Source organism: Pipistrellus hanaki (genome assembly GCF_964339955.1).
Source record: "Pipistrellus hanaki genome assembly, chromosome: 14".
Classification (NCBI taxonomy): Eukaryota; Metazoa; Chordata; class Mammalia; order Chiroptera; family Vespertilionidae; genus Pipistrellus; species Pipistrellus hanaki.
In genome coordinates, this window is record NC_140516.1 from 44,031,982 (window position 1) to 44,173,148 (window position 141,167).

The window sequence follows — 141,167 nt, forward strand, 5'->3', positions numbered from 1 at the left end:
AGTCAAATCAAAGATTTAAAAATATTTTTTTTGCCTGAATTTACAAGTGGTATTTATCACTTTTAAGAATTACAATCTATAGACACATGATTTATAAAACCATGATTTTTCCTTTGGTATCTGGTTTTCCTTCACTACATTAAAGGCAGGCTTACTCAGCATTAGAACTGCATTGTAGTGGAAACATACACATGGGCACCCTTTTATGAAAAACTTTTTAAAAATGAGTTATTATAATAGATGGATGCATTTCATTCTAGTTTGATGTATAGTCTTCATAATTGGGCTAAGAAAATTGCCACTTATTAAGATAATTTTTCCTTCATTTCAAAAATCAAACTGCTTTTATACAAGGGTGGTCAAAATTGTATGGTAAAAGACATGCAAGTTATGATTGTTACAATAGGTTTAACTCAAAAAAATGTCACAATGGCACAGTAAATCTACTTTTGTGCAACCCTGTATTTACCCAAACATGGTTCTCAGCCAGGGATGCGTATCAGAATCACTTGTGGAGTGATAGTTATACCTTGGCTTAGATCAGTGTTTCCCAAACTTTTGACATATGTGTACCCCTTCTATAATTTTTTTTTAAAAATATATTTTATTGATTTTGTACAGAGAGGAAGGGAGAGAGATAGAAAGCCAGAAACATCGATGAGAGAGAGTCATCGATCAGCTGCCTCTTGCACACCCCCCACCGGGGATATGCCCGCAACCAAGGTACATGCCCTTGACCAGAATCGAACCTGGGTCCCTTCAGTCCCCAAGCCGACGCTCTATCCATTGAGCCAAACCGGTCTCGGCGCCCTTCTATAATTTTTATAACGCTGAGTACCCCTCGTACTCATGAGAACATAGAATTAGGCGCAGTTACGCACAGCGCAGTGCATATCCCCACCGAACTCCGGTGCAACACGTACCCCCACCAAACTCTTCCTATACCCCTGGGGGTACGCGTACCACACTTTGGGAAACACTGGTCTGAGGTAGGATCCAGGAATCCCTCATTTTAAAGAGGCATTAGGAATGATTTTATTGAAACCTGTACCCCCTTCCCATTAAGAAACATGCCTAAGATATTCTAATATAAAAATTTTAACCTTTACTAGGGTGTAGTTCTTATGAAGTTTGATAATTTGGTAACATTTCAGTATCATGTTTATAATTAGGGGTCACAAATTGTAAGCAATGGGCATTATTATACATTTTGATAGGAATTATTGTTTAAGGAAAAAAGATCGGGGGTGGGGGTGGCTAGGAAAAGGTCAATAGGGGAAAAGAGATATGTGTAATACTTTAATAAAGAATTTAAGAAAAAAAGGAAGATCAGATATTCACCATTACCATTCTGCACAATTAACAGCAAACACTTCAATAGTGCTTACCACATGCCAGATACTCCACTAAGCACTTTACACATATTAACTCATTCATCCTTATAATTTATTGAAACAAATTGTCCTACAGCTGAAAACTGAATCAAAGAGGAGTTATACACACAGGTAATAAATAAGGAAGCCAGGATTCAAACACAGCAGTCTGACTAGTCCTTACTCTTCTAATATGTTAATTTAAAAAGCATGTTATCTGTGATTAATACTACAATTTTAAAGTTTACATATTTTGGGAACATTAGAACTGGTCTTTTCTTCAACTGTCCAATAACAACAAAGTCAAATGTCAAGTTTTGAAAAGATGTACGCAACCATAGCTACTTGGGAGCCCTAAATGACTGACAGCACGATCTATCAGTTACTGAGCCTGTCAAGCCTTTCTTGATGGGAAATTACATCAAATTTTATAACAAAGCTTCGTAAGACCAAGTGTTATATTTGATTTCAGAATATTGAGAGCTTAACCACCATCATTTGTAAAAAAGTATTGGTATTATGAGATGCTACTCATTAAGCATGTTCTCTGCTTTAACATGACACAAGACAGATACTCTCTCCAGCGTCTTAACTTTTAGTTTAGTCCAAAGATACTATCATCATCCTGGTACCTCGGACTTTTCAGAGTCATGTCTAGGTCTTTTGACACTAAGGTTCCTGATCTCGTGCCACATATGCCTACTTTAAAAAATATATTTTATAGGCTATGGTCACCTTTACTCTTTTCTCCTTCTACTGCAAAGCCCTTCAGAAAAAAAAAACGAAAAGGAAGGCTTATAGGGTCAATCAAACAAAGCACAAGTCTCAACATTAAGTCTTGCCTACAAAAACACTAGGTGAGTGATAAACATAAGGTAATCTCATCAAAAAACATTTGGTGTGGCCACTCAATTATACCAAATGTCTGTCCTGTGGTTTTTCATTAAAAGGGTGCAAATGCAATCCTTCAAGGATACTGATTAGTATATTACAATTAATAATGAGAGTATTAGTATGTTTTCTCCTGGAATTTTTACCTGGTATGTAAAAAAAGTTTCACCTTTTTTTCTATCCTATGTACGCTACTCAGTGGTCAAAAACTAAAGGAAAAAGTTATCTCCTGGGTTGGGAGGTGGAAAGACAAGATGAAAAATTCTACCTCTCACCACTACTTCCTGAAAGTTTCAATTTACCAGAATTAAAATACATGAAATAAAAATTTTTATTTTCCCCTTATAGCACAAGCCCTTAAAATTGGTTTGCCCTTTAGAATACAATTCTTTATGTCTAATAAAGGGGAGTAGGTAAGGATTTATTGAAACCTTTATCATAATCATTTTCTTCTGCAGAAATGATGTATGCAAGTACATTGAGGCTTAATCATTATCAATGCTGGGAGCTACGAGTAAGACTTTACCTTTGTCATAACACACCCTGGAGATTTTAAAAACATTTTATTTAATAAAAGTTAAACATACAAAAACTGAAATTAACACATCCTGAAAATCACTGACTTCCATTAACAGGAAGATACTTTTCTACGCATATATTTGGCTTAAACTCAACTCAGGATAAATATGATGTTCACTTACACCAGCAAATGCTGACAACTTGATCTAGTAAACAAAAATTACAAACTCAGCTACATAAACATAATATACAGGGGATTATGGTCAGATTAATGCACAAGAAATACAGTCAATTTTTAATGATGAAACATTTAGTACTCTTGTTCATTAATTTAGCCTTGGTGGTTCTTTTTCTTTTTTTTTACAAAAATAGTATCTACACTGTATACAGGGCTATACATCAGCTTTTTTTTTTTTTCTCATATAAACATTTCACATCCAAAAAAATGGTACCACTACCCTATGTGAAAAACCAACACAGGAGGGAGGAAAAAATTAGAAAAGGTAGCTGGTGCTAAAACATGGTTTTTTACATAAAACTAAAATTCAATGAAAAGAATAAAAGAGCTGGATACATTTTAGAGATGGCCTAACAGGCTTTAAGAAACAAGTTATTGAAGGGAAAACCTGACAACAGAATTGGACTTTTACAAGTTAACGTATTTTTTAAGTTTAATTGGCCAATAGCTACGTTTAAGTTGAAGGTTAAGAAAAAATAAAAATAAAAAGATCTCTGTCAAGTTTGGTGTTCTGCCTTGATATTCCAGTGAATTGCTTTCTGAATATGTGGCAAGTTTTAAGGTACTGAAAGTTCCAGGTTAGGACTTTACAAAATGTATGGGGCCTGATATTCGGAAGATCAACAGTTCATCTAAGTGCTTTATTTAAGCAGCATCTACTTAGAAAAGTTGTGTTACCCAACAAACTGAGGAAACTGTGGTAGTAGTAATGAAGCAAGTTAAATGAATAGCGGTTATCAAATGCAATTTCTTCAAGTTTCATTCTATTGAAGTCAAACAATGACAACAATGGTATTTTCCTTACTCATCTAACAAATAATTTACCTTTAGAAAAATATAAGGATAAAAAGGTAAATGTAAAGCCCTGCAGAGATGAAATCCAACAGTTTTTGTGATTATTGAGGCATCAAATGCCTGACATTGTATTTAGAGGTATCTTGATACTGTGTCATAGGTTTATCAGCAATTCCACAAGTTCCTACTCCAACTTTGCCAGTTACACTCTCAGGTGAAGCAAAAATACTCCTCTTTACCTAGGGGAAATGAAACAGAAACCATTCTTGATTAGTTTTGGAAATAACGAAAATTATAAAATATACATAAACGAAAATGTACATCATGGAACCCCAGTGCACTTTTAAATAAAATCTACCGATGATGTCCAGCATAAGGCATTTTAACAAAGCAAGTGTGGTACAACATACCCCCTTCTAAGTGGAAAAACAGCAAATAATTTTTCAAATTTTAGTTTATAGAAGGGGGAAAAAACTAGATCTTTTGTAATTCCTGATATAAACTCTGGTTTCTGGTATTTCTATTGTAGAGACAGTGGCTAATGTAGATTTTTTTCAATAAGCCAAACTGAAGATTGAAGAGAATTCTGAATTTAAGATGATGTATTTTTAAAAACCTGTGTAACCTCCTTTTCCATTTTAATGACAGCTGCATTTTTCAAATTTACAAAATATGACGAAAGGATTTACCTACCTGGCCTTTTTTGTTTTTAGAATAGGCCCTGTTGTTGAATTGTTGCCATTTCACTTTCTGGTCCTCTCTCTCCTGCTCAAGTTCTTTTATTCTCTGTGCTTTTTTCAAAGCTTTCTTCTTTTTATATTCACGCTGCTGGGCAATCATTTCTTTTCTGTGTGGATATAACAACTAAATGTCAACTCTTAAAATTTAAAAGATGACTTTCTGAGGATATTTAGTAATACAAAAAAAAAAAAAAGAAGAAAAAAGAATGAAAACGAATAAACTTATATACTCTCCTCATGAATAAAAGCACTAACATCATGCCAATGACCCAGCACTACTAATAAATGTTATTTGATATACTGTGCATACTTAGAAACTTTCAAACATAATAGTAATCTATTAAATATTTCAACTGACTTTTTAGCTGATGTTTAAATAGCTTTTGCCAGTTGTGTTTTCAGAATAAGATGAGTGTTATCAAATGTCTAAATCTTCTATCAATTTCTAAGTGGACAGTTAGCAAGTGTAAAATGCTGCATTTGGAAAAAGTGTATTAAGAGATTAGAGGAACATAAATCCCTATTTCATTTAGATTGGAAGAGCACAGAAGCACAAAGGGAAATCAGAGCTAACAATTCTTAACACAAAAGCAACTGGGATTTTCAAAAAACAGTGAATAAGATTAGAGCCTAAAGCTCTCATACCCTGTTTCCCCAAAAATAACACAGTGTCTTATATTAATTTTTTTCTCCCAAAGTTGCGCAAGGTCTTATTTTCGGGGAAACATGGTAGTAAGTTCTGCTCAGTGAACACTGAGTTCTCAACAAAAAAGGATGAAGGAAGAGGTCTTTAAAAAGAGGTAATAAAGTCTAGACTCCTTTGTATCATGTAATCACCACTATGAAGCCAAGAGTGGCTTTTCATACAGATGTCAAAAATTAAAAAAAAGAAATGTCGTTCTATAATCTGATTTTCTTATGGGATGCTTAAATTAAATGTAATTTTAATAGATGACAATTTTCTTAAATTCAAATATATTTATGTAGCAACTTAAGTTTTAAAAACTCTTTTGACAAATCCAAAAATGTAGATACTCTTTCCCTGTTTAACAGATGAGGAAACAGAAGATAGGCAGCTTGCTCAAAGTCATACCTTCTAGTGTAGGGGTGTCGAACTCAATCAGAGAAGGGGCCAAAATTTAAAATCCAGCCTAAATCGCGGGCCGAATGGTTTACTGAACAGTCATAAACTGACAATGTCATAAACTGACAGCGGAGTGCAGTGATGACAGCGCGGTGCGGGCCACATTGCAAGGCCTGGCGGGCTGGATTTGGCCCGCGGGCCTTGTGTTTGACACATGTGTTCTAGTGCATTAGCTGGCCAACTCCTTTTCTTTTCAGATCTCTGAAGTTTAGATGTCATTTTCTCAAAGTAATTTGCCGAATGCCTAAGTGCAGTTTAGGTACCTGTTCTTTGTTCCCTTAAAGTACCTATTATGTTTCATTCATAAACTCAATCAGGACAAGGCCCAAGTTAGTTTCTTCACTGCTGTGGAACCCCAGCATCTGGGTTAGTGATAATATACACAGTATCCACCAAATAAATACTAAATGCCTAAGTGGAAAGCCAAATGTCCTCACTTATTTGGCATACAAATACAGAGAATGAATGACCTTATATTGCTAATCTTCAAAATAATGGTAAGCAGTATTATAACCTCCTTATCCTAAATTAGCCTGCATAGATTCTGCACCACCTCAAATACCCAAGTGGGGAAGATTACACTTAAAATGCTAAAAAGACACTTACTTGGACATGGGTTTGCTGCCACTGTCTTCCTTTGCCTTCCTTCCTTCTTCTACAGGCTTGAGGTTCAACAGTGGCGTCACTTCAGCATTGCCATAGCCAGCAAAGGTGATTGCAGCGGTGCCGTTCTCTTCATCTATCTCCTCAATCTCCGCTTCGTAACACCTGTAAAGATATCATGGCTGTAAGCAGGTGAGTAAAGGTTTGGTACTCGGCCTACAAGACTTACACTGCAGTGATTCAACTATTACATGTGTCTAAAATAAAAGTTCTGTAATCAAATGACACTTTGGCAAAGATAATGCAAGAATGGTTGGAGTTAGCCATCTGGTATCCTAAAAGGAAACCCTAATCAATATTTGCCAGGAAAGTCTCTTACACATCTATTAACTGTGCTTTAGTCAAGTTCTTTGAGGAAAGACATTTCTTATAGGAATAATTTCAGTGTATGTACTTCATGGACATCTAAGACAGCCAACCATTCACTCAATTTTCAACTTGAGGAAAACACAATTTAGATTATTTTTCAAAATATTTATTTTCCTCTGCTTTCAGTTTCCTTTCCTCTGGGATCTTAGCCATTCTTCTGCCCCAAAATTTAATCCAAAACTAAAAACTAAACTGTATTAATGGTAACCACCCAAGAATCAAATGGCTCTATTAACCACATTGGCTATACAGAAAGATTAAAATAGGGTAGTTCGAACTGAATAAAATCATCTTACCATTGTATATTAATATTTCATGTTATAGTTAGTTTTTTTCTACACTTACTGTCCATCTTCACTCCAGATTGCCATACATTTGTCCCCTACTTTCCATGAATGCGTGGGCTGAGTAGAAGCAAAACAGTCTGAACTTGCAAGAGTTTCTGAAGGTTGAGTTGACAGAAGGTCTTTGGTTAGTTCTATAACTTCCTAAAAAGGAAAACCAAAAACCATAACATTATTTTTATGATTCATATTGTCACCTATTTTCAACAAGCAAGTTTTCATTTTTTGATGACGGCAGCTCTCACCATATAGCACTTATGTACCCTATACATTTGCAGTTCATAACAATATTATAATGTATGTTCTATGATTATTCCCATGTGTAAACTGAGATACAGTATTTTTATACAGTGTGGAGCTGAGATTTAAAACCAGACAGTTGCCTTTCAACAATCTCAAAAACTAAGAGAAATAGAGTAGACTTGAGCTTATACCATGCATTATTTCTAAGTGTCAATTTTAACTGAACAGATATCTGCAAAGATGAGAAATAGTCAATTATGAAGGCCTGAGCTTATATCATGTCATATATGTATTTCATGACTATTATTTTATAGGGTGTTACAGTACTATTAACTGCCTAGCCAACATGCCCCACACCCTACAAGCCCTAAAACACTTGAAGCAGCCTCTATCTATAGTAGTAAGAATGTCCCTGCTCCTACATATTTCTACTAAAATACTGTAGGTATATGTAAAGAGCCATTAGTCTTCCTATTCATTTATTATAAAGCTTACCTCATCCAGGTAAGCAAATTACCATGTTAGATTCAAAATATCCCAATACCTTAATGTTACACATATTAGCACATCTTTATTTAAAAGGAAAATAAACAAACATTAACACACACAGGCAAGCAATATCTTTCTGTGTGGCAAATATTTTTTGTAACTCAGGCTTATACTTATCAGCTTCATTCGAAGGTATTTGGGAGGGCTGGTTAAAAAACTCAAGGAATAGTACAAATGGGTAGATTGCGACATTTTTAAAATAGTACAAATTGATAGATCTATCACTTTACTCTAAAAACAATCCATATTATGTATTATCTTATCTGACTTAAGAACCTGCATATCTGTTCCCCTACTACTGCATACAAAATACCTTAAAACATGTGTTTTTGGGGGGGATAAAAATTACGAAGGTAAACTCTGTACTGAGTTTCTTCTGGCTCCTACTGAGGTTTTATAAATAGTAGTTCTGGTTCGGTAACCAAGAAAGTTAAATATTACCTCTTGCCTAAGATTCTAAATCTTTCTGGCTATTTCTGAAAAACTAATATTTGAACCTAAAAATGGAGGGAATGTTAAGCTCTTAGAGAAAGATAATTTTGTGAATTAAATTTTGAAAATAAAAAATCTAGAAAACTCAGATTTAAAAATTCAGTAGAATAGTATCTTTAATGAAGTTTTATCAGGTGCCAAGTAGCCATTCACTTAATTAGATGAACTTTTCCATATAAAGCAAAGAACTTACAAATAAATAAATCATGTACTATACAAAGGAGAGTAAATTATCAGTCCTGTTTTTAATAAACCACTTTAAGGGCCAAGAATGTAATATAATCTAAGCCTGACTCAAGAGCCTCATATAACCTCTATCATTAAATAATTCCATCTGACTAGGAATGATCATTTACCTACTAACGCACAAACATGAATTCTGCATTTGTAGGTTTAAGATTTAGAACTCTACTATTTTCTTAGGATAGAAGGCCTATCCTATTTCCATAAGAAAATACATTTCCACCGAAGAAAAGGGTCCTAAAAGTTATAATTTTCAGAGCCCTGCACAGAAATGACTTTTTAAAAAATCCACAGCATTTATCCCTAGTTTTCCTTTTATTGTGCCATATTTTACATACCCCACCCAACAAACTATGAAGACCCTTCTGAATTTTTTTCCTTCACATATGCATATGGACCAAAGTATTAGAAACTATTTTATGTATGAGGGGGTTCTTAAAGGTACATACCATTAATTACTTTTCCTCCCCCAAGTCTGAGTTCTGAAACTGCTCCTTCATTGACAGATGGGCAGCAGTTACAGTAATCGGCAATTCCAGGAAGCATCAGATGTTGTGATCTACATATCAGCAGGTCAAAGGGGTTGCACTCAAGCACTCTGCTTACTGAAGGAAGGCGTTTCGGGGATGCAGAGAGCCACTGTAATATATGAGACAAGTGACTTGACCCCTGCCTCCTTTAGAACCAGTTTTATTCAGCAAAACAGCTTAATAAATTGACTATTTTTGTGATTATCATAGACTGCTTGGGGAGCTAGTCAGCTAACTACCCTGGACTTTACCCACTTTTTTAAGTGAAAAAAGAAAGGCAATTAGAACTTCAGTAGATCAATTTGCTGCCTGCTGAGTAACTTTATTCTATAGAAAAGGCAGTATATATAAAGATAAAAATGGAAGCCTTACTGGCAAAATGGAAGTCATTGAAAAAATGTAGAACGAGTATTTGTCACAAGTGAAAGGGCAAATTCATAACCAGATTAAGACATTCCATAAGAGAAACACAAGAAAACAAAGGAGGCCGCAAACTCAATCAGTTTGACCAGACTTTTCAGCAAACATAAAAGGCAGTATTAAGTATCAATGACCTGAGGTATATCCCAGAAAGCAGAAAAGAAAAAAGAATCTTAAATCCATGCTAAATAGAAGCTGTAACTAGGCAAGAGAGACAACAATTATAGGTAGAAGCAGATATCCAAACACTTACCAGAATTTTATCTAATCTTAAATGATGCCTTCCATCTTTCAGTAGTTTTTAGTTTACACAGACCTAAACCTAGTAACCAAAATGATTTTTCCCCCTCATGATAGACTAAGAGGAAAAGAAACTGATAAGGTTTAATCAGGAAAAACATTCTGTATGGCTATCTGAAGTGTTAAAACTTAAGCTTCTAAATTTGTGCCATCCAATAAGGTAGTCACATGGGCTGTTAATTACATTAAAGATTCAGATTTTTAGACACCTGAGCCATATTTTAAATACTCAATAGCCACATACGCCTAGTGACTCCAGTATTGCACAGCAGATACATAACATTTTCATCATTTCAGAAAGTTCTATTATACAGTGCTGAGCCCCCCAGGGCATTTGAATTCTTACTATAAGGCCTATCAGAATTCCCACTACAGATCATGTCAGTATAAGGCAATTCTGTTCAGGCTCTGACAATTTATTCTAGAAATATTAAAAAGACCTCATAATCATGCTGTTTCAACCTTCATCCCAACTTCCCCTTGATCAGTTCCGCACAGACCCTGTCTCCCATTGCCCAGGAAGCAATATTACAACATTGCACACAATGTTTCTTTTTTATTTATTTAAAAAAAAAAAAAGGACTGCTTTAAAATTGATAAACGATGGGGCCTGTCAGGATCTTTCCACGAGGCAAAAAGTTGTCCTGGGGGTGGGAAAATTGCTCTCCAAACATCTCTTCCTTACTGACTAGCATCCTAAAATCTATTGGCCTGACTTCTACAAATTTTCTGTTTTTAAAAAAATAACATACCAGGTAAGTTTTGTTCAGTGATTAGAGTCAACCTGGGGACTGAAGTGCCTCAAATTCTGTTTCCAGTCAAGGGCACGGACCTAGGATGCAGGTTTCCCAGCTCCTGTGAGCTTGTGCAGGAGGCAACCAAACAATTCATCTCTCTCACATGATGTTTCTCTTTCCTCCCTCCCTTCCACTTTCTGTAGAAATCAATGAAAAAAAATAACCTCAGGTGAAGATTAAAAACAAAATAAATACCATTGCAACTTCATTGGAGTTTATCCCAAATCTAGAATTTGAACCTGAAAATATTCAATATCTTAATTATGCCCACATAAGCTCTTTCAGAATCCTGAATCTGGATTCCATGTCAATTTTCATTTGTTTGCAGTTCTAATATTCTTAAAATATTAATAACTTTAAAGGGCAAAAGATGATAGAGGGAAAGAATTACTTAGATAAGACAAAGATGATTCAAGTTTTGTACTGAATCAGTAAAGAAAGAGCATCTAATCAAAACACCTTTTAAAACTTTCCAAAACATCAGGTTCAAAACTTTAAGTCTCAAATTTGTTAAGAGGAAAAATCATATATATTTACAAATCTTTTTATATGGAGTTTTTATTAATCAACCTAGTGTTCTGAGAAATAATATTTACTATTATGACTTCATTTGTCTTGAGACAACCCCTGCCCAGCACAGGATTTTAACAGCAGGTGTCATACATACTGAACTCTCCCATGACAAACAAAACAAGTTAGGATCCCTTTCACATAGATTCAATTTAACTTCAACAAGTGTCAACAACTACACTGTTAAACCTACCCTTTGAGTTCAAACATTTAGTAACATTTATGCAGAAAACAAATTATCTTTTATGTTTTTATAATGTGCTTTCAATACAAAGTGTTAATGTTTTTATAATGTGCTTTCAATACAAAGTGTTACCTGCTAGCTTTGATACACACAAATACACTCATTTTCTTTTATCTTTTTCTTTTTTTAAAAATATTTTATTGATTTTTCACAGAGAGGAAGAGAGAGGGATAGTTAGAAACATCGATGAGAGAGATACATAGATCAGCTGCCTCCTGCACACCCCTATAGGGGATGTGCCCGCAATCAATGTACATGCCCTTGACTGGAATCGAACTTGGGACCTTTCAGTCTGCAGGCCGACACTCTATCCACTGAGCCAAACCGGTTTCGGCTACACTCTCATTTTCAAAGACTTGGGCATTAAAAAGAATCTTGATCAGGTTTTACTTTTTTCCTTTAATTTTAGTTACTTTTTGAACTAAATTTCCTTTTCCAGGTCTTTAAATGTAAAAGCACTTTCCACTGTAAAGTTATGTATCTCTCTTCTCTAGTAATTCTGACAGACTTCTAAAATCAACTTTTTGTTATTACTATTAAATGAGCACACAAGATTTACATAACTAAGGATAATGCTTCACTCATTTTGATGTATGCAAGCAAACTGAGGAAACAACCCTCCTTTTACAAGCCACGAATATACACAAAGGGAAAGGGTCAACACCACCTCCGAGGGGTGCCTTGGACATCTATAGATTCTAAGCAACAAATCATTTGGAAAAGACAGAACTACTCTTTTTGAATAATGTCGCTATAAGTGTCCCCTCATACTTACTTGTAAATCTTTTTTTAATTTTAGCAAATCTTCATTTTCTCCATTTCCAGACAGGGCAGCTTCAACTTGCTGGAGCTGAGCTTTGTAGCTTGCCAGCTGTTTTGCTAGATCCTCTGACATCTGGAGGGGGAAAAGGGCAAGACCATGAAAACTGAACAACAACAAAAAAACCCACAAACATTGCCCTACCCAGTTTTGCTCAGTGGGTAGAGCCTCCGTCCACAGACTCACGGGTTCCCGGTTGGATTGCAGTCAAGGTTGTGGGCTCTGATCCCCAGCCCGTGGGGAAGGCAACCAATGGATTTGTCTCTGTTACATCCATGTTTCCCTCTCCCCGTTCCTTCCACTCTCTCAAAAATAATAATAATAATAATAATAATAATAATAATGGAAAAACACCCACGGGTGAATATAAACAAAAACAGAAAAATATCCTCAGATGAAGACTACAACAAAAAAGCCCACTTTTTTTAAAAAAAAAATTCCATCTCCTGAATTAACCTTAAAATTTTTGCTCCCAACTCATTGCAACTTAGTTTGTCACCATCACCTCTACTCTTAGTTATGAGAAAAGCTAATGAGGGAACCAGAGAAATCCCAATGTTCTTTAAACTCCTGTAATAAGGAAAGCACTGCGTTTGGTTCATTTAAAAGCATTATTGTTTACATCCTCTTGACAATAAGATACGAGGACATCCTTTCCCGGTGTGTAAGCACCCGCCCGGGGCTTCAGGGGACCCTTCTCCGTCTCACAGGTGCCGCCCGACCCCAGGCTGGGACCAGGGAGGGCTCCGCAGGGGAGAGCGCGGGCCGGCTGCCCTCCTCCCGTCCACCCGCCACCTCTCCGCTCGCCACAACGTGGCCGGCTGCCTCCGACCTCGAATAACTCAAACACCAGCTCCCGGGGAAACCGAGCGGACGCCCGCGGGGCCGGGACCCCACACACCCAGACAGGCTCCGCCGGAAACGGCCCGGCTTGCCCTTCAGAAGCCTCCTGCGTCCCAACCCCACCCGACGGGTTCCCCGGCTTAGCCTCGTTCGCCGCCGCGGCCCGGAGGCCCCGGGCTGGGTGGGAAGAGGAGGCCGGAGCTCCCGACACGGTGGCCGGCGGCCAGGCCTCTCCGGCGCGGCCGGCTCCTCGGCCTCGGGCCTCCCTTCCACTCGGGAGAGGCCGCGGCCCGGCGAGGCCCCCCTCCTTCCCTCCCCGCCAGCTTTCTTACCTTGTGTGGGGTCGGGGTCGGGGCGGCGGGAAGGGGTCGGGGCAAAAGAGCCCAGGGCTGGCTGTGGCAACAGTGGCAGCAAGAAAAATCTCCCCGGAGACACCAAGGCGGCGACTCGGAAAAGAACTCGGTCGGCGGTAAGGGGGAGGGGAGGGGAGCCCGGTACTGGGAGGAGGAAAGACAGAGGCGGGTGAAATCTCGCGAGAGTTAAGAACCATCGCGAGGCGCCGCCCGAGTCACGTGACTCGTAGAGCCCAATAGGAAGCCTGCCCCTCCTTGCGTTGGGGACGCAGAGTGGGCGGGGCTTAATGGGACGGAAATGACGCCACTGGGCTGCGCCCGGCGCTGAGCGCAGGTTCGTCTTTCCAGTTCCGGATGGGAGTCGGGGCGGGGGAGTCGCGGGGCTCTTTGGGGACTGGGTGTTGGCGTCCTGCTTGAGGTTTCCTGGGTGTTCATGGCGCGTTCCTCCTTCGGCGAGCAGCGCCGGGAGATGGGAGTAACGGGGTTTAATGCAGCAATCGTACTAGCAGTTGGTTCTCAAAGTGTGGTCGTCCGCTCAAAGTGTGAGAACCACCGCTTTTTATAATAAAAACCTCAGTGGTAATAAAAAACTCAGTTGTGGCGGGACCTATTGGAGATGTATTTATTTAAAACCTATTTTGTGAGGACAGATGTGTTTTAAATTAATTACGTAGGTTGTACCTCGCTTGATAGAGAACAGTCTCCAAGTTCTAGTCTTGAGTGATAAAAAGTGGTGTGACCATTTTCATTTATGTTTAAAGAGGAACGCGGCCTGTCCCGTGGCGTGGCTCTTTAGTTGGGTGTCCACCTATGAGCCATGAGGGTCAGGGCACCTGCCAGGTTGTGGGCTTAATCCCTAGTGTGGGCGTGCAGGAGGCAGCTAATCAATGATCCTCTCTCATAGATATTTCTATCTCTCTCTCCCTCTTCCTCTCCCCTCCTCTTTGAAATCAATAAAAAATGTATTTACAAAAACAAAAAAAAGGAATGTGGCCCTAGCCAGTTTTGCTCAATGGATAGAGCATCAGTCTGCGGTCTGAAGGGTCGCGGGTTCGATACCCATCAAAGGCCCGTGTACCTTGGTTTCAGGCTGAGTCCCGAGCCTATCAGGGCGTGGAGGAGGCAACAAATCAATGGATCTCTCTCACATCGATGTTTCTCTCTCAATGTGTGTCTCTTCCCCTCCCTTCCACTCCAAAAATAAATAGAAAAAGATTCTCAGATGAGGATTAACCATGGGAAATATCATCAAGTGAGGATTAACTACAAAAAAGGGGAATGTGTATGAAGTGGGTGTGTTTCTCATAGTACATATCATGTTACTTGTGAACTGTTACACAAACCTACCTGGAGATTAGGATATAACTTTTTTCCAATTAAACTAGCTATTAAAAAAAAAAAAAAAAGATAAAGACCAGTGACACAAAAAGGCCAGGAAAGAACTTTCTCTGGGAGATTGGGGTCTGTTGCTACAAGGCCTTCTTCTCAGGTGGGCTAACTCTTTTGGTCTGTAACAGCTTTGCCTTAGTGCTGTGGTCAGCAAACTGCGCTCACGAGCCACAGGCGGCTTTTTGGCTCCTTGAGTGTGGCTCTTCCACAAAATACCATGGCCTGGGCGAGTCTATTTTGAAGAAGTGGCATTAGAAGTTTAAGTTTAAAAAACTGGCTCTCAAAAGAAATTTCAATCGTACTGTTGATATTTGGCTCTATTGACTAATGAGTTTGCCAACCACTGCCTTAGTGCCTTCTTAGGGGTTGGTTGGTTTGTTTTGAGGAGATCTTCCCTTTTCTTCTCTACTTACACACACATATCCCTCATATTGAGTCATAATCTACAGAGATGGCAATTTGTGATGACTGGAGTGGCAATTTGCAAGAATTGGAAATGCTGCAGAGGGCAGCAGCATGTAGCTAGCTTTACAGGGAAGACAAACCAGAAAAGATGAACTTTTCCTTAATTTATAGTAGAAGTTTGTTTAAAATACAGTGTAGTTTTGACAACTGCTCTTATTCTAATTGTGTATTATTAAAATTAATCCAGAGGCTCTTCCTTGAATATAAAATAAACTTTTACAGTAAAAATGTAAAAATCTCTCAAATAACAACTCTTCACAAATCCTCTAGATGAGAAAATATTTATTATAAACTCCAGTATAGATTTCTTTCTCATATGGATAGTTTGTTTGTTTTTTCCCCCAGGATTGCTTTTAGTCTATCTCTGTGCAACATAGTTATATTTGGGGGGGGGGCGGGGTGTGGAGGGGAAGCTATCTTAAATTTTAATTTCTCACAAAGAAATGGTAACAGTTGTATATACAGTGCCATTTTTACGTGTATTCATTTCATTTTCACAATGATTCTATGTGCTATTAAAGACAAAACTAGAGTAAATATAAACTGATTTAAGAGTGATAGTTCAAATAGGTGTTCTGACTTCCCACTTCCTTTGAAATCTACTTTTAGGGTCTGATTTTTAAAACAGTCTCTTTCAGCCTGGCCAGTGTGGCTCAATGGTTGAGTGTCGCCCTATTAAACCAGGAGGTCAGGGTTTAACTCCAGTCAGGGTACAAACAACAGACCCCGAAGCAGATTGAGGGCATGCAGGAGACAGCCGATGAATGATTCTTTTTCATAATTTATGTTTATATTTCTGTCTCTTCTCTGAAATCAATACAAATATATTTTTAAAAATTCTCATTCGAATTTAGTCATGTTTATTCTTCAAAAGGAGCAATCTAAAATATCTAGTTCTTTAAACCTAGTATTTATTTTAGTGAAACTCAGTAGTAAATAAAAGTGAAAAACTCCAAATTGTCATCAGAGTATACTACAATATTACACTTTTACCTATCTTTCAAAGAAAACATTTAAACTGCTGACATGAAAGTATAGCAGTTGCCTTTGGAAATGTGCCAGTCCACTGCAGGGCACAATACACTAATACAGTCCATGTCAGCGGTCGCCAACTGGTGGTCCATGAGGTCTGAAAGGTTGGCGACCACTGGTCCATGTTGCATTCCTTCCTGACTAAGCGTAGCCCCAGGTTTGCCCACATACTTTTTGTTCCTTCAACAAATGCCCGAGGAGATGAACTAGAGATGTGTACACAGTCATAATTGCTCTTTGCTCTCCTTAGTCATAGTAGGTATTTTGAATGTTTGGATGGAGATTTGCTGTAGGGCAAGCTACTGGCTCTTTGTGCTTACTGATTATTCGGGGGTACAGTGTCTTGAAAACATATCCTTGGATAACTTGCAGGGCATCATTCACTTAAGGCTGATGGAAAAACAACCTTACATGGATGCTGACCAAAGCAGGTGCTCACCAAAGCATCCCTGCTTTGTTCACACAGGTCTGCATTGCCTTGTCAGTCTCAGGATGTGCATTCCCAGCTGTTCTGTTTTCTGTGTACCACTAAAGAACAGAAAACTGCCACCGGAGACAGAAAGCAAGGATTCTTCCAGCTTGGAAAAGGCTATGATCAGAGGCTTTACAAGGATCAGAAATGTCAGGGTTCTTTAGACCCTGTATGAAATTAAATACAGTTCTTTAGACCCTGTATGAAAATGGTATTTAACAGTACTTTTACATACAAGAATGTATGTATGTGGGCAAAAGAACAAAAACAAACTCATGTCACAGATGTATTGCTAATAGTACAATTGATAATGTAATTTTGAAACTTTCATGTCTAGTATAGATAAAGTATATAATATATGTATGCTAGTTAAAACTCTTAAGAGGAAAGAAAAGTAGAAAATAAAGTTTTTTTGGGGAAGCCCTCTCATGACATATGTGATGTAATGTTGCCCCAGTGGAGAGTGCCCAATATCTTGATATCTAGATACTGTAGCCCACAAGAGAAACAGCATTTCTCCAAGAAGTGATTGATTTCAAGTCTCAGGCCCAGAAAGTATAAACGTGAGCCTGGAACATCTTTCCAGAAAGCAAGGAAGTGCCCCAAAACTGGTAGAATCAAGTCAAAAGTTCACCGACTAGCTATTACCCAGGTGTGAATCAATGAGTGTTAAAAACATAACGACTGCCATATACTATCAAAACATTGAATACATTTTTAGAATCCATAAATTCAAAGTGATAATCAAAATAAAGGTGGGGGAGGGATTTTTTTTTCTTTCTAGGGGAGTGCCAGGCAAAAAATGGATTGATAGAATTGGAAAAATCACCATGTGCAGTCCCCAGTGACTTAGGCATAGGTTAGCCGTAGAAGCTAAAACCCATCTTGTAAAAGGAAATAGGGAAAAGGAGGGTGTTTGCATAGTATCACCCCACAGAGTAGTTAGTAATTACAAAGGGGAATATACACCATTTAACAAAGAAATTCAAATCACCAGCTCAACCTAGCGATCATACTTACCACCACTAATGTGGAACAACCTGACTGTAAAGGCCTCTTGCTTTGATGCAACATTGCGTAACAGCTTCACCTGTGAAGAAGCCTTGCACAGAATACTTAACCTGAATACCATCAAGTCTTTTGACCCAACTTCCGGTTTACAGGACATACAGGGGTAGAGGAACAAGTAAAATGACCCTGAGGGAAAACTCAGGCATGTCCAGAATGTGGGACATTCCATAAGAAAGCTGACCTAAATTCTTCAAGTCAATATTATTAGCAATAGTGGACGACTGTTCTAGATTGAGACAAAAGACATATCAATGAAATGCCATGGGTCTCATCTTGGAAAAACAAAGCTATAAGAGAAAATTTGAGGATACTTTAGGAAATCTGAATATGAACTAAATATTAGATGATATTGAATAGTTAATTTTATTAACTGTGAAATTTACATAAGTTAATTACAATGTCCTATTTAAGTATTTAGGGATGAAGTACTATAACACCTGTAACATACCTTCAAATGGTTCAGCCAAAAAATTATATAAAGTTGTACAAAACTCGTGTGTGTATGAATATATATATATTTGTATGGAGAGAGAATGAATAAAATGTGGCAAAATGTTAATCACTGTGGAAGAATATATGTGTTCATTGTACTAGAATTTCCACTTTTCTGTATGTTTCCAAGTTTTTCAAAGGAAAAAGGTGGAGAAAAGTGTTCATAGACTAGCTAGAATAGTTTTGAGGGGTGTTGTATGTTTGGAGAATGATGAGAAAAGCAGCAGATAGTTAAGGGGAACTAGGAGCTAGCAGTAGCTTAACAACTGAGAAGTAATAGGGAAGATTATAGAAGCCTATGAGTGGTTGTCAGAAACAAAAGGCTGTAAAAAGCCAGATGGGTCAAGGCTTAGCAGGAAGATGTGGGCAGTGGAGGCCAAAGCAGTCACAGGATCTCTTTGAAGGCCAGGAAGGAAAGCATGAGAAAGAATTACTTTGATTTCCCCACATTCAGGAGAGACTCCAGTAGGCCTTGCCCTCTGATGTGGTAAACTTTTTAAAAAAATTTTTGGTCCTTAATAGCCTCCAGCGGTAGTCTTAAGATAATCTTAAAAAAAAAAAAAAATATGTATATATGTGTGTGTGTATTTCAGAGAGGAAGAGAGAAAGAGAGAGAGAGAGAAACATCAATGATGAAAGAGAGGCATTGATCTGCTGTCTCCTACACATCCCACACTGGGGATCAAGCCTGCAACCCCAGGCATGTGCCCTGACTGGGAATTGAACTGTGACTTTCTAGTTCATAGGTCAATGCTCAGCCACTGAGCAACACGAGCCAGGCCTTAGATGGTCTTTTAAACCTAGAGTTAATTGGATTCATCCACATCACAGGCCCTGAAAGTACCTTCCGTATCTGGATGTTTCCATACGTTCACGTCACCAGTTTATTTATGCTAGAAAGTTTATTGCAGAAAAAGCCTGGAACATTCTACATCACCCTTATTGTACAGTAAATAACAGAACACTCTTTTAAAAAATATATATTTTATTGATTTTTTACAGAGAGTAAGAGAGAGGGATAGAGAGCCAGAAACATCGATGAGAGAGAACCATCGATCAGCTGCCTCTTGCACACCCCCTACTGGGGCTGTGCCCGCAACCAAGGTATATGCCCTTGACCGGAATCGAACCCGAGACCCTTCAGTCCACAGGCCAACGCTCTATCCACTGAGCCAAACCGGTTTTGGCAGAACACTCTTTTTTTTCTTTTTTTTTTTTAAGGATATTTACATCAAACAACAGGTAGTAGGGGATATATGTTCTCAAATGTAAAGAGGAAACCAAAATGAGACCCAGAGTTTTGCCCCATTAAGACTATTGGTCCATAGTTTGATATAGTCGCATTTAGCCATTTTATTGCTTACAGGGTCAGCAGTTGAAAACAAACAAAAAAAACAATTACAAAATGGAGACCTTAATGCCCAAAGAGCCCATTAGGTGGCAGTGGGGACACAGGCATCTTGATGTCTGATTCCCCGCCCCGCCAGAGATGGAGCTTTAGTGAAGGAACATTGCCATGCAGCTTTGTGGGGCAGAAGACAGGGAAAAACAAACAGCCCAAAAACTATGGTTTGTGGAGTCCAAGAAATGAAGAACCGATCGTCACCTGTATCAACTCCTATTCTTGCTTTTGACATACTCGGTTTTTTCAGTTGTTGTTTTTTGTCTTTGCTATGATTCTTTTATCCAGAGTCCTTTAGATCACTTGTGCGAAGTGTGGCTCATTGTGTTCAAAACCCCACTACCTTTAGTATGGGTTTTTATAGCAACAGCCTCATTCTCTCTAATTAGTGCTCATGACAGGCTGTGTGTGGGCCTGCTACATGTGATAGGTTAGGGTTCCAGGGAAAAGTACCCCGAGATTTCTGTGCACCAGGTTTGTTGGGTAATGCTTTTGGGAACATCACCAGTGAGAGGAAGACAGAACAGCACTGGACACAGGGAGAAGTTGCTTCGATGCATATGCAGAAGAGGCCTCAGCCAATCCTCTAGGATAGGGGTGTCGAACTCAATCAGAGAAGGGGCCAAAATCTAAAATCCAGCCTAAATTGCGGGCCAAATGATTTACTGAACAGTCATAAACTGACAATGTCATAAACTGACAGCGGAGTGCAGTGATGACAGCGCGGTGCGGGCCACATTGCAAGGCCTGGCAGGCTGGATTTGGCCCGCGGGCCTTGTGTTTGACACATGTGCTCTAGGAGCTGTGGAGCTGGGATGGCCATTCAGACATGCTCTCCTCCCCCACCGCTTCAAGTTAAGGAAGCCAGGGCTTTATACCCGGCCCCAAATGATCAGCCAATAGATGCAGGCTGCCCTTGTGAAGGGGCTAAGAGCAATTAATTGAACACTGCCAGCCACCAGCACTCCCTATGTCTAGGAGAATGAGAACCTCCGTGCGAAGGGGGGAATCTGGGCAGGGTACCACAGCATCCCCTATTTTTGGAATCTCTGATGCTGCCCGTCTTGCAGAAGATACCAACATTAGAAACTCTGAGACAATGTCACCTTCTCAGTCTTGTTTTCCTAGCATTAAAAGCTAATGGAAAAATACCTCTGCGCTTCCTGCAGATGACATCGTTTGTTTCAAATTGGTTTCTGATATATATATATATATATATATATATATATATATATGAAGAGCTTGCTGAGGCATGAGCATCTCAGGTACAAAAGACGAAGCATTTCCTCTGTAGAAGAATGCTCCAAAAATTTTTGGCACAATTTGGTGATTATTTATTCCAACATATCAAAAGCCATTAGAGTGAATTTTATGTATTTTTAAAGAGGGATAAATCATATTTTCTGAAAATAGCCTAGTTGCAGGAAGAAAATGCATAATCAACTATTAGAAGTTTTAAAATTTATATTTTTGCCTGACTTTGTTGCCTTTTGTATTCTGTGACACTAAGGCTCTTCCTCACTTTCTGCCAGTTTCAGCTACAAGAATCACTTTCCCCCTTATACAGTAGCCATTTGACTAACTCTACCACCTCAGCGTCTTCTGGATGTATGTATTCCCTCTTCCCTGCTGCAGACAGGCTGCCATCATTTCTCACCTGCTTGATGCAATAGACTAAGAATGGAATTCCTTCTCTGAGATGCATCTTCTACACATGGCTGCCAAATTGATCTTCTGGAAACACTAAATATGCCTACTACACCTACCTGTTAAAAAATCTCAACTTGTTAGCCCACCATATAAGGCCATTCTATCTAATAAAAGAGTAATATGCAAATTGACCATCACTCCAATACACAAGATGACTGCCCCCATGTGGTCAAAGATGGCTGCCACCAGATGGCCTGCAGGAGAGGGCAGTTGTGGGCAGTTAGGGGTGACCAGGCACAGGAGGGCAGTTGGGGGTGACCAGGCCAGCAGAGGAGGGCAGTTGGGAAAGACCAGGTCTGCAGGGGAGGGCAGTTGGGAGGAACCCAGGCCTGCAGGGGAGGACAGTTTGGGGGGAACCCAAGCCTGTAGGGGAGAGGAGTTGTGGGGAGGGGGTGGGGAAACCAGGCCAGCAAAGGAGGGCAGTTGGAGGAGAGCAGGCCAGCAGGGGAGGGCAGTTGGGGGCGGCCAGGCCTGCAGGGGAAGACAGGGGCAACCAGACTGGCAGGGGAAGGCAGTTAGAGGTGACCAGGCCCTCAGGGGAAGGCAGTTAGGGGCAATCAGGCTGGCTGGGGAGCAGTTAGGCTCTAGGCAGGTGAGTGGTTGGGAGCTAGCAGTCCTGGATTATGAGAGGGATCCCAGATTGGAGAGAGTACAGGCTAGGCTGAGGGACACCCCCAATCCCACCCCCCACCCCCACCCCGTATATGAATTTCGTGCACCAGGCTTCTAGTTAATGATATGGCCACAGTCTGTTTTTTGGCCTGAGCGCGACCACATACATACTCCATGTACAAACCTGCCCTGCTCTCCTGCTCTTTCTCGCCTTACTGGTTGGCCTCTCATTCTTTTCTCTGCTTCCCTGTCTGAAAGAATATCTTTAATGGCCCAGTTCCAGTTAAACATTATGACTGCTCATCAGTGTTCACAGGTGAACACCCTGCTTCTCTCTCCTTCAGTATTTTTGCATCTAGTAAGAGCACCCTAGACTGTTGGGGTTTAGGACAGAGTACCTCTAGGCATTATATCCAAAGGGCCGGGATGACATCTTTTTTTTTTTTTTTTTTTTTTGCATCTTTAACACTTGGCAAGGTGTCCTTGACACTAGTAGAATTGAAAACATGGAAGAAGCCAACTTTTGATAGCAGTGAACATTATATTTGACTTTGGAGAATAGTCTAAAAATTTCTTGTAATTAGTTGTATTTCTCTGACACATGGGCACATGATATCAGTTCCTTTGTAGGTTATTACTATAGTAAGATGCAAGGTGTTAATGTTTTGAAGCATTTTCTTGGTGGGGAGAATTTTTGATTGATCCTAATTAACAGTGTCTCTCTTTCCAGGCAGTTGACATGTGTGTTTGCTGGTAAGGATATATACAGAAAAAAACAGGATTGTAATAGCTTGATTATGAGCGATTTAATCAGTGTATCTTTGGGGTTTTTTTTTAATTTGTGATTAGCTGCCTAATTTGATGCTTTCTCAACAGGCAGAGGGAAGTAGAACTAATCAACCGAGGAGTTAATGGAAGAACAAAATTCAAGCAACTGAGACAAGAAAGTGGCTACAATTTATAGATCTATGTGGCCATTTGTTTTGTGGTTTATGAAGAGTATTGAACACAGGGCCCATGTTCATTTACTCTCTTTGCTATTGCTTGTGAAGTGCCTAGGGTAAAATCATGTTACTTTTTCTGTCTCATCTGGGAAAAAAAAAAAAACAAAAAAAAAACCCAGGATATTTTCCTATATCATAAGACAAACAAGTTAATGTGACTATAATAGCTGCTTCTAACAGTTTGTGAGTCTAGATTAAATGGCCATGAGCTCTTTTGGTTGTAATTGACATTCTGTCTCATCTTACTGTTTTTATTCTGCATTTCTCTCAGATCTCTATCTTGTGATCAAAGGAAAACATGTCAACATGCTTGCCTACCTGTGGAATAGCACGCTAGACCTGGGATCTGTCGTTCTACCATGGATTCTGCCTCTCTCTAGCTGTGAGGCTAGCCCATATTAGTCCCCTAATGGTAAGCTGTAATAAGGGATTTCTATGTATGAAATTCCATCTCATCCCATCTCTCCCCATCCCACGCAGGCCAGCTCCCAGATCTAGGTGTTCATTGTAGGCTCAATGCATGTTCGCTAAAGGAGGAAGCTATCTCTTGAGAGCTGACTTCTCCTTTTACTTTACAGGGAAAGAAAGGTCACTTGGCAACAACTTCCTTTGATAATTCCCCCTTCTAGCACACGCACCTAAAAATGATTTGTGTTGATTCATTCTTGGAAAGATTTTTAAAATGACTGTTAAAATTTAAATCATGTATACAACCAAAGCATCATTAAAAAGGTAAAGACATGCCATGAGAAGATATTTGCAATGAAGAACTAGTAACCAGAATACTTTTTAAAATCCTACATATCATTAAGAAAACAGGTAATTAATCCAATGGAAAAGTTAAAAACATATAAGAAGTCAGAGGAGGAGAAGATATGAAGAAACAGTTTACATACGAAAGAGCCCCAAATGGCCAATAAATACCTAAAAATACTCAAATCCTACCCATTTTTGGCTCAGTGGATCTGAGCATCTGCCTGTGGATCAAAGGATCCTGGTTTCAATTCTGGTCAAGGGCTCAGACCTCGGTTGCAGGCTCCTCCCAGACCCTGGCCCTGGTCAGGGCTCCTGCAGGAGGCAACCCATCTATGTGTTTCTCCTACCTGGATTTTTCTCTCTCTCTCTAAAAGTCAACGGGAAAATATACTCAGGTGAGGATTTTTTTTAAAATGTGTTTAAAAATACTCAAAGTTGCCAAAACCGGATTGGCTCAGTGGATAGAGCGCCGGCCTGCGGACTGAAAGGTCCCAGGTTCGATTCCGGTCAAGGGCATGTACCTTGGCTGCGGGCACATCCCCAGTAGGGGGCGTGCAGGAGGCAGCTGATCGATGTTTCTCTCTCATTGATGTTTCTGATTCTGTCTCTCTCTTCCTTCCTCTCTGTGAGAAATCAATAAAATACATTTTTTAAAAAATACTCAAAGTTATAAATAATCAGGGATGTATCCACAAAAACTATAACCCATCAAATGTAAGAAAGTGTAAAAGTTTGAAAAATAACCCCCAGAAAACAGTTACACTTATGCACGACTGATGAGAGTCCATATTGTTCTATCCACAGTGGAGAGCAAGTTGGCATCTTGTCAAGTTGAAGGTGGGCTCCCCTCACAAACCAGCAGCTCCCTCAGAGAGGCTCTTGCTTATGTAATAAGGGAGACACATTAAATTTATTATAGCTTTGATTTTAAAAAATAAAAAACTTAAAAATCACAACCTGAATGTCCCCCAACCAAAAATAGGGGGGGGGGGGGGAGTGCAGTGCATTTAAATCCATAATTAAATAAATACTCATGAAATTAATAAAAGTGAATGAACTCAAGGTACATGTATCAACATGGATAAAACTAAAAAATAATGTTCAGCCTAAAAAAGCAAATAGCTTGAAAACCTCCTAAATTATCATCCTGCTCTCTCAGCTGCCAGAATCATTCTTTTAACATGCCACTTTCCAGTTTTTAATCTCCCAGTGGTTTTCCATCCCATTGGAAGTAGATTCTATAGCTTAGCATGACCTAGACTAGAGGGTCCTTCAAGATCTGGGTCCTGCAAAACCTCCAGCCTTAGTCATACCAAGTCACTCGCAGGGTTCTAAATGAGCCATGGTATCACACCTCGGTGGCTTTGCCAATCTTTTTTTTTTTTTTTTTTTTTTTTTTTTAAGAAATAAACAATTTATTAGATCAAAGAAAATTGAATCTTACACTAGAAGGTGAAAGCTGAAAATCACATCACCAAATCTCCTGAGGGCTCTTTTCTTTTTTCTTTAAAAAAATATTTTTATTAGCCCAAACCAGTTTGGCTCAGTGGATGGAGCGTCGGCCTGCGGACTCAAGGGTCCCAGGTTCGATTCCGGTCAAGGGCATGTACCTTGGTTGTGGGCACATTCCAAATAGGGGGTGTGCAAGAGGCAGCTGATCGATGTTTCTCTCTCATCGATATTTCTAACTTTCTATCCCTCTCTCTTCCTCTCTGTAAAAAAAACAAAACCCAAACAATAAAAATATTTTAAAATATTTTTATTTTTATTAAATTTATTTGGGTAACATTGGTTAATAAAATTATATAGATTTCAAGTGTACAATTCGATATGATATTATATATTGAGTTTTCACCACCCTAAGTCAAGTCTCCTTCCATTACCATTTATCCCCCATACTCTCTTCTCTCTTCCTCCATCCTCCTTTCCCTCTTGAAATCACCACACTGTTGTCTGTATCTGCAAGTTGTGTTTACTTGTGGGTTTTTTTTGTTGTTGTTGTTGTTTTTGTGTGTGTGTGTGTGTGTGTGTGTGCTTAATCCCTTCATCTTTTTCACCCAGCGCCATATCCTTCTCCCCTCTGATAGTTGTCATTCTTCTCTATGAGTTTCTATTTTGTTTGTTAGTTAATTTTGTTCACTAGATTCTACATATGAATGAAATCACATGGTACTTGTCTTTCCCTGACTGGCTTATTTCACTTAGCATAACACTTTCCAGGTCCATCTGTGCTATAGCAATGGGTAAGATTTCCCTTTTTTTTTTTTTTTTTTTACAGTCAAATAGTATTTCATTGTGTAACTGCACCATAGCTTTTTTTTTTTTAATTTATCAATTCATTTACTGATGGGCACTTGGGTTACTTCCAAATCTTGGCTATTGTAAATAACACTGCAGTTAATATAGGGGTGCATATGTTTTTTCAAATTAGTGTATTGGGGTTTTTTGGATATATTCTCCAAAGAGGAACTCCATGTTTAATTTTTTGAGGTAACTCTACATTGCTTCCCACAATTGCTGCTTCAATCTGCGTTCCCATCAACAGTGCATTAGAGCTCCCTTTACTCCACATCCTCGCCAACACTTGTTTGTTGATTTATTGATGATAGCCATTCTGACAGGTGTGAGGTGCTATCTTGTGGTTTTAATTTGCATCTTTCTGATGCTTAGTAATATCTTTTCATATGTGTGTTGGCCATCTGTATGTCCTCTCTGGAGAAGTCTTTTTAGGTCATTGGCGCATTTTTAATTGTATTGTTTGTTTTTCTGGTGTTGAGTTGTTTGAGTTCTTTATAAATTTGGATATTAACCCCCTATCAGCTGTATCATTGGCGAATGTGTTCTTCCTTTCAGTGGGTTGTCTTCATTTTGTTGATAGTTTCCTTTGCTGTGCAATCACTTGTTAGTTTGGTGTAGGCCTTGCCAATCTTGGTATGTTTTTGTGGAAGTATCTTCTCTCATTTCCCTGGCTAATCTGTACTCATCCTTCAGTCCTCAACTCAAGGATTATCTTTTCTTGGAAGAGTTTCCTGACCCCTTTTTCCAGGCGGAATTAGATGTCTACATGCTTCTCCTTTTGATGTCATGGCATCCTGTGCTAACTTACCTTTATTGTATCTAGTGTTCCACTGTGCTCTCATTATTGATGTACCTTTAGGATCAGGTTTTTCTTATCTGAAGGTCTCCAGAATATGGCATACAGTACATGCTTGATGTTTGTTGAATGAATGAATGAATGAATGCCTGAATAGAGTGTGTTTGAGTATGAATTGATTACCTATATGGATCTTATCTAATTTTTAGTCATTAAGATCTTGGTAAACTTTCACAAGATAAAAATATCCACGTGAGAAAGCAGACAAGAACCTGGGGCAAAGGCCCAAGAGGAATTTTGTACACATGCCTAGGCAAGGAGACCTGAGGGTAGTGAGGCATACTGGGCTTACTTTCCCACCAAGAGAGCTAAATGATTCACCTCCAAAGGTGATCACTTTCTATGATCATGAGCATGACTTGAGTAGACCAGCTGGCTTAAACTGGGAGAGCCATCTTTTCCAGTGAAATTTGTTTTTGGTATTTTTCCCAGCCATAGCTGATAGACTACCTTCATTTGCTTTTTATGCTACTTCTTAAGGAATAGTTCTCATGCTATTGAATATTCATATTCTTGAGGTCTTTGCTTCTAACCAATGTTTAGTAGGCCCCCTTGTGAGTCTATCTGGAATGAGCTTAAGCAACTCACTTGCCAGAACAAGGCCCAAATTCTTTCAAAATATTGTCTGTTGTTCTCATTACATTCTACTTGTCAGCTTGTGAGATCCACCATGAAGAGATACTACAGAGTTGACACAAGGGAAATGATTTTCTCTGAACCTAGAGACCAGCTCAGACCAGGAAAGATGGAACCACAGACAGGTTTGATCTCCCAGCTGAACAGATAGAGTCATCTTTAACTTTGTAGGGAGGCCTCTGCCACAGTCACCCAACCCCCACCCCCATCAGCTTCCCTCTTTCACATGCCTACTCTTGCTTCTATTCCATCTTCCATCTTCCAAAGCTGGTTGTGTACAGAGCCGAGAACCAGCCAGCTCTTACCAGCCTGTACCAGTCCTCTTCTTTGTGGCCTAATGTTTTCTTTTTTTTTTTTTTTAAAGTTTTTAAAAATATATATATTTTATTGATTTTTCACTGAGAGGAAGAAAGAGGGATAGAGCGCCAGAAACATCGATGAGAGAGAAACATCGATCAGCTGCCTCCCGCACACCCCCCACCGGGGATGTACCCGCAACCAAGGTACATGCCCTTGACCGGAATCGAACCTGAGACCTTTCATTCCTCAAATCAACGCTCTATCCATTGAGCCAAACCGGTTTCGGCTTAATGTTTTCTTTATAGGGGCTCCCAGATGATAACCAGCCTCTTAGAAAGTTTATAGATGACCCCCTACTTTAAAAGTATGAACTTTTTTTTTTTTTTAAATTACTGGATAACATTTGTCCTTTCTATAGATATCTCTTGTCCTCCCCAGAGTTCTCACTCAGAACCCACTTAATACATAAACTTAGGCCTGGGTCTTGAAACCTGGGAGCGGCAATATTCCAGCAGGGTGTCCAGTGGAGTCTGTTGCCGATTCCCTTTCTACCTCTGAGAGTTCATGTGTGAGACCCCTTGAGAGTTCAGTTTAGATGCGGCAGAAGTAGTAACAACAAAGGTATACCAAAGAAGGAAAACAAGTTGTCAAGAGCAATGAGTAATGGTAGACTTCTTAAAAAATCAATATCTGTCTGCATATTTCTATGCGTGGGGTGAGTCCATCAAAGTGAGTGGGTGACGCTTGTCCCTGCCTGGCTGAGCCAGTGCTGCATGACTCACCTTCTGTGCTATCAGTGAAACACCAGCCTCTTGCCCGGGAGTTAATACTCACTAAAGGAAACTCTATTCTGCATCCGTCACTAATTGAATTTTTAAATGTAACCCAATTTACGAACTTCCTCCATATTCTCTTGGTTGTTTCTAAGCTTCCTCCTAATCACTTTGCAGCCTGGCTAGATATAATCAGGTTTATTTAAGTTTGCTTTGAGGAGGAACTAAATGCCACCTTTTCTAAGATTATTGAGTTACCATCCCCGACCCCCCCAATCCTCTCACCCCTCCACCCCCGGCACAGGTCAGGTAGAGCAGAGAGGTGATCTCATAGGGTTTTTCCAACCAAGGAGTCTAGTTTTTAAAACATAAATATGTGAAAGCCCCAATCGTTGTCTCTTAAAATCCCCTTTGTGCTCAAAGAGGAAGCTTGGCTAATACTTCCAGCAAAGTATCGGGAATATCAGATAGCACTGATTCCCCGAGTCCTAGAAACAAACCTCAATTTCTTCAGTTCACATTCAAGATGAGAAAACTTCCCTTTCTCATGCACTAATATGACAACAAACCAGAAAGCAGTCTTGTCCTCTGACGAGTATGGCACATGAATTTTGACAAGTGTTCCATCTTATTCCACTGGCGTATGCTAGGCTCTTCTGGATACATTCTCTATTCTAGTCTTATTCATCCCCAGCTCACTGGCTTAGAGGGAGCCCTACCCCCCGCTCCCCAACTCCTCTGGCTCAGAGTTCAGTCTCTTAATTGACATTTAGTGTAGGCTTCCCAGGGCAGAGACTGAGCTGAAATTTTGTTGGCATACCTGGTGGTACTTAGCTTATAGCCCTAGTGTGCCGTGCAGGCTGGGCATCAGAGTCACCCCTGTCCAGGCCCCACAACAGACCTTCCAATCAGAATCACTATTTGAATGATTCTGACTTACCCCGGGATGAGAACTGCCACTTTGCCGTTATTGTAAGGGTTACATGAACTAATCTAGAGACAGACACTTTTTTAAACTATAGACTTTCATTAGAAATGCTCACTGTGTCTTGTAATGAATGCTAATGCTACCCCTATCCTCACCCTTAGCTTCCTAGCTCCCACTCCCTGTCTTTCTAAAACTTTCATGTGTTCAGCAGGCTCAACACAGTCCCCTTGCTTCAGGAGAAGCTCTTCCACCACCAGGGTGAGGTTGGGTGGGAGACTGAGTGGTCTGAGGTTAAGTCCATGAGATTAAGACCCAATTCTGGCCTCTGAGAGGTTAAGAGGAGTGTGGGGTAGACTTCTAAACTATGTAGCTCTGGTGATGCCAGCTCCAAGTCACACTCTTCCATCTAGAAATGGGTGACTTGACTAATTAGCATATTCCATCCCTCTAGACATAGTCCAGGATGGTCCAATGAAAGTCACTTTTGAGATTTTTGCTGGAACTACCAGGAAGGGACAGCTCTCTTCCTGCTGTGGTTGTTAAACTGTACAATGTAGAATGTGAGCACAGAGCTGGGAGGAGCCACTGAATGGAAAGGGCTTGCCAGCAAGTGCAAACAATCCAGAGGAAAGCAGAACCAAGAGAGCAAAAAGGGGAAATTGAAAGACAATCATTCTGGTATAATTTGAGTATCTAATGCCAAGATGTTCTTGAAGACGGGCCTACTCCTGGCCTTCTGTTACCATTGTTTAACAAAACCTGGATTTGGTTTCTGTTACTTGAAACGTGGCATCCTGAAACCATAAATAATGAAGACCATCTTATGATAAATAACTGCTTTCCCATCTTCTCAGATGAATTGATGAGGTCCAGCCAGTCAACTTATATATATGTAGTGTCATCTATTGCCAATGGCAGTTCTAAGCACTGGGGATGCAGCCATGAATAAAATAGTCCTTGCTGTCAAAGAATTTACATTCTAGAAGGATGAGACAGCCTCTCAGCTAGTCTACCATACCTAAGTTTAGCTATAGATAAGAGATATCAAGAAGATTAAATAGGATCACGAGCAGGAGAGGCTGTTTTTAGTGAGGATAGCCAGGAAATGGTCTATCAGAGGAGGAGGTGATATTTGAGTGAGGTCATAATGAAGAGGTCATAATGGTAAGAAGAGGCATCTGTCCAAAGATTGGGGAAGAATGCTCTCGGCAGAAAGAAGAGCAAATGTAAAGGCTCGGAGCCAGGAATGAGATTGGCCTGTTCAGGAGACAGAAATAAGGAGATTATGGCTAGAGTATCCTGAGTTTGGAAACAGTAGAGGGAGGTGAAAGGACAGGTAAGCTGGGGCAGACCCCTGGACCTTGTGAGAGTTTGGGTTTTATTCTGCATTCAACGGGCACTCACTGGAGTGTTAGCAGGTCCTGACTTACCTTTCAAAAACAGCATCCTCATTGTTGGGGGAAGGTTGGACTAAAGGAAGACTAGAGGGAAGTAAGAAAGACCCATTAGGAGATAATTAAATAGTTCAAACAAGAGATGATGGAGGGGCTCTGGACCACAGTGATGCATCAGAGATGGAAACAGAAGAAAGTGGTGGGAATTAGGAACATTTTGGAGTCAGAGCCAATAGGATGCAGTGATAACTTGGAAGTGAGGTGTGAGGAAAAGAGATAGTGCAGGCACAATGACTAAGTTTTAACTTGAGCAGCTAGATGGATGATGATGCCATTTACAAAAATGAGAAAGCCGAGTTGGGGAGCAAACAGGATAGGAAAGAATTCTATTTCTGTCTCAGCTCTATGAGACATCCACGCAGAGATGTCACATGGGCAGACGGTTAGCCACACCTGGAGTTCAGGGAAATGTGTAGGTTGGAGAGACCTATTTGCATATCATAGACAGACAGATGGACTGGATGAGGTCACCCAACTGGAGGAAAGAAGAAAAATGGTCAAAAACTAAGGCCTGGGTCTGCACCATTCAGAGAAGAGGAGAAGGAGCAAAGGAGAATGAGGAAGGGCCAGTAGGTAAGAACACCAGACAAATATGATGTCATGGACACAGCCTAGTGCTTCAAGAACAAGAGAGTCACCATCTAGGCCGCAGGCTGCCCAGAGGTTGAATAAGATGAGGACAGAGAACCAGCCATTAGCTTTGACAAGATAGCCCTGATAGGACCGTTTAGTGGAGGGGGAAGGACAAAAGCCGTGTGGCAGTGCAATGGGAAGGAAGTCAGAGAAAAACACACAGGTGGCAATGTAGGGATATGCTCTTTTTTAAAAAAATATATGTTATTGATTTTACACAGAGAAGAATTGAGAGGGATAGAGAGTTAGAAACATCGACCAGCTGCCTCTTGCATACCCCCCACTGGGTACATGCCCTTGACCAGAATCGAACCCGGGACCTTTCAGTCCGCAGGCCGACGCTCTACCACTGAGCCAAACTGGTTTCGGCTCGTTTTTTTAAGTTGAATATTTTTACAGTTTATTTTTAGTTTAATTTAAAACAATGAAATGCACATATCTTAAGTGATGAGTTTTTTTGTAGAGGTAAAATTCACATAACATACAATTAACCATTTTAAAGTGAACAATTCAGTAGCATTTAGTACATCCCAATGTTGTCCAATCCTGGCCTCTATCGAGTTCTCAAACATTTTCCTCAACTCCCAGGGGGGACCCCATACTCTTTAATGGGTGTGGAGTTTCCTTTTGAGTTATACTTTAATATATATTCCCTAGCATATATCCCCTAACATATATATATTACTGATTTCAGAGAGGAAGGGAGAGGGAGAGAGAGACATCAGTGATGAGAGAAAATCATTGAGCGGCTGCCTCCTGCACGCTTCCTACTGAGGATTGAGCCCTCAACCAGGGCACGTGCTCTTGACCAGAGTCAAACCAGGGATCCTTCAGTCCGCAGGCCGACACTTTATCCACGGAGCCAAACCAGCTAGGGCTGGAATATACTTTCTTAATGCTCTATCTGATACACTCCAAAAAAAAAAAAAAAAAAAAAAAGGAAGATTTATTTTTTAAGTCCAAATAGCCAAAGTTCACATAAAACAGCTCTTTATTGAAAGAACATGATCTAAGCCAAAGTAGTCTGTTTCTAGAAGTCAGGGTCATGGTTACCTGTAAACAGAGAAGAGAGGAGACTGTGTAGTGAATGGAAGGAGAGCATTGGGGGGCCTTCTGGGATGCTAGAAATGGTCTATTTCTTGACCTGGGAGGTAGTTACATAAGTGTGTTCACTTAATTAATCAAGCCGTACACTTAAATTTTTCTGTATTATTCTTCAATTTAAAATTTATAAAAATAGCTAGGAATCAGGAAGCATGGGCTTCTATTCCAGCACTGGAGGTGACCAGCTGTGTGATTGTAGGCAAGCCACTAAACCTCTCTGGGCCTCAAGTTCCCTCATCTATAAATGGGGGGATTGGGCCAGATGCTCTCCAAGCTCCCTTCCACCCAACATGGTTTCACGTGCGGTTTCCTCCACTTGAAGTCGTGCACCTGTGCTGCTGAAATAACCCCAAGCTCTCGCTGACCTTGGCAGAGGGGGGATCTGGCCTTTTTCATGTCCTTCCTTTCAGAATCTAATGGTTGCAGCTGACGTCTCTGTGGTGCCACTTGTCACCGGCAAGGCAGCTGTGAAGTTAATGATAGTGCAAATAAAAAGCTGCTGGTAATTAGTGGCTGGATGTTGAGGCATTACTGTTATTTTAAAAAATCAATTAGCTGAATAAGAAAATGCCATTGAGACAAACATCTATTTTTTCCCTGAGCTCGGTTCCTGCTGGGTAAGAGGATAATGTGGTCAATTGCAGGAGGGGAAAATGGGTTTCTGATATAGTGGAACTTAATATGTATTTTTAAACCTGCATCGGGGAAGGTCGGAGGCTATAATCCTTTTATTTTATGTGGAAGTTTTTGTGATGGAGAAAGAAGCTTCACATAATTGCCTGTGATTCGTAGCCACTGCTGCCTTGTTAGCAAGCCCTGGCTCCGGCACTGACCCGCCACTTCTTCCCTTTATTTTTTTATTCTTTGTGTTTAAACTTACATTTCTTTTTTTAAAATTTATTGATTGATTATGGTATCACATAATTGTCCTCATCCCCCATTCCCATCCCAAACCCCTCCCCACATATGCCCCTAACCCCCTGTTGTCCATGGCCACTGGTTAGCCTTATATGCATGCACACAAGTCCTTTGGTTGATCTCTCCTCCTTACCTCCACCCTCCCCTATCTTCCCTCTGAGGTCTGAGAAGGCCGTTGGGAACAAAGATTTCAGGACACCCGGGGTCATGGATCCGTCCATGTTCCTGTCTGTAGAATAAGACCTGGGAGGCTATGACACAAGTCAGTGAAGCAACAGAAATGCGTTCTTATATTTCTCTTGTTCATTGGGCAAATAACTACTTAGCTAAGCTATATAATATGGCTGTTTAGAGCTTCCTTTTGAAGACTGCCCAGGCCTATGTCCTGCACCAGCCAGGTAATTCTTGGCCAGTTACTGAGCCTTAGTTTCCTTACCTGTAAAAAGAGATATTACTAGTACCCACCTCATTTGAGTACATATGTGCGTTCGCACACACATGAATTTGTTTACATAATCCATGGAAAATGCTTTGCTTAGTGCCTGACATGTAACAGGCGCTCAGTAAGTATTTGCTATATTTACTCTGGGGAGAAGAGGTAGTTCTGCCTGCGGGGAGGGCACTGGCAGGCAGCAGGCAGTGGATGGCTGTTTTCCTCTTTGTGGCCTTGGGGACTCCTGTGTACATGTGCTCTCAGCCGCTGTGGTGTTCACAAGACTCCCTGGCAGGGCTTGGGGAGTCTCTGTGCTTATCAGTTCTGAGTCCCTGCTTGTTGGGCTTTCAGAACTGCAAATAGCCCTGGAGAGGGAGTCTGAAGCTCTGGCTTTTCCCCGTAATGGATGGTGACCACACCCCCTGCCGCCACCGCTGGTGACACAGGCTCTCAGCATAATGGAAGGCTTTCGGGGATCTATTTTTCTCTCGCTGCATTACTCACCTCACTCCTCTGTGTCACAAGGAAGGAGAGGGGGAGAAACACAATAAACTGCCAAGGATGAGTCAAGTTTCAACAGCGCATCCTTGCTCAGGAGGCACCGCTGTTTCTTACGCATTCCCGAGATTGGAATCGCAAAGCAAGTCCTGAACTCACGCTCCTTTCTTCCTCCTTCTCGGGGCGGCCACTGGAACTGTGTTTTGATTGTATTTTCTTCCAGGCTAGAGAATGAGGGAAAGTGATACTCCCAGAGCGGGCTTCTTCCAGGCCTCTGGGAGCCTTGATCATGAACACAGGCTGGTTCTTGCAGTCTCCGCTCTCACCTTCTGAGACATCAACCCCCATTGGAGCCTCGCTGCCTTCCCTCCCAGGAGTGGCCATGGTCACTATGGTTTCTCAGCGGCTCTAGGCTCTAGCTTAAAGATGAGTGTGGAGAACACCTCCTTAACGACCAGCACCCTGCTTTGGCCTTCCCAGCATGGGTAGCACCTGACTGATGCTCCATTCATTTCAGTGAGGAGGCCGGTCAGTTCCCACGTGTGTGTAAGTGCCCCCCCCCCCCATAACGTCTGTACAGAGTTCTCTTTTCGGGGTGCTATGGGGTCCTTCCCCAGGAGGTGTCAAAAGAGGGGAATGCTAGCCAAAACCGGTTTGGCTCAATGGATAGAGCCTCGGCCTGCGGACTGAAAGGTCCAGGGTTCGATTCCGGTCAAGGGCATGTACCTTGGTTGCGGGCACATCCCCGGTAGGGGGTGTGCAAGAGGCAGCTGATCGGTGATTCTCTCTCACCGATGTTTCTGAATCTCTATCCCTCTCCCTTCCTCTCTGTAAAAAATCAATAAAAACATAAAATAAAAAAAAGAGGGGAATGCTAAAGAGAAGGAAGAGATGCCATCCTTTTTATGATGGTCTGTTGTGTAAGCTAAAGGATTTTTCTTACAACACGTTGTACTTGCATATAGTTTCTTATTTCCATGGTACACAGCAAGGGAAAGACCAGGAAGGTAAGGCGTAGGGTCAGGTTCAGGGTGTGGGGCAGAAGGTAGGACATTGTTGAATTAACCAGCTTCTGTCTGGCATGAGTCATGTTTTGAGCATCTCTAAAGGCCATAGGAAACAACATTACAGAAAACATTGATTTTAACGGAATGGGCGTGCTTGAGGCCTGCAGTTCCCAATTTTAGAGTCACAGGGAGCTTTCTGGTGATGCAAGTGCTGGGCCCTGTGCCAGGGAATTGTGAGCGCCTGGTCCTGGGTAGGACTCTTCACGTTAGAAGTTCCCCCAGGTGGTTCTAGTGACTGGTCAAGTTTGGGAACTGAAGAGTTGGGCCACATCTTGAGGGGAAGTGATCACATATCATCTACCATCGATAAGGCAGCTCAGGCTTCCGTCTACGCCTTTGGTGGTGAGGTGTAACATACAGAAAAGCACACAATGCAGACATGCGGCTCAGAGAAACATCCAATGTCCACCTCCCGGCTGAGAAAGGGAACATTGCTAACAGGTGCATTTTTTGGCAACTAAGCAGAATCTTGAAAATTTTCCCTATTTACAAGCCATGGGAACTATTCCGTTGCTCTAGCATCTGAATGGCGAGCCTTGGGCCTTGGTGTCTCTCTCACACTCTCAGGTTTCTTTCTGACTTACGGAGCTAACTTTTCACCCTTCATACCCTGCATTTGGATCCTGTAATTAACCAAGAATCAGAATTTCGCTTCAAAACCCAACTCCTCCACTTTCCTGTGGCGTGAACTTGGGCGAGTTACTTTTATCTCTGGCCTTTAGAGTGCTCATCTATACAATGAAAAGAATAACAACATCTACCTCATAGGATTTTGTGGGCATTAAATTTGTTGAGAAAATTCAATAGGACCTGGCAATCGACAGTTTTCCTGTCAAATCCCGTTTTCACTCTACTCCTCTCCAAAACGACTCTTCCAAGAAATTACTCCGTCTCTCCCCTGCATCTGGGCCCTGAGCCAGCGGCCTGTGTCATTTCCATCTACAGGCTCTTATCTCTTACCTTAAAAGGAAACAAGCAAACAAACAGAATCCCTCCGTGACCCCACAGCTCTCTCCTGCCATCACCTCATTTTTCTGCTTATCTTCACGGAAAAGTTTTTGTCATTATCATCTCTGCTTATTCACTCCACGTTGTTTCCTCTCTGCTCGGCGGTTGGGCTTCTGTGTCCCTGAGCCACTCAGACCACACCTGTCCAGCCGACCAATGACGTCTGTGTTGCCCCAGTCCAGTGCTGCCTGCTCTATCCTGAACTTAGTTGGCCTTTCAGCAGCATTTGACAGAGCTGACCATGCTGAGGGTGGGAGGGAGCTGCAAGCTCAAAGGCCCTGAGATAGAAATGAAGAAAAGGCTGGTGTGGCTAGAGCACAAGGGTGGGGGGTAAGAGCCGAGAAGGCTGAGGTCAGCAGGGGCCTCATCATATGGCACCCTGTCCACTGGAGTGAAGCTTCAGCGCTGGGCCTGGCACAGAGCAGGTACCCACTGTTAGCTATTGTCATTGTTAATAGTGCCAAGTGTGGGAGAGGTGGGAAGGGGGCTAAGAAAATCCCTGGCCTTGAAGAGCTTTCCTTCTAGTCGAGCGTCTTACATCCGTTGCGTGGGTTCATGGGCAAGAGCCTGTGAGCCTATGTCTTGATAGTCAATTTACTGTTATTGCCCTTCTTCACCCAGTACCCCCCACACACTTTCTTGGTGAAATGCACCCAATCCAGTGATTCTCTCTGGATATTTAAGGGTTAGTTTCTTATTTCAAAGGGAACAAAAGTGGGCTGTGAGTCCAGTGAAGAAAGAGATGACTAAGATCCCAACCATGAGATCACAATGTGGGCTGGGGACAGAAACCAGCCCTGGTGTCCTCTCTGATTTTCCAAATTACTCAAAGTAATCCCTTCCAAGTAAATAATAGCTGGCCTCTGCTGTTTCATCTGCGCTGAGCTGCCCAGCACACAAAAGAAAGCAGACTCTGGGAGCAGCCCTTCGAGTTCCTGATGCAACACTGGTGACCTAACCATGGGCACACCTGTAGACATACATACACTCAACAAATATACATTCTTAACATATATACTCAACACACATACACACTCAACACTGAGACATTTAATACATAGACATTCAACACACTCAACATGTACAACCTACAAACACCCTCAACACACATAACCTATAGTCAACTGACACACACATTCAATCCCCACACATACTCAACACATACTACCCAACAGATACCCATGGACAATACACACTCACATACTCAACACGCTCACATTGAGCTCCCACATTCACGCACAATCTGAACACTCATGACGCTAGTAGACTATGAGATACTTCCCATTTTTTGTCTTTATTGCTTAGCAAACTGACAGTGAGACCATGTGGAAAACTGAAGTGAGTCAGGAAAGATTCACCACTTTCAATTTTAATTTTATGCCACTTATCGGCCAGATCAGAATTGGGAGGAAAGGAAATCAGGAAAAATGAGCACGTAATTTTTATGCGTGCACACTCAACTGGCATAGTGCATTCTCTTTTCCTGTCTTTGCCCCTCTGTCTCTGTCTCTGACTCTAATTATGGAAAAGTTGGCCCAGAAGAGTGACCCATTTAGAACTGAGCTCAACAAAAAGTTAATGTGCACTATGGCTTTTCAAGGAGACCTACTTAAAACAGGCCACACTGAATTTACTCCCCCAAAGTTTAGAAAATACTCCAGTTACCACACAGACAAATTAATTGACATTGGATGATTTGAAACCAAAACTTTAATGAGGAATGCCATAAATAGATTATGTTGCTTCGTCTAAAATTAATTGACTTGTATTTCCCAACTCTGATGCTAGCAGACTTCTTCCCCAAAATGATAAACCCATGGAGCATTGTGCGTGATGGCATGTAAATGAGTAAGAACACTGTGTTCCCTGTTGTTGATTCTGGTAGACCATTCATATGGCAAGAAATATGCTAGGAACGGATATATTCCATTCTTAATCTGGTTGTTTTCAGACTTTTCTGCTTGAGAACATTTTGTCATTACACTAGTCTTCGTGTTCCTCTTTTTCATGTCTGGTAGCTCGAACTTTTCCTCTGTCACGCTCTGTTCTCAGCATTCCAGGCCAGCCAGATATCTTTATCCTCCACTTTAGACTCTACAGCATCTGTCGCGTGTCTAAATGTGTCTGGCTCAATACAGGTGCTTCACTTGAAGAAAACCTAGTAGAGAATTAAAAGTCACTCATAGAGATGCCCTTGGCAATTTGTCTTAGTACCTTTTTGGTCTTTCAGATTTTTAATTTATATTCATAATCTTATTTTAGAACATATCGATGTGCCACTGATGGAAATAAGGGTGAGAGGGGTGGGGAAAGGAAGGGTTCATCACCCACAGATAATTTGAGAAGCAATGATGTAGCCAACATTAGATTCAAGAAATTCTATTCATGGAAAGGCACAGAAGGATGAAAAGCCACAGAATGGGAAGAGGGGGGATGTTTGCAGCAAATTAATTACTAAAGAAGTTATAAGAATCAATTCAAATAAAAATGGGTAAAAAAAAAACCATGAACAGACATTTTACATGAGGAATCCTAAGGTCCAGTGAACATGTGAGGAGCATTCAGCCTCACTATCACCAGGAAAATACTATTAAAACCACAAGGAAAGCCAGCCAGCCACCAGATCTCCAGAAACGAGGAAGTCTCATAATTCCCAGCGTTGGTGAAGATGCAGAGCAGGAGGACCTCTCCGGTGGGTGAACAAGCCAGTGAGAGCCTTTGGAACACTCTGGAAGCATTTGCGAGAGCTGAATATAAATCTGGGCCATGAGCGGTAATTTCACTTAGAGACCTAGTCCTCGGAACCAAGGAGAATGTGTACCCGAACCCAGTGATGAAAAGCAGCTTGATCTGTGATGAAAGCAAAGTGAAAAGAAGCCAATGGCCACCACCAGCAGACTAGGTAAGTAGATGTGCGCTGTTCACACTTTGGAATAGTGAACAGCTGTGAACACTGTCAGGACACAGCTTCAGACCAAGACATCGGTGAAGCTCATCTCTGTCCATCTCGTTCCCCCTTGGGACCTGCAGGACATTTCAGGGTCAGACCGTCCTATACATTCAGTGACATCCTGATGCTGGAGTAGTTCCTATCTGCAGCACCTGCCCCTCTTGGTGCCCAAACATTGTGAAGATGAGAGAGGACCCCGAGCTCTCCTGGTCATCACTGTGGTTATCATCACTGCTGCGAAGAGCATTTGGCCCTCAACAAGCTGATTCTTGAACCACAGGTGCCTGTTCAGGTTGTTGTTCAGCCTTCCTGCTCCTCAGGGGCTGGTACCTGCCCTTGTCAAAGGGGATTCCCAGCTCCTGTTGCTGTTCCCTGCTGTGGACCTTGCCTTTCTAATCTATCTTCTCAGGGGATGGCATGGGGTCCATGAGGTTCTTAGTTCTTACATCCTTTGTTCTTCTGTTCACTCCTCTGGAGCTTAGAACACTTTTAAATGACTTTTCTCATATAAGATTTCAAGCCATATACCCCTCCGTCCAAAATAAGGTCCCCAACAAGCATTGGAGGGTGAGGCCCTCAAGGCCCTGGCCTCTGCAGACATAGCGCAGAGAGATGACTGGGTGAAAGACACACAGTGAAAAGGTGAAGACATTGAATGAATACACCGAGGACCCAGGACCTTCCTTTTCCTTCAGGAAATAAACCAGCTGCCTCTTTCTTCCCGGCTGTAGGGCCCTGCATCCCTTTAATCACCGCTTTCAGCACCCTCCCCCCCCTCAAATATTTCCTTTTAAATGTAGCCTAGTTGTCTCAATAGCCCTTCTGGCTTTTCCTTCTAGGAGCCCTCTACATTGACTCCCAATCTGTCCACCCCAACCCCATCAGCATTGAAGTAGAACAAACCCTAGCGTGGGAAGGAGCCAAGTCACAGACCAGCTCAGAGCCCTGTGTGTAGCTCCACACTGAAATGGGTATATGTTTATAGTTGTTCTTGTCATTCTTTTTTTTAATTAGTCAATCTCATTAAAAAAATACATAGCACAGGTTAAAAAAAAATGTATATTGTACAAAATTCAAAAGGGAAAAGCTGGGGTATATGGTGGGGAAATGAGTTTCTCTCATCCCCGTCTCCAGCCTCCCAGACCCCTTCTCCACTCTCACTGGCTTCTGCCAGGCAGTCTATGCATATCCAAGCTTGCAGATGGCGTATGTGTGTAGCCTTGCCATTTTGTAAAACCTCAAGACAACAGCACACCACACACAATGTTTGCCTTTTCACTTGGAATTTCTTGGATCTTTAGCTCTTCTTAAAGGCTTCCTACACTTCACTATGTAGAGACCCCAAAGGCTGCACCGGGATTTTATTTCCTAATTTTTGCCCATTACAAGCGAGGCTGCTGTGAGTAAGAACCCCTGCGTTTCGATGTCCTGCTCTAGACTGTTTCCTGAATAGTTGGGAGAATGTTTCATGTTTCATTTCCAAAAAAGAGGATGTGGGAAGGGCGGGCTCTTCTGGGGCCTGCTGGGAAATCAGGGCTCTGCTGTGTACCACCACCTCACTTTGGAGAGCCAGTTGTTACGTGGAGATGATATGGGAAAACTCCCATGAGAACCGTCTGGATGACATGACATGCAATAACACGTTGATCAAGGTGCTTTAAGAAGTTGAAAACATACAGATATGAGAATATGGGGTAGATACTGCTGGAATTGTATCCTGAAACCAGCCACATTGCTTTATGTTTGGATAGATAGTATCCAGAAGGTTGAGAACGCCCAATCCAGATTGACTCAGAAAAACTGGAAATCTATTGTTGGCTGGGCTGTAGGAGTTCATGAGGGAGGGCTGTCTTTAGGCATGGATAGATTCAAATGCTCAAATGATGTCACCAGGATTCAGTTTATCTTAGTTCATCTTGTAATATACAGTGGAAGCCCCTTGTCTATGGGCGATATGTTCCATGACCCCCCAGCGGGTGCCTGAAACTGCAGATAGTACCAAACGCTATATATACTATGATAAAGTTTAGTTTATAAATTAGGCACACTAAGCGATGAACAGTAATAACTAATAATAGAATATAGTAGTAACAATTATAACAATACTAGAGGCCTGGTGCACAAAATCTGTGCACTTGGGGGGAGGGGCAGAGGTCCCTCATCCCAGCCTGTGCCTTCTCTCAGTATGGGAGCCCTCGGGGGATGTCCAACTGCTGCAGAGGTAGGAGAGGCTGCTGTGGAGGTGGGAGAGGCTCTCTCCAGCCATGAACTCAGTGTCTGGCTGAGCGGCGCCTCGCTGGGGGAGCGCACTGACCACCAGGGGGCAGCTCCTGCATTGAATGTCCGCCCCCTGATGGTCAGTGTGCAGTTCAGTCAATTTGCATATTAGGCTTTTATTATATAGGATACTGCAATGAAAGTGATGTGAATGTATTCTTTCTCTCTCTCTCTCTCTCTTTCTCCCTCTCCCCGCCCCCTCTCTCTGATAAATAATCTGGTAACTGAGACAGCTACTAAGTGACTGAAGGGCAGGTAGGGTATACAGCCAGGATATGCTGGACAAAGGGATGATTCACATCCCGAGTAGGATGGTGTGGGAAGGCCTGAGATTTCATCAGACTACTCAGAATGGCATGTAATTTAAAACTTATGAACTGTTTATTTCCCATTTAATATTTTCCATTTAATATTGGACCATGAAAAACTGAAACGGTGGAAAGGAAAAGGGATAAGGGAGGGCTCTGTATTGGCTCCGTCCTCCTCCTCCTCCCCTTGTGGAGACAAAGTGGCCATGACAGTCCAAGCCTCATGGCCCCTCAGGCTTTTGTACCACACAAAAGGGAGAGAACCTTCTTTCCTAGTAGTTGAACCAAAGGCCCAAAATGACTATGATTGGCCAGTCTTTGGTCAGGTGACCAATCCTGAACCAACCAGAGACTGTGATTCTCTGGTTGTCCCAACCTTTTCTGGGACTCAAGGCAAAGTCAGCCTCACTGGAGTCCTGTGGACTGAGAGGAAAAGAGTAGATACATGAACATAAACCATGCGCTGGTCTGGCATTGAGTGAAATGAACATGGGACCATCAAGAGGGCACACATTTTCACTGCATTTGGGGACTTACTGTTCATGAACCTGTCATTTAAGAATTCTGGCTCAGACAGTGAGTTCCCATCAAGGAATATCTCCGCTTTCTGTGTTGGGGGTGGCAAAAACAACAAATTCCATGCATGTGTGTGGTAAGAAAAATGTTTATGTATTGAAATGACCTTTAAAAATGTTTCTTTATGAGACAGAGGAAAACTCGTCCTCCTGCGGAGTAAAGAGAGAGGTTTGCCCTTCAAAGAGCTGGAAAAATGATTTTAGTTTTCCATCAGAGCTGCAGGGAAAGCAAACACAGGGAAAACTCAGCACCCTCCCTCTGCACAGCCCAGCAGAGGTCAGCTGCAGGAAACCCCTCCGTGCGTGTGAGGATGTTTAAATCAGAGCAAAGAGGGGAAAAAGCAATAATGGTTTTTTTGATCCAACATGTGATTGCTTTTATAATAAGCCCAGCCATGTATTTTGTCAAAAGGGAGAACAGAGGAGGTCTCTAAATATGCTCCCTCTCCTTCACGTTTTGAAAGAGGCAATTATGGGATGCAAATGACTCAAAATTATGCTGGGAAATTATCGCTGAAATAATCAATGAGCAGGTCAGTTCTCTGATCTTATTTTCTCAGTTTATGCATCTGTTTCAACGTCTTGCTGTGCTTTTTTCTGATTCTTTCCCCCGCAGATCTGCATGTGATGGGAGCCTACCAGTCTCGCTGAGCTCAGGGGGACAGTGCTGGCAGTCAGTGGCCAGGCCTTCCTGAGGTAAGCACGGGGCCCTGTCCCATCTCACCATGCAGGTAAATCAGCAGTTACCATCCTGCCCTTGGCTGCTTTTGGAGAGAAGGGAGTGACTCTAGGGACAGATGAGGCCCAGTACGCAAGCTGGGGGGGGGGGAGGGGGGAGACAGGCCGCCAGGGGCACAGTGGAGAGCAGACTATCTGACGGCCCCCGGGGGGAACAGGACCCGAGGGCTCCTTCGCTCTTTTCCTGGTTCTATGGTCAAGCAGTTCCCGGCTCCCTCCTCCAAATATTTTGTTTCCAGGCAACTTGTTCCCTGACAATCACGTACCCCAGACTGTGTTGGCCCGCAGAGTTTGTTGTTTGATCAGTAACAACTTTTAACTAATTCTTAAATTTAAATACCTTTGGGTACAGTATATATATTCTTTAGGTTTCCACAGACCCCACCACTCCCTAGTGCCTTCCACATGCCTGCACCGTTATACCTTATCTGACTCTGACCTTCAGCTGGGGGTTCATGTTTATCACCTTGATTCTCTCCTTCCTTTCTCTTTTTCTGAAGTCAATAGCCTCAAGGAATGACTCTAGTCTTGTCAGTATCCCCCCTCCCATGCCTCCACTGCTTCCCTGCGCCCCGCTGGGTCCCACTCTTCACGTCTGCCTTTCATGTCCTCAAAGAAGCCACCCCTCTCCCCGCCAGAGTCTGCACCCATTCTGGCAGCTCTTCCTGCCATGCCCTCCGCCCCCTCCTCATTGATTCATACTCAGCCCCCAGAGCTCCACCCAAATGTCACTTCCTGAAGAAAGCCCTTCCTGGCTGCCCAGACTAGGCCGGATCCCGTCACATGCTCCAAACACCCTGTACTTCGGCTTCACAGCAGCTATGTGATTGTCTTGCAGTATCACCTATGGAGTGAACTAGTGACTGATGTCTGCCTTCCTCTCCACCTCCACCTCCTCCCAAACATGAGCTCAGGGAGGGCAGGAACTCGGTTTGTCTTGCTCATAGTCGGATCTCTAGCTCCTGGCACAATCTGAGTGCTCATTACATACTGATGAGTGAGGGAGTGAATGAGAGGATGGTTAGGATGTCGTCAGACTGAGATGGCAGGGAGGAGAATTTCAGGAGAAAGACAGCTCAAAGGGCCCAAAAATATTAGAGCATGGAGCTTATGACAGCACCAGGCAAAGTCGAGTTCATTCATAGATTCCAGCCTTTGTGAATGAGCTGGATGTCCCGAAGGCGCCTCTGTGCACTGGAGGCTGCCAGACCGTCATTCTTCCCCTCACCACTGTGTCCCAAGTGCCCGCCATGAATGAGTAGGCCGAAGAGGGTTTCCCAGCTTCTGCACGTCCTTTTACTTGTCTCCAGAAAGTCCCCTTTGCACTCCCTCCGAAGCTTTTCTCACCTCCCCGCTGTTTAAATTACTCCACTTCCTCCTGAAATAAAGGTCATTTACGAAGCTCTTCCTTGGTTTCTCTTTCTTCCATCTCAGCTCTGGCCCTCAGCGGCTCTTCTACTTAGTGGGTCAGAGAGAGCAGTCTTCCCAGGACAAGTTTCTCTAAACGTTTGTGATTTTGCCTGAATTGTTTTTATTTGAGGTTTAAATGGATCCATTCTTTTTTCTGACCCACTCAGCAACTTTGCTATTGTTTATTATTTTTGTTGTTGTTGTTAATCCTCACCTGAGGATATTTTCCCATTGATTTTTAAGGAGAGTGGAAGTGAGAGGGAAAGACACAGAGAGAAACATCAATGTGAGAGAAACATCGATTGATTGCCTCCTGCATGAGCCCTGACCAGGGCCCAGGCCAGAAAGGACACTGCAACCAAAGTATGTGCCCTTGATTGGAATTGAACCCTTTGGTCCACGGGCAGACGCCTTATCCACTGAGCCAAACCAGAAAGGGTTCAACTTTGTTATTTTTATTTTTATATATCTATATTGATTTCAGAGAGGAAAGGAGAGGGAGAGAGAGATTGGAACATCAATGATAAAGAGAATCATTGATCAGCTGCCTCCTGCATGCCCCCTACCGGGGATGGAGCCTGCAACCCGGGCATATGCTTTGGCTGGAATTGAACCCAGGACCCTTCAGTCCACAGGCTGACACTCTATCCACTGAGCCAAGACAGCCAGGGCAACTTTGCTATTTTTAAATAAAAAAGGGATGTGTCAAGAAATAACAAGCCAAAACTTCCTCCATTGGTGAAAATCGTCTTCAAGGATAGACCACCTTTTGAAGGCCTATCGACATAATGAAGGAGAGTGAGTCTGGGTACAGGAGCTTGGGTGCTGAGCCAGCTCTGACCCAGCCCCTGCTGGATGGTGCTGCCCAGCACTGGCCTTTCTGCACTGTGAGGGAGCTGGTCAGGGCCTGGATCTCAAGTCCCCCTCTGATTCCGCCAGCTCCCTGGATCCCTGAGCTCAGGGTCAGTGGATGCCAGGCTTGCCCCTGCACTAAAACGCAGGAAAGCCCTAGCATGGGTCACCTTGTGGCAGCATCCATGGGCTCACCTGTCTCCCTGGACAGTCCTGGTGCCAGTCTGGGCAGGGGTGCATTGTGATGTCCAGTTTCCAGGAATGGAAGGAGATTAGAGAAGTGGCTCTTTCTGTGACCTGTTGTCAACAAATCTGGTGATTTTCTGCCTCTGCGCCAAGAAATTAATACAGGTTTCTCACCAGATAGCCCTTTGAAAACTTCAGGGTTGGCCTGCAGCTCAGACCCACTGCACTCTGACTGCAACACCCCTCAAGTTGACTAGCATTCTGTAGATTCTGTCCCAGGAAATGCTGTCCTCTCTTTCCTGGGCCTGTGTTCCCTGATTCTCCACCTGGCCAGGAAGATCAGTACACATACTGACACACAGCAGTATGTCTGCTGTGACATTTGCACCGAATACCACCACTGGGATTGAGTGCCGTCAGCATGTACTACTGAGTGCCCAGCTCTGCCCTGGACACCAGCGGCACCATACAGACCCCCTTGTTGAGTAGTGTGTTCCTCTGTTTGATCTTCACAACACCCTGTAAGCTAAACAAGGGGAAACATTTTATACCCATTTTGCAGATGAGTAAACTGAGGTTCTGGAGGTATTAAGTGCTTGCTCAAAGTTGTGCGGTAGGGCTGAGCTTAAACCCAGAATTCCTGCCTCTTCTTTCCACAACACTAAGCCTCCTCCAAAACCAGTCTTTCGGAAGCCCAGGGAGTGAAATCTCGCAGCAGGTTTCTTAGAAGAGGTAGAATTTGAGTAGTCTTGTAAAATGGTAGCATCCCAATGGGTCAGGGCCTGGCAAATTGTGGCCCAAACCGAGCCAGCCTCCTGTTTCTGTAAATAACGTTTTATTAGAGCACAACCTTGCTCGCTCACTTACACGCTGTCTGTGGCTGTTTCCATGTTGCAGCAGCAGAGCTGAGTGATTGTGACAGGAACTGTGTAATGTGTGAAGTCTAAAATATTTACTATCTGGCCCTTTACCAAAAAAGCTTGCCGACTACTGCAATAGATGGGTCTGTGTGTGTGAAAGGGGCTTGTGGGGCGAGAGGGTAAATGCCTACAAACTAAGGAAATCCACAGCTTCCGGTTAAAAGTAGCATTCAATTCCTTGGAGTAACTATCTATCTAGTCTTTTTTTTTTTTAATATATTTATTGATTTTTTTACAGAGAGGAAGGGAGAGAGATAGAGAGCTAGAAACGTCGATGAGAGAGAAACATCGACCAGCTGCCTCTTGCACACCCTCCACCAGGGATGTGCCCGCAACCAATGTACATGCCCTTGACCGGAATCGAACCTGGGACCTTTCAGTCCTCAGACTGACGCTCTACCACTGAGCCAAACCGGTTTCGGCTATCTAGTCTTAATAATAATAACAAAAACGCCTATGGTACCTACTATATGCCAGGCAGTATTTTAACTGCTTTACACATAACTGCTGTTTACTTTATTATATTTTATTTTAACTGCTGTTTATTATTATTATCACCCCCGCTTGTATGGATGAGGAAACGGGAACAGAGGGATCAAGCTGCATGCCCACGCTTGCACAGGTAGCAAGTGGCAGAGCCAGTGCTCCCAGCTGGGCAGCACACGCCAGAGGCTGTGTGGAGCTGCCTCCATATTGCTTGCCACACCCTTCGGAATCCCCAGCGTTCATTTATTGATTCATTCATTCATTTGACAAGAATTTGGGGAGCCCTGCTGTGATGCAGGCCCAGTGCTAGATGCTCTACCAAGAACCAGCTGTTTACGCTCAGGCCTTTCCCTGACGTCCCACACACCCTGCCACTCGCCTGGGAGCAGAAACAGTTTGCAGAACGGTGCCTGTCCTTTGATGCACTGGCCTTGGGAGGTTCGGGAAGCTGTGGCAGAGACAAAGCTCCAAAGCCACGAGGCAGTGATCACAGGCAGAGTCACCCACTGAGTAAGGCAGGGAGGGAGGCTGCGGGCCCGTCATGATACCCAGACACTAGTCACTCCGGCCTTGAGGACCTCTTACATCCACCGAGGCTGCAGAGAGCCACCTCATGATGAACTGGAGAGGATGAGTGTGATGGGCAAGCCGGCCGCTCCAGCCTTGCACCCGCCCCATCAGCGCCAGCCAGCTTTGTTCAGCTGCCCAAGCATCCCAGGGCGGCTTATTTCTCCTCCCCTGCGAAGAAAATTAAGTATCTGCATCTTATCGGGAGACACAAGCTCTCACACTGATTATTTCATCTGTGGTGGTGAGCGGGGTGGTGGGGAGGAGGCCACTCTGCTGCAGTGTGTTTAAGTGGAAACGGCTCCCACCAGCGGAGGTGCATTTACCTGTCCCTGGCCTCTGGCCACTCCGCCCCCAGCCGCTGGGAGTTTCCTGGAAGCAGGGAGAGAAACTGCCTATCAGCTCTCTCCGCCCACAGCCCCTGCTCCTCAGACAGCCAGTCTGGGAGGAGAAAAACAGGTTGTACTTCAGTGCTGCTCAGCCTCATAAATCCTCCCCCTCCTACCCATCAGCCAGTGCTGAGAAGGAGCAGAGGGAGATGTGACGGGGCTCCTGGCCCTTGGGAGGATCGCACAGCATCAGTCACGGGGCAGTGGGTGTCACGTTGGGGAGGGAGAGGGGGAGAAGAATACGCTCCACCCCAAACTAAATGGAATGAAAGGAAAGGTACCTGGTATGAGTAACAGGCTGCCCTCTCAAGACAGCTGCGTTATTGGAGGCAGGCAGCCCAGGGGCAGGACAGGGAACAGTTCCCAGTTCTGCAACCCTCAGCGGACATCCACCTCCGACACCTGCCTCTGCCCTGACCTCGACTGACAGCCCCTGGCACAGCTGCTGGTGAGCTGGCTGGTTGGGGGCTTGGGGCCCCTCACAATCAAAGAGGCAGGCTCCAGCAAAAAGGGCGGAGCACCAGAACCCAAGGACAGCCTGACCTGGCTTGTACCTCAGCAACTCTGTGCCTCCTTGGCTGGTGCCCTGCTCCGGGAGACTGAACCCCTTTCACCACCAGCCCCCTTGCTCACATTCCCTGTGTACCTAAAGCTAAAGGCCTAAGCAAGCTCCCCGCTGTAGGCAGGCCTGGCCAGGATTTCAGGAATGAGCTGGCCAGCAGGCGTTTGTTCCGGGTGTCCAGTCCAATCAGCAGGTGCCACCATTTGTTTGCATCAGCAAGTGCCCAGGCCCTGCTCACACAGTGCTGAATGTCTAGCTGAGGGACACGGACCCGAAACAGATAAATACAGAACCGTCAATGGCACCAGGAGCCAAGGCAGCAGGTACCAGGAGCCCTACGTTAGCTGGGGGCTCAAAGGAACTGTGGAGCCTTGTGGTGGGTGGGCTGTGGACGCTGTGGGAGGGGGAAGCTGTGCAGCCAGAAGAAACCATCCCTGTGAGCATGTGGTGTTGCCACCAACAGGCCACCAGCGACCCCAGTTTGGTACAAGGGAGAGAGTGACCTGGGAAGAGGACAGGGGCTCCGCCATGGCCCAGTGTGATGTGACTGTTACTGAGTTCCCCCCAGGCTCACATATCAAACAGCGCAGCCCCAAGCTCTTCGTCAGGGTGCTTGCTATCGTTTGCTCTTTCTCCCCCCTCCTTCTCTTCTTTCTCTCTCTCTCTCAACCTTACATTTGTCATGCATTTAAACCCAGACCCTGCAGCCTTTTGTTTCCTGTTGGTGTGCCTCAATGCCATCCTTTGCCCCCTCTGCGCTATCCTGGCAGCAATACATGTCTAGGAAAGAAAATAGAAGGCATGAGTCTTAAGAAAGGCTCTCTGGGGGCCCTGACTTAGGGGCTCCTCCCTGGAGACCCCACTCTCTGCCCAGTGCTGAAGGCAACTCTGTTCCAGTGCAGGAGGGGAGAGAGCCAGGGCCTCCGTTTGAGTCCTGATTCTGTCCCCAGGTGACTGTGTGACCTTGAGCACGTCACATACCCTTCCAGGAGTTTGTTGCCTCATCTGTGAAAATAATTGATCTCCCTAGTCCAGGGGATCCATATGCAGACTTTAAAAGGGTCCCTAAATCCCCAGAATTGTACATAAACTTAGTGGACGTGAGTGTTATGCATTTTTCTGGGGAGGGTCCATGGCTCTCGCTCAGTTCTCAAAGGGGACCGGAACCCCAAAAAGGATCGGGAGCACCTGCCCTGGGGGGTGTCTGTGAGCCCACAGCTTTCACAGCGGTCAGACTGCTGGCAATGAAGTCCCGCCGTGGGTGTGCTTGCTGAAAACAGAAGAGACGTGGCTTTTCCCAGGGGGCCTGCGGGGGCAGGGAGACGCTGGGTGCTGCGGGCATTTCCAGTAAACTGCCGAGAGGGAGTTCTGCAGACACACACCTGGGTCCTCGTGTTGTGATGCCCTCAGTCTAAGCAGTCACTGGGCACGTAACCTTGCTTTCATAATGCTGTACTCTTTTTATTAAGGAGAGGCCCCAACTTATAAGTCTTTGGGTTTGTTCTTGGACCCAGAAGGTGGATGGGGTCCCACACTCAGGTGCTTCTCCCCCCGGCCAGCTCTCTTCTCACTCGGCCACATAGCCATCCCGAACCTGCCCGCCTTCCCTCTCTCCTCCCTCCTTTGCTCTGGGTTCCAGGGAGTGGGTGGGAAACGATCTGAACGAGGGGCCAGGCTCCCTGGGACAATGGCCCGGTATTTTCAACGTGGGAGAGGCATCTGCTGTGACTCAACCCCGCCCGGCCCAGGGTCGACACCTCCTCGGAGCCGGCTGGCTGCGTCTCGTGGAGGCGGCCCAGCTGTGCTCTGCGAGGCCCAGGCGGACACCTCTCACTTCCTCTGCGAACGGAACTCGGTGTCTGGATGACGCGCGGGCAAGTCGGTTGCGCAAAAGAGCACATCTCCACCTTTGGTCTGCCCACCCAACCCCCAAGGCCTAAAGCCGGCAAAGAAACAGAGAGAAAAGCAACACCTAAAAGGAACTGGGCTTCCTACAAGTACAGACTTCGATCAGAGTCACTGGAGAGGGGGCCAGGGCGCAGCTGAGACCGGTGAGATGGCAGGGCAGGGCGGCACCCCCTGGCTGTGTGGCCAGTGCCCAGCAAGCACCTCCGAAGGGGCAGGAAGTGGCTGGGGGTACAGGGCAGCCACAGGCCCTGCTGGAGCACCTCTGGGCAGCACCAACTGCCACCCCAAATGCAGGTGGGGCCAATGGTCCAAGCTTCCGGCCATGCCCCCGTGGCCAACCCCTCCAAGTCCAAGGGAAGCCTTCTCCCCGGGAGTCATAGAGCCCCACTCCCCACCGTTACAAGACACACGCCGGACAGATGTTTTGGCCTCTGGACCTGCCCCTTTCCTTCCTGCCCGTGGGCTGGGCAGTCATACCATGACACGTGAATGAACAAATCCTCCTGGAATGATGCTCCTTGGAGTTTCTTGGCTGAGTTAAAAATAAGCAAATAAATGAAAATTTCAACCGCTCACGTGAGGCAGCATTGGTCCGCAGCACAGGCCTACACAGCCGGGTTCCTGCGGGGCGGCCCTCCCTCAGTCTGGTTTGTCTGAAGAGAGGGGAGGTGAACGCAGAGGGAAAGTTACAGTTGGAGAATCGGGCAAGTCCCTGACCCTGTCTGGGTCTCGCTTTCCTGTTTGTGGGGCCTTGAACGCCCACAGCAGAGAGGCGTTCGGAGGAGGAAAGGAACTGCCAGCGCAATGCCAGGCACACAGTAGGTATCTGTGCAGATCACTGTCCCCGCCTGTGTCCCTCTTTCTGAGCCACACTGGCCGCGGGCGAAGGCTCACCCTCTGAGGCCTGCAGGCATTGGAGGCCTCGCTCTCCCTCCACCGAGTCCGTAGCCACAGAGGCCTGTGGCTCCTCCTGCCTTTGCACCTGGCTTCCTGGTGTCTTCCCCCGCCCACTGCAATGCCAGGTCTCTCGTCTCTGGTCGGACTCCAGCAGCCACTCCCTCTGGGCCTTTGGGTGCCTCTGTGCCTCCAAACATGGGGCTGTCCTGCCAATTCATGGACTTTGCTTTGTTTGCATGCCTGCCCGCCCCTTGCACTGGGAGCTCGTCTGGGGTCGTTCCCAGCTCAGAACAGCGAACCTAGTATGGGGTCAGGTCCACACACACGGGCCATTAAAGCCCCCAAGAAGGAAAGATCCAGCCTCGGACAGCCTGCCCGTGGCAGCAGGATAGCTCTGAGTCTCCTTCTCCCCAGAGAGATCGAGTCCCAAAGGTCAGCTGGACCCTCACCCCCACCCCAACCAGGTGACTTCCTCCTAAGGAGGAGAAGGAAGAGGAGCAGGAGGAGGAAGGCACAGCTTCTGGAGGCCTATTCTTGGGATGCTCTGGTGGAAAGAACCAGTCTTCAGGGGCTTTGGGCAGGACGTAGGTTGGGGTGGGGTCCCTGTGGGCCTCCATGCTCAGCTCCATCCTCTCCCCACACCCTCTCTGCCTTGAGGTGGCCAGGGGCACAGTCGTGCGTCTGGTGGCTCTCCATGTCACCGTCAGGTGAGTCTGCATCAGAGCCTCGGGTTTGACATCTGGTTCTGACTCTGCCTGAGTGATGTCTTCCTCTGGTTTTGAAGTTCCTGCCAAGGAGGAATGCTGCTGGAATGCAGCCTCTGCTGACATCTGGGCTGCTGGTCCTCGGCCACGAGGCTGACCTACTGGCTCACCATCGAACGCTGTGGCTTCCCACGTGTGGGCCAGGGAACCTCCTGTCAACCAGCCACACTCTCCCAATGGGCACGTCTGCAAGGCAGGCAGCCCGGATCCGGACACAGTCTGTGGCCAGGGATGAGTACACCCACCACAAAAATGGATGCTAGTCGCTAGCCTATTAAAGCCTGTCCTAAATACCAGTTTCTGAGCCGAGCCCAACCTGTGCAGGATCTACTTTAATCACACAGCCTATCAGATATTAGTCTCCCCATTTTCCAGAGAAGAAAACTGAGGCTCTCAAACTGAGCAACTGGCCACACAATGGTGGCGCTTATGTACCAGGCAGGCCAAAGCCCGTTCTAACCACTGTACTCCACCACCTCGGGGAAAGGGAGTGAAGCTGACTCTGAGCCCACTCTCAGAGGTTTAATCAGCGTGAATGACGAGTGTGTTTGAGCAAGGCTGCCAGCAACCAGCGGAGGGAGTCCCCTCCTCCAGGGCTCCAGGTGGAAAAACAAACAGGAGAAAAGGGGCCACTCCTTGCCTGGCCCTCCCCGTCTCCCCCCTCAAGCCCGCCTCCCTCTCCCACATGTTTTCCCACCAGCCTCCCACCAGAAAGGAGGAGAGAGAGATTTGAGCACCTACATGTTAGTTTCCCTTCGTCGCCCATGTGATTCTCACCCCAGCCCTGTGAGGCGGGTGTCATCGATGGAGGTATGGGTGGAGACACCAAAGCTCTGAGGAGGCCAGCGACTTGCTCAAGATTGTTTCATGGGAGGAGCCGGGCTTGAGACAACGCTAACCCTGACCTAGAGCCTGCATGTGGGCTGTCCCACCACAAGAGGAGAGAACCCTTTGCAAGAGGCTGATGAAACATCCGTAGCTTGGAGAGCAGGGCTGCGTCTGATGGGAAGGAAGGGGTGGCTGGCAGGAGAGAGGTGCCCTCTGGTGAGCTCAGCCCTGACCTCCCTGCACAGGCCAACTGGGCAGCCCCTGCCAAAGAGGAGGAGGGCCTGGGCCTCCAGCATTCAGGCGTCTGCAGAGTAAGCCGCCCCGCACTGGCCTCGTGTAGTACACAAGGCGTCGAGAAGCACCCGCGGGGAGACACAAGAGACATGACTTCCTCCTGAGACCTCAGATTGCACACTCCTTGTCCATCGGTCTCCCCTGCAGCTCACCCGCCACAGGCCAGAGTTCCCACAGCCAAGGAGCCGGCTTGTGCTCTGTGACTTCCCTTTAGGGAGATGCCTTGCCGGGGCCACTCAGACCACAGGCTCTGATGCACCTGCCTGCCGCCTCTCAGGTCATCCGGACAAGTGACTAAATACTGAAATATCCTTACTAGTTAGCTCAGTTTTGGCTGAGTTGATTTTTTTTTTTAACCTTTCTGAATATTCTGGATTCTCTCAAGTGAGCATGGATGATTTTTATATTCAAGAAAAAAATCATTTTCAAAGTCAGCATCAATAGCAAAAAGAGTTCCTTTGAGGCTGAAGGTAAGAAAGCAAGAATTTGCCCAGCACTAAGAAAGGTGGCCGTGGAGCCGAAACCGGTTTGGCTCAATGGATAGAGCATTGGCCTGCGGACTGAAGGGTCCCGGGTTCGATTCCAGTCAAGGGCATGTACCTTGGTTGTGGACACATCCCCGGTAGGGGGTGTGTAAGAGGCAGCTAATCGATGATTCTCTCTCATCGATGTTTCTGACTCTCTATCCCTCTCTCCTCCTCTCTGTAAAAAAAAAAAAAAAAAAAAAAAAATCAATAAAATATATTTAAAGAAAGAAAGAAAGAAAGAAAGAAAGAAAGAAAGAAAGAAAGAAAGAAAGGAAGGAAGAAAGAAAGGTGGCCGTGGAGAAGGGGGCTGGCGTCCAACTGGGGTCTCAACCTCAGTACCGTTGACCTTCTGGGCTGGGTCATTCTCTGTCCTGTGCTTATAGCATCCTGGCCTCTACTCACCAAATGCCCCGCCCTCCTGCCCCAGTCTCAGCAACCAAACTGTCTCTAGACATTTGGCCCATGTCCCCGGGAGGGCCAAACAGCCCCTAGGGGAGAACCGCTGCTCTAGCTCTGCAGTCTTTGACGTGAAGGAAAAGTCATCCCTCCAGACACAAAATGTAGGATTCCTTCACCTGGAATTGCTCTCCTGAAACTCTTCCTTCTTCCATTCAATCCCATCCAAACCCAGGAGGCAGAAAGCCTGCCCTGAGGTTTCAAGTCTTCACATCGCCTAGCTGTAGGACCTTGGTGGGTTGAATGGCCACTCTCCACCTCAGTTTACTTACCTGTCCAATGAAGGGGAGTCTGGGTGAGCTCTAAGATCCCGGGAGCCTGTGTCAGTGCCAACCCCCTTATGTTGTAGGTGAAGAAAGTGGCCTTCGGAAACGTTGGCTTGCCCAAGGTCACACACCTAACCATTGGCAGAGCCATTCCTGGGACCCAAGTCTCCTGATCTCCACCTCCAGCCCCTCCACACCACGCTCTCCTCCCGTGTCCTCCATGGATTGGAAACAGCTCTTTCTGGTGCCAAAGATCAGAAGGAAGATGGAGAACAACTGGGTCAGGCCACTTACATGTGCCATTGAGTGAGCAAGGCACAGAGAAACCTCATCTCTGTACATAACAGCAGTGCCAGTGACCCGGGCAGCACACAGAGACACAGGGCTCAGCAGCTCTTTCCAGACAGGGAGAGCCTGGGACGGAAGACCGCGCGCTGCTCGATGGCAGTGGCTGTGATAGAGGCTGCAAATGCCACTCCGGGGATGTGCTAATGAAGGCGCCACATGCACAATATGAGAGGCGTCCGCTGCTCTCCCTGGCACCGGCTCCTCCTGGCAGGGGAGCTGCTGGCGGGCTGGAAGGAGCTCAGCAGAAAGTTCACCGGGAGCCAGATGGAGAAGGAACAGAACTCGCTGTCTGGGCCAGCCATCGCCAACCAGACGGAGCGCTTGTCCATCTGCCTTGGGGGACGTGAAGGGGAGGTGGCGCTGGGGGAGGAAGAGACTTAGCCAGAGGATGGCAAGGGGTCAGGCAGTTTCCAGGCTGCATGGAAGCCTCCATTTCTGATAACCCCCGGCCCCTGGGGCCACCTCCTTCCGTGGCTGGGTGATGCCAGCCTGATGGGGGCCAGGAGCCATCCCAAGACAACACACGGGCAGGATGTGAGTGGGGAAAGAGGGAGGTCAGTTTGCAGATGGATTGCTTGGCATTCACTTCCCGCGAAGACCCGGCTTTTGTCTCCCAGGCTCCCACAGGGGAATGGTGTCCAGGCAGAGACGCTTCGAGATCCTGGGAAGGAGAGCTTGTCCAGGTAAACGCGGCCCCTGCCTCATGTAGGCGCAGTCAGGTTAAAATAGCATCCAGGGCAGCTGTGAATACACGCTGAGTCACAAGGGCTAACGGTAAATGGGTCCCACGCACTTCCAGGGCTGATCCTGGTGGGACAGAGACAGTGTGTAGTACACTCAGCACAAAGCATCGAGAAGCACCCGACCAAGAGACCCAAGAGATGTGACTTATATGAGCCTGGGTCTCAGCGGCAACCTCCCTCCAGCCCACCTGCAGCATTTCCAGAGCTGGAGGGTCAGGCTACGTGGCTTACCATGTGTCACCGGCACCAGCCACAGGCCTCCCTCCCGTGTCCTAACTGTGTCTGAAAACGGCTCTCCCCCCACTTAACACCCCCACCAGGGAGATCTCCACCGCAGGCTCAGTAAAGCACCGTCCTGGGCTAGTGCCTGGTCGGAAGAGCAGTTCTGAGATCTTCCCAGAGAACACGTGTTCCCAGAGAGCACATTACAAAGAGGCAAAGGAAGACCACACTGGGCCTCCGCAGGAGACAAGGAAGGACTCCAATCTTTTCCAGAGCCTGCTAAGTTGGGCAAGTTGGCCAGAAGCTCTGTGCCTCAGTTCCCCTCTTGCTATTGTGGTTATACCGGTTCTTTTGTCCTCTCGCTCTTAGAACTTTTTAAATGAAATGAGGTAATAGCTTTCTATGGGTTTGGACCCATATTCACCCTACACAAAACTGCAAGGGACGTGATTCATAACTTCTGTTGGTGTCAGCACCCCAGCTTATGGACATGGGGGTGCTGTGTGTAAAGACCAGCTACATGTGACAGGGGCTACAGATCGGGGGGCTGACACCAACAGAAGTTGCCCACACTCTATGCTCTGCTTACACATCCTGACTCCTGTCAATGGCTGAGGCCACACTCCAGCTGCAAAGTTGAAGAGAAACCACAGAGGGAGGCACCCCCTGGGCAGTGTGGTAGGTGGTTAAGAGCACAGGCTCTCAGGGCAAAACGTTGTGGGGTCAGACCTCAACTCTCCCCCCACTCCCTCTACCAGCGGTGTGAGCTAGGGCAAGTCTCTCAGCATGCCAGCCTTGGCTTCTCCTCTCAAAAATGGGCCTCTCAGCTGGGCTGGGGGGCCAGGGGAGAGGGAGGAAGGGGGGTTGGAGACTTCTCCCAGTGTCTGCAAGGAAAGCACTTAGCGCAGAGCCCGACTCAATGGGGAGGAAAACCTTAATGCTTGCTGCTTCCTTTCCTCTGTCTGCAATTCCACATTCACTCTGCACATTTTTACAATATTTATTCCTCTGTGGAGAGAGAAGAGAAAAGTCTGGAAAGGCTTTTCAGAATAGAGACTTGGTTTCCTGGCATTTCAGGGAGCTCACTGACCTGCAGGGAGCAGGGCGGTTCCCCTTTCTCCTTTCAAGAAAGGCTGCCCTCCGTGTTTCGTTTCTTGCTCCCCAGGGTCCAGGGAAGTGGCGTGAAGCGGGTTCCCCGGGAGAATCCCGGGGCTGTGTCATCACGGGGCCTGCAGGGCTGAGCGTCTCCCGGACCCGGGCTGACTCATGTCCCCGGGCCAGGAGATGTGCCCGGGAGACAACCTCCGGGTCAGGGTGGTAGAAACCCCCTCCTGGCCCTGGGAAAGGGGAACTAGAAACCCGCTTGACCTTTTATCTAGAAACTCCCTGTATGTAATGACTCTCCCTTCTCTAGGCTCTTGAGGGTCACCTTGTTCACCCCTGGACCCTTTGGTGGCAGGGCACTGGGTGGATATGCATTGGGGGGGTGGGGGTGGGGGAATGGCTGAAACCAATTTGGCTCAGTGGATAGAGCGTCGGTCTGCGGACTGAAAGGTCCTGGGTTCGATTCTGGTCAAGGGCATGTACCTTGGTTGCGAGCACATCCCCAGTAGGGGATGTGCAAGAGGCGGCTGATCGATGATTCTCTCACATCGATGTTTCTAACTCTCTATCCCTCTTCCTTCCTCTCTGTAAAAAATCAATAAAATATATTAAAAAATAAAAATAAATAAAATAAATGGATGAATAGACAGATGGGTGAGGAATTAAGATGCCATCCTGGCCCTGAGCAGCTCACAGGGCAGTGGAGAGGTCAAGATACACCTAAAAGAACTTGCGAGTGCAGAAGATGGTCTTCTGGGTCACTGGGATCTCTGCACCCTGGTGACCTGGTCATGCCACATTTACTAAGCATTTCCCAGGACCACCAAGATGAAGTGCCCTTAGGGGTGTAGGATGGCTTCTGGTGCCCATCCTGCAGGGCCTGGGCCATTCTGCTCCTGCCACAGCTGCAGCGGACACTGCCCCATCAGCCTGCCCCTGCCTCTAGTTCCTGCCCCAAGGCTCTCCCTCCCACACTGCAGGGCCAGCAGGGTCCACAGGAGAGCCTAGGCCAGCAGCAGCAGAAGTTCATGCCCACCAGTGGGGGACGGAGCCAGGGGGTGGAAATTCTGGCCAGCCTGCTCAAGACTTCTTAAGTGCTTCCAGGGGAGCTGATCCCCGCTTCCCACAGAGGCCAGCTTGATAACATACCCTTCTGCGGGCTTTTCCTCCTTCCCCATCTCGCTTTCCCCATCCCTCTCTCCCAAGATCACCTTCCACATAAATTACCTGCACCCAAGTCCTTATTCAGGCTCCATTTGGGGGAAGCTAAGATTGGGGTTAAAGCAGGAGGAGACAGCAAAAGTGAGAGAGCCATTGAGAAATCTTCCAATATTTCCACCCACTGGAGTCCAGTGTGCCAGTGAGGGCGGGCTGGGCCAGGATGGGGCCACACACAGAGTGGTGGTGAGGCTGCAGGTGGTGATGGACAAGAACCACCCACGCCTCTTCCTTCACTCCTCCCCCTCCCCCCACCAAGCCAGATGGGCCCCATTGGCTACCCTCCCCCACCTGCCAGCTGCCAACTCACCACCACAGAAAACTCCTTGAGAGGTGCTCCTTCCCTTAAAAAGAACAGAATCCAGTTCTCTGTTCCCTCAAAGGACACCTGACCGGATGCTGAACCCCATTTCATGATGTTTGCATGGTTTTTAAGATGCACAGAAGGGGCAAGCGGATTACTTGACTGCCTTTCTGAATTCTTGTAAAAGAAACTGCTTTGTGGAGCAGGAAGCATCCTTAAGGGGCTTGTTATCTGAAGAGGTCGCCTGGCTTGACCTTTCATGACCTTTCATGGTTGAGATATGGGATCTGCCTGGGGAAGTTGGGAGAATGGCGGGTGGGAGGCTGCAGGGTTCTTCTTCCGTCCTTACCAGCCCAGAGCTGGAACACAAATCCCACCTGGAGGGGTAGCCTCTGCAGCTTTGTCTCCACCAACCTGCCCCGCCTCTAGTTCCTGCCCCAAGGCTCTCTCTCCCACACTGCAGGGCCAGCAGGGCCACAGGAGAGCCCAGGCCAGCAGCAGCAGAAGGGAGAGCTGACCTTATTGCCTCTCCACATCCCGCAGGGGCGGTCTGCGGCCCCACTGCCCAGCCTGGCAGATCCACACATGGGGAGCCTCACCTTGGAGCACAGGTAGGACCAATCCCCCAGCCCCATCCACCACCGTCACCACCTCAGTAACCTTCATCTAGTGTCTGCTCTGGGCCAAGGCCCTATGCTAAACACTTTACTTGTGCTAATCACTTCAACCTTTTGATACTATCAGATACCCTTCCCATCCTCATTTTGCACATAAGGAAACTGAGGCACAGAGCGGTTAAGCAGGTAGCCCAGGATAGCACAACTGAAGAGATGGAAAAGGGCCCAGAGGCCCTGTGAACCTGAGGCGGCGAGTTGAATGTTCCCATAATTGGCTGTTCTATAGCCTGTGGGGAGTGAGTGGATGTGGGCGAGCGAAGAGGAGAGCCTGGATGTAAGGAAGGCAGTCATAACCACAACGCCAGGGGCTTGGTGTGTCCTGGGCCTGGTGTTTTACATGTACCTTCTCCCACACCATGATGAGGTAGATGCTACTGATGTCATCATCAGGAGAGGTCCTTTCTCCTCAACTCCCTCCCTCCCTCCCTCCCTCCTTCCCTCTTCCCTCCTTCCCTCCCTCCCTCCTTCCCTCCCTCCTTCCCTCCCTCCCTTCTGCTATCACGGGGCATCTCCTCCATCTGTCCTCTCTCTGACCAGCTGCCCTCTAGCCCTGAGCTCCTCTCAAGCCTGTGCATGGCTCATGCAGCACCCTATCAGCTCCTACCCACCTGCCCAGCTTGCTCACCAGTGGAGCCAGCCCTCTCTTCACCCAGCCCGGCTGCTGAATGGCGTTGCGGGCAAATGGGAAGTCAGTGAGGGCCATGCCTCTGGCCCAGCCCCCCTCCTGCTCCTGACTCAGAGCACAAGCTCTGCCCAGGCTTTGTCCAACGTTCTGGCAATGGCCTGGAGAGACCCCACTGCCCCACAACACCACAGCCCTCACCCTGCCCTCCTCCCAGGGCTTGGCGTCTGGGTGTCCATCCAGGAAGTTTATCCTTCCTCCTCAGGCAACCTGGCCTTGGCCAGGGAGCATCCCCAAGTGTGATTTCCGTCCAGCTCTGTCCCATGACTCCTGTGCCATGGAAACACCATGCTCTGCTCCCCTCCCACCCCTGGCACCACCTCAAGGCCACTTCCCACGCGACCTTCCGGCCCCTGAGATCAGAGTTTTTCCCACAGGACTGGGCCCCGGCCACCCCCTTCTCTCCCATCCTCCCCCGCCCTCTGTCCCTCCCAATCTCCCTGAAAAGAAGGCTGTCACCAGGCCCTCCCCCCATTGATTAGCAGCCCAGCTTTCACTGATAATTCCACCCGAGGGCTGCAGCCCAAAGCTTTGAGTAAACATAGTGATTTTCCTTAAATAAACATCCCCAACACAAAGTAACGTGGGTGACCTGGCCAGCTGACCCCGCAACTGTTTTCACCTCTGTGTTCTGGTTCTCCCTGCCCTCCCCATGTCACGTGTGTGTGGGAACAGCTTGGAGATCCATCCTCACCCTCCCAACCCCCTCTTCCTCGGAGGAAGCACCCACCCCTCCTGCCACCTGCAAGCCCTTGCTGCCCTGTCCGTCCTGTGGCTGACAGCTCCCGCTACCGCTGACCCTTCAAATGGCTCCCGCCACCCAACCCGACCCAGGGCCACGGTAACAGACCAGCTTCCTGCGCGGCGCCCTGCCATTTTCCCCGGCTCTGCCTGGTGTCCTCTTGGCGCTCTTGGACTTGGGAAGCCAAACGTCCCTACTCAGAGGGTCCCTCAGGTGGGCCCCTCACCCTGTGGCCTCACTGAGCCCGTCAGACACTGTGGTCCCTTATAATGCTGGATCCTTCGGAATATTACCTTTTTATTTTTCCTCTTATGGCAGCTCCTTTTTCTTTCTCCTATTCGATCACCAGTATTCTGATAGGGTCTTTGCTCAAAAACTGAGGACATACTTACCTGATCATGCAGGTGGTTTTCCCCAGGGCGAGTCTTATCCCTTGCACTTGGATGTGCTGACGCCTGCGATTTCCCCAAATGTGGGAAACTCGACTGCACAATTTGCGGTGGGGGGACTGCATTCCTGCTCAGCCCTGGAGAAAATTTGAGGACAATTTTGGGAGTTTATAGAAGAGCCACAGGAAGTGGTTTACTGGGTTGGACAAATGTCCACCCTCTACATCCACTGCTCTGAGACCAGACAGTGATTCTTCTAGCAGGAGATGGGAGGCCTCAGCAGCAGGAGCCCCCGCCCTGCTTCTGGGTAGGGTGTGTAGAGACAGCAAGACCCTGGGAGGCATGGCTCCTACCCTGCATTAGGCATGGGAACCATCCGCACTGGGTCACTGGCTGTGACTGACTGTCCTAGCATGGAGGCAGGGAGAAGATGGGGACACAGGCATCTCCATGCTAAGCCATGGAGACGGGTGGCTGACCTCATGTTTTGGCCAAGTATAGGACCCAGGAGCATCTCACAGACCTTTTTTGCAGCCTGGAGGAATGGGGCTCACAGTGAGAAATGAATAATGAAACATGGCTCTGAGTTTAGGCACCAAGATTTATGCCCATAGCCACCAGAGGACTGGAGGTGACCAGAGGGCACCACACTATTTCCTGTCTTTGTGAGCAGCCTCTGCACGTGCTGTTCCTGCTGCCTAGAAAGCCCTTCCTCCCCACAATCTGACGAACCCACTGTCCTTTAAAACCAGGCTCGGATGGTGCCTCCTCTCTGGGAGACGGCTCCATAGAGACATACCTGCCCACACCCTGCTTCCCCTTCAGGGTGACACTTGTATACGTTATATATTTTTCTTTATTTGTTTTTATTGAGATATTTTTCACATAACATAACATTCACACTTTTGTAGTGTATAATTCAGCGTTTTTAGCATATTCACAAAATTGTGCATCATTATCTAATTCCAGAACATTTTCATCGCCCCCAAAGTAAACCCACACCCATTAGCAGTCACTTTCCTTTCTCCTCTCTTCCTAGGCCCTGGCAGCCAGTAATCTATTCTCCCTCTGTATGGATTCGCCTGTTCTGGACAATTCATATAAGTGGAAACATACTATATTTGTCCCTTTGTGTTTGGCTTCTTTCACTTAGCATAATGTTTTCAAGGTTCATCCATGTGTTGATGTGTACACATACTTCTGTTTTTTCTTTCAGAGATAACAATATACTTTATTGTTTGACCAAGCTATTTTTCAAGATAAGGTAGTTATTACACATCAGAAAAACAATAATTTCCAATTCAAAATGAATTGCTCTAGCCCTGACCAGTTTGGCTCAGTGTATAGAGCATCGGCCTGCGGACTGAAAAGTCCCAGGTTCAATTCCGGTCAAGGGCATGTACCTTGGTTGTGACACATTCCCAGTAGGGAGTGTGCAGGAGGCAGCTGATCGATGTTTCTAACTCTCTATCCCTCTCCCTTCCTCTCTGTAAAAAATAAAAAATCACTAAAATATATTTAAAAAACAAAATGAATTACTGTATCAATAGATTTATTTTGCAAGTCTTATTTTTATAAACAAATTAGTATCAAATTTTAATGAACTTTATCTGTATTTCACACTTTATCATTATTTTCTTCTGAGGTGATGATTCAATCAGTTTCCATGTAGTTTTCTCCCCCCACTGCATGTAAAGATTGGTAGCATTGCAAATAAGCATTAAAATGTGAATTCACAAACTATGTTTATATTCTGAAGAGACCAGGATCTGTTTTGAACACATGCTTTTGGTTCTGTAAATATTAGTTCATCATCACATTTTTCCGTGTGTTTCTGTACTCACCTTTGTTTGGAATCTAGGGGCAGGAAATGATAGCAGAAGGCAGGAAAAGGAAAGTTCAAAGACTTTTTTTTTCAAGGGCTCCATTTCCTAATAAGATGGATGACTTCCACTCTATCTTTTTGGTCATCAAAGGGATAGAAGAATTAATAAATTCTCAGTATGATTATGAGCCTCATGAAATACCATTAAAAAAGGTAGATGAACAGATTAAAGTGACAGATTCAAGTTCAAAGAATAAAAAGGCATCTTCATAGACAATCCTCTGATTTCTTAGAGTAGAGAAGTCCAGACAGAGCCCCGGGGAATCAGGGGAGGAGAGGGTCCACTGAACCTAAGATTAGTAACTGCAGCCTTGACCACTCGTGCACTTGAACCCACGGCTCGCGTGGGGGGATGGGATTTATTCTGGGGGCAGAGCTGGCATCAGGAAACAAATGGCGACTGTTACTCCCAGCTCTGGATCCAGTGGGCCTCCCATTAGATAACAAGTGAGCCTCCAGGTTTATCTCAGACATTGTCTGGGGGTAGCAGGAAGGACATTGGCCGAGACCCACCCAGGTGTGACCGCTATCCCGCTGGCTGGGACCCTGGGCAAGTCACGTGACCTCTCTGCCCCTTGGCCTCTTCATCTGAATTGAAAATGCACAGGGTAGCATTTTCTTTTTTTTTTTTTAAAAAAAAACATATTATCAATTTCAGAGAGGAAGGGAGCAGGAGAGAGAGATAGAAACATCAATGATGAGAGAAAATCATCAATAGGCTGCCTCCTACATGCCCCTCACTGGGGATTGAGCCTGCAACCCGGGCATGTGCCCTGGACAGGAATCAAATCATGACCTCCTGGTTCATATGTCAACGTTCAACCACTGAGCCAAGCCAGAGTAGCATTTTCAAAGAATAATGGCCATTTAAACCTTAAAAAAGAAAGTAAGTCTATAGCAGAGGAGGGTAAGAGCTCTGGATATACCTGCACTGGGCTGGGTGTTGAAGGCCCCATGTGTCTGGTCAGTATCTGGGAACGGGGACTGTATCAGGGCAGGGGCTCAGGGGTCCAGTGGAGGGGGTAACCCGCCATTGGGCAAAGTTGAGGGACATGCTGTGAGTTGGCTGAGAATGAGGTTGGAGAGACTGGTAACATCTGACTCTCCTTCCTGATGGGGCCCAGGGCAGGGGCAGCAGGTAGCTCAGAGAAGAGCAGGTGTGAACACAGGCTGGCTGCAGAGTGTCAGGAGCTGCAGAGGGTTCCACACCCCAGCCACTCCTCCATTTGCTCATTCAAAAAGCATTTGTAGCCGAAACTGGTTTGGCTCAGTGGATAGAGCGTTGGCCTGTGGACTAAAAGGTCCCAGGTTCGATTCTGGTCAAGGGCATGTACCTTGGTTGCGGGCACATCCCCAGTAGGGGGTGTGCAAGAGGCAGCTGATCGATGACTCATCGATGTTTCTAACTCTCTATCCCTCTCCATTTCTCTCTGTAAAAAAATCAATAAAATATATTTTTTAAAAAAAATCATTTGTACCCAGCTGGCATGGCTCAGTGGTTGGGCGTTAACCTATGAACCAGGACAGATGTCAGCAAACTGCGGCTCGGGAGCCACATGGGCTCTTTGGCCCCTTGAGTTTTTAGCAAAGGTCAGCTTAGGAGTATCCTAATTAAAGTAATAACAATGTACCTACCTATGTAGTTTAAGTTTAAAAAATTTGGCTCTCAAAAGAAATTTCAGTCATTGAACTGTTGATATTTGGCTCTGTTGACTAATGAGTTTACCAACCACTGACCCAGGAGGTCACAATTTGATTCCTGGTCAGGGCACATGCCTGGAGGTTACAGGCTCCATCCCCAGTGAGGGGTATGCAGGTGGCAGCCGGTTGACGATTCTCTCTCGTCATTGATGTTTCTATCTCTCTCTACTTCTCCCTTCATCTCACTGAAATCAATAAAAATATAGGGGTGGGGGTTTGCCAGAGCCCACAACACCCAGACATATGTTAGATCAGGGACCCAGCAGGAAAGGGATCTCCAGGAGACCACAGACTCAGGTGCCGTGCCCCCCAGGCCACTTGAAGGCCCCGGGCTCTGTGATCCAGGGCTAAGTACTCTCCGTTTCTTGACCTTTCCGTCCTCTGTGGCTAGTGACTGGGCTTCTTCACAAGGTTGACTGTGGAGGAAGAACATGAGAGATGATGAGAGGCGAAAAATCCAGCATTCCCTGAGCACTAATAAATGCCAACTATTGTATTGGCTTTCATTTATGTGTATTTGCAACCTTAATAAGTAATAACTATTTCCTAAAGAACCGCTTCTACGTGTGTACAGAGAAGAATTTATGCTGGATGGTCTAAATAGCCAAACAACTGAACACAGCCTAAGTATCCAAAACTCCGTGCATTCTAAGACTTACTGCACAGCTGTTTCAAAGAAGGAGATATAGCTCATGTGAACTGAAATGGAGAGATCTCTAAGAAATAGCATTAGGTAAGTGGGAAGGGTAAGTTCCAAAATTGGTACAGAATGGTTCCATTTCTGTAAGTCTAAAAAAAAAGATCTGGAAGAATTCACACCGAATGAATTTGCCGTGGCTACCCCCTGGGAGGGGATGTGGTTGAGGACGGTGGCCTGAAGGGGGTTTCGCTTTATGTGTAATGTTTAAATTCAAGAATGCCTGCTGTACTTTAGGTATCAAAAAAGATTTAAGGGGGTAGGTGGGTGGGTGAGAAGAGATCAACCAAAGAACTTGCGTGCATACATGCATAACCCATGACACAGACAATGGGGGGTGAAGGCCTGAGGTCAGGGGTGGGATGGACTAGAAGGGATCAAGGTGGAAAAAAGGGACATACATGATACCTTCAACAATAAAGACTTCTTTTAATGATTGTAAAAGAAATGACCTTTATTTTACCTCTCTTAGCCTCAATTTATTTCTCTGCAGAACAACAGAAACGGCCTCTGCCCTAGGAGATGTTTAATGATCCTTCCATTAAATGTCTCTCTGTGGTAAGCTATAAATAACATGAAACGTACGTATTTACCTCACCCATTTTCACTGTACTGTTCAGTGGCATTACGTACATCCACATTGCTGTGCAACCACAGCTACTATTCATCTCCAGAACGTTCTCACCATCCCAGACGGAAGCAGCTGTGAGGGGGAGGCTGGGCGGCGCCAGTAACCCCCAACCCCAGCCCTCCCCGCATCTCTGCTCACAGGAGTGGGCGTGCGGGCAGGGGCTGGGACCCTGGGGTTTCCCTTCCATCTGTGAACTGGGGGCAGGTGGGTGGGCTCAAAGGCAGGAAACTCTGAGTCAGGAAGCCTGTGGGCGCGCCCACCTCCCTCTCCGCCTCACTAACTGCAGGTTAAATTCCAGCCCCAGAGCCTGGGCATCGGCGAAGCCTCTATGCTCTGCCCTTTGCTCCCTGAGATCAGTCGTCACCCATTAGTCCTCGCCTTTCTTGGTTTCATGACGGCTTCTTTCTCTTTTCTGGTTCTAAAATGAATATGCCGGTTGCCAACTGACCTGGGTACCACGGGAAACAACTCAGTGGAGGCTGCCAGCCTGCGACCGTGACTGTCACGGGTCATAGAGTGCAGACCTTGTGCCCTCCCTCCAGCACCAACCTCCCCCTTCACAGTGATGTGACCCCCTCTTTCTCCCCCTCTCCCCCCCCCTGCCCTTAGGACCAAAGACACTGGGCCTGAGTGAAGGGCAGGGGCAAGCTGAGTGGGGCTCAGCTCCAGTTTTCTGTTTCAGACTCTGTCCCGTTTCTGTTCATATTTGGATTTGTCTCGCCTTAAAAATCATTGTTTTACATTTCAAAACTCCCCTTAGAAATGTGGGCTGGTTTGGGTATTTTAGGAATAACAAGATATGCTATTTATAGCATCGTTTACTCATGAAATGATCGCATTGGGTGTTATTTAAAATTGTTTTTAAAAGGATCAGGCTCACGTTGCTGAGCGGCTGTCTGTTTGCTCCCACCCCCACCCTGCCCTGCTGGGCCGCTCGGCCCTCTCCATTCTCCCCACGACGCGTCTCCAGAGGGCAGCTCAGCCAGGCTGTGCTCTTCCATGTTCTCTCCGTGTGAAGTGTAGAGCGTCCTCACCTCACCACCTTCTGGGAAGAACCAAAAAGTTTGGGCTTCTGGGAAGGGTCCCCCAGTCTCTGGTGATGTCCATTCTAACCTCAAGTCCAAGCAAGACCCCAGAATCACCCTGAACCCTCAGTGCTGCACTGGTACCCCTGCCTGTCACCTGGGCTTGATGTGGGGCTGAAAATACCTCACCTCCAAGACTGGAGATGAGTCCATGTTTTCTTGTTACACAGATAATATATTATACTAGAGGCCCAGTGCACGAAATTCATGCACAGGTAGGGTCCCTAGGCCTGGCCAATGATCAAGGCCAATCAGGTTCCCCACTTCCCCACCTCCCCACCTCCCCACCACTTCCTTCCATCACCACCCACGTCCGCCACCACCCACCCCCAGTTTCCCATCCCAGCCTGGGGCCCGGCCCCAATCATGTGATCAGGACCTGTCAGCCAGGGGGAGGGAGGGAAGAAGGGAAGGAAAGATGAAGAGAGGGAGGGAGGGTCGGCCCAGGAGGTTGGCCACCAGCCCTGAGGAGGGAGCTGACCCTTGGCCACCCTGGATAAGGGGCCACATCTGCTGCCACCCACCCCTGGTTTCCTGTCCCATCCCGGGAGCCTGGCCCCTATCCAGCTATCAGGGCCTGCTGGCTGGGGGGAGAGATTGGGAGATTGACCAGCAGGCCCCATCAGCCATGGGGGCCTGCAGGCTGAGGACAGCTCCTGCATTGAGTGTTTGCCCCCTGGTGGTCAGTGTGCATCATAGCAACTGGTCCTTCCGTAGTAACAGTGGCTTAGGCTTTTATATATATAGATATTAACATGAATTTTATATATTATATAGAAATATAGAAAATATTAATATATAAAGTACTTATATACAAATATAGTTGTACATATGAAACTATGGAGAAACAAAATTGTTAAAATAAAATTCATTTGCAATCTCATGACCTAGAAAGAACCACTGTTAATACATATATTTTGTGATACGTATATATGTGTAAGTGTATATAGAGGTGTGTGTGTGTGTGTGTGTGTGTGTGTGTTTAAACAAACAGAAAAATGAAATCATACTACATGTACTATTTTCTTATCTTTTTTTCTCTTAACACTGTGTTGTGAGCATCTAACTGGCTGTGCGACCTTGGTCAAGTTAATTAAACTCTGTGCCTTGCTTTCCTCATATGTAAAATGGGGATGCTGTGAGGTTTAAAGAAATTATGTGTAAAGCTCAGAACTGGGCCTGGTACATAGTGTTTCCTCAGTAAATGTTAGTTATCATTATGTGTCATTTTTTTAAAAAAAAAAATGGAACGCTTCACGAATTTGTGTGTCATCCTTACACAGAGGCCATGCTAATCTTCTCTGTATCATTCCAATTTTAGTATGTGTGCTGCTGAAGCAAGCACTATTGTGGGTCATTCTTAATATTAATAGTTGCACAGAATTCCACCGTGTGGACCAATGGATTTGGTTCTGAGCAGGTCATTTGCAATGTCTGGAGACACCTCTGGTTGTCCCATTGGGATAGGAGTGCCATTGGCCTCTAGTGGATGGAGGCAAGGAGGCTGCTAAACACCCTACAGTGCAGGACAGTCCCCCACAAAAGCTCGATCGTGCAGAGGTTGAGAAACCCTAGTCTAGACAGTTCCCGGTTTGCTTAACCAGCTCCCTGTTGTTGGATGTGTACTTTGGACTGGTCTTTTTTAGTCTTTTCCCCCACTGCAGAGTATTTGTACAAGTATTATGGCGCTTGAGGGAGGGATGGGAGCGGCCGTGCCTGTGTCCAGCCGGGACATGGGTGGGAAGGCAGTCTGAGGTGCGTGACCCTCAAGACCCCGTGTACCTCCTGTGACCCTGCTAACCATGATGTAAAGAGCAGAGCTGGGTCGTGTCACTGGCTTCAGACCACTGGGTTAACGACCCCACTGCCCCTGAGGACAGTTCCCTAGAGATGGCTGGCTGAGATAAGGGAGGGGAAGAAGGGCTGCTGTGTACTACACCTCTGGGTGACCTTTGGGGGTGGGAGTGGGGATGTCTTCCTTTGTCGTGTCTGCAGACTAGAAACTAAACCTTAAAACTTGCGATTGGACACCAAAACCCACATTTAAATCGTGCTTCCTTTGCTGTGAGACGAGCCCAGAGTTCTCATGAGGAGTGTAAAGGAGCTCCCGGGCCCAGAGGGTTGGCCGGCAGGGAAGCCCTGGATGCTGGCCCGGGGCAGCCAAGTCCCCTCCTCTGGGCTGTGCTCCCCCAGTCCCTCCTGAGGGCCCAGCCTTGCCTGCTGGGTGTGTCCCTACAGCACGCAGGATGCTTGCTCCGCAGCCACCTCCTGGCCTGTATTTCCTCAGCTTTCTCTGCACTAGACACTGGGACAAAACGAACAATACAGACACGGCCCAGCCTTCCTGGGGACAGACCTTCCGCACGGAAACAAGTGGGTAAGCGCGTTAGGCCTACAGTGTCCCAGTGGTGACCGTGGTGATGGAACTCAACTGGGATGACACGGCCCCAGAGCACCAGGCAACTTCTCAGTGGGGGGGGAACGCATCTGGGCTGCAGCCCGTAATGAGGAGGGTCCAAGCTTGAAGACTGGGGGAAGGTGTTTCCAGCAGGGGGAACAGCAGTGCGAAGACCCTGAGGAGGAAATGCGTGTGTCTCATTGGAGGAAAGGACAGACACCTGTCAGCCTCGGAGATGCTCCTGGCCCTCCTCGTGCACTTCACACACCTACCTTGTCCTAAGAAGCAGGGCTGCCTAGTGGTTAGGTACCAGGACTGCCTGGGCTCTGAGCCTGGGCGTGGGGATTTCCTAGTCCCTGCGAGGTGGGCAGTCCCCTACCCTCTCTCTTCTCAGTGGAGCTGCTAATCGCGTCTCTCTTTACGATCTACTTATAGCCCCTGGCACAAGGCAAGCGCCCAGTAAATGTTGCTATTATTTTATGGGCCATTGGGAAGCTTGCCGGAGCCAAGCCATAGCAGATCGAGAGGAAATTTATTTCCTCGCCGTTTCCCATCACGGAACTCAGGAGGGGAGTCATTTGGCACAGCTCTGCCCAGCGGGCCGCCATGGAGAGGTTTCTGCTCTCGGAGGTGCCCCTGGAATCCAGGTAAGGCCCAGAGAACACGCCTGCCCTCCCCACCAGGTCAGCCAGCCCTCCCCACCAAGGCAGGAGGGGGCGGCCCTTCCCTCTGGGGTCCCCCTCTGGCTGAGGATGAAGGAATCATGAGGAGGTGGGGCGAAGCCTGGTCCAACACAGTTATGACACTTTTCATTCCAACACCACATTCCCAGACAGGGGAGAGGACCTGAGGGTCAGTAACGGGGTGAGTCCCAGGAGGCCCCTCCCCTGTGCTCTCTGGCTGTGGCTCCTGGCAGCTCAGAGACCCCACCCAGAGGCTCTCTCCTCCCTTCCTCCCGCCAGCGTGCATTCCCGCAGTGCGGTGTCAGCCTCTCCCTGGCGCCTCCTAACTGCCCAGGCCCCCCTGTTTCTGGAAGGAAGCCCCTCCTGGCCTGCCCCTGTGACCTCCAGCCTCTCCTCTCCTCTCCTCCCTCTTCTCCCCGGCCCTCCTGCCTCCCCTCTGCCAGGCTCCCCCTCAGCCTCGCACAAAGGCCCAGCACTTCTCTCCCCCTGTCACCATGGGGCCCGGGCTCCGATTCTCGTGCCCCCCAGGTCTGTGACAACAACGCCCAGGAATCACCAGGCACTCCGGCACAGGCCTTGGCGCAGAGACACATCTGATCTGAAAGCGGCTTTCTGGAAGCGGGGATGGAAGTATCTGCAGCAAGTTTCCTTTTTTAAAAAAGGTGAATGGGCCCTGGCCCGTTTGGCTCAGTGGATAGAGAGTCAGCCTGTGGACTCAAGGGTTCTGGGTTCGATTCTGGTCAGGGGCATTACCTTGGTTGCGGGCATATCCCCAGTGTGTGTGTGTGTGTGTGTGTGTGTGTGTGTGTGTGTGGAGGCGGGGGGGAGGCAGCTGATCGATGACTCTCTCATCGATGTTTCTAACTCTCTATCCCTCTACCTTCCTTTCTGTAAAAAATCAATAAAATATATATTTTTAAAAATATGGGACCCGGGGACTTTGTGCTGCTGAAGAGTCAGCAGCTCTCTTTGCTCTGTAAAGGCCAAATGGGAGTGAGGGGGGTGTCAGGGGGAGATGAGCAGAAAAGAGCACACTCAGCGTCCCAGGCTGAGGCAGTGACGGAATTAACAGGACAGGTGAGCCCTGGGACAGGAACTCCTGCCCTTGGGCAGTCATGAGCACTGACCAAATGCATGGCCTGACCCGGGCTGGACACACATTGCCCATCCCCTCAATGGGCACGCACTGGACACCCTCCTGTCACATCCCTGTGGGGACATGCCCACGCAACCCACGGGACACGACACGCGTGTGCACTCACGCATCTAGCAGATGACTCACCCTTGTCCCTATATCCAACAATCACACACCAGCAGACTCACAAAGACAACAATACCCCCGCTGACAGAGCCGCATCCCATCTACACGCAACACAGCTCCCAAGGCAACGGGTCATCCCACTCACCCTCCCAGCACTTTCATTTCCACCACAGAGTACACAGCCCGCCTCCCCCACGGGCACCCATGGCTTTGGGGTCGGCCCTGACCCCCACACACAGCAGATGGCTCCCACAGCTCTCACCGTTTACGGACAGTAGTGTCCGGTCAGACCCTTCCCCGCCCCCCAACCCCCCCCCCCTCTCTCTCTCACACACACACACACACACACACACACACACACACACTCCTCTCTCTGGGAACTCCATTCTTAGATTCTCTTGGTGGTGACCGAGATGTGGGCACCCAGCTCCAGATCTCCATCCTGCAGCTGAATGAAGGCTATATAAGAGAGCTCCTCTTACCCAGCAGCTCCCGCAAAGCCCAGGCTTGGTTATGCTTTGCCAGGACTAGCTCTCATGCCCCCGTGGGGACCTGGAGGGTAGGTAAGCCCCAGTGAAGCACATAGAGCTAGAGTTGGAGGCAGGATCCTCCCAAAGAAAATAAGATCGCTGTCACCAGAAGACGGGGGAATGGACTTAGGACAGGCAAAAACAACGCCCATGCAAGCAGTGATGTTCGAACTCCAATGAGAGCCCATTGGATCGTGTTAAATGCAGGTTCTGGTTCAGCAGGCCTGGGCGTGTGAGCTGAGCATCTCCATTTCTGACCGGCTCCCTGGGCCGCTGCTGTTCCCAGGGCTCACACCCTCTGAGTGGCAAGGGCCCTGCACAACCTCACGTGTGAGTGAGGGGACCAGGGTGCTGGTGGAGTTGGGGCCTACCTTGGTCCTTCCTCCCTCCTGAACCCCCCCCCCCCCCCCCGGGCCTCTAACGTTACTCTTCACCCCAGCCAGGGCAAGCTTTTCTTCTTTCTCCTATTTTGCAGGTGGGAAAACAGAGGCTCAAATAAATTCTGTGACTTTCCCAAGTCGCCTTGTGGCAAGGAGTCGAGCTGGGCCCCAGATACCGGCCTGCGCTGACGGACTGTGAGCTCTCCTCAGCCAGCCCCTCTTCCGGCAGGGGCAGAGGAGGCAAGTCTGGCAGCCAGAGCCCTCGGCAGGACCCCTCACTCTTGGGATGGGGGTGAAGGGCTGCCAGGACGAGGAAAGAGAAGTGGCCCACCGTGTTACCGTCACATTTGCCAGGCCTGGAAACTCCCAGGCCGCTGAACAGATGCTGTGTCAGCTGATGAGGGTTTTACAGCCACCACAGACCCAGGTGACCTTCTGGTTGTGTTGTTTGTAAATCAAAGTTAGAAAGGGCAAAGGTCACCTGGGCTACTTCCCTTCCGCCCCATCCCCATTATTATTAACCTTCTCTCCCTTATCAGTTTTCTCCTTTCTGTTCTCCAGTTGTTATCATGATCAAAGTCTCACCCAAGATGGGGCCAGTCACGCCTGGGCTGCAGAGGAAGAACTGTGGCTGTCCCGGCCCTGCCGCCACCTCATGGGGGTGCAGCAGGCATGTAAGTGATCTGAAGGAGGAGCCCTTAGTGGGTCTGCGGGCTGGCACTACGGGAGATCACTAGAGTGATCCAAATACTGAGGAATGAGCTACAGGAGAGGGAGGGCGTTCCCCAGGGGTTGTGGGTGGAATTGTAAGCCCCCAACATTTATAGATTGGAGTCCTAGCCCCAGGACCTCGGAATGTGACTTTATTTGGATATAGGGTCTTTGCAGATGAGGTTATATTGGAGTAGCATGGGCCTTAAATCCAATATAATGGTGACCTATTATTATTATTATTATTATTTAATATTATTATTGTTTTGCCACAAAAAGCTTTGTTGTTTCCATTTATTGGTCCAATGCATGGGAGAGGCAGACTCCAGAATGGTTAAAAGGATTGCTAGTGGTTTCAGGAAGAGGCTCAGGCAAAAGCCAGACACCAGAAGGCAAAGCGAGCGCTCAAAGGCTCCTAAATATACTAAATATACTATTCTGTTTCCCCGAAAATAAGACAGTGTCTTATATTAATTTTTTTCTCCCAAAGTTGCGCTAGGTCTTATTTTCAGGGGATGTCTTATCTTTCCATGCGCTAGGTCTTATTTTCAGAGGATGTCTTATTTTCTGGGAAACACGGTAGTACTTGAGGGCGAGCCTTTTAAAGAGACACTCGCCCAGCCCAGTCCAGCCTGGGAGCCGGCCACTCCGTGGAGGTGAGTCAGGTGTCGCCCCTCTTCTTGATGAGTCCACCTGCTCACCCAGGAAGTGGTTCTCCTGGAAGCCACGGAGCTGGGGGGATCTGTGCAGGCAGAACCCAGGCCCTGCAGCTCACACAGGACCCGGTTCAGGCTCTCCAAGGCTAGGGCGGCTTCCATGGCGTCCTGCGTTTTGCTCCATTCATATTGGGGGGCGTCAGCACGTCCTGGACGAGAACAGCTGCACAGGCTTTGCATCTTTAAGAGAAGCTCAGCACCCTCACTCTTCACCTCGCCAATGAGTGGAAGAGGTGGCCCAGCCCCCCGGAGCCACATCATCGAGGTGGACACAGAAGCCCGGCAACAGGTAAGTGCAGACACCGCAGGTGCAGGCTGGCCAGGCGTTGGCGACAGCCTCCATGTGGTGAAATAACTCTGACAAGTTTGGGAGCTCATGGCTGTTCAGCAATGAGGACTGAAGGTCAGCACATGGCGTTGGCTGGTCTCAGTGGCTGATGGCTGAGATAGTTCCACAGTTGGTGACGTCCGGGAGCTGGAAGTCTGGGGTCAGGATGTCACCTGGCCGGGGTCTTGCACCTTCTGACTGCGTCTTCACCTGGTGGGAAAGCTGGGGGTGTCCTCTTAAAGGGGACCATTCGGACACAGACAGGCACAGGGAGGGCACCCGGTGAGGAGAAAAGCAGAGATTGGGGGGATGAGGCTGAAGTCAAAGAACACAAAAGACTCCCAGCAAACCCAGAGCAAAGTGAGGGGCCCGGGGCAGAATCTCCTTTCGCCTCAGAAGGAACCATCCTGCCCACACCTGCATTTCAAACCTCTGGCCTCTGGAACTGCTAGACACATTTCCGTGGTTGAAGCCACTGAGTCTGTGGCACTTAGGTATGGCCATCCTGGGACACAAATACCCCGTTGCTGGAGGAGTTCACCCTGAAGCCAACAGCCACGTGGCAGGATAAACAAGCCTCAGCTGTGATTTAAAATTTTTGACTAGCCACATTAAAAAAAAAGAGAGAGATGAAATTCATTTTAATAATATATCTTATTTCACATAATTTATCCGAAATAGCATAAGTAGTAAAAAGAGTTGTTGAAATGCTTTTTATCATTTTTTTTGTTTGTTTGTCTCACACAAACAAAAAAGGATATAAAACATTTGAAATTTAGGGTGCTATTTTCCACTGATAGCACCGCTCAAGTGGGATGAGCCACATTTCAAGTGCTCAATAGCCACACACAGGTAGTGGCCACCATATTGGACACACAGGTCCAGTTCCACTCCCCTCTGTATCCCTGTGGCTTCAGGCAAGTTCCTGAGCCTGTTAGATTCTCAGTTTCTTCACCTGAAAAGTGGGTCAATAATGATACCTTCACCACAGGGCTGGCATGAAGATGAAGTGTGAAGGACGCACCTATGCTTATTGGGCTGCTGACACTGGGAAAACCTATAACTGAGCACCGTTACTGTGGTACAGGCCTGAGGCATCAGACCACATGTATGAGGACATGCCCCTTTGAAGGATCAGACGCTCACCACAGTTCTCACTGGGCTCATACTGAACTCCCTTCACACTCAGACCCAGGCTCCCCACGGGAACCAACCTGAGTCTGCCTCCTCCAGGAAGTCTGCCTAAGAGCCCCAGACCCCATTTTAAATTCTCAGAGCAGCCAGGAAGAGCCCCCCAACTTAATGCTTAATTGTTCTGTTCATTGTGTTATGCATGTGAGTGAGGTCTTGCATTGCTTGAGGGCTGAGATGTGCCTCCTCGGTTTCTCCTCCGGCCTCTGAGTTTGAGGTTCATGTCATCAGTCAGGCAGGAACCTTTATTGAGCACCTACCCCGTTGGCCATCTTTTCTTTTATTTTTTTAAAAATATATTTTATTTATTTTTTACAGAGAGGAAGAGAGAGGGATAGAGAGTTAAAAACATCGATGAGAGAGAATCATCGATCAGCTGCCTTCCGCACACCCTCCACCGGGGATGTGCCCAAAACAAAGGTACATGCCCTTGACCAGGATCGAACCTGGGACCCTTCAGTCCACAAGCCAACGCTCTATCCACTGAGCCAAACCGGTTTTGGCCCCGTTGGCCATCTTCATCTGTGGGCTTAGTGTAGGGGTCAGTGACCACGTGCAGGTCGGTTTACCCAGGCACACCTCTCAGAAGCCCACAAAGATGTGGTCTCTGGACACCAAGACCCATGGCCCGGGCTAGAAACTCACCCCTGTGGTCCCGCCCAGGGCAGTGGAAGTCTGAGAATCCTCTGGAAAAAGGGGTCAGAGATGCAGAGGACACTTTCCAGCACGCTTCACCCAGCGGGGAACAGCTTCCTGCCCCAGGCTAGGGGGGCCGGCCCAGGGTGAGACCCAGGGCTGCCCTTTGAGCCACCTGCCCTCCTCACTTCCCTCTTTGCCCAGATGGCATTTGGTGGTTTGTTTACCACAAGTCACACCCTGATAGGGGCCCCGCTGGCTGGGAAGGGTGAGTGAGTCACCAGCACCTCCACGAGAGGAGAGGCTGATGTGGGCGAGAGTCACAATCACGCCAGCCCAGCCCGGCCCCTCCTTGGCCGCCACCCTCCCCACCCCCAAACACACACAGGCCGCTGAGTGATCACACTAGGGCTGATCCGGCACGGGACAGGGACAGGCTGGCTGAAACGACAAGGCCTGTGGGCATTGGAGGCCTAGCCCACTTCTGCTTCTGCGAGCAGCCCCTTTCCCTTCCCTGTCAGCATGCCATACAGAATCCAGAGAAGCCATGTGGCCCCCAAGCCAGCCCTATAGGTCCGTCCCACCCCGGTCTTCCTGCACTTCCTCTCTTATTCCACGGGGGCAAAAGGCCTGGGTTTCATTCAGACTGTGCCACCTACTAGCTATGTGGCTGTGGTCAAGACATTTAACCTCTCTGGCCCATCTGGCGTGGCTCAGTGGTTGAGCGTCAGCCTATAAGCCAGGAGGTGGTGCTTATAGGCTTATAGACCGGTTTGATTCCAGGTCAGAGCACATACGGTACGTGGGTTGCGGGCTCAATCCCTAATGGTGTGGGATGTGCAGGAGATAGCTAATCAATGATTCTCTCTCATCATTGATGTTTCTATCTCTTCCTCCCTCTCTCTTGCTTTCTGAAATCTATCTATATATGTCTTTAAAAAAGGTCTTAAAAATTAAAAAAATATAATATATATATATACTATATATATATATATATATATATATATATATATATATTTTTTTTTTTTTTTTTTTTTTTTTTTTTTCCTTAAGACATTTACCGTACCTCTCTGAGCTCCAGATTCAACCATCAAATGAGGATAGCAATATCCTCATCAGGTTGCTCTGAAGTTTACTTGAGACCATTCCCATCACTTGCTTGGTGTGGCAAGTGGCACCCAGGATCACAGTGCTGATTACCACGAGCTCGTACAGGGCGGCAGGAGGCACATTTTTATTCTGCAACCAGAACGCACATTCCAATCTGGGTGCAAAGCTAGGAAATGTGGAGTCAATTTTACCTGCTTTTTTGGAGATTTCGCAGCCTGTGACTTTTTGTTGAGGAATTTGTACTGATACAAGGCAACTCATTCATTCCACAAATATGCACTCGGCACCTGCTGAGGAGGTGACGTGTTCTTGGCGGTCTCAGGAGCGGGACTGGAGGATGTGGATAAGAGGCGTTCCTGGCAGCTGGCCAGGCCCATATCACGAAAGTCCCTTTCATGCTTCGCTGAGGTGATGATGGCAGGTTCTCCGCCTGGGTTCCTGTCTAGCAGGCCTAGCGTGGCCAGGAGGTGATGGATGTCTGTGGCCAGGGATTTGAAACCGCTGGGGGTTAGGTCCCAGCTTCAGGCCTTTTACTCTGTGACCTTAGAGGAGTCCATTCATCTTATAGAGCAGGGGTCTTCAAACTGCGGCCCGAGGGCCACATGCGGCCCGCAGAGGAGTCTGATCCGGCCCGCCAGGTTTTTTGGGCAGTGAGCGCAGCCGAGGTGTTACAGTAGGAATTAGTAGTTCATATAGTCCGGCCCTCCAGCTCTCTGAGGGACCGTGATCTGGCCCCCACTTTAAAAAGTTTGAGGACCCCTGGGATAGAGCCTCCGTTTCTCCTCTATTAAATGGACTTAATAACACCTAGTCTGAGGCCTCACAGGGGTGCTGTCAGCTTATGTGTGTGGAAGCCTCTTACTGTTTTTTCTTTCCTTCATTCATTCCCTCCCCCTTCCCCATCCGTCCATTACTCAACCACCCAACACTTTTTTGATGACCTCCTTCCTCCCAGCTGCTGTGGAAGGAGCTAGTGGTGGAGGGAAACTAGGCGACCCAAGGAAGTGCTGGCCACCAGGAATCACAGCCCTTCTACCCGCTGGCTGTCCGCGTGGGGGCCAGCAGAGTCCAGCTCAGGGGACTGGTGGCTCCTCTGTGTACGCACCGGGTCTGGGCGAGAAGCTGCCCACACTCCCGGGCAGATGTGCAGGCGAGACCTCCCCCACCCTTGGACCCCAGCCAGCCCTCCCAACTGGACTCTTGACCCTTTTTTCCAGCTCCCGGAGGAAACGAGCTCTGAAAGAAAAGGGCTGAGTGGGCTCCAGACGGCATACCCTCTCTGAAGGCAGGAAGGAGGAAGTAGGGCAGGTCCCCCCATAGCTGTTTCCTTCTCTTTGAAAAGCAATGCTTTCATACACATCTCCGCAGCAGGCTTCTGCGTAGTTCTCTTTGGAAGGAACTGGAACATGTGGCCACTCCTAGCGGCACGAAAGGCTGGGGGAAAGAGAGCAGGATTATCACCATTATCTTAGACCAAAGGTCAGCAAACTTCTGTAAAGGCCTGGAGAGTAAATATTTTACATGATGTAGGCCATGCAGTGTCTGTCGAAACTACGAAACTCTGCCTTTGTAGTCAGAAAGGGCTCTAGAAAATCCATAAACAAATTTGACTGTGTGCCAATAAAACTTTATTCATGGACACTAACTTGAATTTCAAATAGCTTTCATGGGTCACAAAATATTATTTTTCTTTTGGTTTTTTTTTTCCCCCCAACCATTAAAAAAAAAGTCAAAAATCATTTTAGCTCACCGGCCATACAAAAACAGGGAGCAATCAGATTTGGCCCTCAGGCCATAGTCTGCCAATCCTTGGTGTAGACCAATCATTACCATTCCTGGGGCTGGACACACTGCCACTCCAAGAAAAGGTGTGCATGGTGTGTGTGTGTGTGTGTGTTGGGTTTATCAACAGGTGCTCAGGGGCACTGACTGGGTGGGGCTCATTACATGAGGGACTAGCAGTGCTCACCACAGGCCATTGTGTGAAAATAGCAGGAGTTGGATCCAAACCATTCTAATTCGAGAGCCCAGCCTCTTTGCCTCCATGTTAATAATCTCTGCTCAGCTTTGAAGGGAAGGGAGGCGAAAGGCATGTGACAGGCGCTGTTACCAAGATGGCTCATGCGTGGACACAGGCATTCCCAGCAGCCTCTTCTGGACTGGAAATTATGGGGTAGGGGGTCGGGGGGAGGATCCTGGGAGGAAGGAGGATCTCCCCTCTCTCCCCAGCCCCCTGCCCCCTCCACAAGCACACATCTCTGGCCTGGAGGGTGAGGTGGGGGCTTTCCTCCAGCCCTGGAGCAGGATTTCCTTTGCCCTTGACATTGATGGCCCGGAAATTGGGTCTTATTCTCATGGTAGAAGGAGAAGCCCTCCCATGACTCCCCTCTTTCCCCTGCTCTTCCCTTCCTGCCACCCCGCTGCAGCACACAAGAGACTCAGAGGAGCCTGGCAGAATATGAAAGCTCAGAGGTCTCATCCTTTCAGCCATTTCAACATCTTTCCTTGAGCTCCTACCATTGGATTTAATTTTTTTAAATGTATTCAGTTTCCACCAAGCACTATTCTAGGGAGTTTCACATGCTTCAACTCAGTAATCCCCCTACAACCCTCTGAGTAGGTGTCATTACACCCATTTCACAAAGGTGGAAACTGAGACCCAGCGAGTTTATGTAATCAATGGCAGAGCTAGGATTTAACCGTGGAAAGGAAGGACAATGAAGGATGGAGGCTCAGTGCTCAGGTTTTGGAGTTGAGTTCAAATCCTGCACAGATATATACTACCGTAGTTGCTTCCTTGGGTAAGTTATTTAATGTCTCTGAACCTCAGTTTCCCCTCTCCTCCTCCAGCGCCACAATTTCTCCTTGGGAAACTGCTATTCCCAAACTCTCCATTCCTTCAGTTCTCCTGGCAATAAGCCCACCTGCCCATTTCCAGTTCTCCCTTAATGCAGGCCATTCCTCCTGGGTTACCCCAAAAGCTTTGTCGCCTACTTCCTGGTGGGTACTCCTTCACACTGTGGCCAAGGAGATTTTCCTGAACTGCTGGAGGCCCTTCAAAGGCTGGGCAGAGCTGTTCGGGAGCCTCACAGATCTGGCCCTGGGCACTCCCCCAGCACCATCACCTTCGGGCCAGGTGAGGTGACTCTGACACAACAATTAAGGCATCGCTCACTCTCAGGCTACACCTTACCTGCCTCAGCCTGGTCTTCTCCAGGGACCACATGTCCTGCTTCCTCTCACCTTGACCTTGTCTTGGTGTCCTGTCGGCTCACAGATACACAGACACTGAAGCTGGAGAGCCAGGGCATGCCCTGCCCCCTCCCATCAGCTGTCTGGAGGCATATATGTTCCCATTTCCAAGAAGTACCCCCAAAAAATTGCCCTCTAAATCCTGTTCTTGTTGCTTTCAATCTGGATAATTAAACTCAACACCTCCGGGGTGATTAAAAATTAATTCAGCATTCAACAGGCCCGGAAATGAAATGCAGTGGGAAACACACTTGGTGCTGGGCTGGAGGTAATTAGAAAGCCGTCCTGCTGGGAAGGGTAACTCAGGCATCGCTGCAGCCACTGAAGTGTCAGTCAGGAAGGTGCCTGCCCCACGCTTATGTGGCAACAAGCCTCTTCCTGGCCTCTAATTGCTTACTCTTGCTCTGACAGTTGATCGCACAAGCAGTTGGTTTACAGGAAGGGTTTTCAGTTTGCAGGCTCCACTTCTGCCCAAGCCTGTTTGAGTCTCCACTCTGCCGTCGCCCACCACATCCCCTTGCTGACAGCCGCTGCCATCACTTCCCTGCATCACACCATCCCCAGCAGGCCCATTCTGGCTTCTTTCTCAACCTGGCAAAGTCCCAGAATCTCTTCACCTTTTGCCCCCGATGCCCCAGCCCAGATCCATTTGTTTCTCTCCTCAATCCTGCCCTCCAGGGGTGGTCCCCGCTGCAGGCCAGTGCCCCCCGGGGAGGTCTTCACCATGCCCCATCTCCCAGGCAACAGCTTGGGATGCTGGTATTCCAGGATGCCACAGGAAGACATTTCCCTTCCCCGTCTCAGAAGCCACCAGGGGCCTTCTCACCTCCCAAACCATCCAACTTTCCCATCTGGTACCTCTGAGCTCCGTGGGCAGCAGGAACTATCTCTTTAACCCTGGAGGGCTAGAACCCTAAACTATTTTGAGATGCTCGGGAGCTTGTGGCCGAAACTGTGTTTTGCTTAAGATGATCTCAATTCCTTACTTACTGTGAGCTGTTTAATTACAACAAGGCATGGGGGGGGTATTCTGAGTCTCTCCTTGGCCTTCTGGGAGGACCGGGGCAGTGCTGTCCGATACAGTAGCCATGAGGCACCGGCCACGTGTGGTCATTAAATGGAAATGAATCAAAATTGAATCACAGTAAAACTTGGTTTCTCAGCGGCACGTGTGGCTAGTGGCTACCGTATTGGGCAGTGCAACCATAACGTTCCCTCAGCACAGAAAGGTCTATGGGATGGCGCTGGCAGAGAGCATAAGCTTCAGTGGCAGACCCTTTACCATTCACTCTGCAATCCTGGCCACTCATTAGGTTCCTGAAGCCTTCCTTCACCTCTGAGCCTATCATGGTAACTATCTTGGAGAGTCTTGGTGTCCAGTGAGAGAAGCCAGGTACAGCATGAGGACAGCCTGGGTTCCGTCCAGCCTCAGTCCCACCACTGGCTTTCTGGCTGTTTGGGTATTTTTCGAACCTTAATTTCTTCAACCATAAGACGGAGGTTAGAAACATAGACACTAGGTTAGTGATTCCCAAGCAAGCGAATCCCCAGAGAATTCAATGGGGCCAGGTGTTTAAGTGGAGAAAGATGGTGGATACCGCTAAGCGTGCAAACTGAGCAGCACCCACAAGGGGACACATTGGCATTCTGAGCCTCTTGAGACGTTGCAATGAGAATATCATCTATGTGGCATTCTTGTCCCCAAATGCGTATCTAGCCAGGAGGAGACAACCAGACCGATCCAAGTTGTATGGTAGTCTCTTAAAACAGTGGTTAGCAAACTCATTCGTCAACAGAGCCAAATATCAACAGGACAACGATTGAAATTTCTTTTTTGAGGGCCACATTTTTTAAACTTAAACTTCTTCTAACGCCACTTCTTCAAAATAGACTCGCCCAGGCCATGGTATTTTGTGGAAGAGATACACTCAAGGGGCCAAAGAGCCGCATGTGGCTCGCGAGCTGCAGTTTGCCGACCATGGTCTTAAAAAAACTGGCAAGAAGTCCTTACAATGTCATGGCCAAGAAAGAAAGCCAAGGCAGAAGGTAAACCAGTCACCTGACATGTGACCCTTGTGAAGATCCTCAGTTAAAAATGACATTATTGGGACCCGTGGAGGGAATTTAACATGGAGTATATGTTAGGTCCATTATTGCTCAAGTTTTGTGGCTATGCAGAGAATGTCCTTGTTCCTCTGAGATAATGGCTGGTGTACGCAGAGGTACACCGTCGTCATGCTTGCAAGTTACCTCCTGCAGGAGAGAAACAGCTAATGTGGCAAAACGTGAATGACTCAGGAACCCAGGTGAAAGGCATGTGTTCACTTTTCAGCTTCTCGGCAGGTTGAGATTTTCCAAAATAAAAAGTAGGGAGGGATAAGGGCTCAACAGAAACTGTCTTTGTAACAAGGCTGCTTTGAGTTAATCACCAGGAATCAGAGCAAATGCTTATTGAGTTTTGAGCACCTGCCAGACACTGCCAAGAGCTTTCTGTGAATAATTTCACTTAATCTTCACCTCAGTCTCATGCAGTGGGACTGTTCATACAAAAGAGGATCCTCAGACTCAGAGGGGTGAAGCGATGACCCACTGCAGGTCCCGCAGCAGGAAACCGAAGGGCCAGGGATCTGAGCGCAGGCTCCTGTGGCTCCTGGCCTGTTCCCTTAGCTACTTGATCCTTGATTAAGTCTTTCAAAACATGGATTCTCTGGGGTGGAAATAATAGAGAATTCTGGGGGAAGAAAAACTATTAGCGGTTGCTAATAGGGGTGAGTAGGGAGAGAGAAATGGGCAAACTAAGCATAAAGGTTTTTAGGGCAAAGAAAACACCTTATCTGATACTATAATGGTGAATATGTGTCTTTATATATTTGTCAAAACTCACAGGATGTGCAAAACCAAGAATGAGCCTTGATGTAAAGTGTGGACTTGGTGTGATTATGAGTCTGTGTAGGTGCATCAGTTGTCACAGATACACCACCTAGAGCAAGCGTGTCAAACTCAAAGGCTAACACGGGCCAAATAAACAAGGTTTAAGTGTATGTGGGACGCAAAAAAGCAAAAGCTTCAATTTTCATAGAAAAGTAGGTTTATTTAGAAAAGTATAGTATTAAAAAAAAAGAATAGGAGCAATGATAGCGTTACTGTTTTCTTCCTGACTCTTGGCCTTTCTTCTCTGCTACTCTCTTTCCTACTTTGGGGGAAATCTTGTTCGCAGTGATTACTTTCAAAACGAACCCACGGCGAATGTCAGTAATTCTGAATCTGACAGGAGACGTATTTCCTTTCGTAATTGTAAACAGCTGCTCACACTGTTATATTGGCTGGGCCGCCAAAAAATTCACTGTGGGCCACATCTGGCCCACAGGCCATGAGTTTGACATGCTTGACCTACAGGGGGTTGTCGACAGAGGAGGAGGCTGTGTGAGTATGGGGCCAGGAGTACATAGGAATTCTCTGTACTTTCTGCTCAATTTTGCTGTGACCATAAAAACTTCTCTAAAAGATAAAGTTTATTTAAAAAACACAACTACATTTCTCAGGCCTTCTAGATTCTGGATAGAATTCGGTTCAGCCATACGATTTGGATTTAATAAACAGACCCTGGCCCTGGGAGGGCTGGTGCAGATACCTCCATGGAAAACGGGCAGAGGGAACCCAGGACCTGGCGAGGAGCCTGGGTCCCTGAGACCAGCTGCATTCTGGGAAACATGCAGTCCGCACCCAGGGGGCCCTGCCCTTTGGGCTCAGGGGAGAGAGAGGCCAGAGGAAGTGCAGACCGGGCCTCAGAACAACCAGGAGAGAGAGGCCAGAGGAAGTGCAGACCGGGCCTCAGAACAACCCCAGCGCTCAAGGGGGAGATTTGCATCTGGGCTGTGGGAGGAGGCAGTTGGGAGGAATGGGTGTGTTTGGTGTTTTCTGTTGGCTTTTCCTTCTCCCTTTAGCCTCCCCTCCCCCTCCCCCATAACTGGTAGAGCCTGGGTCCCTTCCTCTGACTCAGGGGCAGGGAAGGGGAGTGTCCCGCAGAGCCGCCCACGTCCCTGGCTGGCAGCCTTGCCCCCAGGGCCTCTGTGTCCACCAACTTCCACTGGGCACGCTGTTCCTCTTTGCGCTTTTCCTGATGACATGAATGCCTGCGGGCACAAATGTGCTCTTCCCTCAGGTCCCCAGTGATCAGGATGAGGAGGCTTAACGGGGCCTTCAGCCTTTCCCCCTTCTCATCCTCCCCGGGCTCACCTGATACCCATGTCAGCTCCCGAGGAGAATGGCATCACTTCCGTTTCAAAGAGGAGTAAACTGAGGCCAAGCAAGGAAGAGGGACTTGCCCAAGGTCATTTAGACAGCAAGTGGTCTGGCAATGATCAGAATTCGAATCCTTTGACCCCCGCCCCCGCCCCCCCCCCCCAGTTTGAGCTTCTTTCCATCATGGCCAGCAAAGATGCCCATTCCAGCCAAGACCGGTTTGGCTCAGTGGATAGAGCATCGGCCTGTGGACTGAAGGGTCCCAGGTTCGATTCCGGTCAAGGGCCTGTACCTTGGTTGTGGGAACATCCCTGGTAGGGGGTGTGCAGGAGGCAGCTGGTCAATGTCTCTCTCTCTCTCTCATCGATGTTTCTAACTCTCTATCTCTCTCCCTTCCTCTCTGTAAAAAATCAATAAAAAATATATATATATAAAAAAAAAAAAAAAAGGTGCCCATTCCAGGGGAGCTGCCCTTCTTTCCAATAGGGGACCTCAGAGGACTCACACCTCACCCCCAGAGCCATCTCTGGAGGTTCCTTAGGCATCACGTAGGTGCCCACGACCAGTCTGACGATGTTTCTTCTGCCCCAGCTCCTTGCTGATGCCTGCTGTGCACTGGGCACCGGAGGCAGGGCCCCCGCCTCTCTCACTGCCCGGGCCCTCCAGGAGGTCCCTGCTTCCCCGCCCAGGCTGTGCCTCCCAGGGCTGGCTCCAGGCAGGTCCTCGGTCCCCACCACAGGCTAACGGTTCTGTGCTCTGAGCCAAAGAAGGCAGAAGGTTCCTCTAACTTGTGTCCCAGTGTGCAACCCAGGCCCCAAAGGAGCTTCTGAGCTTTCCCCTGCTCGCTCTCTCTCTCTCTCTCTCTCTCTCTCTTTCTCTCTCTCTCTCTCTCTCATAAGAGGTCAGTGTTTCTTGGCGGCCTGTCCCCATTCACTCAATTGCAGTAACAGCTTCAACTCGGTTTGTGTGATTTCAGTGAAATCACCCCCACTCCCTCTAGCATCCCTGTCCCACACACCCAGATCCCGGAGAGAGAGTGTGACACTCCTCCCAGCCCCAGGCCACGGTCACTGCTTAAGGGATGCTTGGTCCTTGATGAAAGTCAGGCCAATCAGAGCCCATGAAAGGGAGTTCTGGGACTTTGAGCTGCCAGAGAAGCGGACTGGTTCCTTGCCCCAGAGAGGGGGTGTGAGGCTTGGAGCTCCTCCAGCCACTTCGTCCCCACGGGGTAGAACGTGCCTGGGTTGGAGCTGTGACCTAGAGAAGAGCCGAGCCAGAAGACAGCAGGGAGCACCAGGTCTTGGTGACGTTGTTGAGAGTCCCTGATCAAGCCTTGCCTAAAGCCAACCTCAGCCCCTTGGACTTTAGTCCCAAGGCCAGCACATTCTGATTTTGCATTAAGCAAAAATTGGGTTTTCTCTCACTTGCAACCCAGATTCTAGTGATACAGATGGTCAGCGTGGGGCCCTTGCTTCTCTCCCCACCCCACCCCTGCTTCTCAGGAAACTTCCTCCTCAGAGGCCTCCCCCATGCAAATTAACTCATACAAATGCATAGCCAGGGCTGTCCACGACTGCCCCACGGGCGTGTCGTATTAGTTTAGAACCCTCTGTGCCACATAGAAAATGTCCTGGATACAGTCCCTTCTTGGCAAGGGGCGGGGAGGGGCGGTAAGAGAGATGGGGAGAGAGAACAAGACTCAGGGCCCCAGCCCAAGTGCATTCAAACTCCCCTGTCAGCCCTGTCTCCTGAGGGAGGCGCCCCCAGCTGGCTTAGCCCAGAGCCAGGAAAGGCCCCCTCCGACCGCTCTCAGTTGGAAGGATGGCTCAGAAAAGAGAAGAGACCCTCCTTCCTCACCAACCCCCCCCCCATAGAATTGCTTTTTAAACTGGATGTTGTATCTCTCTACCCACTACCACCACCACCACTACCCAGCTAAGCAGGCACAGTGGGAAATGAGGGTATAAGGCATCATTTCTCAATGCACCCTCATTTCCCTCTGTGCCCTCTGGCCAGGCTTCCTCCCAGCCACACCCCAAGCTGGTTCTTTCCTTCCCAGAGCAGGAGCTTGAGAATGGGCCAGGGCCTCATTCATTCTCTCTGTTCCTTCCCCAGGTCTAGCCCCTCCCTCCCCTCCCTCTGCCAGGCCCTCCTCTGGGCAGCCATCTGTACCATGCGGGGGGGGGGGGGGGGGGGGGGGGGAGGCGGAAACAGGAACACTCTGTCTGTGAGGACAGGTGGGCAGGGCTGAAGTCTCAGCTCCTGAGGGCTCTTGACAGAGAGCTTGGGGGATGGGCCCCAGTGACCGGAATCTTTCCAGCCCCCAAAGAAGGACTTGTCCAGGGGCCCTGTCCCTACAGGCCCCGTCTCTCTCCACAGTGTCACGTTCATTCCTGTGTCCGGCCCAAAGAAGACGAACGAACATTCTAGCGAGCGCCTTCTGTGCCACAGACCCTGCTGTGAACTCTGAGTTCTCGTAACAGCCCTCAGCGTGGTGGAGGCTGACCACAGGACGAACAAGGAAATGAGGCTCCGGGTGGCGAGCTCGCACCTGCAGCTGCACCCCCTCTGCGTGCTGGCCGCATGCACCGCTCCCTGGGGCCAGGGCCGCAGCTGCGCTGGGCCAGTGCCACCCCCTCTGCCCTCACCCCCAGCCAGCCTCCACCGGCCCAAGGCTGGCTGGCCTCATGCCAAGATTCCTGTGTGCTTTCTGGCCTCCATCAAGCAGAGTCAGGAGCAACCCGCCATGGCCCTCCTGCCTTCATGGGGAGAAGAGGAGAAGCCAGACAAGAAATGGGCTGTGCACCCACACGCTTCGTACGGCCACAGCACGGGTGGCGTCATTCTCTGGAGTGTGGGGGACCCATGCCCCAGGCCCCTGAGCTAGCTCATCAGGGAAAGAGGAACACGGAGGCTCTGCTTTGTAGGGAGAATGTTTGTGATGGCAGGCACTTTCTCCCAGCAATCAAACCAATGTTCTGCTTTAAAACACATCAGAGTCATAGGGGGCATCGGAGCCTCGGGGAGCCTCTGAGAAGCCCCTGGGAAAGTTATCTGGGAAGGAGTTTGTGAGGTGGGGGGCCATTCAATCAGGGGCGAGGCTCTGACCACAGGCTGGCCTTGGGTCAGTCTGGGCCTGCCCCAGGGTGTGCAGCCACTGAGAGGAGGGTTCAAGAAGCACCAGGTAGGCTGAAACCAGTTTGGCTCAATGGATAGAGCGTCAGACTGAAAGGTCCTGGGTTCGATTCCAGTCAGGGGCATGTGCCTTGGTTGCGTGCACATCCCCGGTAGGAGGTATGCAGGAGGCAGCTGGTCAATGATTCTCTCTCATCAATGTTTCTAGCTCTCTATCCCTCTCTCTTCCTCTCTGTAAAAAAATCAATAAAATATATTTTTTTAAAAAGAAGAAGCACCAGGTAACCCTGGTGTCACCAGAGTCACATGGAAAAGCAGTCTGGGGCCTTGTAGCTTCTTCCAGAGCCAGCTTTCAGCCCTGGCTGCACATGGGAATCCCCCGCACATTCTAACAAAACTGACTCCTGGGCTCAGCTCAGGCCAATCGAGTCTTAACCTCAGGACAGCAGCCGGGCAGATATATATTTTTTTAATCTCCCCATTGAACTGTGTTTTTTCCAATTACCCCGATGATAACAATCACCCGGAGTACATGCAAAATAAAAAGATTAGCAGGCCCCACACCAGCCAGACCCACGAAATCAGAGTCTCTGGGGAATGAGGCAGGGAATCTGCATTTCTCACAGAGACACTTGGGAGCCCAGTGACTGACACTGACCGAAGCTAGAAGACCAGGGCCCACTGCTAACCCCTTGGGTACCCCAGTGTCCCTCTACACCCCGCCCCCTGTCCATCCTCAGCTCCCCCTTCCCCCACCCCATCCATCCTCAGCACTCCCCCCGAGGCCGTCCTTCCTGGACTCCGGGGCTCCCCTGGGGCTGAGTCTATAGCACTTGTCATCCCGTGTGGCTGTGCATGTGTGTTTGTGCCATGCTAGACTCCCCCCTGGCCTGTAGAAGCCGTGAGGGTAGCGGGTTCTGGATAGCGTCCGGGATTACCAGTGCGGTTCTGAGGCCTGGGCTGCCTCGGCCTCCAATCCCAGCTCTCCAACGCACCCGTTCCCCGATCTTTGTCACGTTGCTCCTCTGTCTCACGCCTCAGCTCTCATCTATAAACTGGAAATTAGAAAAAGAATGCCTGCCTCGTTTGGTTGGTGCGAAGAACAGGTGAGATCCTACAGGTAAAACATGTAACATAGTTCCTGGCACAGAAGACGTGGTCAGTAAACGTTAATTGTATCAATTATCGAACCACCCCAACCTTTAGTGACTTGACACTGCAACCATTGGAAGGGTCACAGTTCTCTGGGTTCGCAGCCTGGGCAAGACTCTGCTGGGACGGCGGGTCCTGCTGCAGGTGGTTTGGGCTGGGCTCACTCTAGCATTTGTGGTCAGTGAGCCAGGGGCTGGGGCTGGGGGCTCCACATGGCCCACCTCCCATGACTGGCAGCTGACTGAGGCTGTTGGTCAGGGCGCCTCAGTTCCCCGTGTGCCTCTCCCGCAGGGTAGCTCAGGCTTCCTCGTGGGGCAGCTGTGCTCTAAGGGGGTGAGAGTGAAAGTCACATGTCACTTTTAGTCAAAGCAAGTTCAAGGTCATCTCAGAGTCAAGGGATGAAGAAATGGTGCCAGTCTTTACTAAGGCTAGGGTGCAAAGGCTTTCTGGGCATTTAAAAATATATATATATTTGCATTGATTTCAGAGAAGAGGAAGAGGAAAAGGGAGAGAGAGAGAAACATCAATGATGAGAGAGAATCATCTATTGACTGCCTGCTGCTTGTCCCCCACTAGGGATCGAGCCCACAACTCTGGCCTCTTTGTTCATAGGTTAACACCCAACCACTGAGCCACAAAATCTCCATTGTGGTTCCTTTCCTGTATCTGGCCTAGTATTCACAAGTGCCTGGCCCCATTTATTCCACATTTGTTGAAGAAAACAATAAATGGAGAGATGGAGGAGAAACTCTGGACCAGAGAGGTAAAGGGACTTGCTAGTGACCACATAGCAAGTGAGTGGCAGAGCCAGTCCTAGTGGTCTCCTGGTGCCCGGTCCCACCTCTTCCCATGACCCCTAGCTGCCTGAGGTGGGGCTGAATGCTCCAAACAACCACCTCACTCCTCCGTGTGCATCCACTGAGCCTCTGCAGGTGATCTAGAAGGCCAGGGCTGGGCTGGCTTCCTGAAGGGTCTGGGACAGGGAGAAGGGAGCACGTGTCATTTCCCTGGGCTCAGAGCATCTCAGAGCGATCAGGCCTCAGAGCCCTCCTTCCATCGCACGGGGGAGGGGGCCAGGGTAGCAGCCAGAGGCAGACCCCTCTGTGGACACTGTGTGGCCTGCTTCTATTCCCAGCAGCCAGGTGTGGACCCCAGGGTGTGCGTGTACACCACATAGGCATACACGCGTCACACACACACACACACACACACACACACACACCCCTTATCTCTGGCCTCTCCCATTAAACCCTGGGAGAGAGTGCCCTCAGATTGGACAGTAGCACTTGCAGCTCTTATTTGGCCTGACCAGCAATTCCACGGCTTTTGAGACGTGATGTCAGGGGAGGGGCGCAGAGGAAAACGTCAGCTGGCCCAGGAAGAGCTGTGAAACGCCTACTATGCTTCTGTCCCTGTGCGTCAGCCGCTTCCTGTTGTCCTGGCACCTGAGGTAAGCAGGGCCTCGAGCACGTTCCCCTGCCAGGAGCTCGCTGAGTCACCCACCTGCTGCAAGGGGGCACCTATTTTTAGCCCGAAGTAAATGAGCTCGGCAGCCACCGACCGCGGTCCCTGTGTCTCTCTGTCACAGCTGATGCGGCTGCATGGGGACCGCCTCACAGTGGGCCCTCCCACCCAGCCTGGCACTTCCCTCTCCTCCCGAGAAGCCTTGCTGCGTGCCAGTCACTCTCCTGACTGAGTGTGCAGAGGGCAGTGGGTGGCACCAAGGAGGGGCGGTGAGAGCAGCCCACCCTCAGTGGAAGGCATGTTTTAGAAATATATTTGCATTGATTTCAGAGAGGAAGGGAGAGGGAAAGAGAGAGAGAAACATCAGTGATGAGAGAGAATCACTGATCAGCTGCCTCCTGCACGCCCCACACTGGGGATGGAACCCACTACCTGGGCATGTGCCCTGACCGGGAATCAAACCAGGACCTCCTGGTTCATAGGTCCACGCTCAACCACTGAGCCATGCAGGCTGGGCAGCAGAAAGTAAATTATTGCTGACATCATTTAGAATCCCTGAGCATCATTTTTAGTTGGTTTTATTGTTGTTTTTAACTTTTCTACAGTGGTGCCTCACACAACGAACTTAATTCGTTCCAGGAGCAAGCTTGTTATGCAAAAAGTTCGTTATGTGAAACGCGTTTTCCCATAACAATACATGTTAAAAAAAATAATTCGTTCTGTAGCATAAAATATGCTAAGATGACATAAAAAAAATATGCTAAGATGACATATTTTTATTTAGATACATCTAAAAACATAATTCTTTAAAAAAAAAAAACACATTTTTTTAATTTTAAGACAGACTAAGTAGAGTCTACCGAATCTTGCACATCTTCATCCATTTTCTGCTTTTTGGCCGATGGTTTCATGAAAAACCTGTCCAAAGTTCGCTGTGCGAGGCGTTCGTTATGCGAGGCACCACTGTATAAACAGTATGTCCCCTTCTTGTGCCAGGGGGACTCCCACAAACCTCCCTCCCTTTGGAGATGCCATTGCTGGAGAGCTAGGATGGTGAGAATCTGGAGTCCAGCAGACTGGTGGAGCCAGGCAACTCATTAGCCGTCTGACCCTTTGCCACACTGACCTCTGGCCTCCCCCAGGCCCCCCAGGTGATCGATCACAGGATGTCAGAGTAGAAAAGGCACCGAGATGTCATCAAGCCCAACCCCTCACACACACACACACACACACACACACACACACACACACATTATTGATGGGGAAATGGAAGCAACGGAAAGGGCAGAGGTTCACCTAGGCCAGGTGCCAGCGACCCTCTGCTAAATCATTCAACCAGGGCCACCGTGTGGATAAAAAGCCAGTGAAGAGCAGGTGCCAATGAGAAGGCCTCTGCTGGTCAGAACCGTGGGCCCCTCCCAGTCCCCAGTCCCTGGAGCCCAGTGCAGGGCAGTGAAGCATTTCTCCGTGGACCACCCACATCAGAACCACCGAAGCCATCAGGGCACTTATCCAAAATGCCGATCCCTGGCTCCACTCCGGGTGGGGTCTGACCCCCAGCACGGGCCACCCACTAGCTGTCCTGTGCGGGAGAAGATAAAGGATGCTCAGAGCCCTGGCCTCGAGCCACACCCAGGGCGTCCTGCTGCCTTTCTCACCACATCCCAAGCACCACACCCGGCACGTGGGACACTTCCTCCTGTGGGACAGCTGCCCAGGTGCAGAGTCACTACCTGTTGTCAGTCCATGGGCCCCGCCCTGAGGAAGGTGTCCTTGGAGGGTGTGGCAGAGCTCAGCAAGCAGGCCTGTGGTGACCTGCCTGCTCCCTGGGAGGAGCTTTTCCCACCTGCGATGGGCCCTGGGCCAGCGAGGGGATCCCCCAGCTCTCAGCGGAGGCTCCTGGCTGGATCTCAGTGCCCGGGGCCAGCGGGGGTGCAGTGGGGGTGGGGGTTGTGTTTGCTCTCTACCCTCTCACCCCTCAGGAAGGCCCATCAGAAGGGAGGTGGGAAGGAGTAGAGAATGCCTCAGGGTCCTCCTACTTACCACATAGCTGTGGACTCCCAGATAGTTACTTTCATTTATGTCTTTTTTTTTTTTTAAAGGTACAGAAATAACACTCTTGACTCCTCTGATCTCTTTTACCCAATTCCCCTGTTCCTTCCCTGAAGCAACTGTTTTTAACAGTTTGGGGGAATGTCCCTCCAAAGGTATTCTATGCATATACAAGTATATATACACACTGAGTGGCCAGATTATTATGATCTCGAATGCATAATAATTTGGCCACTCAGTGTGTGTGTGTGTGTGTGTGTGTGTGTGTGTGTGTGTGTGTGTGTGTATTAGAGGCCCGGTGCATGAATTCGTGCATGTGGGGTTGAGCCAGCCAGGCAGCCAGGCCAGGGGGAGGGAACATGGGCGGTTGGCAGGCCTGACTGCTGGTTGAACTCTTGGTTGAGGGGACAATTTGCATATTAGCCTTTTATTATATAGGATATATATTAAAAGTGTTTTGAGATCATAATAACCTGGCCACTCAGAGTATATATGCACATGTGAGTCGATCGTTTTATGTTTTTTGTAAATGTAACAAAGTACAAATGTTTTCTGGAACCCTTCTTTTTCACTTAATGACATATTTTGGATACTGGTTTATATTGGCAGCTGGGACCTATGTTCTTCTTTCTAACAGCTCCAGGCAAGCCCTAGACCCACCATGAACTATTAACCAGGTCCCCGTGGATGGGCATTCAATGACTGTTGTCTATTTAACTCTGTTCCTCTTGCATTTCTGGGATACACCCAGGGCACTGGGGAGGGGGCCGCTGGGGACAAGGCAGATCCTAGTGCCTGAGGAAAGGCCTGGCTCTCAGGTGGGGAAGGCAGCCCCACCCATGACCTTTGGGGAGGGCTCAGGTGAACAATGCTACAGAACAGCTTTAAAGAGGAAGTGGGCAGGGAGGATGAATAAGATTCTTTATTAAAATTATTTGAACAAGTTCTTTACTGATTATAAAGTAAATGTATTCATTATAGGAAATTTGTAAAACACTGAACAGATGGGCAAATAAAAGCCACCTGGCCCACTCACCCGGAGATAACCAGATCAATGTTTAGTCCGTTTTCTGCCTGTCTGTTTTCTGGGTAGAAAGGATTCTGATGGTTACGGGGGGACGTGAGGGAAGGACATGCGGTAAAGGTCTCCTTCCCTCCATCCCCCACCCCGGGAGCAGAGGGAGCACTGCCGGGGCATTAGACCCTTTCAGAAAGCAGAGAGTCAGAGGCAGGAGAGACAGGCGCTGGTGGCAGAGAGGGGGTTGCAGGGGCTGGATTAGGGATCATATAGAGTGGCTAAGAGGGGTCTCCCCTAGATCAGTGGGCTCAGAGGGAGCACTTGCAGGCATTTGAGCATAGGACTGGTAAGACTATCCCAGCAGAGATCTCAGGAGTCTGGCTTTGAGATGTTAGAGGAATGGCTAAGAAAAAAATCTCATAGGCATTTGAAGTGCAGGTCTGGAGTTCCAGAGGGAGGTCACCTCTGAAAATTAGTAACTTGGGAGCCACAAGGAGAAACAAGGCCTGAGTGTGAATGAAACAGGAGAAAGGTGTGGCTTAGCATAAACTTGGAAATCGTAAGACATCGGTTGAGTCCTCAAGACACCACTTTTCAACTGTGTGGCATCGGGCTACTGAATTATCCTCACGGGGTCTCAGCTTTGCCATCTGAAAAATGCAGATAAAACAAATCCATCCAAGTCAGAAGGTCAGCATGCCGACTGCAGGAGGTGTCCGCAGCTGAGAGCCTAACCTGGTGTCTGTTACACAGAAACGATTGATGAGAGACTCTTGAATGAGGGCACAGAAGGAGCTGAGGTTGCATCTATGGCAGAGGGCACTGGGAGAAAGAGAGTGTCCCTGGGCAGAGTGGGCCTCAGGGTGTTGGGAGGAAGAGTTGGTGATGGTGCCAAACATGGCCCAGAGCCCAGGAAGGGCTAAGGGCTCAGAGGTCCCTGGTGAGTAGCAACCTCACAGCGGTTGCCATGGCAATGTGGGTGGAAGGCAGAGGCTGAGAGGTCAAGGCGTGGTGGGAGATGAGGAAGTCCACAGGGGAGTTTACAAGTGAGACAAAAAGAGGAGGTCCTGGCTCCAGGGAGACGCTGCAGAAAGAGGGAAAGAGGTGTTTTGTTTTGTTTGGGTTGCAGGGTATTTCAACTTGTTTATAGGCTGAAGTGAAAAGTTCTCAAAGAGAAGTGATGAAAGATGTCCCCCATCTCTCTAGATTTCAGGTTCCCCATTTTAAATATCGGAGAGTGGATAAAGGATCTTTGAGTCCTGCTGGCTTTTTAGCTCTAATCCATCCATCCATCCATCCATCCATCCATCCTTTTAATACACAGTTTGTAGACCTCAGCCCTGGGCCTAGTGGGGAGGTGGGGCCTGGGGGAGTGGGGAGGGAGGCAGCAGACAGAAATAGAAGCCAAAGTTCCTCTCTCCAGGGGCCTGTGTTTAACAGAAAGAGTAGACAATCAGGCAATGACTGAACCATATCATAAAAGAACCTAGAAATTCGCACTCTTGTAACCCTTTGAAATGACATGCTAGCACTTACCCAAATCCCCACTCCCATCCCTGGTGTGCCACCACCCCCAGCCTTTGAGAACTGGCCCTTGTCTTATTATTCCACTGAGTGTCCCCCATAACCAGCATTGTGAGGGGCCCACATAAGCAATTGGTAAACTAGAGCTTATTGTGCCCACTTATTCAGTGAATGTTTATTGATCATCTATAGTGTAGTCTACACCAGGCCAGACACTGGCAGACAATCCTAAGCAAATGAGATTCCCGCCGTTCTTGAATTGGTTGGGGGGCAAAATCATTAAAAAGGAAGGGGACGGGAGGAGGGAGATATGTAGGCCTTGAAAGGGGACACATTTCCTGACAAGTGTTCCAAGCACCCAGGCAGCAGGAGTTGCCTCCCAGCTCACTCTCCTTGTCCTTCTGAGCCACCCTTGGGCAATGGGACCTCCCCTGGAGACTGGTTCTCAATCCCCAGCAAGAGCGAGGCCTGTGGAGAGTGTTTTGTTGACCAGCAACCAGGGCTGCTGCTTTAGCAGGAGGTTGGAGTCCTGGGGAGGAAGGCCCTGCCCCAGTAGTCCCCAGCTTCCATGGAGAGAGGGTGGCTGATGGAGCCCAGGTGGGTGTTCACTTGGCTCCCAGCCCATTAGGCAGCCTCCTTGAGATGGTGCAGGCTGACCTGCTGGCCAGGGGAGGCAGAAGGAGGAAATGGCGGTTCTTCCCTCCACTTGGATCCTACTCTGCTACGTGGTCTTTGAGAAGTCACCAGGGGTGCTCACCAAGGGACAGGGAGGCTGGGAACCCTCATGTTCCGATCTGCAGGGGCAAGGGGAAGACTCTGTCTTGGGCCTGAAGGGCTGAAGGGCATGAATGTGACATCAGTTTATTCTGAGAACGAGGGGCCTATATATGTGCTCTTCCAGACCTCTGAGCACTGAACACCGTAGAGCTGAAGGAATCCACACAGGAGCAGAGAACTGGACTCAGGCCCCCCAGTCTGGGTCAGGGTCATGTCTCTCTAAAGAGACAGCCTCCCCCCCGCCCCCAACCCCCCAAACTTCTTCTGAGCAGGCCCAGAGCTTGGGTCCAGTGAGCCAAGGCCTCCAGACTGGCCTGCAGAATCGCTCTAACTCCTCCAGGAAGCATTTTCCAATGAGCTCACCAACTCACACCTTGCCCTCGAATAATTAACTTCTTACTGTTTTGGCCTCCAGATCAAAGGACGTCCAAGCCCCTGTCTGAGAGATGCAACAGGAGAAGACCAGCCCTTAGTGCCCCAGGCCTGGGTTTGAATCCCAGATTTTCAATATACTGGTTATATGGACTCTTTGAGGCTCACTTTCCTCGTTGGGAAAATTAGGATTAAAAAAATCTTACTTCTGAGAGCTATGAGGTTTAAAGGTGCTAACATGGGTTAAGCACTAGTCCCAACTGGAGCAGTATTAGAAGAATTCCTAAGACTCAAGGGCTGGGCAGGGTTGGGGTGAGGTGTGCAGTGGATAAAACAATCCATCTGGACCAGGTTGTAGTCATGTCACTCTGCCCAGGGGCCCTGAGCCCTATGGCTGCAGTTTCCCCCACAGTTGTCTCCATGCTGGAGAAAAGGCTGGTACAGGTCAGCTTGCCATCCTGCTTCAGATTAAGCTTTGAACTGTGCCTCCTCTCTCTCTCTCTCTCTCTCTCTCTCTCTCTCTCTCTCTCTCTCTCTCTCTCTCTCCCTCCCTCCCTCCCTCCCTCCCTCCCTCCCCTATGTCTTGTAGCATTGCCACTTGGGTCTCCAGCCAAGCTACATCATTGACCACATAGCCTCCAACCTCCAGATTCTGGCTCTCCCTCTGTCCCCAGAAGGTTCACCAACACCTTTTCCCATCTTCCATTTCCACAAACCTAGGACAGATGTCAAAGAGAGACAATTATCTTCATTTTAGAGATGAACAAACTGACCCAGAAAAGTGGAGTGACTCACTGCTATCCAGGTCTCATCATCTCTACCCAGCCAGCCGTCTGTCCCCATTTACCTTCCTAAAGGCAGAGCGGTTTCATTTCTCTATTTGGACCTTCCTGGCCACTTCCCAGTGCCCACCAAGTGAAGAGGCCTCCACCGGCCCTCCCTGTGCCTTCACTATCATGTCCCTTCATGCACCCTACACTGCAATTCATCAGGCCCCCACGGTTCCTACTATCTTGTTTCCCCTCCTCAGTGACTTCTCTGAGGCTGTACCCTCTGCCCAACCGTCTTTCCCCTCCTCCTCTGAATGTCAAAGTTGAAATCATCTACCAAGGCTCAACTCAAATGCCACACCTCCTTTGGGGCCTCCCCAGCAGACATGAATTACTTCTATCTCTGCTCTTGCTTTGTAGTGACATCTCCTACTGCAGCAATTACATTTTGCCCAGAGCTGCTGGTGGTTTGCACAACTTAGTCTGTGAGCAACTTGAGCCAGAACCCTGACTCTTGTCTTTACTCTATGATGTTGGGAAGTAACTTTCCCTTTTCTGTCTATAAGATGGGATCACACCAGCTTTTCCTGGTTGGGGTAAAGATGATGCAACTCCCCCAACCCAATGCCTGCAGCACCCATTTGGAGAATGTGGGGGAATGGTGGGGAATGATGCCTGTGAATTTAGTCAGAGTCAGGTGTGGCTAAGCCCCAGGCTCGGGAAACATGGTGCTATTCGTGTACCTCCTTCCCCGCAAAATGCATAAACCCATATGGGGAAGTGAGATTGCTGTGGTTCTCAAAGGCCGCTACATATTGGAATCATAGTGCCCTGTTGCATCAGAACCCCTTGGGGAGCTTGCTGAAAATGCAGAGTACTGGGCTTCACCCCAGACCTCTGACTCAGATTTCCTGGGGTGGGGCCCGGGAACCTGTGTTTTTAGCAAACTTCCCAGGGGATTCTGATGCAACAACTCAGGCCACACCGGGCCATGGTAAACTTTGAGGGCAGAGGGGGTGGGGACATGATGACCACAGTTTCCCTTCCCTTGGGTGATAATGGGCGTGTGTTGGGGGACTAACGGTGCCAACAGCCAGCGCCACTTCCACTCCCCAACTGGCTTCTCTTAGACCCCACCCTGGGCCGGATGTAGGGCTGATCTGTGGTCACACTGGGTTACCGGATCCATCTCTGTGTCCCCAGCCATGGGCAAAGTACCTGGCCCAGACTGGGTGCTCAGCAAATATTTGTTGAACCAACTGAACTGCCCCGGGGCCAGCTCTGGCAGGAGACTGAGGAGAAGACCCAGCTTGCTGGGCTAGATCCCAGTCCCTGTCTCCCGCTGGGCCTGGCTGTCTCCCCACAGAACCAATGGGGGGACTGCCAGACTGGTTCCATGGAAAGGGTGTATATGGTAGGAGAGTGGGCAGAGGGGGTTTGGTCCCTGGACCAGTGAACCATTCTCTAGAGAAGAGAAGCTGGGTCCTAACTGGTTTGGCTCAGTGGATAGAGCATCGGCCTGTGGACCAAAGCATCCTGGGTTTGTTTCCAGTCAAGGGCACATACCTTTGTTGTGGGCTTCTTGGGCCCTGGCAACCAATAGATGTGTTTCTCTCTGTCTTCACCTCTTTCCTCCACTTTCTCTAAAAAAATCAATGAAAAAATATCCTCATGTGAGGATTAACAAGAAGAAGAAGAAGAAGAAGAAGAAGAAGAAGAAGAAGAAGAAGAAGAAGAAGAAGAAGAGAGGAGGAGGAGGAGGAGGAGGAGGAGGAGGAGGAGGAGGAGGAGGAGGAGGAGGAGGAAGAGGAGGAGGAGGAGAAGGAGGAGGAGGAGGAGGAGGAGGAGAAGAAGGAGAAGGAGGAGAAGGAGAAGGAGAAGGAGAAGGAGAAGAAGAAGGGAAGCTGAGAGTCCATTTCTGGGGATCTACCTTCCCATTAGCAATAGAGGTGGACACCAGTCAGCAAGAATTTACTGAGTTGAGACTAAAAGCACTGACTTAGAGCTCTCCCAGGGCTTCTCAGCCCCAGCTGTATATTAGAATACCTAAAACTGTTTTGTTTTTTTTTAAATACTCCTGCTGCCCTAGATGGTTTGGCTCAGTGGATAGAACGTCAGCCTATGGACTCAAGGGTCCCGGGGTCGATTCCAGGTCAGGGTACATGCCTGGGTTGCCAGCTCAATCCCCAGGAGGGGGTGTGTAGGAGGCAGCCGATCAATGATTCTGTCTCATCATTTATGTTTCTCTCTGTGTCCTTCCTTCTCCTGTGAAATCAATAACATTTGTTTTTTTAAAATACTCCTTCTCAGGCCCACCTCAGATCAAAAGAATTCAGAATCTCTGCAGTGGTGTCTGAGCATCAGTATTTCTATTAAACAACCCAGGCCACTCTGTTGTGTGACTAGAACTGAAACAATGGGCTGGCCCCTCCACTCCTCTCCTTTCTCCTCCCAATGCTTGCAGTCTGACGTTACCCACATATTTATAATAACAACTACAAACCATAATCAGTGATCCCTTCCTATGTGCCCACTCTCACCTTGCTTACCATCCATATAGCAGGGAATATGCTAGCCTTGGCCCCTTGCAAGGCCCCTGGGTGAGTGGGGCAGACGGACTAGTATTATTTCATATCATTATAACACAGAGTGTTCCAGGGGTGTGCGGGAGAAGCCCCCACCTCAGCCCTCGAGGGTTGGCAGAGTAAGGGGAAGTTTTCTGGCGAGGGTGGAGGTGTGATGAGCAGGTAGGACAGGCAGGGGTGAGCCTGGCGAAGACGGGGTGGGAGGAGGCAGGCAGATAGCATGTGCACAGCCTCAGAGCAGGAAAGAGCTTGGTTCGTGGAAGGTGTGAAGGAAGCTCAGGTCCACGGCTCTGTGGGTGGAGGGATTTCCATGGAGAGATTAACGATGGGAAAGTCGGACAGGGCTAGGTCATACGGAAGCTTGTAAGCCATGTTAAGAAGGCCATTTTGATCCTAAAAATATTACGAAGCCAGGGATAGATTTGCATGATGGAAGGGTAGAGGGAGACAAGCACAGAGTTGTGTTTTGCCTGTTGCAGGGTGCAAAATGGATTGGAGAGGAGTAGAGGGAGGCTGGGAGAGCAGTCCGGAGGCTGATGCAACAGTCTGGGTGGGAGATGGTGGCTGCCTGGCCTCGGGTGGTGGTGGTGATGCCAGGAGGTGAGCAAATTCCAGAGCTGCAGAGGGAGTGGCATTCACAGGGCTCAGTGATTTACAGGAAAAGGGGAAGAGTGAGGCACCCAGGATGATGCTGACGTTTCTAGTTTGCACGGGCGAGTGGGTGTGCTAGGCTGTGGGACCAGGCGGAGCACAGGCTGGAGAGGGTCTGCTTTGAGTGTGAGGGTTGAAATTGTTCTGGCCACAGCTGCTCCCTCCTGACAGGCACAGAAAGGTGGCCACGTCGGCAAGGAGGAACGGGAAGGAGATGCCCGGAGACCGAGCTCTAGGTTTACCTCCGGCACCGACTCCCCGTGTGACACTGACACACTCCTGGGGCGGCGTGTCAGTGCCTCAGGGAGAAAGGCTGTTGTTCTTGGTCCTCCCAGCCAGGATGTTAGCCAGGAAGGGGCCTGACTCCGGGGAGCCAGCCAAGTGCAAACAGCCCGGGGCTGGCAGCAGTCCCCTGTTCCTCGCGCTGAGCCTCTCCCAGGAGGTTGGCTCCCTTAGGTCCCCACGCCACCTCAGGCCCAGGAGGCCAGCATGGAGCTCTCAGTGCCAGGGCAGCAGGGAGAGCCGGGCCCCACCAAGTTCTGCTCCTGCTCCTTCCACACCTGGGCCTCCCTCCTCAGCTCCCTCTGCTGCGTGCCCCTGAGATAGGATTGCCAGATTGGGGTGTGGGAGGGACACCCATTTAAACTTGAATTTTAGATAAACACCAAATATATATACATATATATATATATATATATATATATATATATATATATATATATATTTTTTTTTTAATTTTATTTATTTATTTTTTTTAATCCTCACACGAGGATATTTTTTCCATTGATTTTCAGACAGAGTGGAAGGGAGAGAGGAGGGGGAAGGAGAGAGAGAGAAAGAGAAACATCAATGTGAGAGAGACACATGGATTGGTTGCCTTGCTCACGTGCCCAGACAGGGCTAGGGATCGAACATGCAACCAAGGTACATGCCCTTGACCCAGAATTGAATCTACAATCCTGCCATCCATGGGCCGATGCTCTAACCATTGAACAACAGGCCAGGGCCAAATATTCTTCTTTTTTTCTTTTTTTAATATATATTTTTATTTATTTCAGGGAGGAACGGAGAGGAAAGAGAGAGAGAGAGAGAGAGAGAGAGAGAGAGAGAGAGAGAGAGAAACATCAATGATGAGAGGTAATCATTGATTGGCTGCCTCCTACATGTTGGACTGAGCCCGCAACCCAGGCATTTGCCCTTGACCAGAATCAAACCTGGGACCGTTTGGTCCAGAGGCCGACGCTCTATCCACTGAGCCAAACTGGCTAGGGCCCAAATATTCTTTTAATATAAGAATGCCCTGGGTAACACCTGGGACTTACTTATACACACACACACACACACACACACACACACAAAAAAAAAAAAAAAAAAAAAAAAAAAAAAGGACTTATCTAAAATTCAAATTTTATCTGGACACCCTGTATTTTATCAGGGAATACTACCCAGAGAAGACCCCAGGGGCCAGTCAATAACCCCTAGAGGAATGGATGGTTCCTCCAGCCCCCCGAACCCCCTACCCATACCCCACTTGTTCCAACAGGAAGCCTTCCGTGAGAACTTGTCATTCCCCAAGTCCTCAGCAAACCAGATGTGAGGGCTGGCGCTGGAGCCAGGGTATCTTTGGGAAGGTGTCGCATCTAATTAACCTAATAGTGGGTTGTAAGCTCTGACCGGAGCCTGCGGAGGACTCACCCTGACAGATGGGGAGAAGTGGGTCACCCCTCGCCTGCCAAGGGGCCGCTGGCTGTGGCCTGAGGAAGAGCTAATAGGAGGCTTTGACTGCCCATCAGATCCAGGGCAAGCAGAAGTCACACCAACACCATATTAGCAGTGACGATAACTGCCATTTATGGAGCCATCACTGTGGGCCAAGCACTGAGCAAGCATTACCTCACTTAATTCTCACAACAAACTCTAGAAGGCAAAAGCTATTATTACCCCCATTTAGCAGATGATGAAACTGAGGCTCTAAGAGGTTGAGTAACTCACCCAAGGTCACACAACTAGAAAGGGGTAGAGATGGGCATTCAAACCCAGCCATTTGGAACTGGAATCTGTGCTGTTCGTTACTGAGCTCTCCACTGCTTCCCCGCCCCTTCTCCCCACCCCCAATCATTCCCAAGACATTGGGTGAGTGACATATACACAGTGAGAAGGAAGGAAGCTCCATTCATTCATTCCACCAACTTTTGAACCATTGTCTATGTTTGAGACATGCTCCCCTCCACAGGGATATAATAGTCTGGTGGGGGAGAGAGATAATAATAAAAGATTATTAAAGACAATGAAATAGCAGAAGTGTTCTAACATGATATTTCTGTCAAGAGAAGCCCTAGAATAGGGGTGTCGAACTCAATCAGAGAAAGGGCCAAAATCTAAAATCCAGCCTAAATCGCGGGCCGAATGGTTTACTGAACAGTCATAAACTGACAATGACATAAACTGACAGCAGAGTGCAGTGATGACAGCGCGGTGCGGGCCACATTGCAAGGCCTGGCGGACTGGATTTGGCCCGCGGGCCTTGTGTTTGACACATGTGCCCTAGAAGAACATGGTGGTCGAGAGCCAGGCTCTTGGGCACAGTCTCCCTTAATAGGTGTGTGGCGTTGGGTAGGTTACTAGCCTTCTCTGGGCTTCAGTTTCCCTGTCTGCAAAATGGGAATGATATTACCCATCCCACAACAGAGTGAATGAATTAGCACATGAAAAGCACTGAGGGCCTGGTGCTTAGTAAGCACTTTATCCAGCAAATGCTCACTGGGTGCCTGCAATGGGCCGAGCACTGGTCTACACTCTCGGGACATAACAGTGAACAAAATGGAGAAAAACACCTGCCTTAGCCGAGTCTGCATTGTTGCTGACATTCTAATGAGAGCTGTCATTATTATTAAGTGAACTCTTACTATGTAAATAGTGTTAACCGTTCGCATTTTTAATTATTATTTTTAAAGGATCTGTTACCACTTAATACGTCCTGCTCTGTTGATTTTGAGAAGGCACCGAGCAGGGAGTCTCTCCTCCAGGTTGGCACCGGGACGCTTCCTGTGGTTTCAGAGATGAGCGGGGATGCGGTTGAGGCAGCCCGGAGGGAGATGGTTAAAAAGCTGGGGGGAGCAGGACAGCTGTGTCTGTAGGGTCAGGGTTTGGTGGGCTGAGAAAGCCTGAGGACAGAGAGCAGTGACAGTCTGCTTGGCTGGGGCAGGGAGGCCGGGAGTCAGTCTGTTCTGAGAATCCTTTCGAAAGCCCGGCCCTGCATGGGCGGCTAAAGTTCATGAAGCCTAATGTGGCAAGTGAACCTGGCACGGGGGCCAGGGAAGAAGTCAGCCACAGCTTGAACGAACTGCCAAAAACAGGGTTCCAGCCTCTGGCCCAGGGCACTGTAGGGCCCCCCAGACTTCTACAATAGAAACTCCCACCCCAGCCTCAGCCTCTCCCCCTGCCCCCCAGCCCTGGCACACACCTGTTCGGAGGACAATGACTTTTGATTTGTCACCTGTCATTCTGCTGGCTTGCTCCGGAGGGGCCGTGGGAAAACCGAGGCTGTTGAGGAGATTAAAAGGGGACAGCGGGGAGGGGGGAAGCAGGTGTGCCTGGGACGACCTCCAGAGCAGGTGCCGTGTTCTCACGTTCTCATTGTCCCAACGGAGAAGGAAGGGGCCGCTGGCCGAGGGCAGGGATGTCCTGGGCCCAGCTGGGTGGCCCCCTCCCCAAGCCCACGTGCAGCGTGCCGGGCTTGTGGCATAACAGGGTGTTTAACTCCCGGTCAGGGAGGGCCAGGGAGGCTCCTGAAAGAAACTTTTTGTTTGCAGACACGGTTTCAACGTGTGGCTCCTGGAAGGTGTCTTTGGATTAGGGGGAGGGGGAGGGAGAATTCTGGCCCACCTGTGCACGTGTACCTCTGGTCATGTGCCTGTACGAGGGAGGGCACTTTGCATGTCTGGGTGCCCGCTGTGTGTGACTGTGTTCACATACACACAGATATGGTTTGTGTGTTGTGAAATGTAGATTCCCCAGGGGGTCTTGTCCCGGCTGGGCCTCTCATACTGAGGGCACTCCAGGTCTGTGCCTTCAGCTCCCTGTCACAGAGCCTGCTGACCATGTCCATCGGCTGGTGCTGGTGACCCCGGCCACACCGGGTTCTCAGTGCCGTGGCCTGGAATCTGGAGAGAACCCGGGGCTCAGGGAGCCTTTGTGGTTTGGCAATAGGGTCATGGGATGTACCCCATGACTGGCGAATTGGTCCCTTAGCCCCGAGCACAGGCACCATCACCTGGCACTGCTGTCCGTGCTCCCTGGCGTGCTGCAAGGGCACCAGGGACAGGAAAAGGAGCCCTCCGGCAGCCCACAGGCGCCTCCAACCCGCAGCCGGTCCAGGGAATAAATCAGTGCTCAGTGCTCCGCCTGGACTCATGGTCTCTGGCCACTTCCTGTTGGAGGCAGCCCTCAGGCTACGTCTTCTCATGGTAGGAACGTGCTATTTCTGGAGAAGCTGCCCACGAGAGGGTTCAGGATGGTGGCCATCACGGAATCTGGCCAGCCGGACAGGGTCTGTCACAACAAGCTAAATAATTCATGCCGCCCACCCATTTCTGCTCAGACTTCCTGTCTCTGTCTCCCCCTCATTCGCATGCGAATTGTCCTATTGGAAGGGTACAGCGTTGGCCAGTGGAACTTTCTGCGGTGATGGAAACAGTCTCTCTCTGTGCTGTCCAATATGGCAATCACATGTGGCTCCTGAGTACGTGAAATGTGGCTGGTGTGACTGAGGAACTTAATTTAATTAATTTTACTTAATTTAATTTTTTAAAAATATTTTTTATTGATTTCAGAGAGGAAGGTCAAGGGAGAGAGAGATAGAAACATCAATGGTGAGAGATTGAGAGATAATCATTGACAGGCTGCCTCCCGCATGCCCCTCACTGGGGATCGAGCCTGCAACCCAGGCATGTGCCCTTGACCAGAATCAAACCTGGGACCTTTCAGTCTCCAGGCAGATGTGCTATCCATTGAGCCAAACCAGCCAGGGCTTAATTTAATATTGAATAGCACGGCTCTAATGAACCAATTCCTACTAAAAATGACGTCGCCAGCCAGATGAACACTCAAGGCCATCCCAATGGCATAGTTCCTCCGTGTCCATTGGTCCCCATTGGAGCCAGGTGAGGGCAGCTGGTCCCCAACTTGGTCAGGCAAAGGCAGGAACTGTGAACCCCACTGCACAGAGGATCAAGTGACTTGCCCAAGGTCTCCAGCCATCAGGCAGAGAGGTGGGACTGGAGCCTCGGGCCTTCTCATTCCAGAAGAGGGGCTCTCTCCATCACTCGCCTCTCTCCTGCTGAACTGCGATTGGGAACGAAGACTTCAGCCAAAAATGATGACTGACGCGCGAAGGCCATACCCAAGCATGGCTGGTGGAGAAGAGGTGTTATGGTGGCATACGGAGGGGGATCACTGGAACCTAAAACTGCTCACTCTCTTTAGGGAATATGAATGTGATTGGGAGTACTGATAGGCCAGACCCTGTGTCACACTCTTTACAAATGACCCTCACAAGGTTGGGCAATTCTCCCCATTTCACAGATAGGGAGATAGAGGCTTTGAGAGGTGACTTGAGTCACCCCAAGAGCATGCAGCAAACAAGTGGCAGAGCTGGGCTTTGAACCAGGCACTTTGGCTCTGGAGGTTTCTCCTCTGCTACCACGTGGTTTGGGCTAAAGGCCTGACTTAGGAGAAGCTGACTCGGTGAGTCAGACAAGCAGTGGGAACTGGGCCACCACTCTGTGCACAACTCTAGCTGAGGATCCTGGTGGGGGAGGGGGAAAAGGGGGGAGAGCAAAAGAGCACAGCTCTCTGGGCCTCAGCCCCGGGGAACCAGCCACCAGAGCTCAGGAAACAGACCCAAATGAGTCAATTAATGGCAGCTACACAAAGAAAAGTGACAGGAGTGACTGGGTGAGCCAGGCTGGGGCCGATCCACCTGGAAAGGCTTCTCCCATGAGCATCTTAGTCAGTGACTCACCTGCATCTGATGCTTTCGTTCATTCAACATCACAAGAGCCGTTTCCTGTCCAATTTCTGTTTCAAATATCTATTACACGGAACACAGCACCCCAACATCTAGTGGCTTCTAACAATCACTTATTTGTTCATATTATTCAGCATGGGCAGGGCTGGGTGGAGACAGCTCATCTCTGCTCCTCGGGCCTTAAGCTGAGGCTGTTCTTCTGCTCCTCTTGGACTGGGGGTGTCATACATGTGGCTGCATCTGGCTGGCTCGGCTGGAGCCCCGGGCTTCTCTCCCTGTCTGTCAGGACCACCCTCTCCAAGGGCCTCTCCACATGGTCTCTCCAGCAGAGGAGCTGGACTTCCTACCTAGAATCTCAGGGCTCCTACAGCAACATCTTGACAATGAGGCCCAAAAAGAGAGCATACCTCCCCCTGTCCTAAGACACAGAATGTCCGGGCACCCCAAGGCCTGGCTGCTGTCACCATCAGCTCACTCTGGTGCTGCTGTGTCTAACACACCAGCCTCGGCCTCCCCTACCTCGGCTAGTGATGAAGCCCCAGTGCTCCGTCGATGGCCCCTCCCCTCTGTGCCCCACTCTCTACCTAGCCTAACCACACTCCACAAAATCCACCCTGGGTTTCTGTGTCCGCACATTCTGCTGTCTGCCAGAGTGCCCTTCCTCCCATCGGCCATCCGGCCAGTCCTCCCGGAGGCCTTCCTGCGCCCCTCCCCCAGAGCTGGCTTTCCCTGCTCTTCCTGCAGCTGGACAGAGGTGACAGGGGTCTGCCTGGACGCTGGAGGCAGACAGAGCCCGAAGCTGCTGCGGGCCTTTCTCAGAAGCGGGAGGAAGTGGCCTGGCCCTGACCATGGCAGTGGGTTCCAGGGGCCAAACACATGGGCTCTGGGGCCAGGCTCCTGGTTCAAATCCCACTTGCCCCCTAACTTTTGGGGACCTCCATCTTTCTCACCTGTATTTTCTTTCTCGCCGAAATAAAGTAGTACTGAGGTCCTGAGTTTGTTGTGAGAGTTGAATGAGACAATTACGCGGAAACCACCTGTGTCCAAGGCACAGTGGACACCCCCTCATTATCGCCCTTACTGTTATGAGTATGTGCTCCTCCTAGGCTGGGCTGTGGGTGGCTGATCCCCTCGTGAGGTGGGACCGCAGCTCAGCAGAAAGGAACCACGGCTGACCCCACTGTGACCTTTAGGCCCACTCCTCCCTCCCCCATTCCCAAGAGGCCAACTAGAGCCGCAGCGCGTGAGACCTGTCACAAGGTGCCCTGTTGCTGAATTTCCTGTCCCCCATCCTTTTGTCAGTGGCACCCTGCCAAGACCACCCAGGGGTTCTGAGAGGGATCAGCAGGTCATGGTCCGCCAGCAGCCTGGGTTTGGGGCCTCTCAGCCCCCTACAGAGCAGGAAGGGTCTGTATCTCCCCCATCCCAGTGGGGTGCTGCTCTTTCTCCTCTCCTGGCAGGTCTGGCAAGGGGACTGGTGGACAGAGTGAAGCCTGTGCTCCTATCTGAGATCTCGCTGGTGGCTCAGTATGAAGCTCACTCCATTAGTCACAGGGCTCTGAGACAAGTTAGGGAGCGTCAGACTCGGAGTATGGGGTGGGCTCATCTAGTGGGCTAATCGATCATTTTTGTCATCCATTCTTTTCTTCATGCCACAGGGATTCCCTGAGCTCCTTCTATATGCCAGGTGCTGTTCTCGACACTGAGGCTACAGAGAGAGCAGGACAGATAAAAGTGGACACACACACACACACAAACACCAAGAGAAGTGTGGCCATGCCTGTGAACTGGCAGCCACTTTGGAGTCTTGAGTTCTGGGGGTCCTGCTTGGTCCCTTTCCTCATATTTACCCATGCTTGGCACAGGGACTGAAACAGGCTCTGGCCTCTGCTATCAGACTCCAGTCCTGGCTCCTTCTCTCACTCACTGGCTAGCAAGTTGGCTCAGTTCTCTGAGCCTCGGTGTCCTCCTCTCGAAATGGGAGCGCAGTTGGGATGGCCAAAAAAGAACACCTGAAAAGGACCGAGCACAGAGCAAACTCTTCCGAGAACGTAACAAGTGGCCTTTGCCCACACTCTGCCATCATCTGCCATCACCACGCCCCCCCCCCCCCCCCCACTTCGGGCTGGACTCTTTCCCCCGACATCCTGGGCTGGACAATAGCCACATTGCCTCTGGACCCCGGAGGATGCCGAGACCTTTCCTGTGAGTCCTCTGCCCCCTGATGCCGGGGTCACCGAGGTCTTAAAACCTGAGATCAGAGAGAAAACAGGGGCGGGTGACAGGGGCCATCTATCAGGCGCCTGTCCTAGCTGTTGGCAGGAATGCCTTCCCAGCCAAGGACAGATGGGACCAGCCTCCTGGACACAGATCGACTGGGCTCCTGGGGTGGAGCCGGCCCCGAGGGTGAGCAATTCATGTGACCCTGTCATCTCCTGTCAGGAGGCTCCCACGCTTTCTTCCTGCAGCCAGGAAAACGGAGTGGCAGGTCATTCTGAGGGGCCACTGCTGACAGGCTTTTCTGGAAGGTTTATTTAGAACTGGCAGCCCCGCCTCCTTCCAAAAGGGACTCGGGGACGCTCCGACCAGCCAGCCAGGCCTTTCTGTGTTCACACCATCATTGCATCCCTGCAAAACTCCCCATTTCAGTGATGAGGAAACTGAGACTCAGAGAGATAAAGTAACTTGCTGATGTCACCCAGTAAGTCCAAGGCAGAAGATCATTAGAAACCTGGTTCCTCTGATTATTATTTTTTAAATGCATATAAGATAGGACAAAAAAAATAACAACATAAAAATGGACTTTGAAAGATCATCCATTCTTTTTAAAAATATATATATTTTGTTGATTTTTTACAGTGAGGAAGGAAGAGTTAGAAACATCAATCAGCTGCCTCCTGCACACCCCCCACCGCGGATATGCCCGCAACTAAGTTACATGCTCTTGACCGGAATCAAACCTGGAACCTTTCAGTCCGCAGACCGATGCTCTATCCACTGAGCCAAACCGGTTTTGGAAAAGAGCAACCATTCTTAACCTCTGGGAGGACCTCCCAAGAATGGGGTGCACGTGATGCATTTATAATGCTGGTAACTGCGTTAAACATCTTCTAGGGGGATTTCTAATAAACCATCAACAGCACAACCCTTTAGGAAGAAAAACTGGGATGGGGGAAGACACCCTGAGAATGTTTTGCTTCTTCCTGTGTCTTTCTATAGCATTTGAACTATTTTCCATGCGCATTTAGCAAGCAGAAACAGAATGCCCTTGTCCATTATGCCCGGTGAAGTAACTCAGAGGAAGACAAACACTATATGATCTCTCTTCTATGTGGAATCATAAAAAAACAAACAAGCTCATAGATACAGAGAACACAGAGGTGAGAAGGGGGCAGGGCGGGGGGAGGGGGAGGAGGGAGGAAACAAGATGAAAACAAACAAAAACTACCCTTGAAGCTGTAGGTCACATGGGTCCATAAAGAAGGTAAGTGGCTTACAAATCAATAAATCGATTTTTAAAAAAATAAGTGAATGAATACCGGAAACAAGGCATCATCTGAATGAAAGGAATATGGATTATTTTTCTTTTCTTTTCTTTTTTTGAATATATTTTATTGATTTTTTGCAGAGAGGAAGGGAGAGAGATAGAGAGCTAGAAACGTCGATGAGAGAGAAACATCGACTGGCTGCCTCTTGCACACCCCCTACCGAGGATGTGCCCGCAACCAATGTACACGCGCTTGACCGGAATCGAACCTGGGACCTTTCAGTCTGCAGACCGACGCTCTACCACTGAGCCAAACCGGCTTCGGCTATTTTTCTTTTCTAAAATAAACATAAAAAGAAAGAAATACGTTTCTTAAAAAAAAAAAAAAAAAAAAATTTAGAAGCTGGTGAATACTGAATAAAACTCCCCCCAAAATTCAGAAATCTATTTAGTCCTATAGTTAAGAACTCTGGAAGGTGGGAGGGAATATTTACACACAAAGGCCAGGCTGAGCTGAGATTTGCATGACGGGACACAGGACACAGTCCTCTGTCATCAGTATTGAAGATGCTGTCGTTAATAATTAAACACGGAAAAACAAAACCCTAGCTAATGTGGTTTCTGGAGCCAAACGTTTTCTTTTACTTTGAGCCCCATCCCTTCCATGGAGCCTTGAGCACAGTAGATGCCCCCACATCCACTAGTTAATGGATAATTATCTGCTGTGCTCACTGGATCCAGGTGCCCAGTCAATACTTGTTCAAAGAAACCAATAATAAAATGCCATTGACCCCAACCACTATCCCCGGACCCCAGCTCTGCCCCTGATCCAGGTGGGGACACGAGACGGGTGTGATCCGTGTTGGGCTGAGTTGCAAGACTGTGCTCCCCTCCGCTGTGAAGGACGGGATTGACCCCATCCCTGTCCAGTGTCTGGTGGGGTCTTCCCTTCCTGACTGTCCTTTGAGTACAGGACACAGAGAATGTGTGGGCTCAGCCTCATTCAATATTGACTGCCCTTTCCCGGTCTGCCCTCCCTCCTCCCAACGCAGGCAGGTGTGTGGAGGCCTGAGTGGAAACCGTGTTCCCACGTCTCTCTAGGAGCCAGAATCCAACCCCGCAGGATTCTTTTCCTCCGACCCAGGAGATGAGAAAGTACCCAGAACACTGTAGGCATGCCATTGCCCCAAAGGTAGCCCGCCTCTACGTGAGCACACCCCCCTTCCTCCAAGCCAGGTGACTTTCCAACTCCCCTCTCTGGCCATAGCCCCACATTCACCCCATCATCCAAGGTCACGGCCTCGGCCTCAGCCTCCAGTTCACTCCAGGCTCTGACCACCAGATGCCATGAGCACTTCCTCCACCAGACCTGCCTTTCCACCCCCTCCCAGCACCTCATGCCCAGGCCTTTGCAATAGGCCCCAACCTTCCTGCTTTCGGGCTCTCTACCTGCAGTCCCGCCTGCACCGGGGAGAGCACCCTTTCCTCCATGCATGGTCCTAATAAACCACCTGGGAGCATCCTGACACCTTCCTGCGGGGGGGCCTCACTCAGTCACCAGCATCCACGTCACTAATCACACTCACTCTGGACCAGGCTCGTATGTAGTCTCAGTGCTTTACAGATGTGAACTCATCCAAGCAGCATAGCATGAGGTTGTTACTGTTATTGCCACTGCTTTACAGATGGGGAAACTGAGGCACGGAGAGGTTAACGTAACTGATTACAGTCGCATCATTAACAAGTGACAGGATCCAGATTTGCACCCAACTAGCCTAGCTCTGGAGTCCTTTCCTCACTCCTGCCTTTGGGCATTTGTGGCCAGAATGCTCAGTCCCTCCACCCTGGCTACCTTTTCACGAGCTGGTAACCTCCTCGCTTTCCCAACTTTCTCCTCCAACCCCTGGGTCTAGTCACACTGACTTGAGCATGACTGTCCTCTGACCCTGGTGAATGAATGCCGTTCCCACACCTTCTCTCCATCTTGCTCTCACTCCTGCCGAGGCTACGTTCTAGCCCACTGCCCTGATGGCCCTGCCTGCAGCCTCCACGGCCATCCACACCTCCCATTCCTCCCTCTCAGCCTTCACCCGGTCACCCGGTGCTCTCGCCCCACGGTAAGGCCAGCCTTCTCCTGGGGTTTGTATAAATCCTATCTTCCCCCATTCCTCGAGGGCAAAGCGACAGCATGTTGCAATTCTCACATATTTCCCATACTAGCCTGTCTCCACAGGGACCCGGGAACCGGTGAGACTGGACCAGTGGGCCCGGGAGAGTGTGGGCTCCCTGGAGGAGGTGAGCGTGCATGGACTCATCGGGCCCTGCGAGGGGAGAACGGGAGGCTCTAAGGACTAGCCCCTGCCTGCCTCTCCCACCTCTTGCTCTCCCCACTGCCCCTACTCACAGGGCTGCTGGCACCCTGACCGCCTCATTCCAGTTCCAGGGCGTTTGTGCCTGGAATGCTCTGCAGGGCCGGGTCCTTCTTGTCTTTCTCAGCCCAGCTCACGAGCCTCCTCCTCTCCGAGGCCTTCCCTCACCACTCGGTCCCATGTTGCCATGTCGCTCTTGTCATGACCCGTTTTATTTTCCTCTGTGGTCCTTATCAGTTCCCAAAGGCATTTACTTTTGGATTTGTTTGTCCTCTGTTGCCCCCTCCACCCCGCGCAGACAGCTCTCCCTTGCTTGCTTCTGAATTCCAGCAACTTGCACAGGCCTGGCCACATAACAGGCCGTCACCAGCATTTACTGCGCGAAAGGATGAATAAAGGGCCACATGGTTTCCTGTGGGCCAACACAGTGATGCGGGGCCAGTGCCACCACCCCCTCTGTGGCTGAGAAAGACCATCTGTGCCCATCGGCGGCTGCACCGCAAAAAACCCCCAAATGAAAGCCTTCGGTGAGACACCGAAGAGGCGGTGTGGAAAGATCTGGAGAGGCCAAGACACAGGGACTGGGCTTGAGGGTGGTCTTGGGCCCCAGAGTTTCCCTCTTCTGTGGGATGAGCTGCAAAAAAAACAAAACAAAAAAAAAAAAACTCGTTGGCTTTAACCCTGATACAAATCTTTAAAATGCGTAGGTCGTTTTTACCATGGTGGTAGGCAAAACAAGCTTCATGAAGGCATAATTTCCTTAACCATTTTCTTTTTATTTTATTTATTTGTCTAAAGTTTTACAAGTCTCCTTTTCCCCAATTGACCTCCCCCTCCCAGCCCAGGCAAGTCGCTATCACCCCAGTGTCTGTGTCCATTGGTTTACCAATATGCATGCATACAAGTCCTTTGGTTGCTCTCTAATTCCCCCTCTCCCTACCATTTATCTCTAGATCAACCTATTCTTGTAAGCAACCATTTTCTTACCCCAAAAGGTGAACAGGAATCTGTTTTAATGGAGGATGAATTTGAGGTTCAAAGATATTAAACTATGCATCAAAAATTACTCAGCTTTGCCGAAACAGGTTTGGCTCAGGAGATAGAGCGTCGGCCTATGGACTGAAGGGTCCCAGGTTCGATTCTGGTCAAGGGCATGTACCTTGGTTGCAGGCACATTCCTTCTGGGATTGTGCAGGAGACAGGTGATCGATCTTTCTCTCTCATCAATGTTTCTAACTCTCTATCCCTCACCCTTCCTCTCTGTAAAAAATCAATTATATATATATATATATATATATATATATATATATATATATATATATATAAAGTTATTCAGCTCTAAGTTCTTGTTCTGAATCAGATCATTATGGAATGATGTTTGCTCTCATTCTTTTTTTAAAAAATATGTTTTTATTTATTTCAGAAAGAAAGGGAGAGGGAGAGAGAGATAGAAACATCAATGATGAGAGAGAATCAATGATCAGCTACCTCCTGCATGCCCCACACTGGAGATTGAGCCTGCAACCCTGGCACGTGCCTTTCCCAGGAATTGAACCTTGATCTCCTGGTTCATAGGTCAATGCTCAACCACTGAGCCATGCCGGCTCGGCATGCTCTTGGTTTTATCACAAGGGCAGGCATCATTTACACAGAAGTGAACCTAAGGAGAGGTGGTGTTGATACTATTTAAGTCTTTCTTAATCCTCATAACCTTGTCTGTTAGCACTTAATTTTATTTCTATATCAGGAACTTTGCTGAGACACTGGTAGAAACTGATTTAATCCTGACACTGTCTCTAAAAGAAAGGAACAGTTATCTTCAGTTAACAGATGGAAAAACTGAGACACAGAGAGGCTGAATAACTTACCCACAAACACATAGCTCGTGAGTGGGGTGCTTCCCTTTGTTTCCCACCCTCTTCCTGTGAGGCTGACTAGTTGTAGCCAATGAAATATGAGGGAAGGTATGTCTGTCATTCCCAAATGGAGGCAGTGAAAAGCTCAGGCAGTGAAATTCTCCAGTCTCTCCTTTTCCCTGATATGCAACGTGTGAAGATGTGCAGATGGTGCAACTATAAAATGATGGCACCTCCAGCACCTGGATCCCTGAGTGACTGTGTGGAGCAGAGTTTCTCACTGTCCCACATGGGACATACAGCATGGGGGGGGGGGGGGGGGCGGGGAGAGATGAACTTTTATTGGTTAACCTCAGATATTTAGGAGATTGTATCTCACCCCACCTCTCCTAGCCTATCCTGACTAACACAGTAACGGAATCAAGACTCAATCAAGGCACAATGGGGCTGAGGTGCTGGCAGGGTGCGCAGATGGACATGCCCAGAAGGTGGGAAAAGAAATGTGGGTGTAAGTCTGGAGGGTGCTAGAGTCAGAAGTGGCATGAGAGGACATGAGATCATGGGGAATCCAAAAGAGATGGCAAGACTTTGGGGGGTGGGAATCTTACTGACATGCAAGAAAGAGTGAGGAATGAAGGGCAATCAAGGAAGGAAGGTGCGTGTGGCTTGGGACATGCTCCTGAGCTGCTCTCTCCCTCAGTTTATTCTTCTGTTAAATGGGTTCACCGTCTCCCTGTGTTGTGCTGTGGGGAGCATGCAGAATTCATGGGGAGCCCTTCTCTGAGTGCCAGACCTCCTCCGACGTGAGTGGCATTTATTAGTCACAGAGGTGGAGGCGATGTGGCAGGAGGATTCAGGGGGGCTGCTTCCCTCCTAGCTTTCCCCACGCCCTGCATCCCCAGGGCTCTCTTTCCATGTTGCCAGGCTCTCTCTCCATGACAGTGGGAGCTGCTGCTGTGGGAACCAGGGCCTGTTCCCCTGGGCCAGAGCCCCACCAGCGCCTCGCACAGGGTGAGAGCTGGCGACAGTTAAAGGGATGGAAGGCTAGTTGACCTGCTGGCTTCTCAGGCCCGAAAAGGGCAGTTGGGTTTGTCTTCTATCTAAGAAGTTCCTCGTGACTGTTGGGGGTTGGGCCTCGGAGGGTTGACAGAGCACATGCAGCCGGCCTCTCCAGGCATCCCGGCCTCTCCTCCTGGCCACAGGCCACTGCCCAGCACCACCTGCCCCCCAGCAGGTGAAAGGAACTGGGGGACATGGGTGTGTCAGGGTGCACCCACACTGAGGTTCCCCAGAGCAGATCTGACTCCCTGTCTCAGGCCCACTTGTCACCTGGCAGGGAGCCATGTTTGCTGCACCCTGGATTTGGCAGCAGCTCCTATCTCAGAAGCTGCTGGAAGAACCGGGCACCTTTGACCCTGTTTCATCACCCTTGGGCAGTCTTGCAGACACTTTTAACCGGCAGCTGCGCTCACCCCCAGAAGCACCACCCCCTCCCCCCACCCCTACGTGGGTGGTGGACTCAGGGCACTTCCTCCAAAGCCAGCCCCCAGGGACCCTGCCTCTCTGTTACACCCGCTGGGCTAAGGAGAGTGCGGAGGGCCGGGCTGATGTGAGTTGGGGTGCAGGGAGCTCTGGAACCCTAATTGCACAACGTCACTGGCCCTGAGGACCCACGTTCCGTCCTTAGGGTTTAATGCACTGGGGTGAGTCCTGCACTGGGTGTGAGTCCTCCCTGAAGATGAAAATACTCCTACAGGGACACATTCACTACAGGGAAAGCAAACAAATCCCGTAGCCTCCCTCCCACCCGCCTTCTCTCCCCCGGACTTGGTGAGAAAGAGCTGGGACTTGCGGGAGGGGAGGTGCGGGAGGGGAGCAGTGGAAAAACATGCAGGCCCGCAGCGCTGTGGGCGGGGCCGAGCTGCCGCCGTCTCCCCTCGCTCCGTGCCAGTCGCTGGGCCCGGCCCAGGGACACCCAGGTTTGTTCACTGGGGTTCCCTGAGGTGAGGGGGAGGTTGGACTCTCTCTCTTAGTGCCAGAGACCCACAGAGCTGGGAGGGGAGCAAGGGGGAAGCCGAGGGACTGCAGAGACCTCCCCCAGCCCCCCTGTCCCCCTCCTGCCCTGCTTCTGCCACGTGCACAGAAGGGGCACAGGCGGAGGGACCCCAGGAGCAGAGCTGAGTCCCCAGGACTGGCGGGGGCTCGCCTGCACCCAGCAGCCTCCGGGTGGGGCAGGTGTCCCAGGTCCCTCCCTGCTGAGACTATCACACGTTCTCCTACACACACACACACTCCCTTTCCCCTTCTTCCTGCCCCCAAGCAATGCCTGGGTCGCAGGAGGGGATGGGCCTTTGTTCCCAGCGGGAGCCCCGCCCTGGATTCCAAGGGAGCCCTACAGCGGCCCTCACGTGTAGGAGACCGGGACTGGGAGGTCCAGGTGCTCCTTAGAGACGTAAAGCTCAGGCCCCACCCTGGGGTGAGGGCGGGCCAGCAATCAGCTTGCGCAGCCGCCAGGTGATTCTGATGCCACTGGTTTGAGAACCACGGGCCCAGAGAACCCGGGCCAGAACTTCTTGGGGGCCCTGTGTGAAGCGGGGAGAGGGCAGAAGGACACCCTGTGGCCTGGCTGGCAGCAGCAGGTGAGCTCCTCTGCAGGAAGGAGCTGGGTGGCTCCAGGGCCCCGAGTCTGGCTTCCCTGGAGGCTGGGGTCTCTGGTGGCAGACCTAAGAGTCTTCCTTTTAAATAGCTTTCCACTTATTTAATACACAATCCACATATGCATGCATTGTCACTGGAAAAAGTTAAACCGAAAGGAAGGAGCAACATGGAAAATCCTTCCTGGGGCTGGACCCCTCCCGGGAAGAGCCTGTTAGCTGTGTGTGGTGTGTCCTTCCAGAACATTCCGTACGTTTGCATGCTTGTAGGGAAGTGGAGGTTTGGGTGTTTTTACATGAACAGGGTAAGGATGGGTTTATGGTGCTTCAGCTCCCCACCTCCCACCCCACATTCAATAACTCATCGCAGGCTCTGGGCCTCTTCTCAGCATGGGGCAAGAGGAAAAACCATTTTTGCACCACTTTAGCGTACCCCCTTTTCTCTTGGGCCCTCCACATCCCCCCTAGTCCTGCCTATCCTACCCAGAACACACAGGTGTGAGCACACACACACACACACACACACACACACACACAAGCACACTGACAATGGTCTGATTTGAGGAACTCCCAAGTAGTAGGGTGCCGGGATCTGGCGCCTCCTCTGGCTTCCGGGCAGGCCTTCCTTGGCCCCTGGAGGGACAGACGGGCATCGGAAGAGTTGTGCGTGTTTGTACACACATTTATCCCGAGTGGGAGCCCGGAGCTTCCCCTCAGGCTCCCGGAGGCCTCCAACCCCAAGGATTAAAGGCACAGCTTTATGTTGATTGCCTCTTAATGGAGAAAAGCGTCTTAGTAAAGTAATCCCTGCCTTTCCAGAGCATTTTCCAATTTAGTCACAGGCTGCGGAGTCAGTGGGCTCTTGCGGAAATGGAGCCTGACCCTTGTCGCAAGCGTGGGCCTAGGCACAGGATGCCCGCTCTCTAAGGGGCAGAGAGAGAGAGGGAGGAAAATTTAAAGAGGAGACCACGAGAGAGGCAGGCAAGCAACCCCGCTTGGCTGAATAGTGTCCGCGCAAAATCCTTGTCCTTCCTGGAACCTCAGAAGGGGACCCTATTTGGAAATAGGACCGTTGCAGCTGTGATAAGTTGGGCCTTTAATGAAATAGAACTGGTGTTGTTAGACAAGAAAAGAGCACAGACACACGTCACAGAGGGGAGCAGGCCAGAGGAAGGTGGAGACGGGCCGGGGGGGGGGGGGTTGCTGGAGAGATGCATTCACAAGCTAGAATCCCACAGGGTGGCTGGCAGCCACCAGGAGCTGGGAGAGAGCGGGCAGCAGCCTCCCTCAGGGCCCATCCTGCCCTCTCTTGACCAGGATTTTGGCCTCTGGAACCGGGGATTCATTTTCGTTAAGCCACCGAGTTCATGGTACTTTGCTTGGCTGAATAGTGCCCTAAGGCATAAAGACACAAGATAGGGCTGGCACAAAGCAGAGCTCAGCAATGGCTTCGGGGAGACCCTAAACCCCCTCTTCCTCCCAGCATCCCTGGCAGCTGAGATGGGCGGCTTCCTTGGGTCAGTCAGCACACGTACCGGGCCTGTGCTCACTCAGATGCAGGCAGTTTTCACTCAGCCTGGAGAGATCTCTCCTATAAACAGCCAAAACCAAACACATGTTCCCCTCCAGGCCCCCGAGTCACCTGCCACTTGGCCCAGTGCCTGGGTGATAGCACTGACAGGTGCCCATCTGCTCCGGAAGCACCCAGCCTGGGTAAACACAGCCAGGCTCAGCTGCCCACGGCCAGGCCAGCCGGGCCAGGAGAGCTGAGCGGAAGCCCTGGGCCTCAGGCCCCAGGCCCCAGGCCCTAGGCCCCAGGGTCACGTCCCACCACGACCTGCCCTGCCGCTGGCTGCCCTGGGAGCAGTGGCGTTCTTGGAGAACTGGAGGGAAAACGCAGAAAGCAGGAGCTGGGCTTCCATAGGACTCAGTCCATCTCCAAGATGACCCTTGTGCCTCCCTCCCTCCTGGGCCCAGGGACACTGCCCCCTCTCAGCGGCCCTCCCCTCTCCCTCACACCCACGCAAAGCCATCTGCCACCCTCGCCCCCTGGCAGGCACCACAGCCCGATGACTCAGCGCTCAGCCCGAGGCTGCTCTGTGGGTGGCCGCTCCGGAACCTTGGTGGGGAGGGAGGTGCTGGGCTGGGGGGCCTGAGCTAGGGGTGAGGTGGGGGTTGGGGGGAGAAGACACCTGCAGACCCCAGGGGGCCTCCCCTCTTCCCCCAGCACCAAACCCTGGCAGCACTGCCTTCATCTGGTTTTTAAAGCGGATCAACTCTCCAGCAGAGGTGTTGCCTAAAATGTAATGGTCTCATTAAAATGCGCCTAATTCACTTCCTTTCCCCTCCAGGTTCTGCCACCTGCTCTCCAGGCCCTGACCTGGCTAAGCGGGATCCTGTCTCTCCCGGTGTAATCCACCCTGCCTCTTCCTGGGCCAGCCCCAGCCCTGCAGCCCCCAGACAGCCTGTTCACTTCCTACGCACTGGAAAAGAGCGATTTCCGGGAAGGTATTAGTGATTTTTGTGTCATTCCCCTGGACTGGAAGCAAAAGGCTGGATCCCACGTGCTCATCCCAAAGAAGGCAGTCACGGTGAGACTGGCGGTGTCATGCTAGGGAGAGGGTGAAAGACAACGGCAGGACAAGGGGCTGGTTGGTCTTGGCCTGCGAATCTTGGTTCTACGTCAGGTGCTCTTTACAAGCATTGCTTTGACTCAAGGGGGCTTGGCCCCTGCAACGTGGCTCTGGAGGGAAAACTTGCAGGCCAGCCGGAATGGCTGGAATGGCTGGGATTGGAGGCCTGGCCCTCGCCCAGGGGTGAGGATCGGGCTGGAGGATGCAACCCCAGAAAGGCCCGAGTTCCCAGTCTGAGGGGGCCTGCTTTGGACAGCTGTCTCTGCTCACTCGTGCTGAGCCCCCTTCCAGGAGGTGCCGTCTCCTCCTAGGCCTCTCGTAAGCTACGTCCAGGTGGAGGTTTGGCTCCCTGGCCTCAAAGCTGAAAGGGGGCCCTCAGGCTCCCTTAGCCCCTGGCCCCCTGGGGTCCACCTCGGGGTTCTCCAGCAGAGCCAGGCATGAACAGCCTCCTCCTTCTCAGCCCTGTCCCCTCCCAAACAAGCCCACGTGGCTGTTTTCACTGGCACCACCACCTCAAAAAATCCGAATGGTAGCAGCAGGAATCCGAAGGTGTTTGACTCCCAGCTCTGCAACTAGATGTGAATGTGAACAAGGCACCCTCTCTGTGCCTCAGTTTCCCCAACTCCAAGAGGGGGGGGTATATGCCCTCAAGGGGCTGTTGTGAGAATTGAATGAGGCGGAGAATTGTGGAAATGCACCATCGGAGATAGTCTGCTCTGTTCCTTCCTCCGTGGGCCTGCACACAGTCTAGTCAGAGTGATGCTTAGCAGTCACGTTCGTTATTCACTCAGCACTCTCTGTGTTGACCCTGGGAGTACTGAACAATGTCCGAGGGTTCGCCTGCACTGCCTCCCTTCCATCGGAGTCCTTTTGCCCTTCTCTTCCCTTAGATCCTTCTCTATCCTTTTTCGAGAGACAGTTCAGGGTCCTCGGAGGTGCCCCTCCCCCTGGCACTGGGATATTTTCCAGGCTAGTCCTCTCTGGGGAGAGTCTCCCAGGCACATGCGTCACTTCCCAGCACAGGAAGGTGGGCGGAAAACGGCCCGCTGGAAAATCGCAGCTCGCGTTTCTGCACCTCTTTAGGATCATAGACTCGTAGAAATAAAACCAAAAGCCCCACTCGGGAAGGGAGCGGCTCTCTGTTTCGTCCTGGGGCTCACAGCCTGCCCTGTCTCACAGCTGCAGAAATCATGATTGTCCCCAGGCCACACAGCCACAACGAGGAAGCAACAGATCCCACAGCAGCGACTCCACCGTCCATGTAACGTCCATGGTGCCCAGCCCTGCAGCAGGCGCCGGTCAGAGCACTGGGACAGAGGGATGGGGAATGGCACTCACTAACATTTTATGGAGAGGGATCCAACCCAAACAAGTAAAAAAAAAAAAAAAAGTCAGAGCTGACACTGACGAATACTATGAAGAAACTAAATATGGGTGTGGGCTGGAATTGTGGGTGGAATTTAGGGGAAAGGGCAAGCTCTGCCTAGATTAGTCAGGGAGGCCTCTGAAAGGTGACCTTGAGCCAACAACTGAATGAGGAGACAGGTGAGGAGCTCGAGGAAGAGTCATCCAGCTCAAGGGAACAGCAAATGCAAAGGCCCTGGGGCAGGAATAAACTTGGATCTTCCAGGAACAGGAAATAGGCCAGGATGGCTGGAGCAGAGAGAGTGAGGACCAGATCATGCCTGGCCTTGTAGCCATGGTAATAAGTTTGGATTTTATTCTAATAACCACAGGAAGCCATAGGAAGGTTTTTAATCAGGGCAATGACCATTATGACTTATCGCTTAAAAAAACCACTCGGGCAGCTGTGAAGAGAATGGACTGAAGGTGCACAGGCAGCTGTGAGGAAGCTACGGTGGCCTGGACCACAGTGCCCGCTGTGGGGATGCAGGGAAGTGGAAGGCTGGCGATACCTTGATGCAAACACATCTCCCCAGCCCCAGGCCTGGCATGCCCCAAGTGACACTCCACATAGAGTTGGAGGCCAGATGTGTGGCCAGGGTTAGGAGACTGGGTGGCAGTGACAGGGAGCAGGGGAGGTTGCTTTCCTGGGCTTAAGGCCACAGGAGGCCAGCAGGCCCAGGATGGGAATAGGCAGGGGCCAACTCTGGGGACCCCATATCCTTCTGTCAGAACCTGTGTATGGTGTCTTTCCATTCTTTCAAGGTCATTGTCAGAGCCACTATCAGTGACAAATAAGTGCTCCAGAAATAAAAATCTGGGAGTAATTAACATAAAAATAGCCTCTGTTTATTTTTATATTTCTTTTTTAAATATATTTTTATTGATTTTTTTTACAGAAAGGAAGTGAGAGGAATAGAGAGTTAGAAACACCGATAAGAGAGAAACATCGACCAGCTGCCTCCTGCACACCTCCAACCGGGGATGTGCCCGCAACTAAGGTACATGACCTTGACCAGAATCGAACCTGGGACCTTTCAGTCTGCAGACTGACGCTTTATCCACTGAGCTAAACCGGTTTCAGCTATTTTTATATTTCAACGTTTTGTTGAACATGTACATATACGCGATAAAAAGCTCAGTTTAAGAACACACAGCAAAAGAGCTCTCCCTTCACTCTCCTTGACCCAAGAAAATATTCTGTTATCTGTTCATTTTTCATGTTTCTGGAACTATTCTCAGCATATACACAGATAATATATCACATATCCTATTTTTTAAAATATGGAGGTAGTATAGAATACTGTTTTGTATTTTTTTCACCAAACAAAGTTTCTTAAAGATCATTTTATATTAATCCATGAATTGCTATTTCATTCTTTTTTTAGTGGCTGCAAAATATACCATTGCATGGCTATTTCATGGAGGAAAATAGGCATTTAGATGGTTTCCAGGTTTTGGCTTTTATAACCAATGTCACAACAAACATCTTCATAAGTAGGTCTTTGGTATTTCTGTTGGGTAAATTTTTACAAGAGGAATTTCTAGCTCAAACAATAATTACATTTTTTTTTTTCTGTTTGGATAAACATTGACAAATTGTCGTTTGGAGCGTTTGGACGGATTCTCTTTCTGCTCCCACTCCCAGCTGATCTTGACAGTATCCCCTTCACAATGTTAATACAAGGCATTTATCAAATGTTTCATTTTGCCAATCTCATGACACCTGACCATTTGTGCGTGTTAAATGTAAGCTCACCTTCATTGGTGTAGTGTGTGATCAGAGAGCTCAATTCCCCCCTCCTCTTCCCCCACCCCCGACCCGGAAATAAAGTCCGGGTCCCAGCACTGTGAAACCACAGCCAGGAACAGAATAGATAAGGCTGGGGAGCAGGGGGCCAGGCAAGGGAGCGGGGATCTCCACAGACACTCAGGCTCTGGCAATGACAGTCACTGGTCAGGCCTGTAAGCTTATTCCACCAGGCCCAGGCCCAGTGCTGCCTCTTCTGCTCTCCTATCCATGAGCAATGTTAGAGCCAAGGGAAGTAGGTCACTTGATGGAGGAGTAGAGAATTTAGGAGCAGAGATAAGAGTGGTTGTTGACATCTGGGACTAAAGCCCCAAGTTTTCTTTCTTCTCACCTTAATCAGGTTGGTGGTTGCAGATAAGGAAAGTATAGAATCATTAAACTTGGGAGTAGGGGAAGGAGAGAGGGAGAGAGAGAGGCCACTGTCAATAAACCACAGTAACCAAGTGAACCTAAGTTTAGCATCACTCTCTAAGCCTGTTTGGGAGCCTCTTGACTCTTCTAATGGACTCCACTTCCGTGAACTGAAAGGTAATGGAATCAGTTTCAGCAAAAACAATGTTCTAAATAAAGAAATGCAATCAGAGCTGCTGACCTTCCACAGAAAACTCTTCTTGCAGACCTTAGAGTTGTTAAAGCGAGGTATGTGTACTTTGTGAGGGCGTGTGTGTGTGAAGATTATGAATTTCAGGTGTGGCTAAACATGGTGAAAATGTTCAACCATGTTACTAAGATTTGTCTGCTTTTTTTGTTGTTGTTGTTTGCTTAAAAAAAATTTTTTTTTTTAAAGAAAAAATGTTAGAGTAAGGAGGGCCGGGAAATCTGAGGATTTTGAAACTGACATTAGGGCCCATCTGGGTATGAGGGGTATTATTGATAGACTAGAGGCTCAGTGCATGAAATTCATAGGGTCCCTAGACCTGGCTGGCAATCAGGGCCAATGGGGCCTTCTGGCTGCCGGCTGGGGCCTTCCTTTGTTCTGCGCCACCCCCTGGTGAGTCAGCGCAAGTCATAGCAAACAATTGAACTCCCGCTCTCCTGGTTGAACTCCTAAGGGGACAATTTGCATATTAGGCATATATATTGTGTGTGTGTGTGTGTGTATATATATATATATATATATATATATATATATGTTTTTTTTTTTTAAATTTTTTTAAATATATATTTCACCAAAGAGGTGGCATTCAAAGCCTCCCTCCCAGGCTTGCGGCACAAGCTGAGCAGCAATCTGAAAAAGCCCACTACAGAATGCTGCAAGGTGGGCGGAGCCTGGCAGGAGGCCCCCACAGCAGGCTCAGACTAGAAGCTTGTGTCAATTAGGAGAAGACTTGCTGAGTACTGAGGTCAGAACTAGGCAATCATGAAGGCCTCCAAGAGGGTCCCAGGGTATCAGCCCAAAGAAGTCAGGGGTGGGGTCTGAGGCCAGCACTGACTCTCAGATATTAGGGTTCCAATTGTTCATCTTTCTGGGTGAAGATAGTCTCTACTCCCTTTTTCAGCTTTCTAACAGTCTATCTTCCATGCCACTTACTCAACTCTTTCAGGCAGTCAGTAAATAAGCCATTTTTTGATTCTATGACAAATCAGAGAGCATGCTAGGCATTGTGGGGATTCAGAAGTAGGGCCCAAGTGGTACTGGGAAGTTGGCTGTGGTGGCTCTTACACTGGTGGAGGGGAGTATAATCGGTACAATCACTTCAGAAAATAACTTGGCACTCCTTGTAGAGTTGAACACACCAATAAGCAACAATTAATTCCTCTCCTAGGTATATACCCTGGAAACTCTTGCACTTGTGTGAAAGAAGCATACTAGGCTGTTCAAAGAAGTGTTGTTTGTAATAGTAAAACTAATGAAAATCCAGATGTCTGTAACCAAGAGAAGGAATTAATTATGAATTTTGGTCTATTCCCACAATATAATAAATACTATGAGGCAATGAAAATGTATGAACTCTAGTTACATGATGATGACTCTTAGAAACAAATGATGCATCAAAAAAAGTGCATTTCAGAGGATACATAGGGTATGTCATTTTTTCTAAAGCTCAAAAACAAAGATAACTACCATTTTCTAAGTGAATCATACAAATGTATCTTTATTTTATTTTATTTTATTTTATTTTTGAGCAAGGGAATACTAAGCATAAAATTTAGGGTACTTATTATCTCTCAGGGCAGACAGGTTATGGAACCAGGGAGGAGTCGACAGGTAGCATGGGTGATCTCAGTCATGTTCTAGCTTTTGGTCACATAGCAGGTTACAAGTGTTCATTTTATTATATTTTATTAATTGCCTATATTTTTTCTACCAAAAAATACATAGTAAACTTTTTTATAGGCTTATAACTCTTTTTCTGAAGGAGATTGCCATCTACATGAGAAGGCAGAAGCACAGATCCCCAAAAGAAGCATTTTGTATGGCATAGTACAAGAAAGAACCTTATGAGTGACTCTGCTTGTTTGGACTATTGATTGCAAGTGACCAAAAACAAATAAATTCAAACTTGCTCAAGTACAAGTAAATAGTAAGTAGCCCTACTGGTTTTACTTAGTGGTTAGAGCATCGGCCTGCAGACTAAAGGATCCCAGGTGCAATTCCAGTCAAGAGTCCATATCTCAGTTGCAGGCTTGATCCCCAGCCCTATTTGAGGTGCATGCGGGAGATACACCAGTCAATGTGTGTCTCTCACATTGATGTTTCTCTCTCTGTGTCTCTCCCCATCCCTTCCATTGTCTCTAAAAAAAATAAAATAAAATTTTAAAAAATCAATGGAAATAATATTTTTGGGTGAGGATTAAAAAAAAAAAAGTAATTAGTAAGTAAGAAAGTAAATCTAGCCCATTGATTAATGTGAGCCCATGACCAGGGACTCTAAACACTCAAATAATGAGCACTCACTTCCTCACTCCCTGCCTCTCTCTGTGTGCTGGCCTCACCTCCTCCCGCTGCAGATGGGTACCTTCCATATGGTGAGGGGAGAAGAAGAAAGGATGTAGATTGTGCCAGTCTGGCTCACGTCACCCATTTAGCAAATCCAAAGCAAAGAGAGAGAGAGAAATTTCTTCCTATGTTCCATATACAAAATCTCAGGCAAGGATTCCAATTGGCCTGGTTTGGGTCACATGCCCATCCCTGGGCCAATCACAATGGTCAGAAGAAAGAATACTATGTGATTGGAGGTCCCATCTAATCTGAGGGAGTGGAGGAGGGGCCTTTCTCCAAAGAAAAGTCAGTGTTGTCATCAGAAGAAGGAGCAGAAGTGATGTTGGACAGTCACAACGATGTCCACTCCCAGACAGCATGGGATAGAAGCTCAGGGTGATGGAGACAGCAGTGAGGCCCTTTGGAAGAGAAGGTTCTAACCGTGAAGGTTGAAGGAGGAGGAGAATTTGAGGCCTTGGGGAGGGAGGAGAGGCGGCTCCCAACAGACCCAGGAGGTAGAAGACTGTGTAATGCAGGACTGGCTCCTGGATGCCTCTGGGGGCGTCATGTTAATTGTTCTGTGGTCTGGTTGGCTCCAGAGAGTAAAAACAAACCCTGGTGGGAGGGATTCCCTGGAAATGAAAACTAGGTACACAGAAGGCAGACACAGGATGTTGCAGGAGCCCAGAGGTCGCACCCACGCAGGCCTGGGCTGACTCAGTGAGGTCTGGGGCCATGGAGGGGGCAGGCTGGAACAGAACACAGCTCTGGTCCGGGAATTCTTCCTTCGAGAAGGACTTGCCTGGAGGGATGGTTTCCAGTAAGGTTAATTTGGCTCACCAGCCTCAGACCGTAGCTCTCAGCATCCCATGCTGTTATGTGTCAGAGGGCGGTCCTCTCCCCACGGTGTGGGGACCAAGACACAGCAGGCCTGGAGGCCATGTTCATGGCCTAAGGAGGGGTAGGGATGTGCAGGCCCAAGAGTTCCTGACTTACAGAGAAGTAGGAAGGGGTGGGGGGTGGGAGTGAAGGGGGAGAAGTGTTGCCAGATCATCTCAAATCAACAATGCCTCGTATCCATTACAAGCCCAGAGCTCAAGAGTTTGCCTGGGATTCAAACCCTTGTTCTGCCATTTGACAAGCAAATGACCTGGGCAATTTGCTTCACTCTCTGGGCCTCAAGGCTCCAAATCAGATGAGCAGAGGTTATGGTCGGCATGAGGTTTTCCATCAATGTTATAGCCACAGTGATAGCTATGCCGTGATTTCATAGCTTTCAGGCTTCCTGAGAGGAGACTTGTGAGCCCCCGGGCAGTGCAGACACCCACACAGAGGCTAAGGACCTCTTGTTGAGGACACTTAGAGGGCACTGTGATTACACTGGGATCACTTTTCCACCTCAGGGCCTTTGCACACGTGGGATATGCTTCTCTTAAATTCTACTGGCTGGCTCCTCATCTTCCAGGCTTAGGATAAATGTCACCCCCTCAAAGCAGCCTTCTCTGGTCACCCTAATTTAAAGAGTAACTCCCCTGCCCTTCATCCTATTCTCCTCTTTTATGATCTTCCTATAATTTCCCCCCTCTGATACGGATTTATGTATTTTATTTGCTTATTATATGATTCCCCTCTGGCATACAAGCTCACTGAGTACAGATACCCGCTTCTCCACTGTATGCCTAGCCTAGCGTGGTGCTTAAACATTTGTGGAATGGATACATGGAAAATGCCCTGGTAACACTCAGGCTTTCCATTTCAACTAACGCTCTGAGAGGTTCTCTCACCTCTCTCATGGCCTTATTTGCATCTGGCTTCTCAGGGGTCCTGACTTTGAGATTCTGATTCAATTCAAAGCCATGGATATACCAAAGTGACCACCACCTCCTGGACATATCTCACCATAGTGTGGGATCTGTGGGTGTGTCATCTCCCCCAAACCCCTCTCCTCACACACTTATATCCATTCATCCCCCAATAATATATATATTATTGATTTAAGAGAGGAAGGGAGAGGGAAAGATTAAAAACTTCAATAATGAAAGAGAATCATTGATCAGCTGCCTCCTGCATGCCCCACACTGGGGATTGAGCATGTGCCTTTGACCATAATCAAATTCTTACCTCCTAATGTATAGGTTGACACTCAACCACTGAGCCATGCTGGCCAGACTACCTTCCAGGTCTTTATTCAAATGTTATCGGCTTATCAAGACCCTCCCTATTTTAAATTGTAACCCATCTCAATGATCCCCTAAACCCTTCCTAGCTTAAATTTTCTCCCTGGCATTTATCTCTCTCCTGCATACCACAAGTCTTGCTCACGTTTTCAGTGCCTATCTGCCTCCAATAGAATGTAAACTCTCTGATGATGAGATTTTGTTTGTTTGATGTTTTGCTTTGGTCTTCTCTGTCCACCCCCTGTATCCTTGGGTTTAGAGATAGGACTGTCACACAACAAGCACTCCATAAATAGTCATCGAATGAGTGAGTGAATTGGATAGTTCTCATTCTTCCCTCTCCCACAAGCTCCTGGGTCCAGAGACTGGACAAACCTGGTCCCTTCTCCAGTTCTAATCCATGGGGCAGTTTTGGGAGGGATTTGCAAATATACATGTTGTTTTTAGGTATAAGAGAATAATTCCAGCTGATCTTTTCTGAGTGTTTCTGAATGCCAGGCACTGTATTAAGCATATGTATCTCCTGGCTTAACCCTCTAAACCAGTGGTCGCCAACCAGTGGTTCTCACGTGGTCTGTGAGGTCTGAAAGGTTGGCGACCGTTGGTTTAAGGAAATCTTCACAGTCCAAACAACCCCATAAGGTCAGTTTTGCTATTATTGTCAATCCACGTTTACAGATGCGGGGCAAGAGCTGCAATATCTAATCCAGAGACATACATTTGAGTTTAAAGCCAAACCAGATGGTCTGACCCCCAGATCCCCCTCATTCTTAACCACTAAAGTGACAAAAGATGGTTGTCATTAACAGAAAGTCCAACAATAAAGAAAGTAAACAGTGAGAGCCCACCGCACTCCCCAAAAGGAGCTGGTGTTAGCTGATAATGCTTTTTCACTGGAGAATTTCATATACCAGCAGAATGCATCTAAATATATAAAAAGGTCTATATGTACATAAAACCGAATCCCCATCTCGTAAAGTATGTTGTTGTTTTTTTTCTTTTCTTTTCTTTTCCAAAAGAATAGTGCCAGACTCTTGGTTCCACTTAGATTTTGCACTCTCTAATAATACATTTTAGACCACACCTTTACACTTCGCTCAGTTGATGCCTCCTCTCTGGTGAGTGTTAGGTTGATATTCTGGCTACTAGGCTAAGGATGAAGTGACGAAGGCAAAGCTAAGAATGAAGCCAGATGGGAGACACCCTGGGCTGGCCAGACAGCAGCTGGTCTCTTCCGAGTTCAGGAGCTGCTTGAAGGAGTGGTGTTTGCGCTTTGATTGTTTGTTGTTGTTGTTGTTTAGCTCAGGTGGCTTCAGGGTGCCAACCCATTGGCTGAAAAACGAATAGGCTTCCTTGCCCAGATCAGAGGTTCTCAAAGACAAGCTAACCTTTTGGAGGCTGGGCTAAAGGCGAGAGGGGCTTCCATTTTTAGGATCCTTAAGGGTTAGGTCCATGGCTCATTCCTCAGCTTCCTGTGCTAGGCGCCAAACTAATGCCAATAGTTCATTTAATCCACACAGCCCATCAGGTAGGTCTCACCACCCGCATGTTCCAGAAGAGAAACTGATGCTCGGGATGACGTGGAGTCCGCATGCATGCTGGTGGCCCAGAGGCGTTGAAGTAACGGACTTCCCCAAGAGCGTTTGCCCACAGCAAACAGAATTAAGCTGCCTGCCAATATGAATCAAAGGCCGAGAACCCTCATCTAACTTCCAATTTAGGAGAGCCCTAAACCTACTAAGGAGAGCTGCCCTGAAGGAACCGTGGGGTGTGCAGATATTATTACTAGAAACCTGAGACGCTAGAGAGACTGATCCTTAGACCCGCTCTCTCCAGCCAGCCATTTTACAATGGGGGCCGCCGTGCCTGGGCCCCTAATTGAATCTTTCCAACCCCAGTCTGCCAAAGCCACCTGTAGATTCTTTTCTATTTTTAAAAAAACAAACAAAACCCTCTGCCCAAAGGGGTATAGTTAAAGATACCTATCAACAGGAAACCAGGTAAATAACTTAGGCCCAATCCATACCACGGAATCGTCTGAGGCTTTTCCCCAAAGAATTCAGAGCTTCCCAAAGATGGTAAGAACACGGAGACCTGCTGGCAAGTGAAAACACACACACACACACACACACACAAAAAAAAACCAACCAAACAAACAAAAAAACCCGCAGAACAAATAGCTGAAAATTAGGAAAGGATGCAGACAGACTATCATAACTTCATAAGGAAATTTTTGGAAAACACTGAAAAGTAGGGGAAGCATCCCTCCACCAGCTCCCGCCCTGAAAAAAGAACCACTGTTCACATTGGATCTGTTTCTCTCGGGTCTCCTGGACGATGTGGTCCTTTTATAGAAGGTGGTGATCAGAACGCACCAGTGTGACCACCTCAGCTCTTCCAGCCACAGCTGGGGGAGTCTGGGTCTCCGAATGGACCCCACGCGCTCAGGGCTCTTGTCATGGATACAATAAGGCCAATATGGAAAGCAGTGCCCAGGAAATACCACTGGAAAAGTGCCGCTATTATTATTTGTAACCTGCCATTTCCCTTTGCATTTTAACACAATTGATTTTGAATGTTCTTTGCAGCCTTTGCAAACATCCCGTTTAATGGCCGTTGGATACACCGATTTCTTTGCCATTCTCTTCTGAGAAATGTCTCGGCTGCTTCCATTTTTACCTGCTTATAAATAGCTCTGCGATGAACACGGTTGTGAATATAGTTTTACCTCCCCTGGATTTAGGAGATTTTCTTGAAGATCATTTCCCAGACGCGGAGTTACTAAGGCAAAGGGTGAGAAACAGTTTTAGGCTTCGTGTGCATACCGCCTGATTGCACAGAGCAGGCATTCTTTCCTAGACCTGACCTCCGGCACCTTCTGGCCACTCCCAGGACCTCCCTGACCCCAACCCCGACCCCGATGACCTCCTTCCCGGAGAGACACCTGGAGGCCTCCTTCCTCCCACCTCTGTACTTCCTTCTAGCCTGTCTCCTCCTCTCTGCCTGAGCAAACCCTCCCTGGATTTCAGTTCTTGTACTTTTTCCCAGCCCGCCCTGACTGGTGGGCCCTCGGCCATCTCCCCTTCCACTGATCTAACCCAGACCCTGAACTGATCACCCAGACACAGCCTGATGTGCGGACCCTAGCTCCCTTCCATGATTCCTTCCCCAATCACCCCAGCGCTGAGCAGAATGGTGCTAGGAACGGAGTTCCAATTTCTTGTATTTATTGGGCAAAATGTCTTTCCAGGGCCAGCTGTCAGCCAGGCTGGGGGCAAGGGCTGCAGGGAACTTGGGAGCTGGTTCCTGGGTCAGGACGGGGAGAGAAAAACATAAACAATCAAGTGTAACCACCAAGGACAGGGGCTTTGATGCAAGTTTGCAATGGAGGAGAGCGAAGGGAGGGGTCAACTCAAACCGGTAGGCTGTGCTCAAGGGGTAATACTGGTCGAACGTCTTGCTGTGTGAACCTCAACAAGTCACTTAGCCTCTCTGAACCTGGGTGCCTCCATCTGCACTAACTCTCTTCACTTGGATGTAATAAGGTTAAGTCAGTTATTCAAGAAACTTGCCTAACCAGAGGCATGCAGCAGGCACTCAATGTTTGCTCATAGTGAGGGCTCAGTACAGACTGGGGGGGGGGGAGAGCTTTTTTCTGTGAAGGGCCATCTGAATATTTATATAACATCATTCACGGGCCAAACAAAATTATCAACTTAAAAATTAGCCTGCTGTATGTGATCTTACATTTTATTAACTCACCCCTAATGGCCAGACCAAATGATTTCGTGGGCCTTAAACGGCCCGAGGGGTGGGCGTTCCCCACCCCTGGCTTATGGGATAGGTTGCTGGTGCCCATTTCTTCCCCCAAGGGGCAAGTTGCTCGCAGGGTCTCGAGTCCAGGGCCTGGAAGACCATGCCGAAGGGCTGGAATTTACTGGGTGTGATGTATGCCTACAAGGAGTCTCCTCGTGATTCATCCTTGCCTCCAGTGCCGTGAAGCAGTGGGATGGAATGTCAAAAATGCCTCCTTTTACATCCTTTCTCCGGGCACGCTAAAGATTCCCGTCCAGGCTGCAAATCATCCTGCCCTAACAGGAGAAGTACGCACAAGGCCCAGGAATGGAGGCTTCCGGGGTGATGTCACCCTCCGCTCAGGGAACGCCAAGGGCACCTGGCTGGGCTCTCCAACTAATTCATCACGTCCGCAGTCAGGGCAGGCTCAGAGCAGGCCCTTTCCTGCAGCAGATGCGGCTCAAGGTTATGGCCAAGGTTAAGGCCAATTTGAGGTGTCTTTCAGTCCTTGGGGGTGGAGCAGGGTTTGCCAGCCTCAGGTTTTGATTTAAAGTTGAGTGAATCCTTAGACACAATCTAATTAAACTCCTTTCCTTTTTTGTAGAGGAGGAGATTGAGGCTCGAAAAGAGAAATTTGCCCAAATTCACATAGGTATGGCATGAGTTAGAAAGCTATAACTTGAATCTGGGTCTCCTGACCCCTGGTACACTGCTCTCTTTAAGCCACGCAGATGCAATAAGTCTTATTATCATCCTCAGCTCTATCTGGGGTTACCTCTCAACCCACCCCTAGCCACCACATACACCAGTCACTATAACATAGGCAATGGAGCCACTATCTATTGGCTGAGTCCCTGAGTAAGCACCAAGCTAAATGTCAAGGATGTATTCTCTAATTTAAGCCTTGCAAAACACCCAGAGGAGTGCCCAGCCAGCATGGCTCAATGGTTGAGCCTTGACCTATGAACCAGGTGGTCACAGTTCAATTCCTGGTCAGCGCAGTTCAATTCCTGCCCAAGTTGTGGGCTTGGTCCCTAGTATGGGGCATGCAGGAGGGCACCTATCAATAATTCTCATCATTGATGTTTCTCTCTTTCTCTCTCTCTCTCTCTCTCCCCACTTCCACTTTGAAATCATATATATATATATATATATATATATATATATATATATATATATATTGACAAGGAGTTCAACCAGCAGGCAGGCTGGCCAACACCCTTGTCCCCTCCCCCTGGCCAGGCTGGCTGGACCCCACCCATGCACGAATTCATGCACTGGGCCTCTAAAAAATATGTGTGTGTGTGTGTATACTTAAAGAAAACACTCCCATAGGTTTCTATAACGCCTTGCTACTCAGAGCTTGGCCTGTGTCAGTATCAGTGTTGGCAGAATCTCAGGCTCTAGAATGAGAATTTGCATTGCCATGGGCTCCTGAGACTGTGTTCACTTTAAAGATAAGGAAACAGGTGCAGAGAAGGGAAGTGACTGGCTGTGTCCCACAGCAGGTCGGGCGCAGCGCTCTGGTGAAATCGTGGCCAAAGCCCTTGCTCTGAACTGCCGAGGCGCAGGGATGTTTTTCCCACTAGTTCTAGTCCTGGGAGAAAGGATGCCAGACACCTCCTTCCATCCGACCCCAACCCCTGCCCAAGAAGCAAGGAAATAAGTGGCGAAAAAGAATCTCTCACACACTTTACAAGGTATTTTCATGCGTGTTATTTTGTGTCTACTTTACATCGCACTAATTATCCCAACTTTTCTCAAGAGGACACTGTAGCTGAGAAAAGTTTAAGCTATTTGTCCAAGGCTTCATGCCGAGGAGACCGGAACTCCTCTCCTTTCCTCCAGAAATCAATGGCCGTTTCCCCAAGGACAGGTGGCAGCTGGTGGCAGGAATGATGATGGTAGGTGGCATACAGATGAAAGTCTCCCACTGAACTGTCATCTATTTTGTTTTAGTTTTATTTGCCATTTTTGGTTTGAGGTATAATAATGGACACATTAGTTTCAGGTGTACAATGCAATGGTTCCATATTATACACTACACAATGTTCACCACAATAAGTCCAGTTACTACTTACCATCCTTCACTGTCCAAAGTCACAAACTTTTTTTTCTTGCAGTGAGAACCTTTAAGATTTTTCTGTTTGTTTTATTGTATTTTTTTTAATTGTCCTGTAGTTGAATTTCTACTACCAAAAATAGAATTCGATGATCAAAACCCAGACACTGTTGTCTCGGACAGAATGAGGGTGTTTTGTTTTGCTTTGTAATGAGTCTCTCTGGAAAGTCAATTTCAGGAACGACAGAGGTAGCACATATTTCAAAATCCATGAAGGTGATAAAAGACTGAAGTCCGAAAAACAACTCCAGATACCTCCAGAGAGAGGGAGAGAAGGAGTGGGGGGTGGAAGGGAGAGAGAAACTGAAAGAACTCTACCCGAGGCTGTTGACATTTCAAGTAAGGGTGGTTTTCTTCCCTTGGCCCTCCCATCCTTCTTGCCCCCAGGGCCTTAGTGGGAGCAAATACAATGCTTACTCAAAGGCACATACTCCCCATTAAAAAGAATAAAAAAAATAATCAAGATTAGGTCGCACCAGACATATCTTTCTGGGCAGTCTGTAGGGCTAAGGCTGGTGAGATGGCAAGTTGCTCCCTCTAAACTCCTCTCATCCCACTGCCTGCAGCTTACAAGGATGCCCCCACCATCCAGACCAGACAGGAATGCTGCATGGGGAGGCTGGGACTGGGATAAAACCCCCTTCCATTCTTCAAGGGTAGCCTCCGGCTCCCCATGGAGAGGGCAGGATGGCATCTCTTTGCTTTCTAATGTTTGCTCTCTTCTATCTCTTCCTTTCTCTAACCTGTCCAGGGCCCTTAACAGCCTCTCTCTTTTTTTTTTTTATTTATATTTTATTGATTTTTTTTTTTTTTTTTTTTTACAGAGGGGAAGAGAGAGGGATAGAGTTAGAAACATCGATGAGATGAGAAAGAATCATCAATCAGCTGCCTCTTGCAGACCCCCCCACTGGGGATGTGCCCGCAACCAAGGTACATGCCCTTGACCAGAATCGAACCCGGGACCCTCCAGTCCGCAGGCCCACACTCTATCCACTGAGCCAAACCAGTTTCACAGCCATGCTTTTTGTAGGACCTTTGAACTTTGAGTAAATGTACATTCTTTGCTGTACCCCAGTTTCAGTCAAGGACCACAAGGAAAAAATTCTGGCAAATATAAAGTTTTCGCCTTTCCACCATGGCTCAGTGGTTGAATGAACCAGGAGGTCACCGTTCAATTCCTGGTCAGGTCACATGCTTGGGTTGTGGGCTCAATCCCCAGTGTGAGGCATGCAGGAGGCAGCCAATCAATATTCTCTCTCACCATTGATGTTTCTCTCTCTCTCACTCTCTCCCTTCTTCTCTGTTGTCAATTTTTTAAAAAAGTTTTCTGGGGGGTTTGGGAAACAGTGATGGTAAGGAATCAGGACTGTTAGAAAAGAGAAGGTGGGAAACGACATGATGACTACCTTCAGATACTTCAGAGAGGGCCTAGATTTATACTGTATTTCTTCAGACTTGGAAGCAAAGGGTAGAAAGTACAAGGAAGTCGGTGAATTGTAAAATGGGGACGACAACACATCGTAGGGTGGTTGGGAGGGTTAAGCGAAGGGCTCAAGTAATACCTGCCATCTTCTTTTTTTTTTTAATACATTTTATTGATTTTCCACAGAGAGGAAGGGAGAGAGATAGAGAGCTAGAAACATCGATGAGAGAGAACCATCAATTAGCTGCCTCCTGCACATCCCCCACTGGGGATGTGCCCACAACCAATGTACATGTCCTTGACCAGAATCAAACCCAGGACCTTTCCCTCCGAAGGCCGACACTCTATCCACTGAGCCACACCAGTTTCAGCAATACCTGCCATCTTATAAAAATCCCAGGATATGCTTGTTGCCTTTTTTGGCCTCATTCAAAAATGTCTCTTGAGGCAGGAAGCTCCCTCTCTGGAAAATTTCAGGATTGAATTATAATTCCTTACCGCCAAGATTCTGTGCTTCCTTGCTGCCCAGACTTTTCATAAAGAAAAATACTGGCTCGTACAGAGCCCTCACCATGGCCAGGCATGCAGGCAAGAGCTGTTCTGCAGTACTTCATTTCATCTCCTCATCAGCCAGATAGGTACTATTTTTAAAAAATATATTTTATTGATTTTTTACAGAGAGGAAGAGAGAGGGATAAAGAGTTAGAAACATCAATGAGAGAGAATCATTGATCAGCTGCCTCTTGCACACCTCCTACTGGGGATGTGCCTGCAAACAAGGTACATGCCCTTGACCGGAATCGAACCTGGGACCTTTCAGTCCGCAGGCCAACGCTCTATCTACTCAGCCAAACCGGTTTTGGCAAGATAGGTACTATTATTAAGTCTAGTTACCTCTTACCAACTTTCACTATACAAAGTCACAAACTTTTTTTCTTGCAATGAGAACATTTAAGGTTTTTTTTTTGTTTGTTTTGTTTTATTTTTTTGAATTGTGAGGCATGCAGGAGGCAGCCAGTCAGTATTCTCTCTCATCACTGATGTTTCTCTCTCTCTCCCTTCTTCTCATGAGGTATCTGGAGATGTTTCCCAGACTCCAGTCTTTTATCACCTTCATGGGTTTTGAAATATATGAGTGCTACCTCTATCGTTCCTGAAATTGACTTTACAGAGACTCATTACAAAACAAAACAAAAAACACCCTCATTCTGTCTGAGACAATAGTGTCTGGGTTTTGATCATCTAATTCTATTTTTGGTAGTAGAAATTCATTGGTAGTAGACGTTCAGATGAGAGAATTGTGGCTTACACAGGTGACGTGACTTGCCCAAGGTCACACAATCAGTACTAGCAGACCAGGGACTTAAACCTCAGGTGTCGCCCTCCAAAGTCCTTGCTCTTAGAATTGGAGGGGTTATTTATGGAATGTAAAGGCTCGCCTTCTCTAATACTTCAGCCTCTATTGATCTCTCTCCTTTGAAATCTCTTCAGCTCTCAATACCAAAACCATCCAATGTGGCACTTACTGTGAGAATGGCTTCTTGTCTCTCCTACCTTACTATAAGTGGACCTGGGGATTTTCACTTTTTCAATGTCCCCCTATACCCAGCAGGCTTTCAGGAGAACAATTCATAGGCTTTCAATAATTTTCTCTCTCACTGGCAGCTGAATCAGACAGCCAGTAACTCCCCCTCCTCTGCTGTGTCTACTCCCCGTCTTGTTTTCCTGTGCCATTAGCAAACAATCTCCTCTTGCCTGGAACAAATCTGACCGCAATTTTAACTAGCTAACACTGAGTTCTTAATATGTACCAGACACTGCTCTAAGTACTTTACTACTTGTATTGACGGCTGTAACCTGTGAGCTAAGTCCTATTTTCACTCCCCCTGTACAGAAGAGGAAACTGAATGGACTGTGTCATCAGGATCTGATGAGTAAATGAGCGAATGCTTTGCTGATGGCTAACACTATAGCAACAACAACCATACAAACACCTCACGCTCGCGTCATGCAACACAGCTTCATGTGCATGACGTCATTGTCACTCACCATTAGCAGGCAGGCACTGATGTCCCCGTTTTATAGAAGAGGCAATCGTGGCTCTCAGAGGCTGTGTGATTTTCAACAGTCACACAGCATGTGCTGTCTGTGCCTCTGAATGAACACTATTTGCTCCCGTCTAAGATTCTTGGAACAAGAGAGATGTGTGTGTGTGTGTGTGTGGGGGGGGGGGGGGGGGAATGGGGAACTATAGGGAGAAAAACACCTATCCACACAAAAGGTATGTTCTAAGTATTAGGTAGATAAATAGATAAAAATAATAATAAAAATCGGGAAATAGCAGAGACTGGTCGGGAACCCAGATCTTTGATTCCTAGTCCAGGGCTCCTTCCTTTATCCAAGATGACAAGAAACAAGTCTTGGGTCTAGACCTTGACTTGGGATCTTACGCCAGAGCAAGCAATGCTTTTTTTTTTTTTTTTAAGAAAAGCACCTTTTTCACTTCTCTACATTTCCTACAGCGAGTATGCCAATGAAGAGAGGAGGCAAAGTGCATCCTTCTGAGAGGGCTGGGGCTGGTAGGGCCCTTGGGGTAGCCTCTGGACCATCCCTCAGGCCACCTGGCCCCCCACCTTTCGGTTGGATGTGGGAAGCAGGGCTGGAGAGGAATACCAGTGGCTCCCACTGAGGCTGTGATGAGCAGGGAGAGAGACTGGAGTTCCCAGGTCCGCGGAACTACCTGACATTGGGAGCTGAATGCTGTGTGTGCATATTTCCAAGCAGCAGCCCAGAACATTTTTAAAAGGGTAAGACCTCCACAGGGTAAGAACCCCCATTCACAATGATGAAGGGTTAGGATGACTGCTTAAGTGAGGTCCAAGAAACCTGAAAGTCTTCTTGTCCCCTTTTGGAATGACTGGTGGGGGGGTGGGGGTTGGGGGGAGAATGGCAGAGAATAAGGTCCTACCTCGTGGATTCACAGTGTTAATTTAAATTCTGCTTCTCCCTCCCCCCCACCCCCCCAACCCACCCTTACCTCTATTCCAAAGCTGAAGGGAGGGCAGGCATGATTATTTACACAATCCCAGTCTCAGACACCCTCCTCTTCCTCCTAGGCCTGTGGCCAATGAACTCTAGTTCCTGATCCTGGGGTCTCCGCGTCCACAGGGTCCTATCGCCTTCTCACGCAGGGTCTAAGGCCCTGATTTATGCCAACTTTCTTCCCAAGCACCTTCCAAAAAGCCAGCCGCTCTCAAGTCTTAGCAAGCACTGAATTCCATTCCACCAGCATCGAGCTCCTACCATGTGCTAGGCATTTGATGGAGTCACCAATGGTGGGATAAGTCCTGGGAGCCTGCGGGCTAATGGCCGGACAGATACATTCATGCATCAGGTTGGGGGAGGAGAACTCCCAGGAGGTGGGGGGGGGGGGGGTTAAGGGGTGGCTTCTTGTGGGTACAGCAGTAGCTCCCAAGCTGGTGTGTGGAGATGAAGGAGGGCTCCGATACGGAGGGATGGGGGAAGCACTCAGGTCCTGTAGGAAGGATGGAGAAGCAAAATGCTGGGCAGGAAACAGGCAGCTTGGTATGAAGGAAGGAGCCTGAGAATGTGGGGGGGGGGGGGCGGAGGGGGGGTGGGAGGGAGGGAGGGAAGGAAGGAAGGAAGGAAGGAAGGAAGGAAGGAAGGAAGGAGAAAAACAAGGTTGGAGGTGGATTATGATTCACTGGCCAGAACAAGGACCTTGGTGTTCCACTGAGGAATCTGGGCTTTATCAGATAGTGCGTAGGTTGTCCTTGAAGGTTTCTGAGCTGAGCCGGTGGGCTCTGTGCTCAGACCTATACTCAGAAGGATCACATTGCAGAGGACAAGAGCGAGGAGAGAGCTTGGGGATTGGGAAGCAGGGCCCAGTGTGGGGGAGAGTGAGACCCTGTAACTACATCCATGGGCAGGACCAGCTATATAATGTGTGGGGTCCACTGCAAAAGGGAAATGCAGGGTCCCTTGTCCAAAAAGTATTAGGAATTTGAAGAGTGACAGAGCGGTAAACCAAGCATGGGATCCTTCCACGATGGGGTCCCGTGTACTGTATAGGTCACACACCCGCCGAGCAGGAGGCTCTAACTTCGCGGCTGGGAAGGGCAGGGCCGGAGGGAGATCTGGTGGGCAGAGCCCTGGGACCTGGAAATCTATTGGATATGGGAAGTGAGGGAGCAATCCAGCGGACAGATGGCCTTCCTGTCCTGGTTGTCGGGCCACCCCACTGCATACTGGGCACCCCCTTGGGCCTAGGATCAATGCTAACTTATTAATAAATCCAAACGTCACCCCCTCCCCCTGCTGCGCACCCTGTTTCTTCAGGGCCCCTATCTAATGGTGTCACCATGTACCCAGTCACCCCAGTTAAAACCCCTGGGTCACCCCCTACTCCTCCCTCTCTATTCCATCCCTTCCGGAAGTTTACTTCCTATGTGTTTCTCCCATCTGTGTGGCCTTTGCAGTTGCTGCTATCACTGCCAAGTTCCGGCGGGGCCGTTATCAGCTCAGGCCTGGATTACCCACAGAAGACTTTTATCTGTTTTTCTGACTCTCTCTGGTCTGGACCCCACACCCCCTCTCAAACAAAACATCCATCCCCCACAGTGCTGCCTCAGGGAGGCCCTCTAATGCTCACCTGACCCAGTCACGGAGTCAGACCAAGAACCCCCCTCACAGGGGCTGCTCTAGCCACAGGATAAAATCAAAATGCCCGACCCTATGACCCTGCCGAATGTTCTAATAAATGCCCCAAGTGCCGTAGTCTTCGCGCACCTCTAGCACGTACCGTGCTGGGCTTTCTTTTTCTTTACCTCAAGCAGTTTCCTCTGCTCAGAATGCCTCTCCCTCCCCCTCCAAGGCCTGCCCAACTTCAACTCATTCTTCCAAGTTTGCCTCAGCTCTCCCCTGCTCTCTGAGGCTTTCTCCAGCTTCCTCCCAGGCTGCCCTCCCCCATCCTTACCCACACACCCTGCAGGGTCTTCCATACCGACTCCAGGAACTTACAGAGGCCTATGGCTGGGCTGGGCCTCCTTCTGGGCTGGAGCAGACAGGGAGTCCTGTCCATGTGGTGCATCTTACCTACTAGTATGTGGCCTTGGGCTCAGGTGTCTGGGGGAGGGGGAGTCACTGGTGACACGGGCAGAGGAGAGGAGATTTTTAGGGAAGGCTGGGACACACAACCCTCCAAAGAAAACCCCCACACCACATCCTTTTAAAAATATATATATTTTTTATTTCAGACAGGGAGAGGGAGATAGATAGAAACATCAATGATGAGAGAGAATTATTGATCAGCTGCCTCCCGCAGGCCCCCCGAAACCCGGACATGTGCCCTGACCGGGAATCAAACCCTGACCTCCCAGTTCACAGATCAACAACTTAACCACTGAGCCACATCACATCTTCACTAGGACCCCACTAGCGGGGCGAGGACAGGGCCTCTGACTGAACGCAGCTGTGTGATCCCGAGTCTGCCCGCCAGCTGGTGTCAGTTTGATTGCATTTGATTTCAGAATTTGATTTCTAAAAACCTCATGCCTTATGTTGGTGGTAGACCAGCCCCCCTAGTGGAGGCAAGCTAGCCTCCACACACCTCTCCCAGTCCCTCCCTCCGGGAACTAACGATAAAATGGTTGGTCATGAACCTGGGGCTGGAGACATGTTTCCCTCACTGGTGTCCCTGCAGCTAAGGGTGAATCGTGTGTCCAGTTCCCCAAGACTGAGGGTGAGAAGCCTGAAGCTGCTGGGGAAGGGTAGGGGCAGACAGCCTGGGATTACACTTGATCCACAGATAATCCCTCAAATCCAGAAGCCACCTGGACAGTTGGCTGGACTGAGACCTCCGACCACGGATGTGTGTGGATGCTGTAGCTGATTTCACCACAGGCTTTCCAGGAGCCAGAAAACGGCTCCTCAAAAGACAAACAATTATTCTAATTATTATTGGAATGTGACAGAGAAAAAGAACTGTCAATCCTTTGCGGGCAGACAGACTCCATTTGGAAAGATTGATTGCTGGCTCCTCTCTCTCCATTTTTTACTTATAAGTACTTTTATTATGGAAAATTACAGACAGAAAAGTGGAGAACTGTAACAAACCCCAGGTTCCCATTACCCAGCTTCACCTAACCAT

The 141,167-nt window shown here is 48.4% G+C and overlaps 1 protein-coding gene and 1 long non-coding RNA gene across 6 annotated transcripts; one reads left to right on the plus strand and one right to left on the minus strand.

The window, feature by feature from the left end:
• Window positions 1-2,810: 2,810 nt before the first annotated feature.
• SMNDC1 (survival motor neuron domain containing 1) lies at window positions 2,811-91,491 on the minus strand. 4 transcript variants are annotated; one of them, XM_084903396.1, is made up of 7 exons: window positions 91,429-91,490; window positions 12,240-12,359; window positions 9,053-9,242; window positions 7,078-7,220; window positions 6,307-6,468; window positions 4,510-4,663; window positions 2,811-4,055 (listed from the first exon to the last, which is right to left on the minus strand). In XM_084903396.1, exons 3-7 carry the CDS (start codon window positions 9,053-9,055, stop codon window positions 3,918-3,920), a joined length of 600 nt encoding a protein of 199 aa, XP_084759522.1. In that variant the 5' UTR covers window positions 9,056-9,242; window positions 12,240-12,359; window positions 91,429-91,490; the 3' UTR covers window positions 2,811-3,917. The 4 variants fall into 4 exon arrangements, with proteins under 4 accessions (XP_084759522.1, XP_084759523.1, XP_084759520.1 ...); XM_084903397.1 differs by lacking the exon at window positions 91,429-91,490 and adding an exon at window positions 13,460-13,640; XM_084903394.1 differs by lacking the exon at window positions 9,053-9,242 and having other exon boundaries at window positions 91,429-91,491.
• LOC311632228 lies at window positions 13,486-46,055 on the plus strand. 2 transcript variants are annotated; one of them, XR_014796735.1, is made up of 3 exons: window positions 13,486-13,596; window positions 23,401-23,541; window positions 43,518-43,696. It is a non-coding gene; the product is annotated as an uncharacterized lncRNA (long non-coding RNA). The 2 variants fall into 2 exon arrangements; XR_014796736.1 differs by lacking the exon at window positions 13,486-13,596 and adding an exon at window positions 13,759-13,814 and having other exon boundaries at window positions 43,518-46,055.
• Window positions 91,492-141,167: the final 49,676 nt, after the last annotated feature.

Excerpts from the sequence above, each read along its gene's own strand:
- SMNDC1 (XM_084903394.1), bottom strand. The coding sequence starts at position 91,479 with ATGAAACCATCGGCCAAAAAGCAGAAAATGGATGAAGATGTGCAAGAT. Across the intron at positions 12,360-91,428 it reads ATGAAGATGTGCAAGATTCG|ATGTCAGAGGATCTAGCAAA; the intron begins GTAGACTCTACT and ends TTCCCCCTCCAG. Across the intron at positions 4,664-6,306 it reads GGCAGCAAACCCATGTCCAA|AAAAGAAATGATTGCCCAGC; the intron begins GTAAGTGTCTTT and ends ATATCCACACAG.